Below are 106,336 nucleotides of genomic sequence, written 5' to 3'. Positions count from 1 at the left end.
CCCCTTGTGCACGAGCATTAAGGACTTTTTCAATTCCCAGTCTTTTCCCTGCAGCGCCATACCTCGCAGTCTGGGTTTCAGCAGCCAGATGAAAACAACAAATAAAACAGACTACATCTTTCCATGTGATGTGATCGCTTTCTGTTTTTGTATTTGATGCTCTGACAGAGGAACTCTACAAAAACAAGGCAGTCTTGAAGGGACCCTGGCGATTTTTGCACTGTTTCGTCTTCCCACGTCTAGTGACAGCGCTCATGCTACTCACATTCACAGCACACTTCTTCCAGTTTCAGTATTCAGTCTTCATTCCTTCTTCTTGTTTATTTGTGTCAATCCCAGGGAAAACTCTGCTCTGGATGCTTATTTTCGATGTGATTTGATGTGGTATTTCTGCAACATTCTAAGCCGTTAATGTTGCAACAAAGACCAACACAGTGTTGTATAAATACTTGCGAATCTGTAAGCTGCTAAGTGTTCATACATGCTAAGTGCAGTGGGTCACCTTGGTTACTACAGATTCCAGCAGAAGATGATGATGGCAAGGGCAGGCCGAGGCTGGAGGTGGAGACTGGAAGGATGTACTTTCTGATGAGAGAGTGTGATTAGAGCTTTGTTTGTTTTTTTTAATTCATCATATGCTGGCAAAAAGTGAAACCCCAAACCTTCACTGAACTATACTATCCACTTTGCACAGACTTTGACTTACATCAAGACACACACGGCGAACATAATAGATTCATTTGTTGGTAAAATAGGAGACAAACAATGAGCATCTCTGAAAGTTTTTTTGTCTCTCCAGGCTGTGTCCTGGTGGTAAAGGGCGGGAAGGATCAGGGAAAGCTTTTTGTAGGATATTTTTGGTAGCAGCCCATGAAAGATTTAGCGGTCACTCAGTTCGTGCAACACTAAGGAGGAGAATCCAAAGTGTGTGGAGCATCCTGTGCATGAATGTTTAAGTGAGTGTATTCTGGTTTTAGTGTTCAGTATTTAAGAAGGAAAAAACAATGGTCCAACAACTCTGCTATTATGGTTTTATTTATTACATTTGGAATTTGTATTTGTATTGTTTCATGCCCAAAACATGAGAAAGAGATCACAACAAAAATTCTAAAAATTTATCTACGCCTCTCATGTGCCTTCCATCCCTGGCCTGGAATGATACATCTTTCTCCTCCTCCTCCTCCTCCTCCTCCTGTCCATTCTCATCAGCCACAGGCATCTCACTGCACAATGCAATATTGTAGAGTATTCAGCACACAACAGTGGAGCATGAAAAAAAGTTAAAGCATCCTCTTGCATCAAAGCAAAGAGCTCCATATGACTTAAGGGTTAAAATAGTGACTAGTGGTTTAGTGATGCACAGTGAGGGGATTATTTGGATAATCTTTTTTTTTTCCCCTACCACAGATACATATCTATGCGCATGAATTCTGAACTGACACAGTGCCTTTGAGCCTCATTAGCTGTTCAGAGCATCATATTAACATTTTTTTAGCAGGCCCGAGGCGGGTGAAGAAAGCTACCATTAGCGCCAGTCTGTTTTGGTGGATTGCCAAAGACTCAGAAAGGCGTGCGCAGGAACAAATTTGACCTCAGGTGATTCTCTGATAACTGCTCCTTTATATCCTACAAACTGCATTATAAAACTTTTTTTTTTTTTTTTTTTTAATGTGACCTCCTGTTAAAGGTGAATGTCCTGCCCACATCAGAACCAGTCTGTGGTAGAGCATAAATGATCTCACTAACCAAACATTTTAGAACAGCATTTCCCATGGCAAGTTGAACTTCCGTAAGCATAAATGCATGAGAAATCTGGCTATTAATATTTTGCAAGCATGTTTGTTGCAGAAGTTAATTTTGGATTATGAACTAGACTTGTCACTTTGTTTCTCTGTTTAATCTTAACTTAGAATTGCTAAAATCTTTAATTCATCAGATACAATAAAATGTTTAAAGACATTCTACAACATTTTCTTCTTTATCCGTGTTAGGGGAGAAGACTCACTCTGGCTCTGGCTAACTTAGCCTAGCGCAACTGCTTGGAAACAGCCAGCTTGACTCCGTACAAAGGATAAAAAAGAAATCTGCCTGCCTGCACCGCTAAACTAATTAAGTAAATGCAATGCAAGGTGTTAATTAGTAATCTTTAGAGAGGCCGGTAGGCAGATTCTGTTACCTTTGAGTCTCGGATCTACGACAAGCAACACTATGTTAAAATGGTACTGGCTGTAGTTTCATATTTGCCATGCAGACGCTGGACTAGTATGGATCTTCTCATCTAATTCTCAGCTAGATACCTAAATATTCTATCAAAGATGTAATTGATTACTGTGAGGTTCCCCATATTTTCCCTCAGTTGATCAAATCAAATCAAGCTTTACTGTCGTTCTGACAAGGCAGCTCATATGATACCACTGCTCCCAAATTGGCACCGTCTTATCAGCATCATGCCTTTAAATGGTAAATGGTCTTGTTTTCACAGTAACACATCTACCTATTCGCTCACACAAGCACACACACACATTCACACGCCAGCACCATGCACTGGGTGCAACTGGAGGTTCAGCGTCTTCCTCAAGGACACTTTGGCATGTGGCACATTCTAGGGATCAAACCGCTAACCCTTCAGTTTGTGGACAGCCTGCTATCTACTGAGCCACAGCCATCCTTTATCGTCCTGACAACACATTAGTTGTTCATTTAGTTGTGAAAAAGTAGATTTAATACCAGCTGTTGCCATGAAAATAAATCTCCTGTAGTTCTCAGCAGTGGTCAGTATTTACTGTTCTCTTTATAGAAGCTTCTGCTCTATGAGATGATGACTTTCTTAGTTTTTCATGTCAGTAAGCTTAAACAAACAAACCAAAAAATTCATGCTGTGTCTGCAGCTAGCTGTTCATTCAGAGATCACCACATTGGGTTCATTTAAGCTAAATCAAATCAAAGCCATGAAGACATCTCGTACGGACAACTCACGTGGTTTGTGCTGAAAGAAGCAATTAGCCATTTTACAAAATGAATTACATGCTCATCATCTGGTTTCATCCAGACCGTCCTGCGCGCGTTAAAGCCGGTATCTGCGAAGCTGGTGTTTAGCCATGAACTCACCAGCTCGTGTGACAGTAGCTTGAGAGGAACCAGGTGTGATTTCACGCAGCTCCTATTTTAGTTTTCCATTCCTGGTATTATCAGCTGGCGAAGAAACTCTGGAAGCTTACTCTGTTAAAATCTATTTCACTTCGCTCTGCTGCAAACATCTACACCTGAGTTTCATGCTTAATGTCTGCTATGATTAATTCCTATATCCAGACAGCTTAAGTGAGAGCAGGGATTCAGGTTGAATACATTTAAAAGCATTTATACACAGTGTTATTCCTTGGAGTTTAATTATATAGCAATTGTAAAAGTGGCAACCTGTGTAATGTCTCGATGGCGTGTAGCTCAGTACGCCAATGTTGCTAATGGATACATATGGTATCACCATGTAAGATGTTACTTTGAGGTATTAATCATGTAGGATCAGGTGTAAGTGAAGCTACAGTGGAGTTTAACCCAGGGATCATCACCTATGATGAGGCTGACGTCCTGCTTTGTGCATATTCAGTGGCTAAGGAAGGGATGCATGCTGACAGTGTTGCTAGGAGACCACACACAGTGACTAGTGTGAGAGGCTTGATTTCACCTCCCTCCCCCATTCTTGTAGTCTGGCTGCCTTTCACTGTTTTCCTATCCTCTCTTCCTTGCGCTTGCCTCCATTTGCTTATTCCCTCCACTCTCACGGCCCCTGTCTCGATATTCCCCTCCATCAGTCTGCCCGCAGTACGTTTTCCGCCTAATCATATTTATCTTCTTCCCGGCTTGATGTCTCAGTGGCTCTGTATTTATTGGCTTCCCCCATTTTTTTTTTTCGCCGTTCCCCCTCCCATCTCTTTCAGTCTCTCCTCCTCTCTCCTCTGTGTGCGCTTCAAGCTGCTCGTTCTGCTCCTGAACGTTTCGCTTCGCCCTCGTGCGCTGCTTCCCCTCTGCCTGTCTCCTTCTCTCTCTCCCTGTTGGTTGGGCCGCAGTGCTGTGTCTGGCATCGGTGCTGTGACTGTGGGGTCAAGATGCTGTACAGTGGTGGCACGGTTATCCAGGAGAAAGCGCACAAAACTCAAGCATATGCCTGGTGAATTGCGTTTCCAGTATCACCAAGGCAAACATAGCTTTTTTTCGTAAAGACCCCTGGTTGGTACTTGTAACAATAACTGAAACCGCATCTTTGTGGATGGCTGCAAAATAGAAGTGAAGTAATTAAATGTAGTTTGAACATGCTTTGTTGAAATTCTGCCTCTTTGTCGAAGGCCAGGCTTCTGCTGTGATGTGTCCCTCCACTCTGCAGTGTTGGTGCCTCACTCCCAGCGAGGTGCTTCAACACTACTGGACCACTTGCTGAGTTGGAGGCTGGAGGGCAGAGGGCTGCAGCACAAAGCCTTCCAGGAGTGTTAACTTCAGCAGCAGCGATGGGAGAAAATATTTTAGACACAGGACACCTTCTTCAAACTTTGTTCCTTCCAACCCAGAGATGAAACTCTAGTTGTTTACATTTCATTTTTCCTTTAGACTCGGATTTATTATCTCTCTCATGTCATTAGTAAAACACATTCAGACCAGGTGCAGAGTATTTGCGATCACTTCTTCACACCCTATTTGTATGTGTGCGTTGATGGTGTATGCTGGGTTTCAGTATGTGTGTGATGTATTTGCTTATGTGCATGAATGAGTGGTTTGCAGCGTTGCATGCAGATCGAGTTTCATGAATCATGGCTCCATCTGCTTCCTGGTTCTAATGAGGAATTCAAGCGACTCCTGACCCTACAGATGCTCATGAACAACTTTCTAAATTCTCTGAATTTATTTGGGTTTTAAAGTGTCTTGCGGATTTGATCGCAGCCATTTTATAAAACGTGCACTGCATGTTTTTGCCCGGCCTGTAAAAATCTTTGCGGCCCAGTTTGATAAGATAAACCTGTAGGTGTAAGATGTAGGTCTCCTGGTTTCTTTTAGCTTTGCTAATTGTACACCAACCCACAGCGCGTAATGCGACAATTGTGGGGCTGTCGGCTCAGCTGCCAGGTCCTAGAAACCAAAATCAAAGCTCCATTAAACAAAAGCCCAACCTACAGTCGCAGCTTTCCTAACCTAATTAACATTGAGTCAGCAAACATGGCAGCAGCGGTGGTCGAGGTTGTGGTCAGGGCTGTGGGGTACAAGAATAGCAGTAGCCACGCTGACACGCTGGATGACACACTGGGCTGTGACAAAAGAATCACACACAGCTACACAGATCAACATGCCGCCTGGCCCAGGTGACAGTGCCTGCTGCTCCCACTGTGTATTTTTGTCTGTAGAGTCAGATATGGTTGAGGTATTGTGCTAACATTATACACTGATCAGCCACAACATTAAAACCACTGACGGGATAAGTTAATAACGCTGTCCATCTTGGGACAATACAATGCTCTGCTGGGAAACTTTTGGACCTGGTATGCATTCATCTAGACCAGACTAGACACCCTCACCCCATAGCAATGACACTCCTTGATGGCAGCAGCTATCCCCAGGAGGATGCAGCCTGACACAGGAACACACACAAAAACACTTTAGGAACAACTCAAAAAACATGAAGAACAGCACAAGGTGTTGACCTGGCCTCCAAATTCCCCTCAACCCATAGGACTCAAAGACGCCCACTAACAACATTCTGTTGCCATAATGTTATGCCTGATAAGCGTTGATGCTTTGTGTGTTGGTAAATCTGGTTCATATGGTCCTAAATACATATAGAATAAGTGGAGCAGTTGCTCTGCTGGAAAATGTAAATGTCATGTATTTTTTATGTCCACTTCATGCTGCTTACATCCTCAGTAAAATGAGTTTAAAAGCACTAGTTAGACCTCATTAAACCAGATTCACATGTAGATTCACTGTAACATGCTGTGAATCCACAACTGAGATTTTAAAAAGGTTTCAAAAAGCGAAAGCATTTCCTCATATGATATTTTACTTGTTGTCTGCTTTATAAGGGAGAAGACCAACTCACCTATTTCTAACCAATGCAGTTGTCATAAAAAAATAGTCAAGTACGATTCAGTGTTGTTAACCAGCAGTGCTGTTCAACTCCACAAACCTATCCCAGAAGCACCAATGATAACTCTTTAGTGTCCACTACCACAACACTTTCATAGTGTTTCTATTTATGATGGAAAAACACTAGCATCATGCATCAGCTGACAGCTGCGCTTTTCTTAGCCAATTGTGTTGCACGCTCACATTCTCCAACATGAAATATCTGCCCCACAACAAGCTTGGCTTCTCATGGGGTGAGCGCGAGTAGGAAGCTGTGCATGCGCTACATATGACAAACCATATTACTGTCTGGCTAGCAGACAGGCTTAGATAGGCCATCCCAGGGCCTGCAGCCAAAGATGCTCTGCAGCTGAGTTACCATGCTTACTCAAATATTCATAACTGGATAATGAAAGTATAAATAGTTTTCATGTGATCCACTAGACGTTGGGGTAAACAAAACAGCTACCTCCATCATCATGCATCACTGTGTCTTTGCTGTGATGGCTGCCAGTTGGAGTAATGGGCAGGATTGTTCGCTGTGACACAGAGAGAGTGATGAACTATGACTCTCTTAAAGTTTTGCCAGTAATTTAGGTTTGATTATTTGTGTTTCGTACTGTGTTGCCACATCACAAAGCAATCACTGTCAAGCTTGTCAGCAGGAATCAGGCCGGGAAGTTGTTTAACATGTTTTTTAAATGATTAATGTGCTCAAACATTGCCCTTGATTCTTCTTGTTTAGAGGAGGGCTGCCTGTGACACACGTCCCCTTCTCCCGAGTCTTCTTCTGTACCATGAGCTCTGGCTCTGCCCAGGATGTGGCAGTCGAGCATTTCCTGCGTGACATAGAGAGGCGAAGCAAGCGGCTACACTGCGCTGTGATAGGCTGCGAGGAGGAGAGACCCCGCAACGACATGAACCTTCTGTATCGTAAGAGTCGTTTGGACTGGAGGCAGAGAGACCAAGAGGGAAGTAAAAAGAGGTGAGTGGATCAGCTCGCAGGAGCGCTGCATATAAGGGATTACAAAAGGGTTCAGTTCAATGGGAATATAAACCTCTTAGCCGCTGTGAATGAGTTTAATTTTAAAATCTTAATTCCAAGCACAATTCATGAAGTCAGAGGGGTTCGCTTGAAAAGTCTCGGATAAATTTGCATAGTGACAGTGCATAACGCAGCTGATATGTTCTGTAGATGAGATAAACGAATATATTATCAGGCAAAAAGTCAGAGGGCAAAAATGGGTCAAAACCGATGAAAAGGAAATTTGAAAATTTAGTTGTTGCCACAGTTTTCTCAGTACATATTTGATCATTATTCAGATTAGTCAGATGAATCTGGTTCATAGCTTTGATAGTTGTGTCTATGAAGACAGTATAAAGTTACCAAGTACTGTATTTCAAACGCACACCACTTTAAATCGTGTGTATGGACTTCCAGAGGAGATGGAGTGAATCAGGAAGCCTTATGTGTGATATGTTTTTACGAAATATGTAGCAACAATATGAAGCACAGGCCTCTGTCATCTCATCTCATTTTATTGTATTGGTACTTTTTTGCAAGTAGAGAATCTCATTGGTCCTGCCAGTGTTGTCTCCGTAAGAATGAGGAGTTGTTGCTGAACACGGTGCAGTGTGTGTTCAGGGCTCTAATTTCTCCATCGTTACAACTCAGTTAATTGCTGATGTATCAGGTCCAGCTCCTTTTATTGGATGTCTGCCAGCACTAATGAAAAGTAATCATAATAAATCACTACACAGACTGCGTGCTGGTCTTGTCAATAATATTAATAATAATAATAACGATGATGGTGGTAAATTAGCTTAGTTTAAATATTATTTATACGCGTGGAAAGATGCCCAAACGTCACAACAAACTGTTCAAGCGCTCTACGAGGTCAAACCAGGTTTTAGCAACATAACATCATCATGTGGCAGTGTGGGAATGACCATATTGTCTTGAAAAGTGTGCGCATCGCGGCCTTTTCGGGGCCAGGGGAGAGATGTTGTGTTCAAACGTGAGTCACCTATAATTCACCAAATTCCACGCCGCGTGCAGGGCTGTTTATGCCGCAGAGGAGTTGGAGAACATCAAATACAGTTCAGTTTGTTCAGAAGTGCTGTCCACTGTTTTCTGACTCACCGCGATAATTGGAGGCCAGCGTGCCGGCAGCAGAGATCAACGTCATGGCAGCATCAAGCCAGTGGAGGTGTAGGGCAGCAAGTAGGACAGCGGGACACGATGAGTGATGAAAGCGGGGCTGAGCGGGGCCAGAGCAGCAGAGGTGGGAGGCAGGACATGACCGGTGATGATTGCGAACAAGCGGACTGGTGGAAGAAAACCTTGCTACGAGGCTCAGGTTTTATTGATATTATAAGAATTATACACATATGTGAATGGGTGATGCTGTAGCCTTGCACCTCCAGGTAGTATGCAGGTATATGTATTCCTGAAAAGGCTCTGCAAATCCCTTTAAAGGAATTCACTATTTGATACTGAAGGGGAGAACTTGTCATATGAATAAATGACAGGCCTCTGTTTACAGTATGTCTCTGTCAAGTGGCAACCGCTGGGCAGGGGAGCACTGTCAGGACAGACAGCTATATCGAAAAAGTTACATGTTTAAATAAATACCATAAAAAATAATAACATTTTATTCTATTTTTAAAAAACTAAAACCGCATTTTAACATTTAATATCTGCATTTCTCCAAACCAGTGCTTAAGCTTAGGGTTAGTTTATCCTTGCCACCGTTGCCTTCGTGCTTGCTCTGGGTGTTTCAGGCTGGGTTTTGTGATTTGTCTTGAGACAATTTGCATTGTACACTTTATAAATAAAATTGAACTGAATTCAATTGAACCGTATAAAAACACAGAATCCCAATTAATTATTGAATTGCCCCTGACTTGCCATTCATGCATACATTAAGACCAATGATGGCGTATTTTTCTGTTATTGCAGCTGTCATGATAGAAAAAAGCACGCGCATCTGTCACATAAATAACCAGCTCAAAGGTTAAGGTCGGTGTCTGAAATGACTCATGAGTTTTGGCCAGACAAATCCAAGATCTGTTTTATGGAAGCTGTACATGTGATGGGAATCATAATAGCGAAGGTTTATTTGGTGCCGGGGTTGCCTTAGGGTCATCTACAACTGTGTCCTAAATATTAGAAAACAATAACATAATACTATGAGAACGATCAAAAGCTTTGAGTTAAACCACTGGGAGGTTTTAAGCTATTTTTTCCCAGCGACCGTAGAAGAACCAGATTAGTTTAAAACCATGCTGGAGACAACCCATAACTTAAGGCAATTAATTAAAGTGCCATGTATTGTGTCAAATATGTCAGTAAGGTCCAACAGAATGAGGACAGCTTCAAGCACAAAGTCAACATTCAACCTTAACCCATCTGAAACTTCCCAGCTCTAATTTGCCCTCAAACCAGATTGAACGTTCTCGGAGATAATCTCGTTCAGCTGCTTAAACATAACCCGCTCTTAAACTTTGCTCCAAAAAGGTAAATTAGAAATAGGGCGATATCTGCTGGGGGCACAATTATCTAAACTGGATTTCTTTGGCAAAATCTTTGTCACCTCACAGTCTTCAAAGCCTCTGGGAATATCTTGCACTCTGAGGAAGAGGTGGCATTAAAGAGTCAATCTAAAAAGGAATCTACCAAAGGTGCTGACTGGCATAGACAGCAATGTACATGTCTTTCTGCTTAATAGTGCTGGTTAAGATAAATCTGAGACCTGCTCAAAACAATCTTCATGCTTTAATAAAATAATCTAATCTAATATAATATAATAATCAAGTAATGGCCGCCATTATACTATTTTATTAAAGCATTAAGATTTTAATTTCCAATTTTGAGAATATGCTTGATCGATTTGTCACAGATTGAGCTCTTTTTGTGACACAAAGAGGCAGTGAGGGAAATCAGATCTCCCACTACGCTGTCCTGAATGAGCAACTCGTTCTCTAGTACAGATTTTCATTTAGTGAGATTTAGAGGTGCCGGGCAAACACTCTCCCCCTGTTTTCAGTCTTTAACTTAAGCTACGTTAACCAGCTGCAAACTGTAGCTGCGTGGTGAACGAGCAGATATGACAGATATGAGCATGGTATTGATCTTCGTATTTAACTCTGCTTTAGCTACTGCAGATTATGGGCTAAATGTAAAGCAGCAAGAAAGAGAGAGCAGATAGAGAGCTGAGATTCCTGATCTCGTTTTTGAAGTAGTTGGGAGCTTCTGCCCTAAGAAGAAATAATAAGAAAAAAACAGAGCACTTCAAGCTGCTAGAAGGAGTCGCTCAGCCTCTGTTCTGGGCTAAATTTGGCCCTGTAGTATCTATGTCGATTGTGAGGAGTCACCAGTACATCTCCACAGGCATTCAAGGGCATAAACATACTTGTACAGATGCAAACACACTCTCTTAGTATACCACACACACTGCCTCACACGTGAGCAAGAAAACTGGAGCCTCTGTGCTCTGTATGACGAGCAGCCTTAGTGCTCCTTCTGCTGCCTGCAATGCTGAATACGAATGTAAGCTCCAATTGTCTTTGTCTGTGCTTCAGTGCCTCACAGGGATCACAGCTGATATAAAAGGAAACTGCCGCATGACTTGTGGTTTTATGTCACCATTATGTACTACAACAACTCTCTTATGCTGAACAGTCGAGCATTTGTGCCATTTCATTACACACTCAGAAACTATTTCTAGATATATGAGTATCTGCCCTGCTTACAGGGCAGGGATTTATGTCAAGCAACATGAGACCTCCATCGAATAGGACACCACATAAGTGCAGCACCTGTCTCTAAAGCATAGAAGCAAGTTATCAGGTTATCAGAAGCCATTTTTAAGCTTCTGATGAACTCACCAGGGCTGTTAACCTTACAGTTTTCTTTCAGCAGCTTAAAACCACTGACACGGATTTCTGAAATTCAAATTTAGAATTACTTCTTCTATCTAATTTTTTTGAATATGTTATTTTTGCTTTTAGTAATTTTAGACCATAGGGATTTGTGAATATTAGAAGTAGTTATCCACAGCAGGTGGCTGTAAAGCATCTGGATCCAGTTGTGATTATGAGGTATTCAATGTATTTTACATGCTCAACAAATATATCCCGAGGAATGCAACTGCAACCGCTGCTCAGTTTGACTGCAATATCCCGTCAGATATTTTCTCTTTGTCAGTTTTATTTATTGTTGTGGGAGCTTGTGTCATTGATGAATTCAAAAGTGAACTATCAAATACCAGAAAATCACAGCTGTTCCCATGGTAACAGATGAAATGCTTCTGGCGATCCTGAAAGCAGACTACAGATGTGGGCTGAGGATATAACATGGAAAGGATAAGGGAATTCCAGCAGCAGAGCGTAAACTAGTACGTTGCTTTTGACAAGGGAATTGATTTTCTAATTGAATGTGTTTGAGCGGTGAGCAGATGTGGAGGAATTCAGATGGAAAGATATGTGAATCCGAAAGATGGAAGAGCCTCCAGGGCTTTCCTTTTGCAACAAAAGCCCTGCAGGCATTTCTTTACTGCACAAATGATGTTTGAAGACCAAAGAGAGAATGAGGATAGAAGAAGGTCAATATAAATGAAAGAACATGAATGTTTTTTATGTTACTGTCATTTCTTCATGGCTCAATGTTTTTCTGACACCCACACCTTCTCAACTCCGTTTCCAGCTCAACCCAAACCGACCCCTCAGCTACTGTTGGCAAAGTCAGAGACTTGGCTTCTTTCCGGCGGCACTTCCGGATGGGTTTCATGACAATGCCCGCCTCCCAGGACCTGTCCCCTCACTCCTGTGCCTCTGCCATGGCGCCACGCTCGCAGTCCTGTCATGCTGTTGGTGCCGGCGATACAAGTTTAGAAAATGGAGATTACTCTGACACGCAATCCCAACATGGGGGCCGTTGCCCCCCAGCCAAACCCAAACGTCACCCCAGTACTCGCCTCAGCTCCTCATCAGCTGACAGCAGAGGACCTCCTGAAACTCCGCCACCCCCTCCACCCACTCACTCACAGGCCAAACACTCGGACAAGAAAAATGGTAAGAAATGCGTTATGAGGTGCATATTCTGCAGAGAAAAGGTTCTCTTTTCTTAACATGTCTTTTTGTTTCCGACAGCCATGAAGAAGTCTGACTCTGGAGAGATTGGTTCAAAGAAGGTTCCTCCTTTAAAGCCCAAGAGGAGTCCCAGTACCCAGCTCACATTTGACTCTCTCCCTCCACGTGTGCCTCCTTCTGCAACATCTCTGCCGTTCCAGGCAGCAGACTCTCAGAGTCAGACAGGAGATGGGGACGATGAGCCAGTATATATAGAAATGGTGGGCCAAGTGTTCACCAGAGACAGCCAGACGGCCACGCCCCACCCTGTCACCCCTGTGGCCACCACACCAGACTCTGACTCAGACCAGAGTGAGGCCATCTACGAGGAGATGAAATACCCGATGCAGGAGGACAGAGAGTCTCACAGACACCTCCCTCCCAAACATGAGAAACTAAAATCTAAACATTTCCATGTCACCCCTTCCTCCTCCAGCAGCTCCTCATCTCTGCCACGCCCCTCATCTTCTTCCCCTTCCTACTCCAAACCCAAAGCTACCGTGTCAATATCCCATTCATCTCCTCTGCCTTCCTCTGCATCCTCCACGCCTGTACCCCAGGTCCTCTCTGCCAGCCCCCACACGCCTCGGGCTCCTACTCCGTATCTGCTGCAAGGGAGTAAATCTGAGTCCGAGTCCAACACAAAGATTCCAGCTCCTTTCCCCAACCTTCTGCAGCACCGGCCCCCTCTGCTTGCCTTTCCTCAGCCTGCGGCAGCCTCCAGCGGGGTCGGGGTGCAAAACAAGGCGTCTTCTGCTAAAATGGGAACTCAAACATCAAGTGTGACAACTCAAGCGAGCACCTCCTCCTCGGCTTCTTCTAATGTCTCTGTATCCCTGTCGGGCTCCAAGGAGTCGTCAGGAGGAGGTTCATCGCAGCAGGACAAACACAGCAGAGACGCCCAGTTAGGCCCTGCTCCTGGACTGAGAGCTAGGAGCCACTCCACACCCCTACCACCCTCCTCTAAATCCACCTCCCCCTTCTCTCACCACCATCACCACCCTCACCATCGTCCCTCGCACTACCATCACTATCGCAAGCCAGAGAGAGGAGACTCACCTGCTCCAATTAAGAGCAACTCTCAGACTTCAAACCAGGCCACAGTCCAGACACAAACCTCAAGTACAGGCAAGGAAGGCAAGTCTGTCAGTTTCCTCTTGAAGTCTGATAAAGGAGAGAGGGATAAGGACAGGGACAGGGACAGGGACAGAGACAGAGACAGGGACAGGGACAGGGACAGGGACAGAGACAGAGATAGGACTAGAGACAGGGACAGAGAGAGAGACAGGGACAAGGAGAAAGATAAGGATAGAGATAGAGATAGGGACAGGGATCGGGATAAGGACAGAGACAGAGACAGAGACAGGGAAAGAGACAGAGACAGAGACAGGGAAAGAGACAGAGACAGAGACAGAGACAGGGATCGGGATAGGGAAGGAGGGCCACACTCCTTACAGATGGATATTTCTAACACCTGCAGCAGCCAAACGCCTCAAAGCAGCACCAGCTCGACCCCTACGCCATTATCCTCGTCCCAGCGTCCTCATTCTCGCCCACATCTCCGCTCTCATACTCCTCACGGCCTGCCGGCATACAAGCCCCCCTCTTCTGACAGCCCCCTGCTATGGACCTACCCCTCCGGTGGCTTCCGGAGGCCGCCGGCTTACGAGAGCTTGAGGGGCAGCTCTCAGACACCGTCTCTTCAACAGCCCTCGAGTCTTACTGGTGTATGTGAGGGGGCATCCAAGAGCAATGGAGGGTCTGCGTCCCTCCAGTCGAAAGTTGGCTTCCTGCCTTGGGACAGCAGTGCCAGCTTAGCTGCAGATGAGGGGTCTTACTGGCCTATGCAGAGAAAATTGTCCTTCAGCCATGGGAGCAGAGAGACAGAGAGTAAGTCAGAGGTCACTTTGAGCACAGAGTGCAGAGGCCTTATTGCAAAAAGTCTTTTGAAAGGTGTTTTAATTCTTGGAAATACTCATTCTCTTCCTTGACTTCTCTCAGAGGATGAAGGGCGGGCGTGGAATGGCAGCGCTGATGCCCTATTGAGGATGGACAAGGACGACCTCGGGATGGGGTCTCGAGGAGGCCAATCAGGCATCCCGGTCCACTTCAGTGGTGCCACCAGTAGAGCCCTTGGTCACAGTGAATCGCTGGCCGGTGTCGACAGCAGCCCAGGATTCAGAGCTCTGCCTAGAGTAGGGCTGCCTCTTCCCTGCCAGACTTTTCCCGCCTGTCGCAATGGAGGTAGGCAGTGGTCATAATCTTTTAGTCAGCTTCTAACCACAACATCCCGTTTTAGAAAGCAACTATAGCAGTGGATTTACATGGAGATTCTTTTACTGGCTCGGACAGTTGACATATTTATTGTCCTTGTTGGGCTCATACAAGAGGTTTTTCTTTGAGAAATAAAGAATAAAACTGCATGCTCTGCCTTTCTCTCCTCTCCTCTCCTCTCCTCTCCTCTGACTAAAGGCTAACTGCGGAGCCAATAAAAGAAGTGTTCCATAAATGGGCTCACATCCCTGAGCAGACACACATTCATGAGCACTGGCCCCATTTCATAATATTTACAGTGTACATTGTGACAACCTTGTTATTCAAAACGCGTTTTAATTGAATTAAATTTAGTTTTATGAGCTCATTTTTAAACAGTGCAATTTATAGCACAGGTAAGCCCATCACTGAAGTGATATTGAAAGAAAGCTCAAAATAGTCTGAGAGTGCGACTCCCCACCAATTCTGGTCACTCACTATTCTTTTGAACTCTGCCGAGTTACATCCTTTCTGTCATTTCACTGATCACTTTATTTTTGACTGTAATTGTGTTTCTGTCATATTTGAAGTACAGATAAACAGTAATTGTTGATTTGAGCAAATTGTAAATCAGGATCGCCGTCTAAATGCAATATTGATTGTTCAGTTATAAGAATACTTTCTAAACTTTACTAGCTTAAACTATAATGAGCACACAATGTACAGAGGTTTTGGCTCAAATCACAAGTGTAGTTAGGAATTGAGAGCACTGTGTGCTAAAATGCAAAGTTATATTCTACTGTTCTCATTAGCAGGCACACAATGTAATGTTTGTTTCCCCACAGAAGTGGGGCGGCTGGGCCGCTCCTCCTCTGCTGCTGGAGTGAGACAGGTGGGTGGAGATGTCCAGAGACAGAGCAGTCTACCAGCACGAGAAGCCCTGAATCAGGTGGATATATAACACCTAGCCTTATAAATGCAAACTCTGTTAACTTCATACATGGCAGATTTAAGAGTGAACATGAATATCATTCTCCTTATTGGTTTCCCTTCTCCTGGAGACACTGCTCCTGCAGATCTATTTATAGCTGGCGAATATGCCCACTGAGCAGTATAAGGTTCTTCCTGCCTCAAAAGAAAAAAGATTTATGACGTAGGTTCATGTATAATCAGTAAATGAGAGACAGTTGTGGATTAGAGAACATACTGTACTCTGTTTTGGAGTGGTGAGCTGCAGTCTTCTAGCAGCACATTTTGCCTAGTTTCTGGCTTCATCGCAAGTGCTGACGCAGTTTGAGTGTGCTGCAGAGACTGTCTGCATGCGTCTGGTTGACCCTCCCTCAAACTGCAATAGATGCAGCAGCGCTGCATCCTGGTGGCTGTCCATAGGAACTGCAGATTTATTCAACACGTGCAAGGATTGACTGTCACTTTTAAAAGCATTGCAGTGATCATGCAGGTTTAGGCATTCATACTATTTCATAAACTTGACTTTTTTCCCCTGTGTTCAGCTGCATGGTCTGGCCCAGACTCAAGCGCCCTGCAGTCCCAGTGGCCCCAACATGTCTCGGCAGCAGCAGCAGCTTCAACTTCACCAGCAGCAGCTGCAGTTAAAACAGCAGCTCCAGCAGCTTCAGCATCAGCACCACCTGCAATTGCAGTTCCAACACCTTGCCCAACTGGCGCAGGGGCAGCCTCCTGTCAGTGGAGGCACCACCCCGTCTACAACGCAGACCCAGAGAGACGGCAAACTGCTAGAAGTCATTGAGCGTAAACGCTGCCTGTGCAAAGAGATCAAGGCCCACAGACGCCCTGACAAAAGCTTGTGCAAGCAGGACAGCATGCCCATCCTCCCTAGCTGGAGACGGACACCTGAGCCTCGAAAGACTGGCACGCCACCCTGCCAGAGGCCGCAGGCGGTCGTGTGGGACACGGCTATCTGATGTGGAAAGACAGGCCAGTGAGTACGGCTCCTGAAGAAAGACAAAAAGAAAAAAAAAACAAGACACACAAATATGCTGAAGATAGATGAATAATGAATAGAAGAAAAATGGATAAAGTAAGTGGAAAATCCTCTTAAATGTTGTGGGGATATAATAACCATAGAGCAACAAGACACTTGTGTGATAAACTGATCTACTGATCTGAGAGCAGTAATAAAAGTTACTGGGGACTTTGAACTCATTTGGGAAAACATTTTTAAAAATGCAGATTAAGATGTGAAGAAGTGTTACAATCAGACTAAATTAATTTCTTACCCAGTTGGTTTGTACCGACTCTGTACTGTGTACTACTCTGAAGTGTTCCAGTTGCCAATCATCTTTGCCACAAAACACCAGTATTATTGCTACACATAGAAGACGCCAACTTAATAATAATGGGTGGGGTGTTTTCTGACGTTGGTGTTGCCAAATTTCTTCCTGACTACTTGAGACATAAAGGAATCATGTATTTTCTCCAACACTCATAAAAACTACTCTGTGGATGAGCAAAGGCAGAACTCATAGATAAGTTATTGAAGTGTTTTCCTGAAATCGTGAATGTATATGAGATGTCTTGGTATCAATAGATTGTCATTGTGGATGCAAATAATAATCACCGAGGAGTAAAAGCTACCTACTGTATCTGTTTGCATATTTGTAATGTAAATCTATTTACTTTCTCAACGTTTCTGCAATTTTATAGCAATATGTTCCCAAAGCTGGAGCAACATAATTAAAACTTGTGTCAACTAGCCTAACATACATATCTAAGACTTGAATAAGTCATATTTACTGTGTCATTCTCTGCATGTCATGATAGACATACAGTATTGTAAAAAAAAAAAAGAAAAAAAAAAAAATCTGTGTAGAGATGATCATGTCAAATTTTTACATACAGAAGATCTTCACTATGATAATGTGTGGTTGTATAAAAAGACGTTGCTTGGAGGGTGGGGTGGGGTGGGGTATCTTTAGGAAAGGTGGTGTGACAGATGGCACATACAGTGCAGTCCAGCCAAATATAGACACAGATCAATGGTACAAAAACTTCATCACTCATGCTTATCCACAGTTGCACATTAGTGATTGTTCCACCACTGCAGAAAAACAAGCACTGACACCCATCAACACAGACTGTGCAATATAGTGCAACTGATAAGACTGTGAGTATCGATCACCTCAAACAGAATGCTGGAACAATCTGCACAAATCATCGTATAGGAGAAATGAAACCCTAATGTACTGTAAATAGATATGTACAACTGTATTGAAAATGTAGCAAATATTTCCATTTTCATACTTGTAATCAATACATATTATGTAGCATATACTGTATAAACATAACTTTCTTCACTTGTTTTTTCTAAAAGAATTAAGTACTTTATCTGCTGCAGCCAGTCCATGCATTACTTATAGTTCTACTAATAAACAGTAAGCCCTCTACAGAAAGGCGCAGTCCAACATTTGTTAATTTAAATTTATGCAAGACTCCCTTTAAGCCGTGTTATTAATTTATTTACGCCCTTTTTCTACATTCATTTTTATTTGTGTACAGATTTCCACAGCTCGTTGTCTTGACATTTTTGAATACTTTGCTGCTATCTTGAACTACTGGTGTTGTTCATTCAACTACATGGTGGTGCCATGAGAAACATTATTAATGTAGTGGTTAGTGTTACATTATTTGTTTTCTTTCCGAAAAGCCACGTGAAATGAAGTTTGTACCTTGAAGAGTGAGCCCTTCTGTAAAAGTATTAAGGCGCTTGAATGTCTTTTGGTTGTTGTTGTTTTTACGATAGTTAGCACCAAACTGTACAGTACAGTACACCCAGTGAAAAGAAGACCTATCTAAATGTTTGAGAGTCACTGCTTGGCCTTTTTTTATTTATTTTTTTTATTTCTGTTCCACCTGCTCGTGTTTGAGGGTAAAAGTTTTTCAAGCTTACCGAGTCCATTTTCAAACAAACACACGTCAGGTTGAAGGAAATGGGCAAGTGCAATGCATGCAGAGATTCCTCACACTGAAATGTTCCAATGACCCTTAGTATTGTGCCCAATTTCATTTCAGATACTGAGTAATCACTTTACTACAATTCCTTTTCACAGACTGATATGGAGCCCTACGTATCATTTCCAAAAATAGTTTACAGAAGCTGTTGGTTTTTGTGTGTCTACTAAAACAGTGGCCATTATACGAGTGCCATACTATATTGATATGGTAAGATACGGTGTACCTTGGAAATCACTGTAGTGCTATATTTGCATTGATATTGTCATTGAAAATAAATTTTATATAATGAACTTTACACAACAAACAGAACTGTCCCATGTTTTCATGCCACGCGCTGTCTCACAGTGGGGACGGTGGGGAAAGTGGACACCGTGTTCCCACTGCGCTGCTGCAGCAGGTGCTTGCAGTGCCTTCTGCTGCAATGTGGGGGCGCTCCCACCACTCTCTGCTTCTGCTGCTGCGGCGGCTCTGTGCATTACTGTCACAGCTCTGACATACTGACTGGCTCAGTAACACACCGGGTACAGTAGTTTCATTTGAAAGAATTTTGTATGGTTATTAAATGATAAAAGGTTTAGTGTAAGAGATACACATACTGTAGCAAACCCCGTAGCTTTCAATGTGTCGTCCGGGTGAAGCACACACGCAGACCAGTATATTAATTTATCATCTTAGAGTTGATCTAATTCTCTAAATCACTGTCTGGAGAGTGTTTTTCTCATTTATCATGGCTGCAAAATGAATAGTAAGAAGATTCTCTCTGTATTTTGTAGCAGAATCTGATAATGCCATCGATATAATCCAAGATAAATGAACCGCCACAAGCGGTGCCATTCATTGATTAACAGACACTTTGGGATCCTTGAGGAAATGTCAGATGCATATCTTGTTGATTTTAATTTTTCCTCGGATGTGTGAGGTTGCGCTGCTTGGAGCACACGATTTGCTTGGAGGACTGTCTTTCAAGCGTAGGGGACGGTGTGGAGTGGATATGCGGCGCCGATGATTGGCCGGGCCGGAGGAGGATGGGAGGATGGTGCGGCTCTGCCGGTGGATGGGTGACAGGAGCGTGCGTGCGTGCATGCGCATGTGTGTGTGTGTGTGTGTGTGTGTGTGTGTGTATGCGGGGGGGTGGGGGTTGCTTGTAGAGAGAGGCGGAGGGAGTGCTTTACCGCAGTATCACTACATTTCTGCACCACTCATCAAAACTCTGCGGCATGCAGACAAGAGCCGGGGGGGAGGGCACTTACTAGGTCTGTTCAGAGTGTAGGACCGCTGCCTCTTCTGGTAGCCTTTAAGTTCTTCTTTATTCCAAAGGCTTCTGTAGTGTTTTTTTTTCTTTCATTTGTGCACGTTTAAGCAGACTTCTGTAGCCTTTTTAGTCTTTTGCCGTAGCCGCGCTGGTACAGCAGAGCTCTCTCTAGCCTCTCTGCTGTCAGGGTAGTTGTTTTAAACCGGCTCTTGTTGCGTCAGGCAGTCATTTTCATTTTACGTTTGGAGTCCAAACTTGTATGACAAAATGGCAAAGGATGGAGAAAAGGGCGAGTGGAAAGAGTATATATGGAACCCAAGGACGAGGGAGTTTCTGGGCAGAACGGCGAGCAGCTGGGGTAAGTAGTAGGCTGGAGTCCAGCTATAGCAATGCAGCAAATATGCTCGGTAACAGGTCTCTGTCATGGGGGTTTAAGCATTTCCTAAAGCTTTAGCATGGCACTGCAGGAGAGGAGTCCGTCAGAACTGAACGTGCACAACTACCATCTGAATTTGACTCAGATCGAACTTGATCAATTTGAGTCAGTGTCCTGAATGAGGCGGCTGTCGCTGAAATCTGACTGCGGCGCCGCTCCCGTGGAAGCCGGCTGATTCCCCCCCCCCCCCCTCCTGCCCGTTTGCTTTATTTATTAATTTACAGCAACGCTTTCCCTGCGCATTGCGCTCTCCATATGGGTGGAGGGGATGTGGTTTTTATTTCACTTTGAATTCGCGGGTGCTGAAACGGGCTCCACTCTGTTGCAAAGTGCATGTCATCGGTTCTCGTTGGAGAGTGCTTCGGCTGGCTTTAACAGGAATCCTGCTGCAGAGGAGACTGCCTCTAGGAAATAGGCTTAATGAAGTTGTGTAAAAACTGCCGTGCGTGTCTGTAGCTTGATCAAACGTGCCTTGAGCATGATGTCATTCATTTCCAAAGCCTGAAGGCTTTGGAGGAAGAAGAGACCAGTTGTCTTATTCTGCCCCCATTTTTTTCTGCCAAACAAAGGCCCTGCAACTATTTGAAAGATTCATGAAATGACAGGGCGCATATGGCTCTGTTCTAATGACATTGGAGCATTTTAATCTGGGTAAAGCCGAGGGCCAAATGCTATTTGTATCACCTCCAACCCGGCCCCTCCCAGTGTGTGTAAATCAGTAAGGGATTTAATCCTAATCTAATGACTTCATTGGCTGATGAGGAAGGTATCAATTCAGGGCGTTTTAGCAAAGTGAAGGACTTTCAGGAACTGAGACTGCATTTGAGCTTTTCAGTTGGAACACAATCTCAATCTTAACACTTAAATTGAGTGCTTGGGGCTAGACTAGTCCAGAAAGTGGTCTCAGTATAATTATGTTTCATCAATGGACATTATGCGTCTGGAAGTGGGAATCATTGACTCTGTCTTCCTTTGCTGGAATCCTGGTACAACTTAATCCAGCTCAGTGAGTCCCAGGTGCTTTAAGGTCTGGTGGCCTTTTTAAGCTGTGCTCTCTAAGGCCTGTTAATTAGGCTATTTCTGTAGTTAGCCACTGCACACAGGCCTGCTAAACTTGGCATTTCACTGCGGCGCTCCCTCATTTCCTAATGCTGTACATACTGTACCTCTGCATCCACCTGTTTGGCAGCCCGGCTCCGTCTACTTTCATCCATTTTCTGCGCCTGTACCTCTTGCTCCAAGGGGGGGGGGGGGGGGGCGAGGAAATGGCCTATGTAGGTTGTCAGTCTCTTTAAAAGACAAATATGTTGTTCACACTAATTATGCAGTGTGTTCGTCCAGAGCATTAGATCAAAGACTTCTTTGAGGATGAAACGCAGAACATTTCCCTCTGTGTTCTGCTTTGTGTAAAGAGCTCTAATGATGTGGAAATAGCCTTGATAACGTAGAACAGTCCTGCAATTTTGGTGTTACATTGCCACCAGCTGACACCAGTGAAACATGGCCGAACAACTACCTCTATTTAGAAGAAGAATAATTGAGTGCTCTGCGTCCCACTTCCGAAAAAACAAGACTCTAGATTCAACAAGGGAAAAGAACCTTAATATGAACAAAATAATGATGCTGCTCCTACTATAAGATTCTACAATGTATACATGATAATAAATGGTTTTACAGTGAAAGAGCCGCAGTTCAAAGCTCCAGACCTTTTTAGGGTTTAGTTCAGAGGTCTGTTTGATCACCAGTTTCCAAAGCAATTAAACAGCGTCTGCTCCCAATTGATTCTGAAAGGAAAGAGACACCTCATGCCATTATTACTGAAGAGAGAATGGGATGCTGAACCATCCCAGCTTGTCCTTTTGTTCTTTGCTTTCAACTGCCATCTGCGAACAAAACCGAGGTGAAAGAGAGATGCTTGGCTGTCCATCATCAGGTTGGACCGAGAGGGCAGACTGTAAACCTAACACCCACTTTGCCAGGGGGAAAGCCACCCCGCCTGCAGGCTTGAGCCTGTGTGCACGTGTGCATATCCAGCCTCCCCTGGGTGGTGTCATATTTGTGGTTAGCACAACATCCCCCCAGGATGAAAGAGGAAAACACTTCAACACTGTTTTGTCACAGCTCCTCTCTCATGGCTCTCTCGATGCAGCGCCTCCAACTTGGTCCACGGTCTAGAGCTTCTTTATATTTAATAACTCCTCTTGGGTCTTTTCCTATCTTTCGACAAGATGTTCACTTCTATCTTACTTAGCCATGCATTCATTTTTGCTTAGAGTCCAATAGCGCAGGCTATAAATCTTCAAGAGAGCCCCCTTTGTAATTGGCCCCCAAGGTGCAGCTTCCTCTTGACATTTTGTTATGGATTCCTGCAAACCTGGCTGCGTGGGGAAGCAGATGTGACGCCGAGCCTGCTGACAGAGTGCGTGAGCGCCACGCTGGGGGCCATCCAGCAAAGGCACAGGGTCAAGGCACTCAGCTGCTACCCAGTGTTGGCCTCAGGTGCTGATGCTTAAAATGGGGGCTGTGTCATAGAACATAGTATGTGCACAGCAGAGATGGGACCTAACAGCTGCATGTGATGTTTCCAGGCAAGAAAGCTCATCGGGTTATTCATTGATTGATGCTTTCAGAGAGGGCTCATCTATTCTCTGTGCATGTGAACATACACATATCATGTAAATGTAACATCTGAAGGTTAACTGCTGGTTTGACTGTGAGCAATGGGAAGCTGTCACCTTATGGGCTCTCACTATTTTCAAAACCATTTAAGGAGTAATCACACAGATTCATTAATAAGACAAACAATTATTATTGTAATGTAACATTGTGATATATTCATACATGGTCTAACATAAGCTTCTTCTATGGCCTGTAAACTCCTGACTCTGTAGCCCAGTCTCCAGGGGGTCCTTGTTTTCTCTCTCACTGTATACCCCTCTGTCACTGCTCCTTCCCTCTATGGACAGGACAACTTGATAATGAAATGGATCACCAGACATTCAATCCTGCTTTAATTTCTCTTATTTCTGGCTTGGGGACGGACCACATTTCTCAGTCAACCGAATGCATGAGTGCGAGGAAAGCAAGCACTAACACGCAGTTTATGTTTTTGCAATTAATTGGTAAGTTTTAGATTACGTTGCGCGATGAATGACGTTTCAAGCACCAGAAAGGCCGGTGTTCGTGTGAGGGAGAGTGACACTGAGGCAGATGTTGCAGCTTGAACAAAGCGCCTCTAGTTTAATAAGGATTAACTGGAATCCCTTGGGCATGTTTGGTCAAAAAGTGACCCAGCAGGCGCAACACAGCATCAGTGACGCCTGACTGAAACGAACGGATTTCTATTATCAATTCAGATGGAAGATTATTCATACTTACAGTTGTGTTTGTGCATTACTGTAATTATGAAAAGGACTAATGCACCCTTTATGTATAATTTAAAAGCCTTCTACAGTAATGCACAGCAACCTTCCAGTTCTAAAAGTACACAGTGAGATGTCTAAATGCAGCAATCAAAAGACAGAAGAAAAAGAATGGCCGAAAATGTCATTGTTGTTTCATAATGCAGCCTCATGCATAGAAGGCTTGGTCTGCACACAGCGCCTGCCTTTTTCATGTAAAAAGCATATGAACAGAGACAATAAAACATGCGCTGTGCTTGTATTTGCAATTTGAAAAAGCTTTTATTGTGTAATGCTTACTAATTTTTTAAGTTTGAAGATGAAGAGAAGAAGATGATAATTCAGTGATTTATTATTTAGAAGTTAATTGTGATGCTAAAATGCTAAAATCAACCAGAAATGTGCAGGAAAAAAAAAAACAAGTTTCAGGATTTTATAAGGACACTAGCTGTTTAGCTAATCAGCCGTGTTTGCACCATGTGCTGATAACAGTTCTGGACATTTTTGCCTCATTATGTGTCACAATTGAAGCCTTGCATTCTGTGCAATGGAGTAGTGAAGGTTTGCTTTATTATTATACTTTCATTCATATCACTTGCACCATGTTCTTCTTGTTCTTATTTAGAAATACGGTCTTTTGCATTTTGAACCATTATGTGCATGTGCATATTTCATTTTCACTTTGATGGCATACAGCTGATGAACGCTCTCTTCTCTCTGCAGGACTTATCCTTCTCTTCTATCTGGTTTTCTACATCTTCCTTGCTGGCTTGTTTGCTCTCACCATGTATGTCATGCTGCAGACCTTGGACGACCACAAACCAACCTGGCAAGACAGGCTCTCCACACCAGGTACAGATTCTGTATATATAAAATGCATGGACGCACGTCGCAGTCTGTGCACAGTGCCATAAACTCCCTGCTCTCACTCACAGGCATGGTGATTAGACCCCACACAGATGATTCCTTGGAGATTGTCTATAATATCCAGAACACTGAGAGCTGGGACATGTACGCTCAGGCGCTGGACAAGTTCCTGTCACGTGAGTCTAGCCCTTGTCCTCTCTTACAATGACTCAAAATGCTTACTGCTGTGGATTATGCAACCGTCCAGAATGAATTGTTTTTACCAAATAAGAGATAAATCCTTTACAGTCAGCGAGTAGAAGATTGCCTTGCACTAGGGTTTTAGTTGAGTCATAAGCCCTTACAAACAAAATAACCCTCACCCCACCCCCACTGTCCTCACCCCTGCAGCCTACAACAACTCCATCCAAGCCCAGAAAAACCACGAGTGCGCCCCGGATAAGTACTTTAAGCAGGAAGACAGCGGCGATGTGAAGAACAACCCCAAGCGCTCCTGTCAGTTCAACCGCACCATTCTTGAGGACTGCTCTGGAATCCAGGACCGTTACTATGGATACCAGGAGGGCAAGCCGTGCATCATCATCAAGCTGAATCGGGTATGAAAGAAAAAGAGAGAAGGGAAAGGGATGGTGTTGCTAGGAGACATGGAGTGACTGAAGTAATGAATGCGGTTGGGAATATGGGAAAGATTTGTTCTATTTTCTCCTTGTTTGTACAAGAGTGAAGGAGAAAGGGTTTGATATTGTCTTTGTCTCTCACCAGGTGATAGGGATGCTGCCAGGAAAGGATGAACAGGCTCCCTATGTCACCTGTGGTGCAAAGGTAATGCCTTTTTGTCTTTCACAATGCCCATTTTTAAGCCCATTCATATCTATTGTGCCTCGAACTCATTCGGATTATGCCATCTCCTTTGTCCTTCAATGTTTGCTTTTGTATTACTTCAACCATCTCATTTGTGTTGCATGCTGCTTTTGTCATTTGCACCCATCTGAGTGTATTGCTTCCTTTTTTTTTATCCACTGTGCTCCATTAACTTCCACTCTCAGAAATACAAAGTTGGGAAAGATGAATGGGTAAGAACGGGACAGAGCCTGTATTTGGTAGATTGTACTGACCTATACGTAGCAGTAGTGTAACATGTAGTTGTACATTATACACAGATTAGGCTGTTGTTCTTCATCAAATAGAAGTAGATGGTGGGCACCCTGGGAAATGGGATTTAGAGAAGAAGATTAATGACGACCACGTTCTCCTCTCCTATATATAGTACATGAAATAATTATTCAGCCTGTGTAACTGATGAAACTGTTTTCCCTCTCAGAGAGAAGACACTGACAAAATTGGACAGATGGTTTACTACCCTCCAAATGGCACTTTCAACCTCATGTACTACCCTTACTATGGCAAGAAAGCTCAGGTAAGAAAGCAAACACTGCTGGTAATAGAAGTCTTAATTGTCAGGAATGGTTTGAGGCCAGTTTTAGTTGTTAAACGTGTACCAGACAGTGCCCAGCAGTATTTAAAGATGTCTGCGGACCTGTGTTTTTTTGCAGGTGAATTACTCTCAGCCTTTGGTTGCCGTCAAGTTCCTCAACATCACTGTCAATGAAGATATTAACATCGAGTGCAAGATCAACGCCAACAACTTTCCCGGTGGTAACGAAAGAGACAAGTTTGCAGGACGGGTGTCTTTCAAGCTGAGGATCAACACTAATAATTAAGTTGACCTTTTCCCCCGAAAACTACTTCCTTCATTCTCTGCAACACTGCACATGCACAGAAAACAAATGGCAGCATTCACACCCTTTGTAGCATTTGTTTACAAACCCCTCCCCTCGCATTGTGAGGGAAAATCTCCAGTTGTGCGACGAGACGAGGCGAGAGTAAAAGGGTGGTAATCCTGTCATTATTTCTGTCTGTGAGCATTCAGACAAATTATTTTCTGTAAATTAGTTTAAGGTGACGTCTATTTATACTGCATGACAAACTAGGGGATATAAAGGATGTGTTTTGAAAGTTTGCAAGGATCAGCAACATTACCACTGTATTGCTGCTCCCCTCCCGCTGCCTCCTTATAGAGCGTCCCTCTATATATGAACATACACAAATCACAATACAAAATGTGTATTTCTAAAGTACTTATACGGTATCATAACCTTATATCAGTACGTCTATTTTGTTGCACTTACAAGAATAATCCAACAAACTTGCATATATCTCGATGGATGGATGCAGAGATGAAGCCATTTGCATGTGTGTATTGTCTTTAGTGTGCTACGAGGGCAGGAGGCCCCTGCGTCCCTCCTCTCTGCTAAGTTTGAAATAAGGCTATGTAAAACGACTGACCACCAGGAGGGACTGCACTGTAATCTTAAGTACAGGAAGATGCAGCAAGGTCTCCCAAAAACACAAAAACAAACAAAAAAAAAATTAAAATCAACATGATGTTAGACAGCAGAGGTCTGGAAGTGTGAAGCGTGCAGGAGAGTGTGTGTGTTTCGGTGCGCGTATGTGTTTTCCGTTGACAGGTCCCTTTTCATACTGTAGGTCGGGAAGTTGCATGCAATGTGCAATATTCATTAAGTGGCATACATTATGAATGCTTGAGGCCATTCATCAGATGACATCTATTAAATAGTAATCATTTTAGATCATTTGATATTCCTGCTGCTTGTCTCACCTGGGAGTGGCTAATAAGATAGATGTTATACATATTTGGGAATAGTTCTTTTAACACTGTGGATGCCTAAATGGATTCAATGAAGAGGAGGTATATACGTTATATTGCAGATAGCCTAACATTAAGTTAACAAAAAATAACTTAATCAATTTGGGGGCTTCAAAACTCCCACATAGTTTCTTTTAGTCTTCCGGCCTAATCCACCATCTTAACATTATACGAGTGCAGCGCAAATAATCCTTCTGTTGCACGATGTCATCGTCTATCACATTATCCCCAAAGTTACACCAAGAACTGCTTTCTTGTGTCTCAGTTTTAATATAAATATTTAGAGGTTTTTTCTTCTTCTTGGGTGTATTGCATCTATTTTATTTGTATCAGAAATAGATGACACTGTGACATTTTTTTATTGTTTTGCACTGAAAGTGTGCTATTTTTCCTATTTATTCTTTTGTGAAGAGGTGATTTAATGTATTTACAGTTGTGGAAAAGGAGGATGTAGAAAATTAGTTTTTGTTCCCTTTGTTTCATTCAGATTCATTATCATCCTCTGAAGTGTTCATCCAGGATATCAAAATGTAAAGTTGCATCTACTTTTAGAGGTTACTAGAGTTTTGACCGACTGTATGAATTGCTGATGCACCCAAACTTTGATTTAAATGTAGGAAGGGATTTGCGATTGGTTCATTGACCACATAGTAAAACACATTTTTTTCATTAGTTTGTTTTGTTGTTAAAGTTTTCACTTTTGCGTCAGTCAGTCTAAAGGAGACACCCTCATGATAACAAGGCCACCTCTTTCAAAGTCATTCGTTTGAACTGATTTTTGGTGCGTAACGCGCGCTAACTGTGCCGCGCGTTCACACAGATTTGTAAGAAGCAAATGTTGGCTGGGGAAATCTGTGGAGTCACACTTTCAAACTCAGGCACATTACCTTGGCACAGCCACAGAACTGGACCAGTTCGACTGTGATCCTGCCATGTCAGAGCAGCGAATGTGGAACACAAGCATCTGTTCACTCACATTAAGGTCTGGCTTGACTTCACAACTTCATTTTTCTCACAGCAACATGCTTCTCAGCATGCCGGCGGCGTCTACATATCACGAGACTAAAAGAAATTTGTTTTAATGTGCTTGCTTCATCTATATCTGAGGGGTCGTTCAGAATGAAGGATGCTCTTAACAGTTTTACGGGGCTGGTTTTTTATTTGTATTTTCAGTGAGTCGCCACTGACCGGTTCACATGCATTTCCTCCATTGGCAACACTTACTTAATTTCACAGTAATCTCTTAATCTGGTCAGCTAATCCAGAACAGGCACGCTGAACTTCTTTACCTGCTTTGCTCCTCCTCCTCCTCCTCCTTGTGTCAAACGCCCGCTTCAAATCCCGACGAAACACGCTTCACTTAATTTCATTTTAATGCCTCCAAGCCAGTTTTCCTTACCACTATTAAATCCAGTGAAGTCACAGCCCAGCCAGTAACATGTTTTGCTTCATCGCCTGATTGGACAGTCATGTTTCACTCATGCTCCTTCAACCAAAGATCTTTCTGACAGTTTAAATTGTATTTATAGGTGCTGAGCTGACACATCCTCAGCACCTAAACCGAGTAAGGATCTCGTGCAGAGATACTAGAAGACCCAGTGTTGTTGAAAGGCCTCCTCTTATATAATAATGATACGCACAAAAGGAACATTTCACTACGACGTAAGAGTGCCTCCTGGTGGACAGACAGTGTTGTTCCCCAGTGTCACAGAATGTTATTTCCTCTCATCTCCAATTATCCGTCTTGGTTTATTTTTATTTTTTCTCTGTGATAACTTGGAGATGTCCTCAATAAGCAATATATTTATTTCTTGTGTGGCTGTGTGATTGGAAAGGCTAGAATGAAATCAGCACGTATCACCAAGAGCAAGGAAGGAAACGGAAGGAACATATAGTGTATTATTATTCAAATGAAACAATATATGAAGAATGGCTTTGTTTATAAAAGAATATTTTGTTGTAAAGAGGAAAAAATAGACTTGTTTGTTTACCGTTTATGTCCTCATCTGTTCTGCTTCCTCAAAGCTTATAAAACCTTGCAATCAAAGTCCGAATATAACTGCAAAGAGGCTCAGTGCAATTGTTGGACAGAGTCGACTATTTATGTTTCAGATAGAGTATAAACTCAATAAACCTCTTTATTACCCTCAACTTTCCTTGTAAATTTAAATGGTCCAGTTGAAAAGATCGATCAAGGAAGACACTCGTGAAATTTGTTCTAATGCTCTCGCCCAAACGGATTATAAAATATTCTGGATCTTTATTTTCTGCTCTTACTGTATGTATATTTTTGCTCATGTTTACTGCAAACCAAGATAGAAAAATTAATAAATGTCATTTAAGGGAACTCAAACTTCCTTTCGCTTCTGCTTTGCTGTCATCGTTTCTTGTGTCCCTGGTGATTCATTACCAGTGGACAGACAATAATACTAGTGGACTTAATGGCAGTTTGAACCTTTCCACGGTGACTCATTATGAATCATGAGTGCCGCCTTTGCATGTAAGTGAAAAGAAGGCCAGTCGGTGTCAGAGCCAGCGACAGGTGGATTTAATCTAATGTAATCTCATTCACCATAATCCTCGCCGCCCACAGCACCAGTGGATGCCAAATGTCAAATGTTAGCACACATGCTGAAAAAGACAAACGGTCAGAACTAGAATAGGTCCCTGTTACCACATGGTATGATCATTTTGTAAAACTAGTAATAGTTTCTGCATTTATTTATTTTCACACAATTATTTAGAAGACAGGGATTTTCTGGAAATATAAACTGCACCCACCTGCACACACCACGGGTCAGAGGTTAATAATCATCTGGCTGATTTAACAGATGTTCATAATCACAAACACAATTTATTCCCAGAAAAAAAATAATAGGTTGGGCTTTTGCTCTTTTGCTTTAATATAGTCTGCCACCGACTGCTTGACAAGATTATAGGTGAAGTGTACTTCCGCTTGCTGACCTTCACTCAGCTCCTCGTGCTCTCTCTCTCTCTTTCTCTCTGTGCCTTCAAGCACTCTCCTTATCTTTCTTTTCTTCACCGCCTCTTCCTCAGAAAGAGGGAGTGCAGAGCAGGAAAGAGGAGAGAGACAGGATTACGTAGCATTAGAGGATTTTGCGGGTTTAAAATAGTTTGATCAAGAGTGGCACCGGTGACCGATGCATGCACTTGCTACTCTCTCTCTACTGCACTCATGCTATATTCCTAAATATTCTGTGGCACTGTGACATTTTGTTAACAGTTGAATTATAACACCAAATGTGGTTTTACGGATGTGGGTTCAAAACCCGGTTCATGGAGCCACCGTACCAAGATAGTGGAAAATGTGTCAATTTAAGAGTGTAACACAGAGCAGATTATGTTCACCAAGGATCAGCGTGCAGCAGAGCACTGCAACCTCTGCTGGTTAGTGGATAACATTACACATCAGTTCAGTGGCATTTAAATGTCAAGTTATTAAAGCACTGGACCAGACTATGTTGGAAAATCAGCAACCGCATCGTCTCTTGTAAGATTTTTAATCGTTCAGAACATGATATAAAAACGTTCAGCGTATCTGTATGAGTACTCCACGCAACAGTTACTTTGAGGCACTGCATTGTCTTACAATTGTTTTGTGTAATACCGCTTTATTCAGGACAGATTGGTCCCTCTGAAGGCAAATCATCTAGACCTATGAGGTAGCACATGAAATCACCAGGCACTGACTACTTTCAAAACAGTAGTTATTTTCAGTATAGGAAACACAAGAAAATGGCCGATCACGTCGGTGGGAGCAGGCACATAACGCGAACATTCCGATCTAATTCAATAAAAAAAATTACCTCCCCTGTGACATGTGTACAGTGGATGATTATATTCATGTTACTGCTTAAATAATTCACAGCTTAAATACATTATCAGCTGCCTTAAAATGCCTCTAAGGTGAGGAAAAGTCAAGGCATTAGCTCTTAAAATCTTATAAGGAATGTCAAACTAACACTGACTCTCGTATTTGTTGATTGTTGACACAGCACTTTGGTTGGAAGAAAAATATATGGCACATATAAATTTTAGGTGAAAAAAAACTCCAGTTCATTCATGTTTCCTTGAGTATTCTACACCTCCTTTGCGTAGCGTATACAACGCCATGTTGGTCGAATGTGTGATGCCACATGATTATCATGAGGACAGTGCAAAACATGGTAAACATCCATTCTGGTGGTCCTCTTTTTTTCTTTTTTTTTATGGCAAGTCCAGCATGCCATTTTCCTCCAGGGCTTCTTGTGTCCTGTCGTAAACCTCGCCAATGGCCCGCACCACTCTGTTCAACAGAAAACTAAACTCCTCCTGGTTTTGCACACACACCAGCCTAAAAAAGAAAGTCCGCTCTGGCATGGCGATGAAGGCCAGTTCAGCTGCCCTGCGCACGAACCAGGTGTGGTGGTTTGCAAGGGTGCTCTGGTAGGCCTCACGGCACAGCTCTGACGGGCTCCTGAGTCTGCCGGCCTCTGGTGTCTCACCCAGCTTCTCCAGGAAGAGCTTCAGCCAAAGCAGGGCGCGATGTAGGCGCAAGAGAGTCCGGGATCCAGAATCTGTCTGATGGTGGAAGTCCACGATGCCTCGTTCCAACTCCATCGAGATCATGGAGCGCACAGAGTGGTAAGCTCCAGTGTGGTGTGAGACCTCTAAAGTATTCTTTGTCCCAACTTCTGTGTTAACAGAGTTTATTGAGTTTAAATCTGGCCCCAGCTCTCCCTCAGGTTCCTTTTCCAACAGGGCCAGTTGGCGGATTATAGAGGTCTTACTCTCTATTTCTTGAGATATCAGCCCCACCATTGGTCCCAGAGCCTCCATGAACCTGGAGGAGTAAAGCAAAATGAATCAGCTTACAGAGTCCAGGTAATACATTAAACCATTATTTATTTCATTCTTTCTTTTGGCTGTGAATGAATCTATTTCTCTCACTGTACTCCTGCTTTATCTGAGGATCTTACTTCACAAGCTCATCCCAGCTGGACAGATATGGCTGCAGCAATACGTCAGAAGTGTAGGCCGATGCGGACAGCAGTTCAGAGAGCAGCTTTGACACCTGGAAGGTCTGACCAGGGCACCCGTCCAGGAGTAGCGAACCCTCAGCCCCATTAGCCCCACTGCTATTGGACAGCTGGTTAAGCTGATAGTGGGGGGGATGGGATGTGTGTGAATGTGAGGGCAATCAACAGAGAGACAAAAGGAAGGACGGAGGCTGATGAGATTCATTCAAACTGCCCATCTGCTTCACAAAATCATTCTTGTAATGTGCAGGCAATGGGACCATCTTACCTTATTTACTTGATTATAACCTTTTAAACAAGAATCCCAGTGATGATCCAAACCTCCCTCTGGAGTGGGATGTTGTAAAGAACAAGAGAAAGTCTTACAGTTAGTTTTTTACATATCAAACATCACAAGTCAATTATTGACACTCTCCTCAAGGAAATATTTGACTCTTCCACTGCTATAAGCGACACTTGCTAGACAGGATATCAGTAGTCGTGTTTGTCTTCTGTTTGCTGCTGAGAAACTAGTCTGTGGTGAGTTTTTTAAGCTCTGTTGTCTTAAAACAATAATGTAAATGCAGGGTTGAGTAAACTATAACTGTAGTGTTGTTAACCTGGCAGCTAAAAATGAGATATCCCTTTAAGCGTCGAGGAAAAATTAAGGCTCAGGTCAAAATTCGCTGTATGTTTGTTCAACAGCCGCTTTCACACTGTTGTTTCAATACACAGAAATATTACGTAAAGCTGCTTGAAATTACATTTGAGGATAATTGTTCATGAGCAATTATCTGACAGCTGTGTTGTCACGTTAATATGAAACTGACTGGGGAAAGGAAAGCTCTGTGTTTGAGTTTAAAGTATACTTTACATGACATATTTTACATTGCACTTGCATTGCATTTGACTTTAAAAAACTATCATGGTGATAAATGACAGCAGTCAGGTACTACACTGAAATGCTTGTTTTATGTACATTTGTCTGACAGTGCTTCCATATGTTTACTTAAGTGAGGCCTGGAATCTAGGACTTGTATTTGCAATCCAGTATTTTAAAGTCGTTGTACTGCTTCTTTTACTGAAGTAAAATTTCTGAGTACTTCTTCCAACACTCCCCATGTATAAAGACAAGTGTTCACATGACTGCAAATAACATTCTTCTGAGTTTTAATCCATTTTAATCTTATTTCAGCCTTTAACAAAGAAAACCCTGTGATCTTAATTGTTGCCCTCAGCCTGCATCATGTGTTTAAGTTGCTGGTGTCAGTTTTGGGCCCTAAAGGTTTCACATGCCATAAGAACCATACAGGAAATCATTATGTTCTATGAATGGATGAAGTTAAGCTGTTGTTGTTGTTAAAATAGGGTTCTTCAAACTCAAGTCTTAGTGTTTAGTTTATGATCCAGTGTGAATGCATGGGTTCCTCTGGTTCCCATACATTCAAACAAACGTCAGAAAAGGGTCATGAACTTGTTCAGCGCAGCTGTGGTATGTAAGCATGAGGAAAGTCAAACTATGCTACAGTTTCATATTTGAAGGCGTTCCTTCAGAGGTCCCTCTGGGTCTCTGTTTCACACATTAGGGACCACCGGCAACAAGCAGGTTTTAAATCAGCAGAAACATCCCAAAACATTCAGCAGAACTTCAGAGCTACTAAAACACCATGCCCACCTGACAGCTGTCAAAAATGTCTTTCCAACTTGACAGTGGCCTTATACCAAAAACGTCAAGAGTGATGTAAAGACCTCCACAAGGAAGAATCTAAATTTAAGTTTCCTAACAGACTTACTGCAGGGCTACAGAGGTGGCTGGTCACGCTTCCTTCTGAAAAACCAGCACCACAAATGTGAATTTAATCCCGACTGGAAAAAGAGATCACATGGGCTCAGTTTTTTTTTGAATGGGCATTTCTCTTTATGAAAGAACTCTTTTAGTAACTACTTTCATTTATGGAGAATGATTTTATTGGAAGCGAAACATAGACTATTTATTAAAACCTGTTTGGTGAAGTTATAGATTATAGACGTCCAGACAAGATCACTTCCCAAGAAAGGTTGAAAACAGAAGATGTAGTTGCAGAAGTCTATATTTAGACAATATTTTATCTGATCTGACTGAAGAACAGTCGATTGTAGAATCCAACAACCCACTAACGTGTCAGATCCCACACACAAACATTTCTGTGACATGAAAAATGTCTTGATCATGAAGAATATGCAGACAGTGGTGCGACCACCATGCTGCAGCCACCACGCCATGTGACACATTCCTGATCTGGAGCAAATGCATTTCAAACAAGGGAGGGCTTGTATAGATTAATAGTACAACGCACAGAGCCCACACATATACACACACATACGCACTACTACTCACGTAGCCAGAGCGAGCCAAGGAACAGCAGCAGGACCACGATCGCTGCAGCAGCCTTGCCTTTTACACCCATGCTGAATTCCAGTTTGGGGTCTGCTAGTCCACCTCTGCCCCTTCTCTGTGTCTTTTACCTTTTAATTCCTCCGTGTCTCACATGGGTGCTTGTCCCCTTGCACTGGCTGTCACCTAAATTACCCTCTACCAGACCTTTGCCTCTGACCCCCCCTCTGCTCCCAAATCCTTCATACTCCTCCCCAAAACTTCAAATAAAAAGTTCAGTCCTGCATGCTGCCTCTATCAATGTCTTTTCTGCGTCTTTAAGCAGCAGTTTTCCCTCATCACACGCTCTGGTCTGTTGCTGCTCTTTGGCTTTCTAGAGCCTCCGGCTTCGTTCTGTCCTGCCTTTGTCTGACTTTAGAGCTGCTGTCTCTTGTTGTATTGCTCAATCTGAGAGTCCAGAGATCATCTGAGTGCAGCCACTAGCTGATAAAGCAGAGCCAACGCAGCATGTCCGCCAGTTACCTCCTTCCTCCAGATTCATCTTCTATATATGCACTATATTCCCGGTCAGCTCGAGTAAACACTTGCTGCCTCGCCTCGCCTCTCCTCCTTCCACCCACCCCCCTCCCTCTTCCCTCCTCCCCCTTCTCTCCCTCTCTCTTTTTTCCCTCTCTCTCTCTCTTGCTCTATAACTCATTCACACACACACACACAATTAATAGCACCCCCATACCTACTCCCAAGTCCACCAACACTCAACAGACACATTTGCACTAGTATGGATACATTTGCACTATTGTTTACTGTTTTAAGACGCTGCTCTATGCGACTGTACTACATTCATTTGTGCACTACTGTGTACTTTTAGTGTATTTTATTGTGTTTTGCTGCTGTAGTTTTTATCTTTATGCTACTAAAGTTGTTATTTGTATTGCTTCTGAATGAAGAGAGCTGCTAACTGTATTTCATTGTTTTTCATCTGACAATGACAATAAAACTTCTTATTTTATTATTCTTACTGTGACCACCACACAATAAAGCAGTGCCGACACACTTTAAACATGTTAGTTTGCACTGTCGTGAATAATTAATCCTCGTGTTAAAGTCATGACAGCCTTGAGTAAATCCGTGGTATTGATTTGTGACCACCAATTCTCCGTTTGGAGGTTGAAGATGTGATACCAAATCCATGTTTGCCAATCAGTAACAATGTCTAACTAAGCTTATCCTTGCTGAGATGGCAAAAGGGACAAGGATGTTGTGCTAATTTAATTCTAGGTATAACAAAGATCCATAGCTTTAACAGACATAGTGGAAGCCAACAAAATGACTATATGGGAAAAATGGTGCCCTATCTTTTACATAGGTTGATTTAGATTCTGTAGCTAAATGTATTTGGACTTTGGAATGCAGATTATTTAATGATTACTGAAGTCTAAAGTCTGCAGTTAAACAGGAGGGATGAGGGTGTTTCTATGATTATCACCCCTGATAGTACTAATCATGGAAATTCCAGTGATTTGTTCCTATCAGTGGGGTTGCTGTTGTATCTATGGGGGGAGGTGAACAGACGTTGAACTCAGCGTTCAAGCCAGACCACATGTGTGCTCATGAAGAGGGACTTCACAATTGTATTTTTCTGCGGAGGAGCGGGAAAACAGTGAAAGCAGGGGCATTCATTTCCTGGGAGGGGGCAGGTCACGGGGCTTGTATTCTGTGCAGCCAATGGGGACAATTCATTCTGAAAAAGGCAGCAACTGACAAGGGGAGGCAGAATCCCTGGGAAAATGCTTGACCCATTCAAAAAAAAGCTGAACTATTAAAGTTCTCACAGCTTGTTCTCTTTAATTCAGCATTTAGATGCAAGAACATAGTTTAAACAGATACATGTTGTAGTTCTTTATTTAGTTGTTTTTCGAGACAAATTTTTAACATGTGTGCAAATGTTAAGAAGACACATTGTGTCACTGACTGAGTGTGTTTATGCATGGAGGTTCAGCAGAGCTTCAAAGGGGTATTTTTGATACAACCACATTGGAATTTTCCACTGAAGTTGCTGGGCAGCATTTCTGGGCTGAGAACACATCTGGAGAGACAAAGCATTTAACCACAGCACCGGAACTACTTCCACTGTGGTTGTTAGAATTGTTCCACAAATGTTCACATTTAAACAGAGACCTCCCAAGCTGGGTGACTGAATGTAATGACAGAACACATTTAAAAGCAAATGAGAAAATGATGCATGATGGTTATTGAATTTTCAGTTCAGTCTTCTAATGGCTTTTGGACTGAGGTTTGTCTGATGCTTCAGATGTCTGTTTGCAACAGACACTCAGAATTTCATTTGAATCCATTAACCAATGATTAAATGGGAGAAATGAAGGGCATTTGTAAAAAACCCTTTTTAATGTAAGCAATTACTGCTATGGCTTTAAGTGTTATTGTAACTCTCATCATGGATGCACAGCCGGCACTGCCTATTTACAAAAAATAATAAAACGTTGGTCCAACCACTTTGACTGTACAATGGTCTGAACCCCCAGCTTCACTGGACATGGCTATATTTATAACATTAGCTATAAAAACAGTTGTCCTGGCCCGTCTGACATTTAGTAGGTACCGCTGATCTCTGTGTCAGTTATTTTAAAGAATTGATGAATGGCGGATATGACTGAATGATTCTTGGCGTTAGCTGTACAGAAGAAGGAAGAAAAAGCAAACACTGTACTTGCCCAAATGGTTGCTGAAGAAAAATCATTGTCCTAACCTAAACATATTGGTAGAGGGCTTCTCTATCTTCTCTGTCTTCAAAAAATACTGTCGCCTTTTGTTTGTTGTTTACTGTTTCTGTGAGGCAGCTCTGCTCTGGGGGTGGACGGATGGCCCGGACAGCTCCAGACCTTCTTCTGTCACTGGGCTCTGAGTGTGAGACACACAATCTGCCTTCTGGAGGCTCCAGTTACCTTAAAGAAGCTCATCTCTGTTTCCCTAACTGTATATTTAGAAGTATATCACATACTGTGCAACTCACATGGCACATTCCAAAAGTCAGTCTGTTGCCCTTGTCAGAGCAGAGAGACGCGACTTATATTACTCACAGCACTGATTAGAATGGCAAATCTCTACATTTGAACCGAAGTAGTAAAACATCCTGAGCATAACTCATTGTAGTGTGAGCTGTGGAAATCAGAAAAGTTAGATGACTTATCTCAGTGCAGATCCCGGTCTCAGTCTCCATGGTTTAATATGTTTTATGAGCATTGTCTGCCTCCAGCACTCTAACCCCAGCAGTCAGCAGACAATCTCTCACTACCGGAGTCCTTCACTTAAAGGGCCTGCAGTATGTATTAATACCCTAGAGACATAGCAGAGCTTGAGCACAGCCAATCACCTGTTTACCTTACTGCATCCCCGTGGGTTATATATGTCACATTGTTTTCTCCAAACAAATGCAGGCCCAGTAGGCGGTACGGATAAATACAGACAGACAAGCGCATGACAAACATGCAGACTCAGTATCACCTAGCGCTGGCACCACCGCATTTGTTGTCTAATATTGTAGTTGTTGACTAATGATCATCATGATGATTATTGTGGGTGACCGGAGTGTGACTTGACGTCCTGGTTTAGTGCGTCCAGCTGCTGTGTAACCTGAGCCGGGCATAGCGGCAGCCGGAGTGGGCGACAGTCAGGGTGTTTGGTGGGGGGGATTAAGGGCTCTTCCTCTGTGTCTTTACTCTCGCTCCCTTTCTTTCTCTCAGACTTTATATTTAAATATAGTGCAGTGCAGTACGGTGCACGGCAGTGGAGAGGTCTTGGAACATGATGGCAGCACGACAGCTCTGGATATGTTTTGGAGTTGGAACCATTCTCGGGACTTTAATGGGTCTGGGTAAGTGGCGCAGTGGCAAACTTTTGGCACATCCTCTCTGACAGGCAGGCAGTCGTCTTATCAAGATAACGTCCATAATGCCGTCTGCCTGTCATGTGCAGGCAGAGGATCAGTGCTCAGAGACTACTCTAAAAGTCTTGCATTGGTGATTGGCAGAGTAAAGAAAACTTTCTTTACTGACCTCATGAAAACATGTTAAACTAACTTTAACACATTGCTGTAAAACATCAAATTTGAATAGACATAGTTTTTAATCAATTATTTTTCTCCTTCTGTTCTTCTTCACTGCTCAGTAATAGATAGGTATTTTTGATTTCCATCAATAATTATTCTATGCTTATTGTCTGATTAGGTCTTTTGCACACATACAGTATGTGCACTAGACCATGCTCTTAATTTATAGACTTGCATAGCTGTTTTAAAATTTGGTGAATAATACAAAAGATGAGCAAAGCATTTTGTCCCCGCCCATGTATATTTAATGCATTTATACACACTGATTTTCATAAGAGTTATCTGTTCCATAAAGCAATGCAATCAGATGAAGTAGATCCTTTGTGCTTTGTTATGAGAACAATACTGTCGCAGTACTGTAAAGATGATTTGCACCGATGCCACAAAGGAGTAACAGGGGCCAGAAATTTGCTTTGGAAGCAAAACTGACAATCTGGACATGATGGAAGTCTTAAAAATGTGATCTGGAGTGCTTAGTGTCTACTCTACACGGTATGGAAAGGTATGGCCAGTTTTTCACAGCAGTTGGTGGACAATGCTCCTTGAGTTCACCTCCTTGAACGAGGTCGTTAAAGTATTTAAAAAATTCCCTATGACGAGACGTTGGATTACACATGAGTCATCATGACATGTAGACAGTAAAGCAAACATTACTTTCTTAATGACATAACCATAGGAATATTGCAGTCAAACTGACATCATCACAGCTACCATTTGGCCTCTACACACTGACAGCTTACAATCTGGGTAGTGAGTCAAACTCAGTCCCGCGCTCTGCTCCTCCTAAAGCCTTTATCTGTCTTTTATGATTACAACGCGATGGGGCACCTGACTGATAACAGGGCTGAGATGCTGGGCTGGTCTCCTGTCAAAAGGATGCTTATTGGCACATGGAACAGACACTTTCTTCTTCTCTCTTTTTGTCAACCCCATGAAAATTGTGTCTCATGCATAAAATGATGACATGAAGATGAGTGCATTGGACAGTAGGAGGCGGTCAGCTGAGGTGAGCTTGGTTTACACTTGTCAAACAGTAATGTTACAATGTTTACCTGTTGGTATCACCATAATGTCACATGCCTTCTTATCGCTGAATTAATAAAAAGGTCAGACAAATCACAGAGACGTACACACAAAAAAAAATGTGTCCCTCCACAGGTAAATAAAGGGCAAATAGATCACTGAATTTGAACAATGACTTAAGCACTCCAGATCACATTTTTAAAACTTCATCAGGAGAGTGATGACGATAAAACTGGGCAAAGGCAAGTCTCTGGTTTCACATCACTCTCGTGTGTCAGTTACAGGAAGGGATGAGGTCAAAGTACTCTCAACAAATATAAACTGCACTTTGCATCCTCATGTTGACGTAACTGACTCTACTAAGTTGACTGAATGAACTGTAATTAAAGGTTTAGTGTGTACTGTACAACTCAGCATTGCTTTAATCTTTGCATCTTATTTTTAGTTACAAATAATATCCTGTACGGAAGAACTATGTGTGTTTTCCTGATCATATCAGAGGAAAACAGTGTTACAAACTAAAGTTGGCCTACAGGGTTTAGAGCAGTGTTGCAGGATTTTACAACACAAACTGCTGCATTTTCACGTTCAGTTTTTTATAGTTACATTTGTTGTGTTGTGTGCTCCTTTGTGTGTCCAGTGAAACATTTAACAGTACTTAATCATTAAAACTGACAACAGCCTTGCACTGTATATTCTAACATGGTATTTAATTAAATACATTTAGTGGCCCTAACTTAGTTCTTGTCAACTTGTTAGTTGGTACACTTACTAAAAATAGGGTTGCAGAGATTTGGGACCAAACAACTGGACAAACTCATTGTTTTTAAGTTCAAACCCCTTAGAAAAAGTATGTTTTTGGATAAAGAGCTTTTTTTTCCAACATTTGGACATGCACAGATCCATCCACTTCTAGTTGCCACCCTTTTACTTAGTTTCATTCAAGCTTTGAGGAAAAATTACAAATTTATTAAGAGAACTGAGTGACTAGCAAGAGTGTTTTTAATGAATTTATTTTATGTCATGTTAAATTACTTCACTAACAAACTGTAGTGGGAGTTGACGTCTGCCCCGCCCACGAACAACTAAACAAAGTGTTTAAGTGTTTCTGTTCAGGAAAATAATGAGTTAAATGTTCTACAACAGTTACTAAGTGATTGTTTCTGTTCTGAGTTTGTTGGTTGGAGCGTTGACATCCAGGCCATGTTGACAAGGCAGTATCGCTGTGAAAAAAACAAACATGTATTTCTGTACGGCTATCTCGGGGTCATGCCGGTGAATCGGTGGTTAACTCGTTCCATTTTATGGTTTGAATCACTCAATAAAATGAAGCGCTTCATTTGAGTCATTGACCGGAACCGCTCACACGAGCCAATTCAGCCGAGTCACAGGAGTACGCGGTCTTTTCGTGAGTCTGTCTCCTTTTGTGTGCCTATTAGCAGCCAAAGGGCTCACAGAATCCCTGTTAATGGCGACTTTGGTAACTCGAGAACTGACCAGTTCTTATAAGGTTGAAGAGGCACAAGAAGTACAACTGGATCGCTGTCCTCTGTCACAGCTGGTGGTGACTGTGCTGTTGAAGATGACCTTCATTGTGGTACAGAGTGGTTGTACCTCCAGTTCATCTCACTGCATTGCCATTGGAGCCGTCTATATATTTAATTGCAATATCCTACTGATTTATGCTGCACTCCTGATCTGTTGGGGTGCAATGGTATGTCAAGTAGTATACTCTAGGTACTGAGTCGATTATTATGTGTAATATGTGGTGAAAGTCGTCTAGTCTAGCCGACTAGTAACCAACAACGTCACTAATAGAAACACAGTACAAAGTAACACTTTGCAACAATTAAATCTACATTATTGACCTGAATATTGTAGCGTAGACACTTCTAATATGCAGGCTCTCACAAGCTCTACCATAACTTCCATGTCTTGCATGGCACATTCACTGACATTAAGGACAAAATAAAATCACGCTCTACAACCACGGCAACAATGTAAACAAATCAAACACAACAGAACTGAACATAAGCACATGAGCTTATCAATACTGTGCGCTGCAGATATGTATAGCCTATATAATACGGAACCATCAGTGGCATTTAATATTACTTCAAAGCGTGTTGTAAGCTGGGATAGTGTAGCCGGGTTAAAAAAATGTGGTATTTCTCTGGAGTCTTCCCCGTGTATAGCAGCTAAAGGTCTAATAACTTCAGACAATGAAATTCACCAGTAAATTGTTGATGTGCAACTTCCTTCTCTCTGTTACCTCAGGGCATTTGATGAAATTGTTAACTGACTGCTGTCGAGAGGATTTGGACCGTTCCTTTGCTAGAGGAAGACTTTTCAGATGAGTTGTTTTTGCATTAGAACCTTTGTTGTATTTCCAGACAGACTTACATATTTTGCATGACACGGTAGAATGGGCTTCATCTGTAGTGAAGTATTTCCACACACTTGAAGGCTGCTGCTATTTGGCTGCGATGACCCACTAGGCTCCTCACCTGTCTTCTTGGAGGTGTCAGTCAGTGTTGCCAGGTGGGAAATGAAACAATATCGTACCGTCGCTTTAGGATTAAATAACATATGTACAAAAACAACTTGCATGGAACTGCAAAAGCCTATGGTATAGACATGGAAGCTTGGCCTTTTGAATGAAACAACTGTTTTATTCGTTGTCAATCAAATGGCAAACTATGGTCCTATCGTATAGGCCCTGAAACTATCGTATAAATACGATAATTATCTCATATCTGGCAACAATGGTGTTAGTGTTGTTATTGCCACGTGATCGGTGACTAGTCGACATGATGCTTAAAGTGTCATGGTGCATTAGTGAATTCAACTAATTGGCTAGTTGACTAGCCTGTACAATCGCTAGAGGATGCTAAAGTAAATTAATAAAACAAACTCAAAAAAATGACGTTAGTTGTACTAGTAGTAATTAAGTAGTACTTAAACTAAAAAACTTAGCTCTAATTCACCATGTTAGGTTTATTTTACTTTGTTTTTTGAGGCAATGAGTTTTAAATCGTCCCTTGGGTACAGTACAGCTCAAAACAATGTGATGTATTTCTGCTTGATTGGACATGGCAGACCCAATGATGAACCGCCCATGGGGGATGACATCTTTACTACTGTTGCTGTGTATGTTACTTACATTTTTGACAAATGATGATTATTGTAGATGTCCCAAGTGTGACTTGAAGTCCCAGTTTAGAGTTTCCCAGCTGCTGTGTAATCTGAGCTATGGATAGCGACAGCTGGGAGGGAAGAGGCAAGGGTTGGAAATAACCTCTAGACTCTCTTGAACTTTATTCAGAAATGTGGTGTAGTAATGGAGTACACTGCCACTGTCACTGTCTGTAGACCTGGCAAATCATCCTGCATTTGTTCACCACTCTATCCTGTGGTTGATGTTTTTCTTGGGCACGTGTGAAAACATACCACCCAAATTTAGTTCAAAGATACTATATGTTTAGAGATGTATTTAAAATTCAAAAGCACATGTACATGCACGCAGAACACATATATGATAAACACATCATAAACACAATATATCTGAAAAAAAATACAACATTATGTTGATATGGTTTGGAGGTATGTTCACAGTTTATCAGCATAACCATAGTCATTTGAGAGTACTGATATCCATGTATACAAATTAACTCCGGCAAACTTACCATGATGCAAAAGACATTTTAAATATGCAATCACATAGCAGCAAACAGTTTAATGCTCCTATGCTCTTGATTCATCATCAATCTTTCATGTAATATCATCAGCTCCATCTTGTATCACGGCCAGATTCTACATGTACGCATGTACATGTATGTTCTCCATGTACATGTATGTTCTCCATGTACATGTATGTCAGACGTATAAATCTATGACAGATGTATGTTTATCTCGTTCCTCCTGTCTTCTCTCCTCTCTCTTTTCCTGTCTCTAGCATTTGGCCTCGGCCTCAAGCATATGGGTCCCTCCATATGAGCTGGGTTCTGCTCATGGTTTCTTTCTGTTAAAAGGGAGTTGTTCTTCCCACTGTTGTCTTTGTGCTTGCTCTGGGTTTTATAAAGCTATAAAGATAAAGTTATTGACGCGCTATAAATAAAAGTGAAATGAACTGAATGGAACTGAACTGAATAACTGTAATTAATAACTGATTTACTGAAGTGCTGGACTTTGCTTGAGTAGTAGTTGAGTCACTTTCAGCTCAACTACATTTCAGACTGGATTGTTGGGCTTTACACTGCACAAAAAAGTGAATAATATGACAAACCGTTAAAATACAACACATGTTTAAGATTGAATAAGTGGTTTCTGATGTCTACGACTTCCTTGCTAAAATGCTGTGTGCAACCAAGGTCACACTATAGATGTCACCAGAAATCAAAGATTAGATTAAATGTCAAAAAAATGAAAATAGATATAACTTTCCCATTGCTCTTCTCAAAACCAATCACATTTATCTGCTGTCCTTAATACATGATTTACATGATACAACAACATTTAGTCATTCAAACAACAGTAACACTGCTTACACACCAATGCTTCAGTATGACTGACTGAATGATGTCACGTACAAAAATATCAGTCAGAGGGACCAAACCAATAATTATATACCTTTGCTTAAGCAGTATCGTAGATGTTTCAGCCCTGGTAATATTAACCAGACCTAATTCCACACCTATACACTAATTCTCCCTCTATTTCTCATCTTTTCTGTCATGCAGTGCAATGTAATGAGGAGTCACAGCTGATCGGCGCCTTGTTCAAAGGCTACAACAAGAATATTCGCCCGGTGGTTCATCCCGAAGACAAGGTGCAGGTTCAGATCAAGCTGACCCTCACTAACCTTATCTCCCTGGTAAGAACTCTTCCTGTTTGTTCCACACAAAGCCTGACAGCACATACGAGCATTATATGAGCATTAGCAGAGGGTTTAAAAGCTCTGTATGGAAATGACACGTGACTCAAGTGCACCATGTTACCCACACGATGATCATTAATCATCAATATGTCCTGCATTTGGCGGTTCACCACGTGCACGATCAACATAGCTCAGACACTCATACTGCTCTTCCACTTGTTCCACAGAATGAAAAGGAGGAGACTCTTACAACCAATGTGTGGATTGAGATTGTAAGTTTTCCCTCTTTTGATTCATTTTGTTTTGTTTGTACAACTCCTGGCAAGACTTGACTAGCAGGAGGATCATTTTCCAAAGTCCCTCTCTCTCAGTCACTGATGACCTTTCTCTCAAATGTCATCTGCAGCAATGGACTGATTATCGCCTCACCTGGAACGCATCTGACTATTATGGCATTGATGTTATTCGTGTCCCATGCAATACTGTTTGGCTTCCGGACATAGTCCTTGAGAACAAGTAAGGCGAACACAAAGAGGAGTGAAATCCTGTATTTCTCATCATCTATGCTAGATTTAAGTTTGTGGTAACTCTTTCTGCTCTTCATCCTGTTTCTCTGCAGTATTGATGGCAAATTTGATGTGGCTTATTATGCCAATGTATTAATCAGCAGCAATGGGTGGATGTACTGGCTGCCTCCTGCTATCTATCGCAGCACTTGTGCCATCGAGATCACCTACTTCCCATTTGATTATCAAAACTGCACGCTAGCATTCAGGTGTGCTATGATACTTTCACCATGACAAATACGTATTCAGTCTGTAAATCCCAGTTCATGAGTTTGCCTCTATTCTTTCTATTCCACGTCCACTGCCACAACCCCAGATCTCAGACGTACAGTGCCAATGAAGTGGACCTCATCTTGGCTGTTGGTGAGACAGGAGAAACTATTGAGTGGGTAGACATCGACCCTGAGGCTTTCACAGGTATAGTACAACTGCATCCAGTACGCAGATATTCACAACACATAGCTGTTCTCCGGCTTATTATATTATCACCTTTAAGAGAATGGTGAGTGGGCCATTGTTCATCGCCCAGCCAGGAAGATGATCAACACTCGGTATTCACCAGAAGACCTGGAGTATCAGGAGATCACGTTCAATCTTGTCATTCAAAGGAAGCCCCTGTTCTACATCATCAACATCATCCTGCCTTGCTCCCTCATCTCCTCACTGGTCGTGTTGGCCTACTTCCTGCCTGCACAGGGTCAGTCAAGGCACTATTTCTAAATCTTTATGGCTCTTAAACACAAAAATTTAATATATTTGTTCAGAAAATGTTTTAGCTAAAGCCCTAACTGAAGACAGTTGGTGTTGTATTATAACTACCAGCCATTGCATAAAAATGTAACGTAGCATTACATGCTGCACAGAAGTTGTGCCTCCTAAGTCTCTGTTGTCCCATTCACAGCTGGAGGACAGAAACTGACAGTGTCCATTTCTGTCTTGCTGGCTCAGACTGTCTTCCTGTTTCTTATTGCTCAGAAGGTCCCCGAGACCTCTCTCTCTGTCCCTCTCATTGGCAAGTAAGTCAGTGTCTGTTCTCTGCTGCCCTCTGCTGGGTTTGTTTTTCTTTGGTCCAAACACCTTGAGTCTCCTCTTCAACGCCCATCTTCTCTCATGTCTTCCTCAGGTACCTGATCTTTGTTATGTGCGTCACTACTCTCATTGCTACTAATCAAATTGTTGTGCTGAACTTCTCGCTGCGCAGCCCCAGCACTCATACTATGTCCCATACCATCAAACATGTAAGTGCACCCCATCCAGTTAAGCCGAATTTGTCTGTTCAAGAGTTTTTTGGGGGTTTTTTTTCTGTTAAGTGTCTACTGTTGACGTTTCTGCCTCCTGCAGGTGTTCTTGGAAATGGTACCCCGCGCCTTGGGCATGTCCCCTCTGGTGGATGACAGTGAGGTGGCGACAGAGATGAACGGGTTGAGGGAGCGCCGGCGCAGCTCCTTTGGCCTCATGCAGAGGGCAGAGGAATATGTCCTGAAACAACCTCGCAGTGAAATGATGTTTGACAAACAAAGGGAGAGACATGGTCTCACACGATCTATTGGTAAGATATTTATTTTTGGAAGTGATGATCCAGTACAAAGTCCTCATTTGCTTGAATGTTGCAAGGAGAATGCATTCTTTTTTCCTTGAAAGAGTAAAAATGTAAAGGCCCACAAGGGAATCACTGCAATTTACCTTTGGTGTTGAATATGAATGGTTTATTTTGGTCTTTTCATCCTGGTTTAGTGGAAATGTGCCTCAGGTAGTTTTGCAGGAATCTGTCATCTAACTCTCAGTATCATCTTCCCCCCAGTGGACAACGTGGATATCAGCAGCACAGCCAACCTGTATAAGAGTCTGGCTCAAGCTGCACCAGAGATTAAACAATGTGTGGATGCCTGCAACTTCATCGCTGAGAGCACAAGGCAACAAAACAACATTGGATCTGTGAGTGTCAATTTAAATTTCAGTGTTAATGGGTGATTTTTTTACACATGATTCAGTCTCTCTTTTCCCTCTTTTTAATATTATTATTTTTTTTCTAATTACAGGAAATTGAAAGCTGGGTACTGATTGGGAAGATGATTGACAAGGTGTGTTTCTGGGCTGCCTTCTTCCTCTTCCTCATCGGCACAGTTGGGATATTCTTAACAGGACACGTCAACCGGGCCCCAGAACTTCCATTTCCTGGGGAGGATAAGAAATATGTACCGAGTTAAAAGTAAAACAAAAATCTGTGTTTTCTGTTATTTTCTCTTAAAACCTTTCCAGGTTAATTGCGCCTCATGCTGTCTGTAACGGTGAACAGTCTTGCTTTCTTAAAAGGCTAAAATTCAGATTTGATTTAAGTCTGTGTAGCAGGGCTTTGATAGCAGCAAATCTGTCTGTCTGTCCATATTCCCCGCGCTGATTTTATCAACATTTGTCAGGCGGCTGAGGGTTTTCACTGAAACTTGAAATTTCGTTCCATGTTTGTCAACTTGGACAAACGTGGATTTGGTGGAATTGGCTGATCAGGTCTAGTTAAAAAACGTCTTTACTACCATCAGAAGCGTCATATAATTTTTGTTTTAGTTTTAGTTTTATGATAAAAAATGCCTCAACTGTATGAGTTTAAGTTCAAACCTCAGGTCATAGGTGCATTGGGAGAAAAATGCTAAAGTCACTTGAGAGTAACTGAGTGTTTAATGTTACATGGAACTATAGATCAGGGCTGGACTGTGTTCATAAACAGAAGCAGAGAAAATTCATTGACTGATTTTATTTATATGTTGTGTGCTACTGTTTCCTGTCTTTCATTGGTTGATAAGAATTACCAGTTCATCACCTTGACTAACTGGGTATGTCTCCTTCCCTGTAGTATGTCTTACAGGAAGAACCTGTGCATGTAACAGCAACAACTCAGAATCAAAGCCTTATTCTTCTTACTATGACTTATTTATTGGAAAGTCTTGTTTAGGGTAGATGGGTCAGTGTGGTCTTGATATCATCATGCCATGTTTTTTAAATAAATACTTTATTTTGTCCATCATGACTTGTTCAATCAGTTTATTACAAAGTATGAGCTGTGCAGCATGACACATTAGGAAATATGTTGCATTGAGATATATTGGTTCTCATTGATGTGTACTTTCACTCTCCAGTGATCACACATTCAGTTATCTACTAGGTGTTGCCATGGTAGCTTTGAAAAAATCCAAAGTAAGTCCTTAAACTGAGCCATTTGTTGAGAAGGTTTTGCATGTAAGTACAGGATCCTCTATGCAACAGGAGCAGAAGTAACCTTAATATGCTGAATAGACTTACCGGTCTCTCAAAGGTCAGCGTTTCGTCTTCCATTGTCAGAGGTGCCCTTGTTTTACCTGCAACCATGTTCTAAGGTGCACATCATCTTTGCAGAGCTTGACGAATTCAAATATTAGAGGTCAGGTCAGCGGTAAAAGATTTTCAGCCACTTTAAAGCTGCAACTTAAGACTATGTGTAGTATTTACAGAAGATTATGTGATACCATTTAATTATTCTGATGGTATCCTATATTCAAATAGTTTTTATAGTGTTCTTTTGTAGAGATATCATCAAATCTCTCTCTCTCTATATATATATGTGTCCATGATTCTGCATTGTAACAGTCCCTAACACACCAAAGACCTGAAAATGTTTCATTCATCATTCAATTCAATTCAATTCAATTTTATTTATATAGCGTCAATAACAATACAAATCGTCTCAAGACGCTTTACCAGCAACAACTCAGAATCAAAGCCTTATTCTTCTAAGTCTTGGGCCCCCGTGCTCATTCAGTTAAGTATATTTTCAAGGTGTTATTTCAAGATTTGTGTTTCTTTATTGTCATTCTATTGTGTATACAATGAAAATTCAGGTGCACTTTCAGGTGTCTCTCTGTAAATACATATATTGAAAATATACTAAATGTAGAAATGTAAAAGTTAAAATCAATACCTATTCATACGCACATTCACACACACACATACTCTCAGACAGACATACTACATATTCACTGTTCACTACACGCGCATTGCCATTGTATGCACTGCAGCCATTATTGCACAGGAGAGTCCATAGAAAGGTGGTATTATTTAAAGTTGTTTCATGTGAATGTGTTGTTAAATGTGATTTCAGTGTATCATTCAGGATAATGATGATGATGGCTGGGGGATAGAAAGTGTTGCTATTTCTCTTCATCTCCAGTTGTTAAACATTACATCATTTGGTATTTGACAGAAATATTCTAAGATCATTACACTGTGTGCTCCGGGAAAAAAAAACACATATTGAATAAGTTGTAATTTATTTATTTTTTTATTATTTTTTTTGAACACATTTAAAACCTTGATGCAGCCTGTGAAACAAACAGGAAGACTGGGTTCTCAGCAGCCCAGTCTCTTTGTCGTGAGCATCTTTGAACGCAAAGGCCTTTGGTGTGAGGTGGTGGTTGAGCGCCCCCGTGTGGTGTGAAACTGTACTACACCAAAGTGGATAGGGCTAATTTCTTAAATGATTAAATTGTGAGAGGTTTAATAGGGGAGAAAAAAAGAAGAAGGGCATTGGCAATTACAGAAATAAACAAACACACAAAGAGAAGAACTTCCAATAACAGAATTATATAGTGTGGGGGATTAGTAAACTGAATTTTGTAGGATTTAAATATAAAAATAAGAAGAATTGTTCCCTGTTCTCAGGTAATAAGTTTACAGTAATGCAATCAAGGACCAAAATGCCATGGTCATGTTAAACCTGTTCAAATTCGGCTCTGTTCTCTTTCTTATCGTTAGTTTAGTGTCTCACTATGGGATCCATGGGAATGTGGACGTTCACGCTAATTTGAGAACCGGGTTTAGCTATAGGCACAGCCTTAAGTTCTGTGTCATCACGTCATTCATATGGATGAGGAGAGGGGCTGTTATCGCTTCCTGTCTGCCCCAGCGCCATAGGGGAAAAAATAGCTGCGACAATCCGATAGTTAGTTCATAGTGGTAGTATTAATATATTTAATTTAATCGTTTTATGTACTGCACTCCAATCCCTAGTCCTTGTCTTGATTTCAAAACTGTAGTTTCTCCTAGCTAAGCTAAAGCTAGCTCATTTTACACTTCCGGCCAATTTTTCTTTCAACTTTAAAAGTTGGTCTTTTTTCAATTTGAAGACTGGCGTGGAAATTCGTAAAATGACCTGTTATGAAATGCGATGCAGTTGCTAGATACATAAATACACTATAGTAGCGTTTATGCTAGTATTTCCCCGACGAGGCTTTATTGTGAAAATGCTAACCGGAAGTGGACCACTGATAACCACCACGTTAGCGTCAGCCTCTTGCTCTTCTCCTCTAACAATCGACATTCCTGTTTAAGTGAATGTTTTCATTGCTGGCGTCCAGTCTGAACATGTCAGTGTCTGTGTAATGCGGCCCTTCAGTCATATGAACAAAGTACATCTGCGTGCCTGCTTGATTTCCACACAGCTGCACAAATACACCAAATAACCCCACTGTTTCGCACCGTGACACGAACGGTTGTATCTCTGTAAATGAAAGAAGAATAAAGTGCATGATGAACTGCATAAACCACTTCCACATGTTCTGTTCCATTGGATATCCGATGGGTGGGACTAAAGAGTGCATCACCTACAAGAAACACAACTGAGCTCTGTCCTGACGGACGGCGTCGGGATACGATGAAATCTTCCTTTTAGTCTGAGTGAATGGTTTATTTTTTTGGTCCTGCGTGTGGAGTAGCTGTGTTTGCTGAGCCGCGGGTGTAACTGAACTAAAAAAGTAAGTATCATTTAAGGCCTGCATCAGACGCACATTTCCCATCGCTTTTCTGTCGCAGTATTGTAGATTGATTCCAGTCCAGCTGCAGTTTTCACATCTCACAGACACCATAAATGTCGTTTTGATGTGTTCACGTCCCCGTCACTTTGGCCAGGTGGCATTTTACAGGTTACTTTTGGGAACTGTGGTGTAGTTTCTGTGTGTGGAATGCGGCGCCGTAGGAATCAGGGGATGGGTGGAGACGACTACCCCAGCCTTTTCAGCCTCAACAGTGAGACGAGCATTATGATCCGGGCTGTGAAACGGACTTTACAGCTCTGCTATGTTGTCGCAGAATTGTTGCTATGCAGTATGAGTAATGTCTCTCACATAATGGATGTGCGAACAAACACCATCCAAACTCCCATCAACTAATGGATTTCACACTCTGATTATTTTCTCTTTAAGAGAAAGTTCTAGTTCATTGTTGTGAAGTCGTAAAAACTGAGCTGAAACACTGAACACTGAGAAAGAATCGCTATTTTAGGCGTCACTTACTGAATACTTGCGGAAATCCGAAGGGCATGGTTGTCGACAGGAGTTGACTCAGCTCTGTAGTTGTAGTCATGTGGGGAATCTTTGGGACAGTCGCATGCTTCAGAGTCTGGTGATATTTATTTGTGATAGTTCAAGTAATTTGTTTAAAACTATGAAAAACACAAACACAGGGAGTAAAATAAGACAGTTTAATCACAGTTCTTAAAATTCACATTATGCATCGCTGAATATAAGAAGGAGTACACGGGTAGTGGCTGTGCTTTGATGTGTACTTTCATTCTCCAGTGATCACACATTCAGTTTGCCTACTTGCTGTTGCCATGGTAGCTTTGAAAACAGTCCAATGTCCTTAAACTGAGCCATTTGTTGAGATGGTTTTGCATGTAAGTACAGGATCCTCTATGCAACAGGAGCAGAAGTAACCTTAATATGCTGAATAGACTTACCGGTCTCTTAAAGGTCAGCGTTTCGTCTTCCATTGTCAGAGGTGCCCTTGTTTCACCTGCAACCATGTTCTAAGGTGCACGTCATCTTTGCAGAGCTCGACGAATTCAAATATTAGAGGTCAGGTCAGCGGTAAAAGATTTTCAGCCACTTTAAAGCTGCAACTTAAGACTATGTGTAGTATTTACAGAAGATTATGTGATACCATTTAATTATTCTGATGGTATCCTATATTCAAATAGTTTTTATAGTGTTCTTTTGTAGAGATATCATCAAATCTCTCTCTCTATATATATATATTTAAGTGTCCATCTGCACTGTAACAGTCCCTTGTCTCTTTTTGATAACGGCATCCAGAGATCTTGAAATCGTACAGTACAGGAAGGGCTTTAAATTCCTCATGGTTTTTATCAGTCACAACAATAGCAACTGATCCCATTTTGGTTCATTTGAGAGGTCAAAAGCTACATATAAGTCACAAAACAGCATGTGGTTTTTGTGGTTTCAATAACATAATTCCCCTTTTGGGAAATTTGGCTTGCAGCTGGAAATGTCCACAAGTTTAGAGCAGAACATGGAGGTAACCTCAGTTAATAAAATAGCAGATTGCTTGACTGCAACAATAAAATACTGTTAAATCAACACTAGAGCTATCTGCTTTAAAGAGCAAACAGGCAGACAGTCAGCTATGGTTGGATTCAGTGACTACACAGTTTCACTTTCTAGTTTCCTCATGTGAACCAGGGCACTGTACATTTTGTGTGTCTGGTGACAAGTACAAACATGCTTTTCTTCTGATAGCAAACACAGAACCATGCAGAAAAAAAAAGCATGGAAGCATGGATAAGCCTAAGCACTGAACACACCAAAAACCTGAACGTGTTTCATTCATCATGCCGTTGGAAGTGTCTTTAAATGGCTGGTAGGAGATTGTGTTTGTGGAAATGACTAAAAAAGCAAAGAGCAGAAATAGCTCAAACTCATACAAATAACATAGCATGTTTTTTTTTCATAAAAGTCAAAGCTTGTTCTTTTATTCAGAAGCACAGGTCTGTGAGGATTAGTCTAAATGGTAGTTAAGTTCCTCATGAGATTATTATAAACATCTAATAGATCTTACAAAACATGTACTGGAATATGATACATTTTTGTGAATGAAACTGAGATAACAGGGCATTAGTTTTAAGAGATTATTAACAAAAGTCAAAGTGAGTTTTATGAAGCAGTGAACTAAGACAAATCTATGGGTCTTAAGATGCACTCCATCAACAATGAGATAAGAGGTAACTTGTGGTATTTGTGGTCATCGTTTAGTCACGTAATAAGAATCATCTTCTGATACTGAAAACATCCATCACATGCAATTTGTTCTCTTTTCCAATAACCTGTGGCTTTTAAAGCACAAGTGATGTTCCCAGCATTAAGCATCACTTCTGCCTTTACCGTTTCTTTTTTATTTCTTTTTTTATTCAGGCTTCTGTGTGCCTTTTCTTGCATGTGTTTCACATTTGGGAAACACTAATGTGGAAAATAGCAATGCTCTTATCCCACCACGTTTCCTAAAAATGTTTTAGGACGTATAATAGATGCGGTTCTTATTTCAAACCCTCTCCGTCTTTCTCCCTCTCCTTCACACACACTCCCTCCCCATGGCCTGTTGCATCGTTTCCCAGGAAATGCTCAGCCATTCAGATGCCTCTAAACCATACAAAAGGTTCCATACACACCCTTTTTTTTTCTCTCTCTCTCTCTCTCTCTGGTTGCCGTTGTGCCCTAAACTTCTCGTATGTCGCAATATCAGTGACTTGATCAACAGGTAGATACCACAAGACCTCTGAGGTGTGTGAAGGTGCTCTGTTTTTGGCATTTGACAGTGCTGCTTAACTTGTCGTTTACTTGTGTAACAAAACTGTGTCTGGTTGTATGATCGTTAAATGTCATCCTCCTCGAGGATTAGAATCACTTAGAGATCGTGGACTTTGATATCATTTCACTAACTCATCAGATTCTTAAACTGCAGTTGTGTTTATTGTGACTCTTGTGTAGCTACAACAACTGCTTATTCTGTGACTGTGCACACTGCGCGATTGTCTTCAGGCTAATAGTGCTGTTGCGGCTACTTTTACAAATACAAGTAATTTTATTCGTGTTGCAAATACATGTCTCCAGATAATGAAATGTTACGTGCCGTGACTTTAAAATCTCAGTCTGCTTTACTCTGTGTGAGACTGGTCTTAGTTTCAGTGTGTTATGTCAGTAGTGCGTTTTTTTTTTTGCACGCCTGTTTAGTGCCCACATTATGTATGCTCAGCAGCGAGGAACTCTGTTTTTGCTCCAGGGCAGCTGGCACTTAGAACGACAGCACAATGGCCAGTGCAGAGGAGGTGATCGAGCCCATGATCGAGAGCTCAGCAGCCCAAAACCTAGACAGAAGGCGCTTCTCCAACGACCTCCGCAATTTGAGTCCAGATGTCATAGATGGCCTCATGTCGAGCAGTGGTAAGGAAAAATACGAATATACTGTGTATATACCTTGCCAGCTTATTATGTACACTAGAGAAAATTAACATTCTTATGTAACAGTCCTGCATCTTCATGAAGGTTATGATATTCAGCATTTGTTCAAAATAACTGAGGCTGTGGGTTGTAGTACAAATTGTATTGTATTGTGTATTACCGACCTATTATTTTGACAACCATTTTATTCAGTGGGCTAGGCTGAATAACTGAAATACTTCTGTGTTTTGTGCTATATTAGAATACATCTTTGTCCAGCAGTGTACCTAATGTTGAGTAGCTGTGTTTGTATGTTACGGTTTAAGATATGAACTGCTCACTGAGAAACGCTTTCATGATTTCATTACAATGTTCCAATCTCGAAATCGCAGATGGCCGTCCTTTCCTCGTGGTGCACCACCTTCCTGAAATGAAAGAGGCAGGTATACCTCACTTAATACCTGGTACTCCCATTACATGCAGAGTGGACAACACAGAGAAATACACCACTCGCTCAAAGGTACACCTGTTACTTTTTCTTCTTATTTATGTATGGCAAACCATTTACACTTTGTCTTTTAGCAGTCATAGACATTTTTATATTGGCCTGAAGTGAAAACACAACCATTTGAATGGTTAATCAGTCACTCTTTAAGATCAACACTGTCTTTACTGTTTAATGATATATAAAATACATATATACAAACCTCTGATGACTTTTTTAAACTGGATGTTAGTGTTTTCTTACCTTCAAACTTCAGACTATTCCACGTCTTAACAGTCTGCTGCACCTCTGTTGTGTTCTTGCTGACCTGCTGTTGGGCTGTTTGAACACTGCTGTGCTTGAGCCAGCAGGCTGTTGTTATGCATATAATGATTAGTATGTAGACTGGTAATTACACGGGCCGTTTATTTGTGTTGAGTGTAACTCAGAACGTTGATGCTATGCACAGATGGAACACACGACTATAGTGTGTGGCACCATTGTCATTTTTTTTGCCTCTGCACTGGTGACTGTGTGACCAGAGGAATTTTCGAGTTGTCTGGACGTAGTATTTCAAGAATGCTTCGAGGGAATGAACAGTTTGTTGGTCAGAGGTGAAGGTCAGTGTGTGATGTCACATGACAAGTTTCAGAAAATTTGACACAAATGTCTGGCAGCATGAAATACTGACCCTACCCAAAAAGGTCAAAGGACAGCTTCACTGTGGCATTGTGATGTGCTTCAAAACACTTTTCTGCCGATGATCCATGTCTTTCACTTTGTAGCTTCTTTGCAGGAACATTTGCAGGAACTTTGTGTTTTGTCAAAACGGTGCCTGGTGCCAGGCTTGTGAGCACATACAAGTACTCTGGCTATTTTTGTTTCTCTCAGTGAATTCACACACTAATACAGTCGACAAACTGCACAACAAGAGCAACAAAACCTTAACAAAGTCACGTCAAATGAATTTATTCAAAAGTTCCCAAGTGGTTCACTACATAATATACGATACAGGATGTGAACTGGAGCTTGAATGGTTGGCAGAGGCAATCAGTAGTCCACTTTATGACTATGACACACATACTGCACATTGTGTAGTTGTGTGTGGAACCAGACAAGCGCCGCATGCTGTATTTTGTACAAAGTGACTCACGTAAAATGTAGAAGTATTAGTAACAGCTGAGTTATGTTTGGGTGGCTCAGTCAGTTTGCATATTGTTTCAGCGTCTTAGTATCCACATGCTCAGAGTTTCCTGCCATAGTCCAAAGACATGAATGTATTGTCCTCATGTGACAGTGTTTTAAACTGGTCCACATGTTAACCATATGTAAGCTACATCTACAGTATCAATAATATGAACAAATGCAACGCAAACTGAAGAGTTAAATCCATGTTCAGCTTCAGCTACTGTAATTTTCATATGCAGATTGCAAATAAACAACTACAACTGACAATTTGGGCGTGTTGAAGCTTGTTTATCATTTATACATATGTGGTTTAGAGATAAACCTGTTTGGATGTTTCGATCTATTGGAAATGGAGCCACCAAATGGCAACAAATTTCTCCAGGAATATGTGTCCAGAACTGAAAAAAAATGCTGCCTATGAAAATAAAAAATAAGGTATATTTAAATGGTAACTGTTTTTTGGGGAAATAATAATATGTATGACACAGTTAAAACTGAAGTGAATAAATCATTTAAACTCAGTGATTTGTTTTTCTGTATTTGATGTTTCTCACTTTAAGCCATCATGCTCCTGTGTATAATTTAAATAACCTCCCCGCAGGTCAGTGTAGGAACCCTGTACACGGTGCGGCTAACGCACGGCCACTTCCACTGGACAGTGAAGAGAAAGTACAAGCACTTTCAGGAGCTGCATCGAGACCTTTACAAGCACAAGATGATGCTTCACCTGCTGCCTCTTGGAAGGTCGGTGCACAAATCTGTTTCTCAGCCATGCAAATCCACCTCTCGCTCTGATGTGCGTTTGAAATCTGAGTGACGAACTGCTTTGAGTTTTTACTGTCAGCTCTCGAGCCCTAAATATTTTGAATATTCAAATATTTTTTTCAGAAAATTTGCAAAGGACAGGCATCAGCTGAGAACCATGTCAGAGGAAATGCCCAGCCTGCATGGGACTGAGCGGACCAGAAGAACCTCCAGTAAAATGGTACTGAATAAGCCATTTAGATATTGTCATGATGTGCACAATACAGAGAACAGCCGCTTTGCATATGCATGCATGATGGGTCTAGAGCTGTGGCCGAGATTTTGTTGAAACTATTATTTAAAGAAGAACGTTGATGTTTTTGCTATGATGATCTTTAGTGAGTCCTTAAGCATTCATTTAGTTACATGGTGATCAGCTAAATGTTAAATGACTCACATTTTCTATTTTTCTTGGAAGGAATCCTTGTGCCTGTATTTGAGGGGATGACACTTTTATTTTTCAAATATCTGCTTTTGTAATCCAGAAATACCTTGAGGAGTACCTAAACGGTCTGCTGGAGATCACATTCTGTAGGAATGACCACAGCATGGTAAAAGCCTTTGAGACAAAGATATCCCTTTATATACAGAGAAGGTGCATGTATAATGCAGTATATTTACACTGTCTTATTCTATTTATTTTTCAGTTGGAATTCCTATCTGTTGGAGCTCTTTCCTTCGTCACTGATCTTGGACCCAAGGGCTTGTAAGCGATACACTGAGGCCATGTCTGTGTGTGTGATTTAGATACATGGAAGTGTGTGATAGAGGTTCACTGTGTTACGCGTGTGAACTTTTTTTTAGGGAAGGACCTATCTTCAAGAGGTCAGGAGGTCACCGGATCCAAGGCCTGAACTGCATCGGCCATCATCAGTTCTGTTTCCGCTGGTCACGCCGCTGGTTGGTGGTCAAAGACTCCTTCCTGATGTACATGGACCGAGACAACGGCAAAATCAACTTTGTGCTCCTCTTCGACCCGGAGTTTGAAGTGAAAGTGGGCCGTGCTTACACGGACACCAAACACGGAGTCTGCATCAAGAATTTCACCCGGTAGGTCAGCTTTGTGTGTGTGTTGTGAGAACTGTACGCCTCAGGGTTATGCTGAGTTTGTGATGAACGCCCGGTTTGTTTTGGAACAGGACATTGATCATCAAGTGCAACAGCTACAGACAAACACATTGGTGGAGTCATGAAATAAACCGGCTGGCAGATACCTGTGACTTCCTCAAAGTGCAGCGCTTTGATGGATTTGCTCCTCCTCGAGAGAACACACTCACAAAATGGTCAGTGATGTAGTTCGTCTAATATGGACACTACAATAAACTTTTGTGTTAGCCCTCATTTAAATTTTTAAACATGTGTTTTGAAGGTATGTGAATGGAAGTGGCTACTTTGCAGACCTGGCTGATGCTCTGGAACAAGCCAAGGAGGAAATTTTCATCACAGATTGGTGGTAAGTGTCAGAAAGATCTGGATTTGCTCATCTACTGAACAGTCCATGTAACTTTACCATTAAAGCTACCTTCTAGCTACCTTCATTTAGGTATTCCCGAACAATGTAGAAATATATATATTTTTCTCTCAGGCTCAGTCCTGAAGTGTTCCTAAAGAGACCAGCAACAGATGACTACTGGCGACTGGATGTGATACTCGGACGCAAAGCAGTAGGGACTCTTCTCTTGTTCTTCTCTTTAAGGGTTTCTATGATTTTCAAATGTCACACTACTTGTGCTGATTGTTTCATTAAATGGCATTGCCTTTCTTTGAACCTTTTTTTGCAGGACCAAGGAGTCAAAGTGTGTGTCCTGTTGTATAAAGAGGTGGAGGTGGCACTCGGCATTAACAGTGACCACAGCAAGAGGACTCTTATGGATAAGCACCCAAATATCAAGGTCTCTTACCTCTGTGAATAATTTTATATACAGGGAGCAGCTACACAATTACAACTGTTGAAAACATCAACGCCCCGCGTGACAATTTTGTCCTTTTTACCCATCAGGTAATGCGACATCCGGACCATGTATCGTCTATGCAGTTCCTGTGGGCTCATCATGAAAAGATGGTGGCCATTGACCAAACGGTAGCCTTTGTAGGGGGCATTGACCTGGCGTTTGGGAGGTGGGATGATAGTCGGTACCGGCTAACTGACCTGGGTTTGACTGAAGAAAAGCCAAATGAAGATGTGGACGTAAGGATGTGTTGCTCTTAGCTCAGTATTTTTCCAGTAATTCTTGGTCCACCCCCTGAAGCACCTAATAGATGACTCTGTTAACTAGGGTAGCAACGTGGCTGATGGCTTGGCTGATGGCCCAAAACCATCTGAACCAGATAAGCAAGCAGAGCAGAGCACATATGATCTGACTGGCAACACTAAACTGTGGCTTGGCAAAGACTACAGCAACTTTATCAAAAAGGACTGGGTCCAACTGGACAGACCATTTGAAGGTACATTATCTAAATCTTCTTCAGTAGCACACACAGACACACAGAGTCTCTGAACAGGGAGATGAAAGGATTTCTTTTTATGTGTTTTTTCCCCCCCCCAGATAACATCGACCGCACTCAAGTTCCTCGCATGCCTTGGCGTGATCTGTCTGCAGCTATTCATGGCAAAGCTGCCAGGGATGTAGCACGTCACTTCATCCAGCGCTGGAACTTCACCAAGGTCAGACAAAAAAGAAAGTACACTTAGATAGTACACTTATAGTACACTTTATCCAAAGCTGTCCAAAGCAGTCATTTCAGAATACAAGTTAATTTACTCACTCACCATATGGAGCTACTTGTGTTGCCTAGCTGGAATTCGTTGGCTGTTGTGTTATTCTTGTTATATACTGCATTAAAAGTCACACTCAAGTACATTCATTTGTCTTCTTCAGATCTTCAAGAACAAGTACAAGGATGACTTCTACCCATACCTCCTTCCAAAATCTCACTCTTCTGCTGACTCGCTCTCATTCACTGTGCCTGGATCCAAGAAAGCCAAAGTGCAGGTGTTTATTCACGCACGCACACACACACACATATGCTGAATACTTGTATTGCTATTTTTGTGACGATGTTTATTGATGCAATGCATTCCTTACCCCTAACTGTAACCAAGTATCAACTGTCAAACTGGTTTGAGGACTGGCCAAGAAGTACCACCACTTTTCCTCATTTTCCTAATTGTCCTCACTCTGATGATGAAGACTCATAGTGGTTCTTATAAAGACAGCTAGACAAGAGCACAAAAACTACTTAAGAAATAAATATCTGTCCAAGGTTCTGTGGGAAACTGGGAAAATATGGGTACATAGCTTGGATACAATCATTTGCAAACATTTGATTTAACATACAACCCTCCAAAATACATAAAAAATGGGGTTAATTTATTGCATTAACAGATAAAAAATAAGATGTAGGCAAATAAACACCTTAACGCTAGTCACAGTTTATTTTGATTCCCTCTTGCTCATGAGTCACAGCAGTTCTCTAGGTTAGAATCTCCGATACGAAGACTGTTCCTAGGTGATGTTACTGTGCCAGATAGATCAGGGCCCGTATTCCTAAAGATTCTTAGCGCTAAGAGTTGCTCCTAGTGGCCAAATTCTAAGAAAATTCTTAGAATCATGACGTTTCCCTCTCAAAGTTAGGAGTAGCTCCTAGTAAAGATAAAAGCTATTCCTAAAGAATCTTAGCTCTTAAGAGTGCTCCTAAGGTGAGATCTGCTAAGAGCAGGGAGGAGGACTTTTAGGAGCCTTAGGAATTTCTTAAGCAGAGGAGAAAATGGATGAAAGAAGAGACAGGAGAGATATTCTCCAAACACTGAATGACAATCAAGCTTGTTACAATCGCAATACAGTGGTCCCTCGTTAATCGCGGGAGTTACGTTCTAAAAATAGGCGAAATCCGCGAAGTAGTCAGTTTTATTTTTTACAATGATTATAAATGTTTTACGGTTGCAAAACCCCTCACTACACACTTTATACACTTTTCTCAATAACTTACAAACATACCGCACTTCAGTCACACTGCCAGCGATCAAAGATACTGTATATGTAAATTTGGCAAGCTGAACGCATTCTGTACTGTACAAGAGACACCGTACGAGGAGATTGATTGACAATGGTCTACAGTCCCTTAGCCAATCAGGATGCAAAAAACAATGCGCTGTAAAAAAAAAAAAAAAAAAGAAAAAAAAAAAGAAAAGAAAATAAGCATGCAAAATTGCACTAAAAAAGTCTGCGAAGCCGCGAAAGGTTAACCGCGTTATAGCGAGGGACTACTGTATCATCGGAAATGAAAGTCATCACAACACTGAGGTATTTAGCAACAGGAAAAATGCAAAAATGCAACAATGCAGCAGTGATGACTTTGGGCCAAATCTACTCTAAACACTTTTATTCTCATTGACCAGTTGATCCAGAAGCAAACACAGTTCCTCTGTCCAGTTGGGTTTCCTACTTCATTTCTTCTCCACTGCTGTTCGGTTTGTGGAAGATTTGAACATCAACTAACACAGCTTTCATCAATTTCTGTGATTGCTAACCGGTCTAGAAGAAGCAGAGTCATTTTACTCTTGTTAATACCAAATAGGTGAAGTGCAAAATGTTACCAGTGTGGCAAATGAATGAAAGCAAATAAATAGAACTATCAGCATGTGAATACTGTGGTGGTGGCCTGAGTTTAATCACACATTTTATAGGATACTTTTTAAAGTACGTACTATTTATTTATTTTTATGTAAAGTATTATTTATAATTATACAGTCTTCATAGAGATTAGATTCTGTTATTAAGTCTATTAATTTGACGTCTATTCTAGGCCAATTATCACCAAAAGCGTATTTTTATCTAGCTTTTAGGATCAACCAATCACACCTCTTGAAATGATGACTCATACCTAGCAACGGGGTCAACCACACCTCCTCACTAAGATAAGAGTTTCTGTCCATTCCTTGCTCAGAGTTCTCTGAGAATTTTCTGGAATCACTCCTAAGCTAAGACTCCTAGCTAGGAATTTTTAGGCTAAGATAGGAGCTCTCTTAGAGGATTCTTAGAATCTTTAGGAATACGGGCCCAGGCCTTCTTTCTACTCAACATGGACGCAGAAAACCAGTGGCTTGCTAAAAAACAAGTTCAAAAAGGAAACCAGACTATCTGGCAAGAAGATTACCCTAGTTCTGGGGCGACGTGAAGGCTTTACAGTAAGCCATGCCGTAAAGACTCTGATGCCTATGTGAGAAAGAGAGTTTTGTTTCACAAAAGCTACAAGCTCCACTGGGATCTTTTAAAAGAAGGCTTTCAACGATAACAGGGTTGGACTGGCTTTTGGTGCTGGTAGTCTCCAAATGAATACTAGAAAATCTGTGAAATGACTTTAATAACTGTTAACACATAACCAACATTGCCAAGAAGATTAAAGGCCCCTACCGACTTCTACTCTGAGTTTTACATTGTGTGCGCCAGGTCAAATCTAACAGGAAATCAGGTGGTTGCTTTTACACTGTTCTGGCTTTTGAAATGCATCTATTCAGCATTCAGGGTTTTTTTTTTTTTTTTGCTGTGGCAGATGGTGGAACAAGAGTAAACCCTGTAGAACAAAATCGCTTCCAACATATTTATCCTGTTGAGTAAAGCCAGAGAAAACAAATGTACTGCCAAGTACAGGGAGGGATTGCAGTGGAAGCATCTTATTTGCAACAGGCTTCATGGGAACTGTGAAGTCCAGATCATGAGAGACAATGGCATCAGGAGCACAACGGGCAGAGACAGTACTCTAACGCAACCTTAAAATAATGCTAAAGATTCTACTGTACGTTGTAAAGATGCATTCTTCTGGAGGACGGAATAATTTAAAAACGAGAAAACAAACATGATCTCTCGTATTAACTCGTAAATGTTCAAAATATTGTTCCAAGTCAACATTGAATGCTGCAGCTCAGACTTCGTACTGTTGTAACGATAGCTTTTGTTGTTGTGAGTGTATTTTGTCATTCTCTTGTGGGTGGTGGTCTGTAACTGTATCTCCCGCTCCCTATTGTGTTGCAGCTTTGCTCTCAGATTGTGGAGTTCCTTTATTCAGGTTCCAGGGCCTCAGTTGTCTCATTTTGTGTTCTAATGAAATACAGTAATGGAAAACAGGCACCACTGAAAAGTGAACTGAAAAAAATGTATATGTATATGTATACTGTGTACTACTGCACATCTGATCACAGAGTTATTTTGGTTTTTACTTGTCATATTCTCAGGTGTTGCGCTCCGCTGATCGTTGGTCCACTGGAACCTGTGAGAACTCCATTCTTAACGCCTACATCCACACAATCGAGAACAGCGAGCACTTCATCTACATCGAGGTAACGCACCATTAGCCTAGCACTTTACAGACACAAACTGAAATCTCAGAATCCTGGCTAAATTATTTCCGTACTGTATTACCAAGCAGTCCAAGGGCAGCCATGGCAGAAAAATATCACTGTAACCTCGAATTGTACCCCTTCATTTTTTGTTTCTGCATGTAATGCTTCCATACAGTATTGCATTTCATTTCACATCACTGAAAGATAGTGTAGCCAGACTGTGTCTGATTATGAGGTGTCATATGTCCAACTGCAGTTGTAGCTTCCTTCTCTGCCAGCTACGTACCTGCTTTGGCCTTCACCTCATGCTGAGCCACCATCTGCATTCTCTCTGCCCTCAGAATCAGTTCTTCATCAGCTGTGCCGATGACAAGAATGTCCACAATAAGATTGGTGATGCAATTGTGGACCGAATCCTGCGTGCACACAGGTCTGATTTGAATGTACTAGCTGGATTTATGATCCATTTCGTGCATTCTGTATTCATGCATTGTTAAATTTATAAAGCAGCATTTTAATCAAAGTGGTTTATAAGTATGTTGATACTTTATGTCAAATGAACATATGCACAGTGAAAGGTAGACAATTATGAGTGAGCTGTGCGATAGTTGGTTGTAAAACACAACTTAAACAACATTTTAAATGAAAGAAATCATGAGTAACTAGTAAATGGTTTATAGTCCACCCTCATTAACTGTCCATATATTGGTACTGTGTCTTATTTCAGAGAGCAGAAGAAATACAGAGTGTTTGTGGTGATTCCTCTGCTTCCTGGGTTCGAGGGAGACATTAGTGCAGGTGGTGGAATTGCCATCCAGGCTATTCTGCACTTCACTTACAGGTGAGAGCCTAATCGTCATTTTCTTCTGGCTCATAGCATGTAGAGGTGCAGCTGATATAAACAGTCATCAGCTCTCACACTGATCTCTTCACTGCTTATCTTCAAATATTTAGATTCTGTGTATTCAGTATACAGCATTTTGTTATATCCAATTGGACACAAGTATTTAGAATTTATAAATATCCTTTATTTTGACTGGTGTGTGAGGCTGAATTGAGAAGTATCTGTTCCTTCAGTGCATAAGGTAAAGATAATTGTTGTTATGTGACTGACTTGCATGTAGAGTTGCTGTTACTTGCATAAATGTGAGGTTTCCATCAAGCAAACTGATTATTGTTATAAAAGACATAAGGTTGTATTTTGTGAAATTAAATCTGCATAAGGTCTTAATTCATGAGACAGCCTGTTGTTTGACATTTTGTCTTCATCTACCATCTATTGTAAAGGTTACATTCTGAGGTCGCTTGCTGAACTGTATAATTACACACTGCCTGGCCAAAAAAATAAGTCGCCACCTTGATTTAACTAAGCAAATAGGTACAAGCCTCCTATTGGATAATTACTGCATGGGTGATTATCTTTCAGCTGGCAACAAGTTATTTAACCCCAACTGATGCAATGAGTAGCTTCTGATTTCTTAAACCACCATGTCTAAAGACACATCCTGTGGTCGTGGAAAAGATGTTAGTCTGTTTGAGAAGGGTCAAATCATTGGCATGCATCAAGCAGAGAAAACATCTAAGGAGATTTTAGAAACTACTGAAACTGGGTTAAGAACTGTCCAATGTATTATTAAAACTGGAAGGATAGTGGGGAACCAGTGCATCAGGGTAAGAAGAGAGGCAGATGAAGTGATGCACCCATCATGCCTCGTGCCTACTGTACAAGCCTGTGGGGGGCTTGAGACATTGCAGAAGCTTATCGAAACAATGCCACAGTAACATTTGTAACATTACTTATGTAATTTACTGTATGTCATAGGACCATGTGCCGAGGGGAGCACTCCATTTTGTCAAGACTAAGTGAAGGTGAGTTCTCAGCCACTTATCTGATTTGTTTCAAATAAGAAATCCACCTGACGCCACCTGATCTCTCTTTAACACATGTCTTTCTTTCTCCTTGTGTTGCTCCTTTAAACTGAAGCCACTGGTATTAGGTATCTGCCCACCATTCTCAATTTTCACCCTTGACTTCTTTTCGCATCCATTTTACGAGCCCTCGTGCTTCTATGAGTTTCATATTAAGTCTTCCCAGTATTTTTGTGTTAGCTGAATAATGTCACTCTGATCTGTTCTCCAGTGAAAGACCAGTGGACCGAGTACATCACACTCTGTGGCCTGAGAACGCACTCCCAGCTCTCCCAGTTGCTTGTCACAGAGCTCATCTACGTTCACAGCAAAACTCTCATTGCAGACGACCGCTGCTATATCATTGGTGAGTGAGTCATCGCCGGCGAACTCATTCAGACACAGATTATCATTTTGACCCTAAAGTCTGTAGCTAATCTGTAATGTACTTTCACAAAGTCATATGTGTGTGACAGACAGCTGGCTTTAGTGGATTCTTACATAATCTACTGTGATGTAGTTGTGGCTTTTAATGTAATTATGAAACTACAGTATGACAATATACAGTATTTAGCTGTAGTTTCAAAAGATTTGTCACTGTGGTAAATTTAAAAGACTGTGCGTGTGAACAACTATATAGCCAAAAATATACGAGAAGGAGGATGACATTCAATAAAGTTTAGACTCTTTAAGTAGGGTGCACAGTTGGATGTTAATTGAATGGAATCCCGTGTTTGAAGCTGAATCACTGTCTTTTATTTAACCTCACTTTGTAGTAGCTTTCCTTCGTAGTGGTGGACAGCACCGTTCACGCACTAGTTTCGGTTTGAATTCACACACTTGCTTGATATCCGCCTCGCTGTGTGCTTTCCACTCTCCTAACACCATACTGGAGCTGTATGTGAACTGCTACGTAAACTACTGCTAAGGCACAGCGAACACTTCCTGTGGCTGCTCATTCACATGAAGCTGGCGAAACGTGGGGTGTCTTTTATTGTTATTGCTGCTCAAAAAAGCAGTGTATTTGTCACCAAATTAGCTATAAGAGTGACGCTTTGTCAAAAATGCAGCCAGGAATGAAATGTTAAATGTTAAAACCCTTCGAAGCAAAGCCATTAAAACCCTTTTAAGCAAAGGGTTTTAATGGCAAAATACTGAAAAGCGGCACTGCACTCTCACTGTAAACAACATATCATCGTTTTTTTATAGTACTTTGACAGTAATCATGCCTATGAAAGGACAGATTGTAAATAACTGCTCACCACTTGTGTTCCAGGATCGGCCAACATCAATGACCGCAGCATGCTGGGCTGCCGAGATAGTGAGCTGGCAGTGTTTGTGGAAGATGAAGACAGAGTCCCATCCGTCATGGGAGGGGAAGAATACGAGGCAGGACCACTCACACTCGCACTACGCAAAGAGTGTTTCAGGTCAGGAGGAAATATAGTATAATATATAAATATAGTATATAGTATCATTTCTGAAATGTCTTTCTGTTAATGACCATGGATGATCGTTTTAGAGGATGAAGTTTGTGGTGCTGTTAAACTGGATTGAATTAAACACAGACGTGTTTCTGTTATTTAGCCTAGCCTAACATAGAGATGTCAGAATAATAAGAACGTGTTGGTACACATGAAAACACTACTGAATCAACAGCTCTCTCAGTTGTTTTAAACAAACCTGAATACCATAACCTTAAATTTGGTGCAGGACTGGGCGGCTGTGGCTCAGTAGGTAGAGCGGGTTGTCCACGAACCAGAGGGTTAGCAGTTCGTCCCCCCAGTTGCTAACACCAGTGCGTGCCTGAATGTGTGTGTGCGCTTGTGTGAGCCAATGGGTAGAAGCGTCTGTGACTGTAAAGTGCTTTGAGTACCAATATAAAAAAGACCATTTACCAAGGCCATATACTGGAATACATTATAAGTTACTAGTGTACCTAATGACCTTCCTAGTGAGTGTATGTTCTACTTGCCTGATCAGACAGTGGTCATTACTTCTAGTGTACAAATGGATGTGTAAATGCAGAAGCTGAATTTCCATTTACGCTAAAAACACAAGGACAATAAAGATCCTTCTTCTTTCATCTGTCATTCAGCCTGATAAACCTTTCAGATTATTAGTTATCATTGTATTTTGTGTTCATCAAAAGTGAAACCTATATCTTTATAATGTTACAAGGAGTATTTTTTTCCAAATGAGAAACATGTCCAGTTTATTTCTTACTACTTACTTTGGCCCCTATTTAATTCCCCTACTGTAACAGTGTTCTCGTTGGAGCTGCTTCAGACCCCAGTATCAATATTGACGATCCAATCAGTGATGAGTTCTTCTTCTTGGTCTGGAATGAAGCTGCTAAACTGAACGCAACCATTTATGACAAGGTATGTGTTTTTTGTGTGGACAGACTCCTGAAAACAAAGCATCTATCAATGAAGGCAAAGATGGCATGTCTCGATCTCATCGTTACATTTCGACCTTTTAACCTCACCTTCTCGTTGGCTTGTCCTTTCTGCTGCCTTATTGTGCTGCAGGTCTTCAAATGTCTGCCCTACAAAACTGTCCACAACATGCGAGAGGTGAAGGAGTATTCTGGTATGGAGCGCCTCTGCGACACAGACCCCGAGCAGGCCATAGAGGAGCTGAAGGCCGTCCGAGGCCTGTTGGTCCACTTCCCCCTGAAGTTCCTGTGTGAGGAAAACTTGATGCCTCCACGGGCCACTAAAGAGGGCATGGCTCCTGTAGAGCTGTGGACATAACCACAGTTGAAATCAAACACTATAGGACAGTGAATCTCCTCCCTGTAGTCTCAGCTCACCTGATGTTCAGCACAGTACACTAAAATAGTTAGAGCACCAACATTCGAATGTGGAGGAAGACATCACCTTAACACCATTTATTTGTTCATCACTTATGTTCTATATATTGTCTTGTTGACTAATAATGGGCTAGTCTGGATACAACCACTTCTTAGCACTGTAGAGGAATCTGCACCAGCCAGTTGGTTTATGATGGCAGTTCCTGCTTCATACCTTGTGCAATCTGAAATGCAGGGCTGGCGGTGGTGGAAAGCACACGTAAATGAATGTATGAGTCAGGAGAGGATTGCAAGGTTGTACTGGAAACCAAGCATCTCACATGATCGAGAGACATAGTGTACATTTATTAGTGCAAGGTTTTTGGGTGGGTGGGTTGCTCTCTCTCTCTCTTGCTCTCTCTCTCGCTCTCTCTCTCTCTCTCTCTCACACGCACACTATCTCTCTCTCTCTCTCTCTCTCTCTCTCGCTCTCTCTCTCGCTCTCTCTCTCTCTCTCTCACACGCACACTATCTCTCTCTCTCTCTTTCTCTCTCTCTCTCTCTCCCTCTGAGGCTTCACCTCTCACTGCAGTGCCAGAAAATCTGTCAGAACATTTGTGGTTGTTATGGTGACGGATATAAAGAGATGACTGGATTGTAGCTGAAATAGAGACTGGATAGGGCAGAAAAGGGAGCGCTAAGAGGGATAAGTTACTAAATCAGGATGGTGTACTGGAAAAACGAAGGTAATATGTTGATAGGTGGTTTTCGAAACATTTTTTTTGGGGGGGGGGGTAAATGATCAGGTGGAGAGAAACTGCGAGGGGGGGGAGAAAGCGAGGACAAGATAATTAAAGGCTGCTAGGTGGATTTACTGTTAATTGTCGCCTTTTTTTTCTAGTCACCATGACAACCAAGTGAATTATTATTTCACCATGTTGTCAGTAGTCCAGAGCAGAACATTCCACTTTCCACTTGCTTGACCATTGCATTTCTCAGCTATTTACATGTGGTGTCCAGGTGCCATAATGTGTCTTGCATGCCTTTGTTACTTGAACTCGCAGGCCTAGGTGAATTACACTAAGCCATGGTTTAACTGAGTTGAGTGACGTGGCTTTCATAGTTCTCACTGACTCCTCAGAATCTCATTTCATAGCATCAGCAGGTTATATTTTATTCTTGAAGGGTGAACAATTTCAGGGTTTGTTTGATGTTAAATTGTCGCCTGAAACCTGCTCATTCCCTTTTTGTGGTAAAAGTAAACTGTTTTTTTTTTTTTTTAGAAACACTGCTTTGATTTTGAAATATCATGTAATAATTCAACATACGCTGCCTTCCTAATGAAGAAACACAGGACTTTGGTTACTTTGGTGTCTAAAAAAGAGGGAGGAGAAACTGAAATACCTGTGACCTAGTATTTTACACCAAGTCAAAACAGTGCAATTCATTTTTACATTTTCTTTTTTTAGTGTTTGTAACCGAGCCTGGCCAAGTTTTATACTATGCACCCGAATTACAGGGTGTTTTAGAACAACCAGCAACAGGACAACTCATGAAACTTGTAAATGGGACCTTATGTTTTGTAATATGTAGGAAAAAAAACTGTCCAGTGGTTCAAAACATTATTAGGATTAAGTCTACAAATACGGAAATATGTTGAGCGTATAACTTTGTAAAGACTGATGTAAAGTCAACCACACTAACTAGGTGGTTTAAGGGCAGGCTTGTCTGTGAATGTGACATATGACAGATGCCCCGTCTGAACACTGTCTCACTCTCCATGAAGCCACTTTCACAGAGGAGCCAGTAAAACCATCTGTGTTTAGAAATTGTGCTTTGCTTCCTTGATTCATGCTCCTTTAGAGGATATTTAAAGCAACAATGAGCCCTTGCACACTGGTAGATGGGTATTTGTTAGCCCCTTTTATTCAGCACAAAATGGTTGCCTTATGTAGTATTTTTTCGTTGTAGGTTCTGCAGATATGTCTGCGATATTTTGAGAAGTGACATTGTAGTGTTTTTATCATGAATTTAATTTTTATTGGACTAATAGCCAGCAAAACATTAATTTTTTTTTTATGAATGTCTTAATAATTGTGCGTTAATGCATATTGTCCCTAACAGTCATCACATGAAAACCATATATATGCAGATCATTACCCAAGGCTTCTGTTTCTATTGACTACTAACACTCAGGGTTAAAGAGATAATAAATACTCTTAACTTTTTAAGTAGACCTATAGTTAGGAACAACTTGTACTTTAAAGTATGTTACTTTTCTTGTTTTCTCAATAAAGGTGTTTTTTGTGGGACTAAATCGCTTTTACTTTAATTTGATTTTTTTTTTGTTTTAAAAAAGCAACATATAAAAATAGCAATAAATTTTAATGAAGTGGCATGCATGTTTTAAAGGAGAATTATAACGTCATTCAAGCTGTTGGTGGAATTGGATGAAAGAACGCATTGTTCACAACCAGAAATGCCAACAAATCTGAACAAATCTTGCAAGAATGTTAACAAATAATGAATGTGTCGTTATTGGAGATTTATTACAAACATGAAATAAAGTGTATGTGAATGCTTAAATATAAAAAAAAAAAAATCACCAATTCAGTTTATTGCCATTTATCCTCAGTTATTTATGACATACCAAGTGAATAGTGAATTATTTAAAAGCATTATGAAGCTATAGAAGCAATTGCCTTAATGGACACACTGTATAACTATACCAATCATAAAGCTGCTAGGAAGGAAGACACTTAAGAGCAAAACCAAGATGAAAGAAAATTAGTGAGATGAGGTCTGTTTAGTTTCTCATGACAAAAAACACATGATATAAGTTACGTGTTCTGACTAAGAAGGTCAGTTCAGGATTGGCAGTCAGAGGCTGCTGCGTAGGCTAAAGTCCACTGTAATGTTCCAGGTAATTTGTCCCTGATGAAGCACCGTAGCCATTCAAGAGCAGAAAACACTTGAAGGAGTGTTGTGTGCAGCCAATCGCCAGTACCACCCCGCAAGACTACATCAAGGCAGAGAGTGGGAGGGAGGATTTGGGAAGCAAAACATGGCGAAATAGCAAGTTCAGCTGGTATCCGCAGTTAGAAACTGCACCGTATCTTGCATCGTTGGAGTTCAACTAAATCAAAACAAGACGTCGGAGGACCGACAGCAACGCCTAACTTCACAGAGACGAGTGCTCCAGCTTACAAGTATTACGGTGGCTGGCGAGAAAATAGTGCCTGCCTGTCTGCCTTGTGTTTTCCCCGGAAGGTTGGCACTGCTAGGCGCGACTGTCAACACAGAAAATGGATGAAGAAAGAAAGTTTATTCTGGAAAAGACATTTTAGCTCGCTAGCTTAGCTGCGTTAGCTAGCCAGTTGACCGCGCACACCTGTATTCGGATTACCGGTCCGGTCGAAATTTAAGGGATATTTAAATCGTGTTAACAAGTTTGACAACTGCAGTCGCAGAGAATCGTGTTTCCTGTGAGGCCTTTATTTTCCGCTTTTCTGCTCTTATTCTGCAGTAATATTCCGGGAGGACATCTATTTAAGGTTAATAATGACCGTCTGACAGTTGGTTCTGGTGCGGTGTGGACGGATCCAGGCGCCATCACATTAGACGCTGCGTTTTCCAAAAAGCAACCATCGCGTTGCTGGCATAAATGTCATTTTATACTTTATTAGCCTAACTAGGAACGTTTAATTGGCACATCACAGCGATTTGATATTTTTTGCCGCGACACGCATCGTTGTATTATATATTACATTAGCTGGGATGTTGAACAGCAGCACAGACGCGGCGTCTTGTCAAAATGAACGCAGCAAGGTGTTCAACAACAGTAGAGGTGCACCGCATTTAAAACCTGCCAGCGGTTAAGTCGGCGTTAATGGCCGTCTAACGGCGTCGTTAACAGTTTGTTGAAATCTCTCATATTAAGTTGGATTTGTTTTGATGCGATATTGCAGTCGGCATTTCTGTATAACAACTGCGGATAAAATTGTAGCTCTCGGCCAGAGTTGACGCGAGCTAGCCAGCTGGGTGCGTCTGTGGCAGCTCTGTCTGCGAGGTGTTTGCTAATCTAAGTGCTACAGCGTTATTCCGCACCATCTCCGGTGTTTTGTATTGTTTGCTATATTTTCTCCGTAGTTAGGCGTGTATAAGCACCCACCGACATTGTGTATTGGTGCCTCTTGTCACATTACTGGCTAACTTGTAAGCTAGCGTTATAAGTTTCGCCAGCTATGTCTGAAAACGCCCCCACACGAAGCCTGGATGACATAGACCTCGCAGCTCTGAGGGTGAGTATTGTTATTGCAACTTAAGCGTGCTCCACTTTATTCATGTAAAATGATAGACGACAGACATATTAGATGTTATGTCATACATGCCAGTCTGCCTCTGACAAAAGCACCATCATTTAACACCCACGCAACAAAGTTAAGGATGAACAGCCCGTGGCCTGGTGTGCTATAGGCAGCTATTCTGCTTGGCATCACAGAAATCCATCAAAGTTATTTCCTGATAAACAACCAAATGCTCCAGCACCGACGACGTTTGAGTGTGTCTACAAGGCCATCCTCTTTCTCATGTAGTTATTTTTATTACATTACATTCAGCAATGGAGATCACGTTGCTCATGTTATGACGGGTCTACTTTGAGCCACCATTTATTCCCCGTTTTTTTTTTTTTTTTTTTTTTTTTTTTGTTGGTGCGTTTTCATATGTGGGCCTGACAGTTGGTGATCTTATAACCATACCCTTGTGAGTTTTGTTTTTTGGTCTTTTTGGTTGAGTTTGAAATGCTGTTAAGATTCATTTATCAAACACAACATATCAGGCTTAATCAGGTTTAGGAGAATAAATGTCTTGGATTTCATTCTTTCGTGCTTTAAATGATCTCCTCTCTAGATGTCATTCTTAAAAGCTACCTCACATTTTTTGTAACATTAGAAACACTTTGCCAGGCAAGAAATGAAATAAAATTGAAGAAGCAAACCTCTGCAAGCCAAGGAAAAATCCTCTAAGTATGTGGTTTCTGAAGGAAGATTACAGTTCTGATATTTCCTTTTGAGTAAATCTCTTCAGTTTGAAAAAGGTGCATCATATTTTTTTCCATTTAAGAAAGACGGACCCATTTAGATGTATGCATGAGTACTAGATGCATTCTGCTTGTTTTAGAATATGAATTCACCTACCAATAAACACATTATTAGTGCTGTTTAGAGTTAAAGTGACCAAAATGTTACTCAGTGGTAAACTCTACTGTAAGAACTGAGAGTATGAGGCAGTAAAGTCCGTGGAAAAAGTGTGTGTGTCACCTAAATTGTTGTTGAGCAAGGTAAATAAAATGTAATTTTCCCTATTTAAAAAGTCAGAAAACTTTCTAGCAGCTCATTTATGGGACTTTGCAGTAGATCGAGACAGTTAATGCAAATACTGATTGTTTGCTCCTGCCTTGTGGGTTCACCTGAGAATCTCATCTCATTTTTTTATAATTTCAGCACACAGACAAACCTCATCCAGTTCTTCATAATGGATGATGGATTTTTGAGGGTTAAAAGAGGCAAACACACTATTGTAATAATTTTATATTATGATTTTGACTTTAGATACCTTCCAATTTGAAAACACTTCATTAGAAACTTTCTCTGTTGATATGCAGGAAGTGTTTGAGATATGATTTTGACGATTTTTGCCACTGTGAAAGACTTCCCCTGTCACACAGACAAAACTGATCCAGTTCAAAATAAAAGCAGATGCCCATAACATTATCATGAATGTAGTAGAATCCCAAATTGACTTCATGAACTGGACCATCAGTAGATTCTCACAGTTCAGCATTTTCGGACAAAGTGGCTGAATTTACGATGAAAAAACTGCAGTGCAACTTTTTGAATTTATTAATTTTCTAATGGCATAAAGACAAATAATAGTATCTTGTGTATAAATACCACACACTGTGTTAATACAGTTGTTAAAACTATGCCCATAAGAACAGTTAGGTAGGTGCAATGAAGATTCAGGGTAAAGATCTTGCCCACTGCTGCTGAAATGAGGAAATTAATACTTGGTTATCTTTGGCTGCTCATTGCTGGTAAGGGGATTCAACTTATTAGAGATTTTTACTTAGGTTTGGTCAGACCACTGGCCTATTAGTTGTTGTTGTTGTTGTAGTAAAGTAAAATTACTGATGAATTTGTTTAAATTCAGTTGATTATCACACATTTTACTGAGAAGTTTTTCTGTCTGTTCAGCCAACTATGGCTAAGCGATAAGAAATATTTTTTGTGAATTGACTATTTAAAGGATCACTGCAGCGTTTTCTTGTAAACAACCAAAAGTAATATTCACAGTCTGGGTAACAACACACAACACACAGTGTATGTATCCTGCAGCTCTGGCAAATGTGTTAAAGGTATTAGCTAGCATTCTTCTTGTTAGGCTTTGTTTCTGCATTGTAGCTTATCTTTGGCGCTATGCTCACCTGTTGAATACTAGAATTGTGTGAAACTATTGGCAGACCCGTGCACTGCGTCATCCATGTGTGTTCATGCTAGTGGAATTTGCACTTGTGATCAAGGTAAATAAAATGGGGAGCACTAGACGTTATTGTAGAGGATTAAAAGATAGTGGCTCAATAACTGTATTGTTAAAAGAAATGTGCTACAGAGTACAGAAGGACTCCAACATTACATAACTACAGTTCACTCCACACAGGCACCAACAACACATTTGTGCAGAAACACTTAATTCAAATGCCAATAGCACTGGATAAAATTGTGTCAACTTAATAAGAGTGTTGGTTACACGTGACATAATAAATTATACATTTAGAAATAGGACAACAGAAAATGGCAAACTCAAATGTGAACTATTGTTAATTTAGAGCTATGTAAAGAGATTTTTATCCTCAATTTGAAACCACAGTTGTGACAGGACCACCAGCCCTCTGGAAATGACACTCATGAAAAATTTAGTTGTGTCATTTCATTGTGTTGTCGTTAGTCGCTTTGTCTGACATAAATAAATGGTCCTTATTAATACTCTTATAACCATACAAGTGTGAGAATGAAGATTACTGTATCAACCAAGATTGATTGATTGTTCGTATTATACAAAGGTTTTTTGGAAACACCCCTGACATGTAGAGGTTTAAAAGAGGCACACTAATAATTTCATGTTATGATTTTGACTTTACATCCTTCCAATTTAAAAACACTTCATTAGAAACTTGTTCTCTGGTGATATGCAGGAAGTGTTAGAGTTGTGATTTAGATGATTGCTGCAGCTGTGAAAGACTTCCCCTCAGCTAAGTTGACACTGTAGCAGGAAATGTGTTGTCAACTTCCCCTTGGACCATTACCAGTGTCTTAGAGAGTGTATACTCCATTGAACAGAGGTTGTTCTCTATGCAACAGGCTTAGCGCAGCTTGACATTTGATCTGGGTCAATTAATTGTGGTGTTTACTGAGGTTTTCCATCATTGTATTGAGCTTACACATTAACATAGCACCATTATATCCACATGAACTATCAGAGCTGCCATTTTTATGATTTAAGCAGCCAGGCTGAAGGTTTTCTCCTGTAGTCACCCTGTTGTTTTACTGCTATATTTGTCTTCTTTTTGCAGTCATTGCAGACAGTTTGTTTGACTGTGTGCTGGTGGTGCTGCTCCTTGAACATAACTGTACCCTTCCCCTTCTTTCACCTCATTCCTCTCATCCCACTCTCTATGCTGGACGTGGGTGAAGCTAGCGCCTCTGTGTTGCCACCCACTCTTATCATTACATTATTACCTTCCATACCATCATTCTCTTGCCTCGTACTTTACGTCACGGTTTCCCCTCTTTTGTGTCCTTATACATAACATGCTTCAGAATCTGTGCAGCATGTTTATGTCATCACTTGAGCTCTGTGTATTTGCATTACATGTGTGGTCATTTCTCAGTTTTACTGTCGTGTGTGTGTGTGTGTGTGTGTGTGTGTGTATATATATGTATTTATATATATTGCTGTTTTTCACATAAATTCCTCGTCCTGAAGGAAAATCTTTTCCTAGTTGTTGAAAGCAGAAAACCCATCATTGGAAATAGATGAAAGCAGGATAGGTCATGGTGTACATTCTAAACCCAAAGCAGCAGTCTCACCACCCACACATCTTCTTAAAGCCATATTGAAATTGCATGAAAGTGGAACTGCTTGTCATTTCGCCTTGTCTCTTGGGGGAGGGGGGTTGCATAATTGAGTCAAAGCAACCTACTCATTATTAGTGTCAGTAAAATATGTGTGCACGGTACTGAAACATAAAATGAACAAATCAAGAATCGATCAGAACATCTTTCTACATCTCACCCAGTATATTTAGTGTATCTGAGTGTCTGCTTCTAGTGTATGAGGTTCTGTGGATAGGGAGTGAGTGGGTGGACAGGAAGATTGAGTTTGGATGATTTGTATGGAAATATTGGGTTAAAATAGCTTTAATGTACACTGTAGATATCAGGATCTTGTTACCATGTATGATTCCTTCTCTACAGAGGCCCATATGTTTGTTTTTATATATATATATATATATATATATATTTATACATTTATGACAATGTTCTTGAGGCAGTCTATGGATTTACAGCTATGCTCAATGATGGTATACAGTTTTGGAAATTAGAACCCAAAAGAAAAGACATGACAAATCAAGGGCTGGGTATCGCTAGTGATTTCCTGAACAGATTAAATTCCAGTTGACATAGAGACACAAATACTTTCTGAGATTTGTGGTATTTCCACAGTATTGTCCCTCTAGTTGGCACATCTTGTGTATGGCTTCATATTATTATATGAATTGATATCTGATCTACAAATGTTGCAGTCCTAGTTTTATGTTGTTCTCAACAGTGCCTTGTTTTTAGACCTGTTTTGATTTCTCCCTTTGTGCCAATATAACAGCAGCCAGATTGCAGAAAATCCTAGAATAGGTGCAGTTTAGGATTTAAGGTTGACTCTTAACTGAAGAAATACGAGTGTAACAACATGAAATGCAACCTCCACTTAGGGTTGGCATTGAAGTGGAAATGTGGCGGACTCAAAGAAGAACAAAGCAAGCTTCACCCACTTAAAAACAAAAATACATATGGTGTGCTTTGCGTGTATTCTTTGTCATTTTTGCCCAAATTTGAAAAAAAGATAACTGAATTGGTGTTTTTTTTTTTTTTTTTTTTTTTAAATTCGGGAAACTTTTTTTTTTTTTAAGATGGGTCATTTTGTATAGCAAGACATCAATTATGAATGTACTGAGTACTGATGTATCTGTTCCTCCTGTGTCTGTATGTTGTATGACAAATGAATGTGCCTCTGCCTCCCAGGATCCGGCAGGAATCTTTGAGCTTGTCGAGGTCGTTGGCAATGGGACATATGGGCAGGTGTACAAGGTGAGCCATGATCCCAATATCACATCTGAATTCAGCACTGCTTCTGTTGGGGATTGAAACGTTGGACGTGTAAGTCGTCACTTATGCAGAGACTGAGCAAGCTGGAATGGAGCTACTTTAGTCCCTGTTCTTTGTTAAATGTTCTGCACATTAGTTTCTCAGAATACAACACATTTTTCAGCCATCAAGCTATTAAGTTTAAAGTGGTGCTGACAGAAAGATAAGAGACTCCAGTTAAAGAAAATGTAAATTAAGGGCAGCAAAATGACATGAACAAGAAATGATCCATGCTTAATGTCTTTTTAAACTTTACTGAACACTATCACCATTATTTCAACTTGTTTTTTAATCAGGGCCGTCATGTGAAGACGGGCCAGCTGGCTGCCATCAAGGTGATGGATGTTACAGAGGAGGAAGAAGAGGAGATCAAAGCAGAAATCAACATGCTGAAAAAATACAGCCACCACCGCAACATAGCCACGTACTACGGTGCCTTTGTCAAAAAGAGTCCTCCAGGACACGATGACCAACTTTGGGTTTGTCTTCTCTTGTAGTTGGTCTGATGGTTTTATGACAGTAAGCCTCATAAAATCTACTCACTGAGTTTGTGATTGTGTGAACGCAGCTGGTGATGGAGTTTTGTGGGGCAGGATCAGTGACCGACCTGGTGAAAAACACTAAAGGCAGCTCTCTAAAGGAGGACTGGATTGCTTATATCTGCAGAGAGATCCTAAGGGTGAGTGATGAAGGCCACAGAAGTCAAAACAATCATGCAGCAGAGGGAAATACTTACTGACCAATTTTAACTTCTTTGACTTCTTTGAACAGGGCCTTTCGCACCTCCATGCCCACAAAGTCATCCACAGAGACATCAAAGGCCAGAATGTGCTGCTAACAGAGAATGCAGAGGTCAAACTTGGTACGTTGAAGTTTGTATAGCTAAAGTGCGTTTCTGTACTATCATTTACTCTCTCACACCTTTTCTTCCTCTAAATACTTTTTTTCCACAGTTGATTTTGGAGTAAGTGCTCAGCTGGACAGGACCGTTGGGCGTAGGAACACCTTCATCGGCACGCCCTACTGGATGGCACCTGAAGTCATTGCCTGTGACGAGAATCCTGACTCTACCTATGACTACAGGGTAACAGCTGCAGCACTGCCTTTGTGTGTGTGCACAACGTTGTAAGAGAATATCAGGGATGAATGCTGACCTGATTACGTGTGTTATTTTGCAGAGTGATATTTGGTCCTTGGGGATAACAGCCATTGAGATGGCAGAGGGAGCTCCTCGTAAGTGTATACACTCCTTTGCAGACTCATTTTATAAGTTTGTTGAAACATGCATGTCTATTTTCTAATTTCTCATCGTCTCAAATCCCATTCTAAAAGACCTTATGAATGAGTCTGTCTTGCATATGCAGCCTTGTTGTCTGTGTGTTCAGATGGACAGCTGACTCACTGTAATCAAGGTAGTGTAGTCGTGAGCTGGCAGTTGGCCTGTGGAGGCTGATTGCACAGATCTTCCTCGCCTGCTTAGTGGGGAGATCTGTCTGCCTAGAGATTTGGTGTGAAATCAAAGAAACAAGTACAATCACATTAAAGTGTAAAAACTTCTTTGGTCTAATGCGCTGCTACATTTCTTAATCCCACCTCAGATCTTAGTTTAAGGCATTTACAGTTGATTTGGGACATCGTGACAAGTTTGAAAGTCAAATATGTTTTCATATGGTGTAGAAACCTTAACTCTTGAGTGCCCATACGGAAAATGTCCAATAGTTAAACTTTACATCAACAAAATTTCCATTTTCAGATTGATGAACAAGCTGTAGGTGTCATTTTACTAATTCTTATCAGAAGTGGATGTCTGGAGGGGAGCTTTAATCCTTAAGTTTTTGGTGTATAGTTTTTTGTTTTTTTTTAGTCAAAATAAATTTGCGTCATCATCCCATGAAAGGAAAGCCTTTATTCACATTATGATGAGATCACAGAGGTCCTATGGACCATGCTGCTGCTTCTGTGAATGACATACATGATGTACAGGCCAACTGTGGTGTTGAAAATATTTGAAGGCAGCTTCAATAATCAGTTATTACTCTTTAAATCATTTTAAAGATATGGTAAATGGCCTTGCTTTTATATAGCGCTTTTCTACCTATTGGTACTCAAAGCGCTTTACAGTCATAGACACATCTACCCATTCGCTCACACAAGCACTCACACAATCACACACCAGTGCCACGCACTGGGAGCAACTGGGGGTTCAGTGTCTTGCTCAAGGACACTTCGGCATGTGGCACATTCCGGGGATTGAACCGCTAACCCTCTGGTTTGTGGACAACCCGCTCTACCTACTGAGCCACAGCCGCTCAGCCGCAATCCTATCCAGATATGCGTTATGCTTTACTTAACTTTGCTTCACGGGATAAGAGGTGTCCACATTAAGGTTGGATAACCTGATAAATCCTATGAAAATGTCATTTTTATTTTGTTGATTAATCAGCAATGAAAATCATTATTAGCTGTAACCTCATTCTTATATAGTTTTATCAGTTGTAAGATTTCTAAAAACATCTGCATTTGTTATTTTGTAGCCTGTATTTTATCCCTTAAAATATTTGTACTGATCCCGTGACCTACATTTGCTGAGACTGAGACAGTAGCTTACTTTTCTTGTTAAGCAACATATGAATTATTGAGCATCGTTTGGCACACTTTTTAGACTTCTGTTCTCTTGCTTTGTTAGCAGACACCTTAGATCCTTTGTTTATCTAAGGTTCACTTAAAAGAAAATAGGAGCTGTCAGTATACTGAATAAAAGGTAGATATTTACGTACAAAGCTCTTGGGCTGTCTTATTTAAAAGCCTAAACAAACAGAACAATTCACTGCAGGTATGTAATTAAATAGTAAATGAGACTTGAATAAATCCATTCCACTGACAGTATACTGATAAAACTATCATCAACCTGTCAATGGATGATCCATTCCTGTAAGTCAATGTATGTTGTATGAAACACACTTTATCAGTTTGACTGCAATAGATCTCATTTATTGGGGCCCTTAAAATGCTGAAATATTTTTCCCTTTGGCTGTCTTAGTCACATTACATATGTCCAAAAGACTGCATACAAAAGCTTATTTATTGTGAAACTAAAGCTAACCAGTCAGGTTTAGCTTCCTACCTACGCTGGGAACACAATGACTCACAGTCCTTGCTCTTACATTCAATGTAACAATAAGCCCGAGGCACCGGGAAAGATTGGATAACAGCAGCTGTAACCATGTTGGAGGACAGAAAAAAACATGTGTAATGGTGGCTAGCACTATTTACAAACTACCAAGTGTGGGAATAGATGATACTTTGTCTAACATGAAATGCATTGTGATGTACCTTTTCCTTTGTACTGCAGCTCTCAGCATGGGTAGGGGGGTTTAACTCTCATAATCCCCTTTATTTCTGCAGCCTTGTGTGACATGCACCCGATGAGAGCCCTCTTCCTGATTCCCAGGAATCCCCCTCCAAAACTTAAGTCCAAGAAATGGTGAGTTAGCAACCATCTGACTGCCTACTCGAATTGCTACAAGACATTTAACAGACTGTCTTCATGTGTGTTAAAACAAAGTTTCATGTCAAATTACACAGACAAACTTGTATGTAGTTTAACATAGAATCAAAAAAACTCTTCATGGAACATGTAAATTGCAGTTAAACACTTCTAGATTATTACTTTACATTAAGATGAAGTAATTCTGCAATAATTCATTAGCTTAATCCAACAAATGAATGTGATCTACCAAATGTGGGGAAAATAGGTCACAGCAGGAGACACATTTGTGTGCAGTGTAGTAGTGGGGTTATTTTACTAATCAGGTTACTGCAATGCAACAATGAACAACAAACCAGGCTAAATAACCCACCTAATGAGAACAACACAGAATGGAAAATATTCAGATTTTGCAAGAAATTGTAGGAAAATTTGCAGATTCTCAAGGTAGATGTTGTGTTTCAGTTTACTCTGGGTCCTTCACTAAGATCCCATTGTGTAAAGGGTCATGTACTGAGGCAGGTGGTTGATCATCATTTCTGTCATTGATTCACAAGAACCTGTAGACATTTAAACTAATTTGTCATGTTCTGTTTCCTACCCTGTGCTTTTTTTGCTCCCATTACTTTCCCTACTACTCATTAATGGACCCTCTTAGTGGAGTTTAAGGTCCCACAGCATTCAGAACCAATAAATCTTCCACATTTTTTCCAATTCTAATTGCAAAATAGCTGTCAGTCAGCCAACAATTATGCTGTTATACATTAAAGACATGAGTAGGGGCTTGACCCAATTACATGGTCAGTTAAATTGAAATATACAATGAATTGCAACTTGGTAACTAACCATATAGTTACTATTCAATGCATGGTTATTTTTTATTCTATTGAATTAACTGTGTTTTATAGTGATCATGTGGCAGTGCTAAGCTGGTGGTAATAGTTTCTCAGATTGATAATGAAAACTGAATCGTTTCTGCTAGGACATTGCAGATTTTCACTCAAGACTACAGCAGTAACTGGGAACATTACCTCTAAACGTATTTTTTTTTAGCAATGTCTTTTTGCTGGAATACTGATGCACATGAAATCGCTGGATGTGTAAAGGTTGCCAAAAACCTTGTTCCACTTAAATTTCCGGGTCGTTGGATCAGGATTCTGGTCCCTGCCTCCCCATGTCCCTCTCAAGTTTATTATCCTCTAACCATCCCCTTCCTAACAGGTCCAAGAAGTTTATTGACTTTATAGAGGGCTGTCTTGTGAAGACATATCCCAGCCGGCCATCCACAGAGCAGCTGCTCAAGCATTCTTTCATCAGGGACCAGCCCACTGAACGCCAGGTCCGAATTCAGCTCAAAGACCATATTGACCGTACGCGCAAGAAAAGGGGAGAGAAAGGTAAGGCCTTAAAGGGTGTAACATATGCCACATTTTCAGTTTACTGACAGTGATCTGCTGAAGCATATTGTAAGCTTGTATGCCACAGTGTCTATTCAGAAAAAAACTCTTCATTCTGTTTTTCTTTGTAGAAGAGACAGAGTATGAATACAGTGGTAGTGATGAAGACGATGAAAATCGCAGCGATGACAGAGAGTCAAGGTAATTGCAGTTTATCTCTGTCTAAGCTGTATGAATCCTTGACTTGAGTTCCCTGTGCGAATCGTTCACCTGATAATCCTCTCTCTCCCTGTCTTTTAATTTTGATCATCAGTTCAATCCTCAACGTGCCCGGTGAGTCCACCCTGAGGCGGGACTTCCAGCGGCTACAGCAGGAGAACAAAGAGCGCTCAGAGGCTCACAAGAGGCAGCAGGCCCAACTGGCAGCTCAGCGCCGGGACCCTGAGGAACACAAGAGGCAACTGTTGCATGACCGACAGAAACGCATTGAAGAGCAGAAGGAACAGCGTCGCCGACTTGAAGAGGTAATAGTCAATTAGGGGTTATGTTTAGGGAATTAACCTTCATGAGAAATACTGTCTTAATGAGAGACACACTCATTTATCTGTACTAACTGTGCTAATGAGGTGATTAGTTTAATATTGTTCTCTCAGTTGATAAATATGCCATCCACTCTTGTAAAAGTTGTGGTATAACTATTTCTTGGCAACCACTGTGAAGTAGTTACAGCCCACAACTGTGTGACGTCTGCAATTTCTTATTTTTACACTAAATAAAGGAGATACATCAACAGTTTTAGAAGAAATGGTAGATACATATTTGAAACATGATTCTGGTATCAGTCTTCACCCTTCCATCCTACTGCCAAGAAAGCCAAACAAACAAAAGAAGCCTATTATATTTTTTCCATTTTATTCCATTGAGGGCTTGTACCTTCAAAATAAAACATGACCCAAACTCAATAAGCATATTACTACAAAGATTTTTGATGTAGTGATGTAGTTGTTCTGTAGGGTAAGTATCAGCTTCACACTTCTTAGTTCAGAAAATAAAAAACAAATAATAGGTTGTAAACAACAAGTGTACACATTCATAAAAATGTCACATAGTACACAATGAAGACAATAGTTTTGTTGTCTAATGTGTCTCACTTCTCTTATTGAGGTCAGCTTCACTGCTTACTGTTTCTCTTTTCTTTGCTCTTTATCAAGTCTATGATCTTGACGTCAGTATTTTCATTGCCACTCCTTGCTCCTTGCAACATGTATGTTTTACTTTCTGTTATGCTGTCCTTTCGTTGTCTATAGACGTAAGTAATGAAATATAACTATATCTCAGCACAACAAACTTTACAGAGTTTAGGTTTTGAAATTTGGAAAGGGGACCTATACTTTACATGCAAAACATACATGTGCACTGTACCTATGCCAACATATTTCTGTCTCCAATTCAAAACCTCCATGACTAAATACCCAAGTACCAAAGTATCAAAGGCTCAGGTCACCTTCCCTGCCAAGCATACTTTATACAGTTTTGTTCACTTTCATTCATAGTTAAATAAATGGAACAACAGTAAAAAATAGAGATTATTTGAAGTGAGAGCCCACCTTCTAGAGCACATGAATCAATTCATCTTTTACAATAGAAGGACTGTAGCTGTGATAAAATGTTTGTTGTCATTAATGGGTGGATTAGCATTATATTATTGGCTCAAGATTCAGACTTTCTCCACTATGGGACCACTAATCTGCCTGTCTTACTTTGGGGAACAGTTTGAACCATTCCTGGGCAGTATGTATTAATTTGACTAATGCATAGAAACCATATCTATTCTCTTTTCACAATGTTCTGTATATCTAGCTGTAGTACTTCACACCACCAGACATGAATCAAAGATTATGATCACATGTCGGTCATCTCAGATCTGGCTTACTGGTGAAATATAATTTTCTTATCTTTTTATGTTTTATTTTAATACCTTCACCCACAACGTTTCCTATAACAATCTTTGTTGTCGGTTTTTCTTTTGTTATTATTGTATAGTGTATATGCAAGTACAAATATTGGGTAAATATTGTAGAGGGAAAAGTGTGATACATCCACTGCATCACACTATTGCCAAAAGGTTATGTTAGACATCATTTTTGAAAATGGAAATGGTAAGTATACTGCTTAAGACTTTGGAAGACATAGCTATGTAACCCTGGGTTAGTTACTGTGAAATCTTTTAGGAGTTATGTGGGATTTCATTTAGTGCAAGTGCAATTATGTGTGCCTATCTTGCAGTATTTTTAAGTTGTTTACCTGCATTAAAGAGGCATTGCCCTAATGTGCCTTTACCTCCTCGACTATCTTATCTGCCTCTCTTTTCTGCCCTGCGATTCTGCTCCCTTTACTCCCTGGATACAACTCTTCTGCAGGGGAGAATTTGCTTATATGCAGGTAAAATCCTCTGTGCAGTCAGAGCCTCTCTACTCATTTCTCTTTTCCCTGTCACTGTTCTCTCCCAGCAACAGAGAAAAGAGCGAGATATGGTGAGGCAGCAAGAAAAGGGTCCCCATCGGAGACTTGACGATATGAGACGGGAGGAAGATAGAAGGTTGGCAGAGAGGGAGCAGGTAACCAACCACAGGAGACGTGGGGCTGTAATCATCCAATCAGTGTGAAGTGTGGGTGTGTCCAACACAACACTGTGCAAGTTGCTCTGGTGGTGAAAATCCATGAGTAGGTTGCCATAGCAGCAAGGGTCTAAATTAGTGTATTTACTCAGAGATGAGTTTTCTGTGGGTGCACTCTCTGCATCTCTTATGCTCCGTTTCCAGTCTACCCTCAGCAACACAAGAGTCTGGCATCATAGCACCATCACCTAAAAGTGCCAAATACATATTTAATGTCTTGCTACAGTCACAGTGTGCTGCTATATGTTTTGATTATTCTAACTCTAGTGATTTATCACAATCTGCTGAGAGTGTTGTTTTGTTTTAAGGGATACTACATATACCTCTATTACCACATCAGAAACACCTTTCTATTCCTGGAATGACATTACATAATTCTTATCTGCTCCTTAACGCTTATCATTCCTGCCTCCTCACTTTTCCTCAGGAGTTCATCAGACATAAGTTAGAAGAAGAGCAGCGGCAGTTAGAAATCCTTCAGCAGCAGTTGCTTCAGGAGCAGGCACTGCTTATGGTAATTAGTCCTTACTACTCACTAATCATATTTTATTTTGACTGCAGAGGTTTCCATCTCCACCTCTTGGTTATAAAACCTCATCAGTAAAGGAGGTTAATTGATCAGGACTGACATATATTTCATGAATCAAGATGGCATTCTTCTGTTCTCATAAATCAAAAACTGCAGTGTTACATGCCTGCTTGTGTTTGGAAATAAATGATTTTATAATCAGATTCTAACAGCTCTGCTCAAATTTGTTACTAAATAAGTAGATGGCACAGTATTGCATATCTTGAAAACACCTGCAATGACCTAGATTTGTGGGGCAGCTTTGAGAGTATATCTTGCTTACACTGAATGGTAGAATTGCCACATTCCTGGCATCATTGTTTTAGCTCCCTCCTGTGGAGCGTAGGAGTTGGCTGTCATTAGGATTGAACTCTTTGTTCCGGTTTTGTCGAAGGAGAAATAATCCAGACCTAAAGTATATACTGTATGTTGGAGGCATGTTTTTTTTTTTTCACATAACCCTCCAAGTATATACATAATTTTTGTGTGTATGCATGTTTAAATAGGGACCAGAGCACAGGCTCATTCACAGGACACTCCCCCTGCTGCAGTTTTAGGGGGTCAGTGCAATTAGCAGAGATGATGTGTTCAGCAAACTCTTAGGAACAGTCCTGAGAGCTGGAAGAGTAATTTTCAGTGTATGCACCTCGTGATCAACTTTCTTTGTACTAGCACTATCTTCAACACAGCATCCAGTTCTTCTTATACAGTCTTTTCTACATAATAGATGTAAGCCACCCTTACAAGTATTGGCTCACAACTGTTACGTACATCTGCTCCCTGTGCTGTTTTAATTAAATCTGCAAATGCAAACAAAACACTTGCTGTAGCTATTTTAAAATAAGAGGGTTTCCTGTTATGCATTTCATTAGATAGTGAAGATGCTGAAGAGCTAATAAAATGTCAATCAAATGATAAATAATCCACTAATTAATGGGCACGTTTGTAGTTGAGTATAACATGTATTTAACTTTGGAAAGTGTTTTTCAGAACTTGCACCTATGATGTAAATATTGTATAAATGTAACTTTATACCAGATCTAATTTCAGCTTTTTTTTAAAAAGAAGTGCAGTGGAGCCTATATTGTGGTGACTCACAGTTGAAACTCTCATTTTCATCTCAGAAGCTTTGACGTTTCTGTTATTCCTTGTTTCTTTATGAATGCAGTGGCAGTAGGCTTGGAGGCCCATGCCTACATCTCACAATGAAAAAACCAATAAGTCAACTGACTCATTTTCACACTGTCTGTATTGAACACAAACCTCAAGTTACAGACATGATCAATATTCTTTTCATGTGGGTAGGCAATTGAGTGCTGTACTGAAATAGGAGTACTAGGATATCAAGCCCAAAACATTTATTATTAGACATCTACAATGCAAACCTCTGCCTGTATTTTAAATTAATGCATATTTTGCATATTTTGTCAGTTTGCTTATGAGCTGCCTGTCTATTCAGTGCAGTGTTAGGGAAGCAACATCTTGACTATAGTGTGTTTTTTTTTGCCCAGGAGTATAAGCGCAAGCAGCTAGAGGAGCAGCGTCAGTCAGAGCGGCTGCAAAGGCAGCTGCAGCAGGAGCATGCCTACCTGGTGTCTTTGCAACAACAACAGCAAGAAAAGAAGCCCCAGCTTTACCACTACAATAAAAACCTGGAGCCCAACAACAAACCCACCTGGGCCCGTGAGGTAGCAATCCTATCCATATTTAAAGCATTACATGCCACAGTCAAACTACTGCACACTACAGAGTAAATCCCTCCTTCCTTTTTCCAGGTGGAGGAGCGAAGTAAGCTCAACAGACAGGGTTCGCCTAAAATCTGCACCACTGTCTCTGACACTGCCATCCAGTCACGCTCTGACTCAATCAGCCAGTCAGGAGTGGTCCAGTCTGCACAGACCCCACCAATGCAGAGGCCAGTTGAACCCCAAGGGGGGCAGGGCAAGGTGGGTTTAAGATGTTGTTCATTATAACGGCAAAAGATACAACTGCTTATTCCTTTCTGCTTCTGAGTCTTGAACTGCTTTATCCTTAATTGTCTATGCCTCCTTATTTACGCCTTCTTTTTCTTCTTTTCCTCCTTCCCCTTTTCTACCCATCTATTATCTATTTCTACGTATTACAAATTCACCTTGAAATTCAAACACAACTATGCATTCTTCTACACTTCGACCTTCTTCTCCTGCTGTCTTATGCATTCATTCATTCTGCTCGACTACTCCTCCCTCCTGGTGTTCTGCTGCTGCTGCTGCTCCTCCTCCTGTCCTCTGCAGTTCCAGATGGCTCACTTGGTTCCTCTGAAGCCTTATGCTGCACCTGTCCCTCGCTCCCAGTCCCTCTGTGACCAGCCCACTAAGACCATGTCCGCCTTCCCCACCCAGGATCCCTCCCTCAACCCCACACCCCGCCCCATGCACTCTAGAGAGCTGGTACGCCAGAACTCAGACCCAACCTCTGAAACCCCGGGTCCACAGGCACATCAGATCCGAGAGGATCGTGGCCCCTGGATCCGCCTGCCAGATGTAGAACTCCCACCCAAGGTAAGATTCAATGGCTGGTTTTGGCTCAGCACTTGGTGTACAACTCAAAAGATAACCCCAGTTTGCTCTTTTTTCTCTGGAACTCTGGTATCTACAAACAAGTGTCATGTCAGTTGGACTACAATTGGACATTTAAAGGTCTCATTTTTAAGAAGTAAAAACTTAACCTCACGAAGACCAAGAAGAGTTGGTATTCTGTACACATTTGACAGTAGACCATTTGAAGATTACAGTGACGTGAATCACGGTGGTGTGTCTTGGACCACATGTCCATGTACATGCTTTCTAGGAAAATACTGTTCCTTATTAAGTGTTTTATTAATGATTAAAAGAAAAAACATCTTTGTTTGCTTTTTATTGGTAAATGTGAGAATATGATGTTACTGTCCTCAGATTCCCCAGAGGACAACATCTATTGCCACAGCTCTTAACACCAACTTAACCTCTGGCATAAGGCATCCAGTAAGAGCCAGGTACTGAATACTTTTTAGATCAGATATTTTCCTAAATGAAAGCCTTTTAAATGGTGATAAGTTGTAATGATAACTTGAGGTAACAGATTTGTGTCCTCATGGCAGTAATCCAGATCTCAGCCGCAATGATCGCTGGGAGAGAGGAGACAGTATGAGCATCATATCCAATCTGCCCCAGACTGGCTCTCTAGAGAGGCATCGCATTCTCAGTGAGTCCCTACGTCCCCATTGCCATTTCTCAGCTGAATCTTTGCAGTAAGCCTGATATCAGAACTATAACTAGACTTTACCAATTTGTTTTATTTTTAGGTTCCTCTAAAATGGATTCACCCATTCTCTCTCATGATAGTCGTCATAAGCCGGGGGAGTCTCGAACCTCCTCCCGCCCTGGACGCCCTGCTGTAAGTGGTTCTTTCAAACAGAACTTATATTGGCTGTCTTTCACTAGCCCCTTCTTTGAAAAACTTACTGAATGTGTGCATGTCTCATATAAGCAGTGAAAAAATAGAAATAACTAACTTAGTAATCTTAGTTTGATCTTAAATGCACCTGTAAATAGAGTTCTAGTATTCTAACTAAAGATTTTCTCCTCACATTAACATTACACTTTAGGCACTACTCACGTTTCTCCTTTTCTCAAATCTCTGTTTGTTGACTTTACATCAAATATGCAGAGTTACAAGAGGGCTATAGGGGAGGTTAGTATCACTGTGTCTTCCTGTGTTTTTCTATGCTCATTGTTCATGCATGAGCTTGTATTTGCGTTCATTAGCTGTATAATGTTCATACAGAGTTAAAGGCATGCTCTGCACTGTCGGGTAAATCATGTCCCATGTTTGAATGAAATTGCTTTCCTTATATAACAATCTTTTCAATGTATTTGCATTTATTCTGTTGCTGTTTGCCTTGTAACCATTCCAAGCTGCTTACATTGGGACTGCTGAGCTCATCTTCATAATGTCCCCCTCATCTTCAGTTGTGTTTGGATTGTCTTTAATGTTAGTGTGCATATATTAGTGTTGCCTTATTTTGCTACTTTGACTTTATAGATCGTCTTCAAGGCACATTTTATATGCATTCCTAAAGTAAGCGGTGGTGTATGTGTGTGCAGGACCATGGCCTTTTTGCCAAGGAACGTGCTGAGGAGCCGCCAAGGCCCCCGGTCAAGGCCAATGATTATTCCTCATCTTCAGAGAGCAGTGAGAGTAGTGAAGAAAGCGAGAGTGGTGAGGGAGCCGAGGAGGAAGAAAGCCCCACAGATCGGTAACCACCACAAATACTGACAGTTCAGGAAGCAACAAAGTGTTTTTATGCATCAGTATCATTTTGAAATAAAGAATTCAGCATTTCTGTTAAATGTTCCACATTTCCATTACAGTCAGTCTATACTTAGTCCTTGATTCTTTTCCTTCAGCCACAGGGATGCAGACACTGATTCAGTCAACACCATGGTTGTTCATGAAGACGAGGGCGAGGGGGTAGAAGGAGAGCAAGCTGGAAGCTATGGCGATCAGACCATGCTGGTGCAGAGAGTAAGTCATCTCTCTCTGTTATGATGTCTAAAATGCATCAGAATTTTATTTGGAAATTAATATGTTAGACATCAGGATTGAATAATATTATAATAAACAATATAATATAAATAATATATAATATTATGTAGCCACAGCTTCTGTATTCTCATGTGTTGTTGGTAGCTTTCAGACTGTTATTTTTTATTTTGTACATTGCCTGAAGCCACCCTTAAGCCAACTGCAGTTAGCTTGGCAGACATCTCAGTATTTGCAGAGACATCCATACAGACGGCATACATCCTCCAGGTGCCTCATAATGAGTTGAATGTGAGAAGTGTCACTTTTGCTGAAGTGCAATAGTTTAGTTACACACAGAAGAAGAATTTTGATTACTTTCACGCATACAATAAAAAAAATGCTTTCTGCTTTTTAAAGCATGTTTTCAGACTAGTCTCACTGACACCACACCACTGAACACATTAGAACAGTGGAAGCTGTACCTTTAGACTAGAATGGTCAGTTATATCTTCAAGGACTCATTTCATGACATTGTGCAAATGAGTCTACCCAGTTCCCTCCTCCTTCCCTTTGTTTGCATAAAATATGGTTATTTAGAAAAATTAGAAAGTGTAGCTCTCAAATAGATTCATAAAGTAGACCATGAATTTCTCTGGATCTTTCTTAGAGAACATCATATATGTACGGTTTGTATAAAGCATACATTTAACTTACACTATCAAAAACTGAGAATGCACAATAAATTGCAAGCTGTTCTGCTAAAAGAACTGAGGTTGGGAAGCATCCACTGACATTTGGTTGAGCCTGACAGAACCTGCTACAACCTGGACAAGTCCTAACTATTTGGCCTTGATGGTGACAGAAAACAGAACAGATTCAAGGACAAGTTTTATAACTTTTTTACTTCCTATCCTAGTAATTGGTGCAGCAGGGTAGCCTAGATCTATGTCTGATGTGTCGGTACGTAATACGTGTGTGTTTGTGTGTGTGTGTGTGTGTTTATTTTACCTGAAGACCCCAGAGAAGCGGAGCCATAATGGATACACTAACTTGCCAGATGTGGTGCAGCCCTCTCACTCCCCCACTGATTCAGCCACTCACTCCTCCCCTGGGAAGGACTCTGTTTATGATGTAAGTTTTGCTGTTGCTAAGTATATCAGTCCTAAATTCCTAGTTTATTTTTATGTGTTCCATATTTGCCATCGTTTCAGCCATGAGCGTCCACCCATAACAGATCAAATTTTGTAATGGTCAGTTTGTTAGTGCACTATCATCAGTAATGTAAATCTTAAACTGTCTTGATGCCACAAAATCAGTCTTTAATGTTTTGTTACACAAAATAAAATCTCCATTTACACGATGTTTACTCAAGCATTGTCCAACACATACACTCTCTCTGCTCCTCCAGTATCAGTCCAGAGGTTTGGTTAAGGCATCTGGCAAGTCTTCCTTTACCACCTTTGTTGATCTGGGAATGTACCAGTCACCAGGAGGCACAGAGGATAACATTTCCATCAGCGGTGAGTCAGAAGCTTTTCAAATGTGCAGCAGCCTCTCCTTGCAATTCTAGAAGCAAGTGTAATTACCTACGATTTAGGGCTATTACAACATATGTTCTATGCAATGTAACTTATTAACAGAATATAATTAAAAGCCACAAAGTATGACTAGGTGTCTTGGTTGACCCTGTTCAATTAAGCCCTTCCCATTGGTGCCTCTGTTTGTAGGCTCCAGGTTTGAGCAGCTGAAGATGGAGGTCAGGAAAGGATCCATGGTGAATGTCAATCCCACTAACACACGGCCCCCCAATGACACACCCGAGATCCGCAAGTACAAGAAGAGGTTCAACTCAGAGATCCTGTGTGCTGCACTCTGGGGTGAGAACAAATTCAATGCTAAAAAAAGCTGGATCATTAGCTTCAGCTCACTCATCACTGACAATAGGGTATATATACGTTTAGAAATATGCCAATATGACTATTGGACATGCCACACATCTATTTTAATTTTTTTTTTTTCTCTTTCATTATCAGATCATTTTACACTTTTCTAGACTTGAACGACAGTTGTTTTTTCCCAGAAACACAGTATTATGCCACGGTGATGACTCTTTTTATGTATGAAGGGAAAACATTTGCTTTACAGTTGTATTTGTATTTGACAATCTGAAGCCTGGCAGATCACACTGATAGATCTTGCAAATAGGTATGTAGATACAATAGTTAACAGTTTACGTTCAAATGATGTGTCCATTAAAGTATCTTTTATTTGGCTCTCAATAAAATGATGTTGGTAGTGTGATGTGGAAATGGTAATGGGAAATAGAAGCATGGCAGACTAGACAGTAGTTACATCACAGGTGTCCTGCAGAATTATTTTACAGCAGTAATTATAATCATTTCATTCAAGATAAAACAAATCTATTTATTTGTGCATGTGTGTGTGTCCCCAGGTGTGAACCTGTTGGTAGGCACAGAGAACGGTTTGAAGCTTCTGGACCGTAGTGGTCAGGGCAAGGTTTACCCCCTCATCAACTCCCGCAGGTTCCAACAGATGGACGTCCTGGAAGGCCTCAACCTGCTCATCACCATATCAGGTCATAGCTGCGGCTCACTGCCAGTCTGCTCTCACTACAGTTGGTTAAGGCTGACTGTGCTTTTTGGCATAAGATGACTCTATAAAGGAATCCCAAACATTGGAAGCCAAATTAGGCTGATATTTTCAGAGCAATAATTTCACTTTGCATTTTTAACTTGGCAGGAAAGTAGCTTTTATTTGTGCAATATACAGCATATTAGGGTTTGTAGATGTTGAAAAACCATGTCATAATATGGATGATAAAAATATTGTTGATGCTTTTGTCAGATTTCATAATATTAGTAATCTAGTTATATTGTATGTTTAGAAATGTGTCAGTAACTATAAAGGATATTAAAGGATGTTACAAATCTGAAAGATAATTTTAACCACACTATAAATGTATTTAAGTAATTACTTTAATGTGGTTTCATTGTAATTGATCTTCCGCGTTCGTCTCTCTAGGCAAGAAAAACAAAGTGCGTGTGTACTACCTGGCGTGGCTGAGGAATAAAATACTCCACAATGACCCTGAGGTGGAAAAGAAGCAAGGTTGGACCACTGTGGGGGAAATGGAGGGTTGTGTGCACTACAAAGTCGGTGAGTGACAGATAATAGCTATTTATTGCTGCTGTCTATTCCACTCCATACAAATTCTGATGAATGCATTTGGCACAGTAAATTATTGATCACTAGTGTCTAATATCAGATGGCCTTTGTGGTTGTTCTGTCTAGTGAAATATGAGAGGATAAAGTTCCTGGTGATTGCTTTGAAGAATGCGGTGGAAGTTTATGCTTGGGCGCCCAAACCCTATCATAAATTCATGGCCTTCAAGGTAAGTCTCCCCTTTCCTATGAGTGGGGTCAGTAATGTGGGATCAGTCTACACCAAGAGCATTCAAGTTGATTGTCTACTCACACTCCTTTTCTGCTTCCAAACCCCTTGTGCCCCTTTAAACTAGTCTTTTGCAGACCTGCCACACAGGCCTGTCCTTGTTGACCTGACAGTGGAGGAAGGTCAGAGGTTAAAGGTTATCTATGGTTCTTGTGCTGGTTTCCATGCTATCGACGTGGACTCTGGAAACAATTATGACATTTACATCCCTGTTCATGTAAGTGGGACAACTGTCAGACAGCAGTGTTTGGGAGATATTAAACCAGAAGGACTAATCTTCACTTTTTTTTTTTTTTTATCTCAAACAGATCCAAAGCCATGTGACCCCGCATGCAATTGTGTTCCTGCCCAGCTCAGATGGCATGGAGATGCTGCTGTGCTACGAGGATGAGGGCGTCTATGTCAACACCTATGGGCGCATCATCAAGGATGTCGTTCTGCAGTGGGGCGAGATGCCCACGTCTGTTGGTATGAGTCAAACCCAACAGCGTGTACTTGGATAAAAATGGGTGTGTCATGTGTCTAACTCTTACGTAGCTTGACTGGTGACTGATGTAACACTTTGCTCTGCAGCTCATATCTGCTCAAATCAGATCATGGGATGGGGAGAAAAGGCCATTGAGATCCGATCAGTGGAGACTGGCCACCTGGACGGTGTCTTCATGCACAAAAGGGCTCAGAGGCTGAAGTTCCTTTGTGAGAGAAACGACAAGGTAAGAGACAGAAACATTTGCATGCAGAACGTAAGCAGAACAACACCTCTAAGGTTGCCAACGGAAGCCTTTTTATCAACAACTGAAGAACAATATTACTCTTTTGGCTATATGCTAAATATAAAACTACATTCTGCAGCTGGTTAGTGCATTTGAAACGGGGAAGTTGTGGTTTCATACATACTGTACAGTGCATCCGGAAAGTATTCGCAGCATTTCACATTTTTTGACATTTTGTTATGTTACAGCCTTATTCCAAATTGGATTAAATATTTTTTTCCTCAAAATTTTACACACAACACCCAACAATCACATGAAGAATTTTTTTTTTTTTTGAGATTTTTTTAAATTTATTAAAAATGAAAAACTTTTTTATTTTTAATAACAAAATGTGGAAAAAGTGCTGTGAATACTTTCCAGATGTACTGTAGTAGATTCTTCAACTTCACTGTCATGACCAGACCTCAAAATGTCACTGCCGTCAGCAAGAAATGCTGCCGGCATATAACATCATTGAGCTAAGTTAAACAGCCGCTAGATGATAATAATATGATAACTTTATTTATATAATTCATTTCTAAAATAAAGTTGAGTGTGTGGAATAAATACAAGTACAAACACAAGTGGACACAAACGACAATTATATACAAACCAGACCAAACGGTGGGATCACAGCTTCCATAGATGAGCAGCACTGTTTTGTGTTGATTACTTTAAGCTTAGCTAATAAGATACTAGATGTAGTACACAGACCAGAAATGTTACACAAGCTTTGTTTCCGCTGTATCATTTTATGCAAGGTTCTAAATATAGCCACTTAATGTAAGTTGGCATTATCATTAATCATTATGTTAACAGTGTTTCTGATATGCTTGTCCTCCCTGCCTATGCTGTTCCTCAGGTGTTCTTTGCCTCAGTGCGGTCTGGAGGCAGCAGCCAGGTGTACTTCATGACTTTGAACAGAAACTGCATCATGAACTGGTGAAGGAGCAGATGCTCTGGTCAGTGTGTGGAAGTGCATCTGAAATTCCTGCTAACGCATGCACACAAATGTGAACATCTCTTTCTCTTTGTCTCTAGCCTGCTTACACTCAAGCACTCATGCTCCAAAGACAAACACACACAAACATACAGTCTCACAGACAAATGCCCACATGCACCAACAATCTCAAAATCCATTCCAGCCTACACTCCTTAAGATGCAGTTTCTACTGAGGCCCCCTGAAAATATTCTCCCTGGAATCAAGAAAATTTTCTGAAGAGCTTCAAATGTTAATACCATCTACATCTATTAATTTGTACTGTATATATTCTTGTCTTGATTTACTTTACTTGGTGGACTTGTGTTCAGTCGTAACTATTTAGTTCCTTATTGTGAAGTGTGTTAACATTCCTTGATGGTTCTACAGTACATTTTGAGGAAGGCATTATTAACCTATATTGTATGTCAAAATGGAGCTGTAAATAGATAGCGCTTGACACTTAGAAATGAATCATTCACAAGCCTCCTATATAGCCGTCGTTCACAGGGACATCAGATGAATATAATGCTGGAACGCTCATGTACAGTGGACTGTGGTCCCCAATGTTTTGGGGCTCCTACAGTTTCAGGGAGGCTTAAAGGAAGGATTTAGTACACACATTAATTACAAAGGGACATTAAAGATCAGGGCAAAGTAGCTTGTTTAAATCTTTTCAGTTGTCTACAGTAGACAGTAACCAGAAGTCCTGCTTTTCATTTTCTTTTTCTAATGAAGTTGCAACTCTTAATCACAGCAACTAAGCCTTGAATTCTTGAAAAGCAAAGACAATTTCAGATTAAAAATAAATAAAAAAAACTAATCAAACGTCTCAGTCAGTGAAATCCCTCGCTTTGCCTTTTTTCTGGTTTAGGTAAAACCATTAATTATTTGTCTCATCAGGCTTGTATCTAAACTTTTTGTTTCACGAAATACACAAATTTGATATTTATATGTAGTGATTCTGTATTGGTATTAGCCTACTGGTATTCTTAATTTTACTGTAATTATATTGCCATTATATTGCAATATATACTCTTCTTGTGAAGTCTTAGATGGGGGGGAGTTTGTGTACTTAGCTAGTAGTTACAGAGTAAGAGGACAACTCTGGAGAAGAGAGATAGGACAAGAGATTTGTCACTAAAGGAGGACGTTGTTAGAGAAATGTGGGAGGAGGTTGTGTTAGCCTCCTATCACAGTAATCTACTCTACTGTATTAAATTTTAGTTCTTAGATGATTTTGTTAGCGTGGATCTTCTTGTGAGACGTGTTTGTCCAGGGAATTGCAGTAGAAAAGCTCTCTGTGTGATATAGTTCATATTTGTCTTGGGCCAGTAGAAAGATTTAATGTGTGGAGACTCTGCCATGCCACAGAGGACTCCAACTCATCAGGCACTTTGGAAAACACGGCTGGAACTCACGAGACTTAATATATTTTATATCTATACATTCTGCCAAAGTTCACACCATATTTTGCAACAGGGGTATGAATCAAGGCCAAAGTAAGAAAAGAGTAAAATGGCGACTATAGATGGTGAAGAAGAAACTATTCCTACTGATCACTAATCACTGATAACTAATGTTTTCCTATCAGTATATAAATCCAAAATGTCAACTGCATTTTCACAAATAATATGGTTTTGTGCTGCAGTAGCTTTTTTTTTAGTTTTGTTTTTTTAGTTTCTCTTTTACTAATGCACAAGGGAATTAACTGTATGCTTTACTGCATAGGGGAGATGGTGTGTGCTCTCCTACACCAGACAATACGGTAGAAGTATGAGGCTGCAGCAGGAAGTAGCTTGATTTTTAAGTAGTTTACCTGCTCATAAACAAACGCTGACACTGGTATGTTAAAAGACAGGCTCTATATTTTTGTGTAGCTGCCTGTTAGAAAATTGTTTGGAAATCATGAAAGGAATCTCGGTTAGTGATCAGTGGGATGAGGATATATTTTATACAGTCGAAAAGAAAGATTTCAAGAATGAATAATATGTTCAGGGCAGAGAGCGTTTAATCAAAAGTTATACAGAGAGATGGTTAACTAAATGGTGACATTATAAAACAGCTTGTAAATGGGCATGGAAAGCACTTTCACGTCGGTAAACTTTGGTGTGCATGTAAGCCATTGAAATATATTGATGATATAGTACTGTATCAAAGTTGTTTGCCCCTCAAGCGAATGTGTTTTTACTCTTAAATATCTTTAATGTGCCATGAACCACATTTCAAATTGCTCAATTACAATCCACCAGGAGCTCTGGCACTCGTGCTTTTTATCATCAAAATTGTTTGGTTTTTTTTGTTATCAATCTGCCATGTTTACAGTTTAAGCAGTGCCTTGGAGTTGGGAAGGTGAGAGGTTTTAGGAAGGGTTGTGAGTGCCCTACCCCCACTTGTCTCTTACTTGAAATCACATGAAGAAGAGGCACAAATATATTCGCTCCCTTGTTATGATTAGTGTTCTGTGCCAGTTAAGTGCACTTAAGTCAAATCCAGAATATCCCTTAGATGGACTTGTTATGCTTTTTTGGCACCACATGTAAAAACCTAAAATGATCAACGGACTATAATCTATTCTGAAAGTTGCAATAATAAAGTAATGTGTAAAATCTACTCACAGTGGGAGCCAGCATAGAGAAAAGCCATGAAAATGTTTGTAGAGAAAACTTAGTTGTTGTTCGCAAATCAAATTAAACTCTCTGTATGATGTGCGCTCAGAAAATGTAGGTTGATGCTGCAAAGATTAAATAATTCTTAATGATGTTGATTGTGTAATCTCGTAGTGTGGAGAGTAGCTTGATATATTCTGAGAAGCCTATTTTATAAATCATGTAAATTAGTCTATATTGAGAAATAAAAGTGAATGTACATCTACATGACAGATTTGTATTTATATAAAAACGTGTACCACTCTATTAATCTAAGCACAATGTATTTTAAGGCCGAGATCAAAGCTATAATTGACAGAGATGGATTTTTTTTTTCTTTCTTCATTTGATCAGTTGTTAAAGTTGTCAGCGTGAAATCAGTCTAAGTTCTAGTTAAGCGAGTAGTCAGCTGTGTGAGTGTGGACGGACGCTGCAGAGCTTCTGTTGCATTATCTAGACAGAGCTAGAAGTCTGTCCTCTTGTGACCAGAAGAGTCAGCTGTGGCTGTGATTCACACACTTGTGGTGACTCACAGATTGGTGATGGATCTGGCCTCTGGTGTTAATTGCCTTCATGGAGTTGACAGGCTGTTAATATTCTCAGGTGATGACGGGGATCAACATGAGGGCGTTGTGGTGGAGATATAACGGGCCTAATGGTCCTCATTGTGGGGTCGTAGGCTCTTGGCTTTGCAGATGTACAAACACAGGCAGCCTTTAGCAAGTGAAAAGTGCATTGATCAAGTATGTAGTTACAAATATGGAACACAAGTTTATATGTATGATAATACACACCAGTGCTTATTCACTTTGATGTGTAAAATCTGTGGTCCTTTGCAGTTTAATGACTTAAAATTCCACAGGATGTATACATCTAAATACTGTAAAATTAAATTAACAAATTGGCTGCTTTTAAACAAAAAAATAAAAATATGTAAAAGAAAACAAAAAGCCATGTAATCATTTATTTTATCATCATAACTGACCTTCTCTAAGCATTGCAATTAAATTAAGTATAAACGCTTAACGTTCACTATATTTTAATAATATGTCATTATAGTGACAAAGTAACGCAGAACAGCAGTTGTTGATTTCCCTAAAAGCACCTTAAGATGTGAGAGCGTTTCGTTTGGTGGCACGGGGGTATTAAAAGAGCTGAATCTTACTACTCAAACAGGTTTCGGGAATTTTGCATCAGTTTGGCTCCAAACATATTTGATGCTGAATTCATTAAGTCAGCTCTGAACAGCCAAGATGTAAGCCGATCACCAGAGGTTGGCGCCGCTGAGTTGTAGTTGTGGAGCATTGTCCTGAGAGATGGTGTTTTATTATAAGCAATACATGCATTTGAACAAATCAAAACCCTGACTGTCCATCTCTGTGTGACTTGCAGGTAGTGAATCTTCAGTGGCCTTTGGCAGACTAAATGTAGGCGGATTTGTGTGTGAAAGAAATCTTTCTGTACTTTATTTTGTTTGTGATCACAAGAAATAATTGCTTCTCTCTGTCGGTTCAACACAATCACCTGTTGCTTGTTCTATTAGTAATATCCCAGAAACTGCCTTCATGAACTCTTAAGTATCTATAGATGGATGATAGATAATATTCTGACGAGGCATTCTTCTCTCATAGCTTGTATTTCTAATCACTATGAGTGGATTAGCAGCTCTAGCTGAGAGTGTGGCAGATCAAACTTTGGGGAGCTCTACGACGACGTGGATCTTTGACAGAACTACAATATCTAACACTTTTTTTCAATAACTTTTTTTTTTTGTTAAAAGACGTTAACATCTTTGCAATGTTATAGTGTGCGCGCGTCTGTGTTACTTGTGAGAGGTTAACTCCAGATTGTATTTCATAGACTGATAAACTTTAAACTTTCAAGCGATTGTGTTGAATGAATTCATGTCTTACTACAGATTGTTTGAAAAATAAAATACCTTGATCTCACTTATAGTCTGATTCAACTGTCTTTCTTTCCTACTGTGAAAACTGTTTATTACATCAGAATCAGAATCAGAATCAGAATCAGCTTTATTGGCCAAGTATGACACATACAAGGAATTTGACTCCGGCACCTTCCTCTCTAGTACTCAAGCATCATAAATAAGATAAAAAAAATAAATAAATAAATAAAAATAAAAAATAAGATAAATAAGATAAAAATAAAATAAATCTTCAAATTGTACACATAAAAACAGGATAATATATACACCAAACTGGGGTTATTGTACAGTGAGTATATACAAAAATAGTTTATTGATCATGTGTATGGACTCACACTCTGTGACTACTCAGAGTTCAACAGAGCGACAGCCCAGGGGAAGAAACTGTCCTTGTGTCGGGTGGTTTTGGCGTACACCGCTCTGTAACGCCGACCTGAGGGGAGGAGTCTGAACAGATTGTGGCCAGGGTGTGAGGGGTCTGTGGTGATTTTTCTGGCCCGCTTCCTGACCCTGGACCGGTACAGGTCCTGAATGGAGGGAAGATCAGTAATGATCCTCTCTGCAGACCTGACTGTTCTCTGCAGTCTGTCCCTGTCTTGCCTGGTGGCGGATCCAAACCAGACAGTGATGGATGTGGTCAGGACAGACTGGACTATAGCTGTGTAGAAGATGGTCAGCAGCTCCTGAGGCAGGTTGAACTTCCTGAGCTGACGCAGAAAGAACAACCTCTGCTGGGCCTTCTTCCTAATGGAGTCAATGTGGGAGGTCCACTTCAGGTCCCGTGAAATTGTGGACCCGAGGAACCTGTATGAGTCTGCAGTTGGAACTGTCCTGTTTAGAATGGTGAGAGGAGATGTTGATGTGGGTCTCTTCCTAAAGTCCACTGTCATCTCCACAGTCTTGAGCGGGTTTAGCTCCAGGTGGTTCTGACTGCACCAGAGGACCAACTGTTCCACTTCCCTTCTGTATGCAGACTCGTCGCCGTCCCGGATGAGTCCAATGACGGTGGTGTCGTCTGCAAACTTCAGGAGTTTCACAGAGGGGTCCCTTGAGGTGCAGTCAGTAGTGTAAAGGGAGAAGAGCAGTGGGGAGAGAACACATCCCTGGGGGGCGCCAGTGCTGAGGGAACGGGTGCCGGAAGTGAAGTTACCCAGTTTCACCTGCTGCCTGCTTTTTAGTTACATATTCTGACTATTATCACACCAGTGGTTATTACTGACCCTCCAAAATAATAATTTTCATACTTAATAATCCCATTGCAGTGGACAGAGTGGAGTATACTTCATTGTTAAACCACATCATGGTGTCATTATCCTCCTGGACCTCTTGTCCCAGTCACTTGATCAAACAGGAGGCAACTGCTCAGTTACAATTTCCACTGTAAAAGACAACTTTTTAACTTTTACAACCAAACTCATACACTGATTAAACTCATTTTAATTGTATTTATGTGATTTATTTATGTCGTTTCTGGAGACGGAAGTCATTTTATCGTCGTTGTGAGTTGGAAATGCAGAATGAGTTGCAGCACCCCCTGGTGGCTGAAAACGAAAACATCAATTTCACTTAAATTCACTACCTGAGCCATATGAGTTGATTATCAGTGATCAATATGATATAACAAAGACATTAAATTACACTATTACACATTAAATTAGTATTATATTGAAGATCATAAAGATTCAGGTCCTTACCACGTGTGATCAAACAGCCAATGTAAATTTATTTTATAAATAAAGTTGAGTTATATTGGGTTAAAATGATCCAAACAAAATATTTAGATCAAAAAACTTAATTATTGGTATTTTATGCAAGTTACTTTGAGCAGTTTTTGCCAAATCATCCCAGCCTTGATAGACTAGTTAAGTTATTCTTAAACAACTAAAATGCATCTTTATAAAAGAATCACTTTAGATTCAATGTGTGCCAAAATATAACTAAGCAATTTAGAAACTATACCCATGGTACATTTTATATTTATTTATATGAAAATACCAGACAATACATGCTTGTATTTATTTATTGAGTGATTCCAGTGACTGACTTCATCCACTTGTTATCCTAGGAACACCACCTTAAGAAAGAAACCACAATGACTGGCAGGAGAGTCTATTATTTATTAATAATATGTACAATTATATCATAGTAATGTCCAGATAATACAGTGACAAAGTCAAAGTATGAATACTGGCTCCTGCCTACTGAGATGTGTCTTATAATGCTTTTAATTCTTATCTTCATCTCAGATCATTTTGAGTTCATTTAATTGTATCAGTATTCTCTATTAATAAGTGTATCTGAGGCACACGGGGAGAATGTGAAGAAAAGAAGTGTAAAAAAAAATAATAATAATAATAATAGTAAGCACAAAAAAAAAAAACTAAAGCCTTAAACTAAGTGTGGGGGTTCTTAACTATAAAAACCGTGACCATGTCCAGGTGAGAACAATCAAGATTTTCCGTGGACTCTGTCGATCATGGGTCCACCCTGTCTGTCTGTCAGTGATTTGATTTGTTTCAGTGTGATTCTTCTTTCACGTCACTTTTGCGGTACTGAGACAAAAACAGAAAAATTAGTCTGAAGTGCATTTCGTAAACAAAGACAGAATTGTCCAATGACGTCTTCTCCTCTGCTTAACTTGAGGAGCAGTGTCCCTCAGGAAATAGGTGTGAGTCTGTGTGTGTGAATGCATGTGTTAAAAGGCTTCAGGTAACAGTGGTATGTGTGTTTTTATTTGAGTAGCTGGAGATTGAGCTGTATTTGGTCACAATTTACAGACAGAGTGTGTGTGTGTGTGTGTGTGTGTGTGTGTGTGTGTGTGTGTGTGTGTGTGTGTGTGTGTGTGTGTGTGGTACTGTAGTCTTGATACTGTGCACTTAAATCAGCTGAAGGTCATGTGGGCATGTGTCACCTCATCCTGCATACAGTGTTTCTGTTTCTGTTTGTGTTTGTGTGTGTGTGTGTGTGTGTGTAAATTCATACCTAAGTCATATATATTATGTACAGTACAATGTTTGTCTGTTGAATCTTACATACAGTGTGAATACAGGGTGCAAACTGTGCCCCAAGATGGGTGCTGTGTGCGTGTGTGCGTGCGTGTGTGTGTGTGTGCTTGTGTGTGTTTGCTGTTTATGTGCATGGCTCAGTTCCAGATCTTAAGGAAGCTATCCCAGGACCCGGTGCACACTGCCATGCCGTCATCCGACACACCCAGACAGCTCACACGATTGTCATGGCCGGCCAGGACTCCTACGGGAGGGAGAAGGAAAAACAAAAGGTGACTTTGTTGCTGTGAAATGTTTTGCTCTCCTACCTTTTTTTTTTTTTTTTTTTTTTAAACTACACAGAACACAGTGTCAGTGTAGCATACAGAGCTTTTTCCTCAAAATGAAAACCAATGTAAAAAAATAAAAAATAATCATCTGATTATTGTGGATGAAAAAATTGGACATTAATGATTCTATGCTGCAGGTACAACTCAGTTTCTAAGTACAATTTATTGCATACCATCACATGAAGATTATATTTTTCAACGCTGGGTATGGAAATTACATTCTACACTGATCAGGCATAACATTATGACCACCTTCCTAATATTGTGTATTGGTCTCCCTTGTGCCTCCAAAACAGTTGTGACTCATCAGAGTATGGACATGGACCTTCTGAGGGTGTTCTGTGGTGTCTGGCAACAGAATGTTGTTAGTGGAGGCCTTTGGGTCCTATGGCTAGAGGGGAGGGGCCTCTGTGGATCATCCCACGGACACTTGATCAGTTTTTGATCTAGTGAATTTGGAGGCCTTGTGCTGTTCTTCATGTTTTTTGAGCTGTTCCTAAATATGTTTTTGTGTGTGTGTGTGTGTGTCAGGCTGCGTCCTGCTGGGGATGGCTGCTGCCGTCAAGGAGTGTCATTGCTATGGGGTGGGGGTGCCTGGTCTTGTCTAGGTGGATGCTACATGTCTAAGTAACATCCACATGAATGCCAGGTCCAAAAGTTTCCCAGCAGAACATTGTATTGTCACAAGATGGTCAATGTTATTCACTTCACCTGTCAGTGTACATCCTAATACCCACATGTCATTTAAAATGCTAAAATGATCCTTCTGTGGCACAAAAACCAAACTGTTAGCTAAGCTTTCAGGTTTGAGGCAACATATAAATATATTTATATACATATATGTAAAGGCCTTAGTAACTCTCTAATGGAAAACATCCTTTCTGCAGCTTTAAATATAGGCTTTCTAAACCAACTCCTGGACATTACTTCGTACACCACTGTTTCCTATCGCCTGTTCTGCCCACCTGCTCTGTCTCCCTTCATGGCGTCCCAGATGTTACAGTTAAAGTCATCGTAACCAGCCAGCAGCAGGCGGCCGGAGCGGGAGAAAGCCACAGACGTGATGCCACAGATGATGTTGTCATGGCAGTAGAGGCTGAGCTCCTGGTCTGCACGCAGGTCAAACAGCCTGCAGGTGGCGTCATCGGAGCCTGTGGCGAAGGCGCTGCCATTGGGAAAGAACTGAGGGGCCACAAAGGAAGACAGATAAGGAGCAGGAAGAGGATGACCCTTTAAAAAAAGTACAGCCACACCAAGATACTCCTAATAAGTGAGCCTATACACATACAAACACATTACAGGAAAGAGATTCTGTTCCATAATTTCCTTCATGCCCTACAGACAACTCTTTTTGTGTTTTCTTCCATTGCACTGAATCTGATCAGGCTGAGACATGGTTTAATACAGAATCTGTCCACCTGCCACACTGTCAGATATCCCGTATGGTGCTTGCTGTAGACTAGATATTGCCTCTTAATGGTCAGGGTGTTCAGATATGGTGTTAATTGATAATCTTGTTAAACCTGCAGCGTGCTCCCAGTTTAAATCCCTCCCAAAGCTGGAGACAAAACAGTGTGTGACGTCACCAAGTCAAATCCTGGAGCTGCGCTATTGAGTATTAGTACACAGGGGTAAAGACTGCTACTTTAGACACAGTCTGTGCTGACAGCAGTGTCAGATAGTCATAATTTCATGATGAATAAATGTCTAAAGTCTCAAGTATGTCAATGCAATCCTGATTCTTTTGTCATATGATCAATGTGTTTTACATTCCCTATTCATAGCATCTTTTCTTAAATCGCTCTTTCAATGCCCACATACTAGAAATGTGGCCTCCATGTTGTAAAGAAAGGTCATCCCCAAGCACAGACTCACAACATCACGAGGGAACTATACTCTGTGTGTCAAATGTACATGGTATACAATTAGAAACTTGGAGCTTGGTTACAAGGAAACTCACACAGATGGCGTTGATGTCCGACTCGTGGCCTGTGAAGGTCTGCCGGCACATGCTGTCCCTGATGTCCCACAGTTTGACCGAAGCGTCGCAGGCTCCCGACACGAAGGTGCGGAGGTCGGGCGACAGGGACAGACTCATGACATCGCCGCTGTGGCCGGAGAAAACCGTGGTCTGCTGGCTCGTCTCAATATCCCACAGTGCACTGGGGCAAAGGGCGCAGGGTTAGTCATGGATAGGCTCAGGAGAACATGCGGCACGTTATTATTATTTTTTTTTTTTGATGCGCGCGACTCACCACGTGGTGTCTCCTGAACTCGTGATGATTTGATTGTCGTCAATGAAGCGGCAACATGACAAGTAACCTGAAAGCGCGGGTGTTTGAGGTTAAATTCAACTGAATTCCATATTACAGAGGATTATGCTCATTTAGTTGTCTGACGTTACAAGTGTGTTTGTATCAGGACAAACAGAAACTGAATTTCATTTCCTGTATTTATAAACCATTTTAGAATTGTCAGATATAACAAAATGTGTTTAGTTAATGGACTAAATCTCCTTAAAGTCATCAATGAATTTCTACATGTACAGTATATGGTGCCTTTGCTTCTCTACTACAAAATGGAGATGTCCTATGTGGTGTAAACCTCTGATAAACAGTTCATTAGGAAAATTCTGGATATTCCTGATAACCAGGTTTTTCTATTGTAAGATTTTTTTGGTGGTAGACAAAAAAACATTTTCTGTTATTTTTCCAGCAGGGAGGATTTAGGGAGGATCCATTATGATCATGTCCAAAAAAGTTCCGTTCTGATTGATGTGTTGCGGCATGTAAACACAAACTGTATATGTTGTCATGCAATTTTATTTAACATCCATGTCAAGAGTTAAGTTGGAATCGCTGATCAGAATAACTTCAATCTGGTTGAAGGAATATGGACAACAAATTAGAGTGTCTGGACTTTGCTCAATCTAAATCCATAAACCTGTACAATCAAATATGCAGTCTGGTCTGCTAGCTTCTGTCATGATACTATCAAACTACAACACCGTGCTGTTAAATCTAGTAACATACAGCAGCTACAGTGTCTCGCAGACAGGAGCTGATGTCTCAGCTCATTAAGACTCCCTGCGATTAATTAACCATGTAAATGAAATCTTCA

General features: G+C 40.9%; 7 protein-coding genes across 10 annotated transcripts in view; 5 read left to right on the top strand and 2 right to left on the bottom strand.

The window, feature by feature from the left end:
- The first annotated feature begins 6,829 nt into the window (after positions 1-6,829).
- Positions 6,830-17,297, top strand: nyap1 (neuronal tyrosine phosphorylated phosphoinositide-3-kinase adaptor 1). Its single transcript, XM_084564527.1, has 6 exons — positions 6,830-7,090; positions 11,813-12,180; positions 12,259-14,127; positions 14,239-14,481; positions 15,336-15,439; positions 16,002-17,297. Exons 1-6 carry the CDS (start codon positions 6,903-6,905, stop codon positions 16,431-16,433), a joined length of 3,204 nt encoding a protein of 1,067 aa, XP_084420653.1. The 5' UTR covers positions 6,830-6,902; the 3' UTR covers positions 16,434-17,297.
- Positions 17,298-20,002: 2,705 nt separating this feature from the next.
- Positions 20,003-27,583, top strand: atp1b2b (ATPase Na+/K+ transporting subunit beta 2b; the record flags this gene model as incomplete). Its single annotated transcript, XM_084564385.1, has 8 exons — positions 20,003-20,093; positions 24,296-24,424; positions 24,508-24,615; positions 24,830-25,035; positions 25,202-25,261; positions 25,486-25,512; positions 25,761-25,856; positions 25,993-27,583. 8 exons carry the CDS (start codon positions 20,003-20,005, stop codon positions 26,158-26,160), a joined length of 885 nt encoding a protein of 294 aa, XP_084420511.1. The 3' UTR covers positions 26,161-27,583.
- Positions 27,584-29,499: 1,916 nt separating this feature from the next.
- gltpd2b (glycolipid transfer protein domain containing 2b) lies at positions 29,500-35,090 on the bottom strand. Its single transcript, XM_084564346.1, has 4 exons — positions 34,563-35,090; positions 32,475-32,533; positions 32,147-32,325; positions 29,500-32,010 (listed from the first exon to the last, which is right to left on the bottom strand). The coding sequence occupies exons 1-4, from the start codon at positions 34,630-34,632 to the stop codon at positions 31,395-31,397; spliced, it is 924 nt and encodes a 307-aa protein (XP_084420472.1). The 5' UTR covers positions 34,633-35,090; the 3' UTR covers positions 29,500-31,394.
- Positions 35,091-37,985: 2,895 nt separating this feature from the next.
- Positions 37,986-48,641, top strand: chrne (cholinergic receptor, nicotinic, epsilon). The gene is made up of 12 exons (XM_084564855.1): positions 37,986-38,451; positions 44,448-44,581; positions 44,812-44,856; positions 44,991-45,100; positions 45,204-45,359; positions 45,467-45,567; positions 45,647-45,847; positions 46,052-46,166; positions 46,274-46,388; positions 46,492-46,699; positions 46,952-47,085; positions 47,190-48,641. Exons 1-12 carry the CDS (start codon positions 38,382-38,384, stop codon positions 47,355-47,357), a joined length of 1,557 nt encoding a protein of 518 aa, XP_084420981.1. The 5' UTR covers positions 37,986-38,381; the 3' UTR covers positions 47,358-48,641.
- A 1,529-nt stretch (positions 48,642-50,170) lies between these two features.
- On the top strand, positions 50,171-68,735 carry pld2 (phospholipase D2). Of its 3 annotated transcripts, none has more exons than XM_084564456.1 (24): positions 50,171-50,930; positions 54,250-54,410; positions 54,800-54,927; positions 56,681-56,823; positions 56,968-57,064; positions 57,369-57,434; positions 57,531-57,589; positions 57,688-57,933; positions 58,023-58,166; positions 58,253-58,336; positions 58,469-58,547; positions 58,665-58,775; positions 58,883-59,071; positions 59,160-59,328; positions 59,430-59,548; positions 59,763-59,876; positions 63,116-63,220; positions 63,565-63,653; positions 63,951-64,064; positions 65,046-65,092; positions 65,364-65,498; positions 66,408-66,561; positions 67,398-67,515; positions 67,666-68,735. In XM_084564456.1, exons 2-24 carry the CDS (start codon positions 54,278-54,280, stop codon positions 67,888-67,890), a joined length of 2,868 nt encoding a protein of 955 aa, XP_084420582.1. In that variant the 5' UTR covers positions 50,171-50,930; positions 54,250-54,277; the 3' UTR covers positions 67,891-68,735. The 3 variants fall into 3 exon arrangements, with proteins under 3 accessions (XP_084420582.1, XP_084420583.1, XP_084420584.1); XM_084564457.1 differs by lacking the exon at positions 50,171-50,930 and adding an exon at positions 53,193-53,727; XM_084564458.1 differs by lacking the exon at positions 50,171-50,930 and adding an exon at positions 53,836-54,045.
- A 1,851-nt stretch (positions 68,736-70,586) lies between these two features.
- Positions 70,587-99,886, top strand: mink1 (misshapen-like kinase 1). Of its 2 annotated transcripts, XM_084565505.1 has the most exons (32): positions 70,587-72,229; positions 77,288-77,353; positions 77,707-77,889; positions 77,979-78,089; positions 78,182-78,272; positions 78,364-78,494; positions 78,589-78,643; positions 80,816-80,894; positions 82,119-82,294; positions 82,426-82,495; positions 82,608-82,818; positions 84,805-84,912; positions 85,400-85,486; positions 87,052-87,228; positions 87,316-87,486; positions 87,922-88,080; positions 88,474-88,553; positions 88,659-88,762; positions 88,863-88,954; positions 89,228-89,251; positions 89,665-89,816; positions 89,968-90,085; positions 91,100-91,216; positions 91,494-91,605; positions 91,813-91,962; positions 92,538-92,681; positions 93,128-93,262; positions 93,398-93,498; positions 93,625-93,774; positions 93,866-94,025; positions 94,131-94,270; positions 95,172-99,886. In XM_084565505.1, the coding sequence occupies exons 1-32, from the start codon at positions 72,173-72,175 to the stop codon at positions 95,253-95,255; spliced, it is 3,795 nt and encodes a 1,264-aa protein (XP_084421631.1). In that variant the 5' UTR covers positions 70,587-72,172; the 3' UTR covers positions 95,256-99,886. The 2 variants fall into 2 exon arrangements, with proteins under 2 accessions (XP_084421631.1, XP_084421632.1); XM_084565506.1 differs by lacking the exon at positions 89,228-89,251.
- A 1,998-nt stretch (positions 99,887-101,884) lies between these two features.
- gnb2 (guanine nucleotide binding protein (G protein), beta polypeptide 2) overlaps positions 101,885-106,336 on the bottom strand; it is a 9,500-nt gene continuing 5,048 nt past the window's right edge. The window contains exons 7-10 of the mRNA XM_084565143.1: positions 105,472-105,538; positions 105,177-105,378; positions 104,182-104,398; positions 101,885-103,131 (exon numbers count right to left, since the gene is read on the bottom strand). Coding sequence (XP_084421269.1) covers positions 103,025-103,131; positions 104,182-104,398; positions 105,177-105,378; positions 105,472-105,538 — 593 coding nt within the window. The 3' untranslated portion in view covers positions 101,885-103,024. The remainder of the gene's footprint in view (positions 103,132-104,181; positions 104,399-105,176; positions 105,379-105,471; positions 105,539-106,336) is intronic.

Source organism: Chelon labrosus (genome assembly GCF_963514085.1).
Source record: "Chelon labrosus genome assembly, chromosome: 17".
Taxonomy (NCBI): domain Eukaryota; kingdom Metazoa; phylum Chordata; class Actinopteri; order Mugiliformes; family Mugilidae; genus Chelon; species Chelon labrosus.
The sequence above is the reverse complement of the archived record's forward strand: the minus strand, read 5'-3'. Positions and strand labels throughout refer to the sequence as shown.

Bases quoted from the DNA above. Each gene is read 5' to 3' on its own strand.
- nyap1 (XM_084564527.1), top strand. From the start codon at position 6,903: ATGAGCTCTGGCTCTGCCCAGGATGTGGCAGTCGAGCATTTCCTGCGT. The intron at 14,128-14,238 runs GTAAGTCAGAGG...GACTTCTCTCAG, and splicing joins TGGGAGCAGAGAGACAGAGA to AGGATGAAGGGCGGGCGTGG. The intron at 14,482-15,335 runs GTAGGCAGTGGT...GTTTCCCCACAG, and splicing joins TCCCGCCTGTCGCAATGGAG to AAGTGGGGCGGCTGGGCCGC.
- gltpd2b (XM_084564346.1), bottom strand. From the start codon at position 34,632: ATGGGTGTAAAAGGCAAGGCTGCTGCAGCGATCGTGGTCCTGCTGCTG. The intron at 32,326-32,474 runs GTAAGATGGTCC...CCCCACTATCAG, and splicing joins GTTATAATCAAGTAAATAAG to CTTAACCAGCTGTCCAATAG. The intron at 32,011-32,146 runs GTAAGATCCTCA...TTACTCCTCCAG, and splicing joins AGCTGGGATGAGCTTGTGAA to GTTCATGGAGGCTCTGGGAC.
- chrne (XM_084564855.1), top strand. From the start codon at position 38,382: ATGATGGCAGCACGACAGCTCTGGATATGTTTTGGAGTTGGAACCATT. The intron at 45,568-45,646 runs GTATAGTACAAC...ATCACCTTTAAG, and splicing joins CGACCCTGAGGCTTTCACAG to AGAATGGTGAGTGGGCCATT. The intron at 47,086-47,189 runs GTGAGTGTCAAT...TTCTAATTACAG, and splicing joins AACAAAACAACATTGGATCT to GAAATTGAAAGCTGGGTACT.
- pld2 (XM_084564456.1), top strand. From the start codon at position 54,278: ATGGCCAGTGCAGAGGAGGTGATCGAGCCCATGATCGAGAGCTCAGCA. The intron at 58,167-58,252 runs GTCAGTGATGTA...TGTGTTTTGAAG, and splicing joins GAGAACACACTCACAAAATG to GTATGTGAATGGAAGTGGCT. The intron at 58,776-58,882 runs GTCTCTTACCTC...TTTACCCATCAG, and splicing joins ATAAGCACCCAAATATCAAG to GTAATGCGACATCCGGACCA.
- mink1 (XM_084565505.1), top strand. From the start codon at position 72,173: ATGTCTGAAAACGCCCCCACACGAAGCCTGGATGACATAGACCTCGCA. The intron at 77,354-77,706 runs GTGAGCCATGAT...TTTTTTAATCAG, and splicing joins CATATGGGCAGGTGTACAAG to GGCCGTCATGTGAAGACGGG. The intron at 94,271-95,171 runs GTAAGAGACAGA...GCTGTTCCTCAG, and splicing joins TTTGTGAGAGAAACGACAAG to GTGTTCTTTGCCTCAGTGCG.